We start from the raw sequence: 143,095 nt of genomic DNA on the forward strand, positions 1-143,095 counted from the left end.
GATGGTGTTTCCTGCTTGGCGGGGGGTTGGACTCGATGGCCCTTGTGGTCTCTTCCAACTCTATGATTCTATGATTCTATTCTATGATTCTAAGGGGTTGAATTGGACAATCCTCAGTGTCCCTTCCAACTCTATGATTACATTGGGGTGAAATACCACTATGTGCGTGAGGTGATAAAAGATGGACTCGTTGATTTTGCATACTGTCAAGCCAAAGAAAAGACAGCCAATATTCTGACCAAGCCACTACCAAGAGACAGTTTTGAGAATCTTTGAGTCAAGATGGCACTCTGGGTGGTTCATTACTTGTGCATGCAATTGTTATATTTTCCAGAGAAGGGTTTTCTTCAATAACCAGCTTCATACAACCAACATGCTTAAGTCTATTAATGCATGAAGGGGTTAATAACATAAGGTAAGCTGCCCTGCCAGGCTTAGTGAGGTCACTTTCCCTTAACTTAGGAGGAAATGGGTAATCAAGCCTGTTGTTCTACCCTCAGTCTACCAGGGAAGCTCAATGCCATTTAGTTCCTATACTGTACCAATAATTTAATAAATTTCCCCAGTGCAACTAAGTCAAGTTTTACTGCCTGTGCAACTTTTCCTGAATGATGTATGCAAAGCACATGAATCTGACCTTTAGAGAGCTTGAAAGTAAACTATTTTTAACTTACCAAACGTGTGGTCTTTTTCTACCCTTTTTATATCTCTGTTTTTTACTTGAACCAGCATGAGTCACATCCACCCACTATTGTATGTAGTCCCACCCACCACTTGTAAGTGGACCCTGGAAGGCTATGTAAGAGGGGAGCGGGGGCCTCTGAGTTAAACAAGTTTTCCTGCCTCAAGCTTACAGGGTAATTGATCCAGGGACCCCATTTAAATTGTTCCAACAAGATTCCCCTGTTCCACTTCTTGTATATAAATATCATTTTATTCACACAAATGAATTTTATTAACTATTTTGATTGTGGGTTGGGTTGGGGATATAACAGTTTGGCAAAGGCCAGCCTTCTTCAATGGTTTGGATTTCCAGCTTCCACCAGCCCCAGCCAATTGTGTCCAGCACTGCAATCCAGCAGCCTCTGGATGGCACCAGGTTCAGAAAGGCTGGTGTACAGAGAGAGATTTGGTCACAGGTGATGGTTGTCCTCTAATCAGAAATGCTCAGCTGAGTCCAAATGTTCTCCACTGTCCAACTCAGGTCTGAAAGATGGAAGTATTTTAAATGGTCACAGTCTATGGGCAGAATTAAATACTGAAGTCTTGAGATTGGTTCCCCTCTGGATTCCATTAGGCTGTCTACAGTTACAATAAAAAGGAAATGATTGTTTTCCTATCAGGTATAGAGTAGACACTCAAGTCTTAGAGGAGCATCTGCTTGATGGCGCTCTCTGTATGGACCACTGGTCATCCTTTGGGATTATCCCTTTCATGGTTGCTCAGATTTTGCAGCCATTGCTTCCTTTTCCACCTGTCCTTCCGCTCTCCACTTAGCTTTCTTCTCTGCGTTTATCTTTAGCAGCGTGTCTTCTCTTTTGACAGCCTTCAAAAATAAGAAGATCTGGTTGGTAACATTCCCTACAGCAGAGATCCAGGGTAAAGATCACAAGGGCCCCACACAGCTGACTGTTTCTTGAGCAGCCCCCAAGTGCAGGCATCACTTGTCAGTGTTTGAAAAAGAAAATTTTCTTAAGGACTTTGGGAGAAATATAGAGAACTCAATTTCAAATTAGAAACATGAGAAACTTGGGCAGATCCACACCATATATTAAAAACATGTCCAATGCTTGTTGAAAGCCTATGACTTCTTTCCAACTGGAACTGTAGTTTAGCCTTTACAGAGCTACAATTCACAGGATCCTTAACAAACTGCTGTTCCCACAAATCTTTGTGGTAAGTCATGTGATGAGCTAGCTCTACTCCAAGTAGGTGTGGCTCTACTCCAAGAGAAATCAAAATGGACAGATCTGTCCATCTCTGGCGGTAGCCCTATACAGGTGTGATCCCTCGCAGGGAAGCCGCTCTCAAGTAGACACAAACAGCAAGGCATGTAGAAGCACTGGTGGAGGAAGAGGGGGCGGCGGGTGGAGCGCACCACCCCCAGCAGTATGATCCCGGTGGGGTTCCATTGTGGTTGCCCCCCCATGCTGGGTGCCACAACCCCAGGCCGTGCACCACACCCCTGTGGGCGGTGCACCATGCCCCTGGACAGAGCACCAGCCATGCCACGCCTGCTCTTCGCCCCCCCCCAGTGCCAGAGCATGAAGCTCCACCACTGTGTAGAAGCGAGAATCTTCACAAATGTATGTGAACCCCTCTCTCTGTGTATGTGTTTAAAGCATGTTGGGTTGTATTTCTTGGTCTGAGAAACAAATGAAGTCAATTCCTTTACCATTTTACCAGAGATGATCATGGCCACGCATCCTAGCAGAGTCAATGCAATCATGATGTAGCAGATTCGGATCCTCAGCTGGCTCTGAGCAGCCTTGAGGACTTCAACTCTGGAAAACCAGAAAACAATGGCATTGTAGTGTCATTGACTACTCTAGGCTCCAGGTGGAACCTCCTGGTTGTTTAGGGACTCCATCAGCTCCAACCAACATGGCCAACGGTCAGGGATGGTAGGACCTGGAGCTCATCATGTCTGGTGAAGGGTGAGAGCCACCCGTGATCTAAAGTATATCCTCTCTTCAATTAGCACAACACAACACAACACCCTAGATACTATGCCACCAAGTACAAAGTACCACATGTTGTCACGTATCAATTTTCGGGCAACAAGTTTTGAAATCAGGCCCCCAAAACTGCATTCCCCTCCCCCTCCCCTCTTCTGGCACAGCTGCAGGTATATATGATTCTAGGATATTGGAGCTACCACAATAGTTAATTGATCTCTGGTTTTATTTTTTTTCTGTGCTTTTTGCAATATGATCTCATGTTTTCTTGGTGTAAAGCACTGTTTTTTATGAATAGCAATATACATTTTTATTACTATAAATAAATATATGAATAATCTTTTGGAAGGAGGCAACAGCAAATTTATTTTGGCTTTCCCCCACTCTCCAACATTTGTGTGTGACTATCAAGTACCATACAGATGAACCATGATAAAAATGCTGCAGAGATCCTCTGTGTACCTTGTCATGGAAGCAGCTGAGTGCTACAGTAATTTGCTTTGCAAAATTTCTCTCAAAAGCAAGTGGAAGCGGTTATGGATAAACGAATCTTCCAACTTGGTTTGGTTTATTTTTGGACGGAGACAATGATCGACGCCCACACACTGAACTTCCTGTATAACACACAGCCCCGGTGAAGCTCTTCCAGAGAAAGTACACACTTGCCATTAAATGTATTTTGGGTGACAAGGGAATTAATGGCTGCGCAGGCGTTATTATGAAGAGCAAGCAAGTGAGAGAGAGAGGAGTCGGGATTTAGTTCTCTCTGCTTGGAGACAGGAAGTTGCTTCTGAGACAGCAGATGGGTGGAATGATGCAACAAAATGTGACAGGGTCTTAACTCTCATTTCGCTGGTCTTGCTGCCACCCCTTGTTTCACAAATCTGGCAGGATGCCTCTGAATCCGAGGAGCTGGGGATCCCAAGTGGGGAGGATGCTGCAGGTGCCCTCAGGAGTTGCTTGCAGGCTTCTCAGTGGGGCACCTGAGAAAACTGTGTGCAGTGTCCTTTTACTGTTGAATGAGCACTTTTAGTTAACGATGTTTCTTTTTTTAAAAAAATTCTGATGTATTCTAAATTTGGCATGGTATGGTTATTTTTTTTGGGGGGGGGGGGAGTTAGCAGCTTAATAATCATGCTAGGGTCATATAAAGAAGCCATGAAGGCTGCACTTGACCCCTGGGCCCTTTCCTTTTAAGGATATTGTAATAAATAACTAGCGAACCCCTGTGGCTACTTACGACAAGAGGTGTGGGACGTCTTCTTCTTTTTTAAACCGTCCCAACCACAGCAGTACCTTTTTGTCAAGCTTGGTTGGTCTTCTTTCATTTCTGAATGCTCTGTGACCTTAAAAATATAACCAAAGTTCAGCAGCTGTTGGTTCCAACTGCATCCAGAACAGGATCCTTGACCCCCCGCCCCCCACTACTGAATCAGTGGATAGGATTGACCACTCTAAATAATTGCCTTGTAGGATGGGATTTGTGGATCATCCCTTTCCAGCAGGCAAGTGATGGAAAAGCCACAAGTACTTTTCAAGGTGAGATGATGTTTTCTTCCCTTAAACTTTGGTTAAAGGGCAAAAGGGTGTGGGGAGGTTCCCCCCTCCTTTCCCTCCACCCATTTTTTTTTAAAACACACACAGCCCAGATGGAAATGGCAAATGTCTCGTCTCCCTTTAGTAATTCTCTTCACTGAAATCAATAAAGCACACAGCTCCCAGAACAAGCTATGCAATGAAAAGAGTCTTTAAATGATTTATAGTTTGTGGGAAGAAAGTACCCAGAATAAATTGCTAAGCCGGGAAGTTATAACAATGCTGCTGCAGCCCAACTGGGTACATACTTCAAGAAATAGATTATTTAAAAGAAGATTTTAAATTTCATTTAAAAACACCTTTCTTCATTTATACCCGTCTACCTTCTGCAAGGAAATAGAAAGACTTTTACAAGAGAAAGAGAAAAATCATATGCATGCCTCTCAAGTCTTCCATTATTCAGAAGTGAGCTGTTGTTTTTTTTGCTTTGATTTTCTAATAACTAAAACAGGGGGGACCAAGCTGGGTAACAGATCAGGAGTGGAATTACATGCAGTTCAAATTCCCTGCTTCAACTCTGAAGATTGTTTGGTGACCTTGGACCAACCACCATCTTATTTCTTTCTTTCATTTATTAGGCACCCAGTAACAGCAGATTTTGAAAAAAAGGTTGCACACGAGGGAATCTGGCCCTTAGGTGAAAAAACCTCCCTACCTCCGGCTTACTGTTTTCCTAATATTTTCATTTATTTGAACTATTTCGATATCACATAACTCCAATAGTCCAGACCCTCCAAGTGTCCCTATTTTCCAGGGACATCCATGATTTAGAGACGCCATCCCAGTTTCTGATTAGATCCCAGAATCTCCCACTTTTTCTTAGGATGTCCCTGTTTTCACTAGATAAATATTGGAGGGTACAGAGTTATCCAACCCCCAAGCCTTCTGAAGGCAATCTTGTATAGGGAATGTTTTTAAATGTTGTATTATGTTTTTATTTATGTTGAAAGCTGCCCAGAGTGGCTTGGGCAACCCAGTCATATGTGTGGGGTATAAACAGTAAAACTATCATTATGGAATGGGGAGTCCCTATTTTCTTCAGAGAAATATCAGAGGGTATGATAGTCTCCAAGCAGTTTGGAAAGGTACAATACCAAAAATAAATAAAAGCCGGTTAAAACTATAAAATCAAACCTCAGTTAAACAAATGCTAGCTGGAATGACAAAATAAAATAAAATAAAATAAAATAAAATCTTCAGTAGATGCTGGTTGTTCAACAGGTAGAGAGCCTGCCTGGACTTAACTGGGAGGGGCTTGTACTAATTTGGGCACGTAATACTGAACACAGGGCTTCTGATTGATAAAAGCTGTGCTCTAAACCATGGGGGACCATTCACAGTGACTCCCCCAAGGATCCCAGTGATTTGGCAGGGAATAGACAGGATTAGGTGGTCCCTTGGACCCAAGTTGCTATGGGCCTGATAAAGTAATGCAAGAACCCTGAACCTGGCCTGGAAGCATGGCATCAGCCAGCACAAGCTTTTGAGCACTGGAATTGTGTGATGTCGATTGTCTGTTCCCATCAATGGCCTCGCTGCAGCATATTGTAGCAGCTGGAGTTTCTGGACAAGGGAAGGATGGTTGGATGCGTGCACACACACACTGCAGTAATTGAGACTTGAGGTTAACATTGTATGGCTTATGGTGGGCAGACTATCCCTTTACAAGAACGGTTGCCTGCTGTGCCCTCCCCCGTGTATATTCCACTTGTTCCATTACTTTTCACACGCACACAAATTCTAAACAGCTTTAGAACTGCTCTTACCAACCTGAAAAAGTTCTAGGAGATGCCAGCCTACTCTTCACTGAGCCCTCCGTTTCGGGCAAAGGGGTTGTCCTCGCCAGTGTCATTCCGGTGCCATGGCTCCTACAGAAAGCACCTGTTTTCCACAGTGTGGCTAGAGGCCTGTGTCCAAACAACCTTGCAAACATGCTGGCAGCCTCAGTGCTCCCTTTGGAGTTCTGGCTAGGTAGGCAACACAGGAGCAATTGAGTCTGTTGACTGAAGCAAGGCAGTATGGAACAGGCCGCTCCCTCCTGAGGTGATTCAGAGGCAAGTTCAGCCTTGGAGGTTTTCTTTCTGGGTTAAAGCTGATGATCATTATATTATCATGAACCTTCTCCCAGTTAGATCTCCAGAGTAACAGTGACAACATCAATCAAATCTGCTTCCTTTGGCTGTGTACACACCATATATTTAAAGCAACCCCGACCTTCCAAAAAAGAAGCCAGGGAATTGTAATTAACCCCTCATAGCACTGGATTTAGGGTGGTGCAGGCAGCTCCGCCATACAGGACACTGAACCAAGAGGGTGCAAAATTGAGAAGATCCATTTGGGGGTGCTAAATTTTGATCTCACACAGTGCACCATACAGTACTACAAAAGATTACCAAAGACCACACCTGCCCTCACAGATATACAATTCCTAGCACCCTTAACAAATTACAGGATTCTTGGTGAGTGTGCTTTTAGAAGTACTGTAAATGTATGGTGTGCGTTCAACCTCTCCCTTTTGCCACAGGCCATGCATCCCGAAGGAGTCTGGCATGGGAAGAACAGCTTAGGAAGCAACCTTGCAACGTTCATATAAGTCACCTTCCTTCTCCAGGGCAGAACTCCCATAAACATCCAAATGTAATAGTGCCACAAAACTTAGTTGTGGGTGGTGATGGTTGGCCAGCACATGTGAAGCTATCAGGACACTTCTCCCCTCAATCTCTGGAGAAGTTCTGCAAATTTTTTTAGAAAGTGGTTTTGGTGTTGGGGAATAAAAGGAAGGATGAAATGTACATAGAATTGCAGAGTTGGAAGGGACCATGAGGGTCTTCTAGACCAGTCCTCTGTAGTGCAGGAATCTTTTTTGCCCAACATGGGGTTTGAACCCATGAGATTGAGAATCATATGTTCTGCCAACTGAGCTAGCTCATCAAAAATTCATTTCTAGAAGGCAGAGGGTTTGTATGAAGTAGGGTGGGTTCTCCCACACTGCAGGTCTCCAAGCAGACAGCCATCTCTTGAAGGTGCACTTGTTCAGGATTCCCTGCACCAAGGGTCCTTCAAGTCTGACTCTATAGTCCTGTGTTGGAGTGGGCTAACCCAGCGTTTGACTCCATGCAAGGATGGGAAAGTGGGAAGGAGCCTGGCACACTAGGAACAGAGGAACTTGGCTTCTACTGAGTCAGGCTAGCTCAGTATTGCAGTGTCCGGCAGTGGCTTTCAAGGGGTTGAGGAGGAGTCATTGCCAGCACTATGTGGAGATGCTAGGGCTTGACCCTGTGACTTTGTTCATGCATGTAGCATACCCTCCAACATATGGGTGATCCAAATGGGATTTTTGGTCTGGTGCTCTGGTCCAAGCCAGTTGACTCATGTCAGAGTGCCAGACCAAAGAATGGGATATTCTGGGATCCAAGCAGAAGCCAGGTATGGCTTCCATAATTCCAGGATGTCTTGCTTAAATCAGGATGGTACAGTGGTATCACATGGAGGGGACTACACCCTGTGACTTCTCTTTAAATATTGATGCCTGCTCTTCATGCCCCCAGTGACTCCCATTTCTCGTTGCTACACATCTTGCTAGAAAAGCCAACAGGTGGCATTCAGTGTTAGCCATACTCAGAGCAGACTCATTGAAAAGAACTGTGATGACTTATTTAGGTCTGCTCAGTTCAGTTGGTCCATTCTGAGTGTGCGTTAGTTGGCGCCTGACCTACAATCTTCCACTTACATATTTAATATGTCAGCCCTGGCAATGAAAAAGGATGGTACTGGTGAGGGATTTGTCACAGAAGGCTCCTAGCCCAGTGAACTTTGGTTGAATATGAGTGTGATTCACCTTTGTGGCTATAAAAAAGAAACAGCAATGTTTCTATTTTTTAGAGGGTGGAGGACATTTGCAGGAAGCCAGATGATCCCCAGGGAAGTTGCAGCAGGAACAAAGCCCCCCCCCCCGCCTTTAGTGAAGAGCCCCAGATCTGCTTACCCCACCCAAACCTTTTAAAACAGGCATGACCAAACTTGGCCCTCCAGCTGTTTGGGGACTACAATTCTCATCATCCCTGAACACTGGGACCGAGGTGTGCCACCCACTTGCCTGCCATTTTGTCACCCCCCTCAGTCATGACACCCGGGTGGACCGCACCCACCACATGCCTCTGCCCTTCCCAGGTTGGAGACCCCCATCCTCCCCTCACTTCCCTCTTCCGTATGCACAGAAACTGCCTTCTTGGCCTTTGGACCTATGACTGGTCTCATCTGCTCAATCTGCCAGAGTCTGTCTTCACACGCAGGGCACAGGCAAGTCCCTAACTCACCTGATTCACTGAGAATCTGTTGAAGATGTGGAGACTTTTGGAAAGATCCTGTGAAAATGTGGGAGACTTTGTGAAGGGCTTGTCTGAGGGATATTGGACTTTGTCTGTCCCAGCAAGAACCTTATAAGCTAGAGGCCAAGCTAGACTCAGAGAGTGAAGACTTCTTGCAGCTACTGTAAATAGTGTTTTTATATAGTGTGTGTGTTCGTGTTTGCTGTGTAAAAGCTGTATCTGCCATACTGTTGTTTCCTGTGGTGAGCCCAAATGCTTGACTGAACTTCTGTGGCACATACTCAACACAAAACACCCCACCCCCATGCAAGTTTTGTGCTGAATGCCCCCCTTTTGAACACCCTAAAAATCTCAGTGACTTTCCAGTTTAGCAGAAGCCAGCCTTCCTCGCTTAATTAATATGAACTGCTTGTTTGGAATCAAACTAATTGAGCATTTTGACGTGAAAGGTTAGTCTTGTAGATATCCTTTAGACTGCATTTAATCAAAGTCAAAGCAAACATGATTCAAAGGGGCTGAGGTACTTAGACAAATATGATCCACATGAGAAATTACAATAAAGTTGATGCAAAACTCCCAGCAAACTTGAGTAGGTAGAAAATAAGGCAGGCTATAAAAGACAAAAGGGCCCTCTTATGCCTATGGAGTGTAAAGGTTTGGGTAATGGCAAGAACACACCCTTTGCATGTAAAAGTCCCAGGACCAAGCCCTGAGATCTCCAGGTAAGGCTTGGAAATACTCCCATAGAAGAACCTGGAGGGTTGTTGCCAGTCAGTGTAGCAAATGCTGAATTAGATGGAATAATAGCCTTCTATAAATCTATTTCTTATTTTTTCTTGTTTTATCTCAAAATGCAATCTGTAGACTGGAAGGTAATTTCAGATCACAGCTTCCAATGTGATGAGGTGAAAAACCTGTGAAGTTTAGTAGGTAGTTTCTATAAGTAGCGGTCATGAGGCCCCCACTCTCCTCATGGATACAATACCCAGAGTTCCCTTGGAAGAGGGGTGGAATGTTAAACCAAGGGTGGATCTACACGCAGGAAAAAACCACAGTATAAATAATACAGAAATTAAATCGTTATAACAAAAGAAAAAAAAATGCTATGGGAAATCTCAAGGAATTTTTTTTGCTCTCCATCGCCATCTGGTGTTGCATGTTTATAATGTATTCAAAGCACTGTTTTTTGACTGATGTAGGTGAGTTCCAGGTCCTTAGTATGTGGGCTGAGAATTGCAGCCTTCGGGGCACCAGTCTGAGCTCTGTCCTCTATGAACATCTCCATCTAAAGTCACTATGCTAGGTTCCCCTCTCCCTACAGTAGCCTTTCACATGACCTCATACCTTCTAACATCCCAGTGAGACAAATCAATGGAGGCCATGTCCCTTCTCAGGCCCCACCCCTTCTCTGTTCTCAACTCCCTCCCTCCCTTGGGGCTCACCAAATTCCCACTTGCACCATCCTGCTGGTGGGCCCATATGCACTTTTGCCCACCACCACTCCTTCAAGAGCCACTGCGACTTGGCTTTCCAGACAGCATACTTCTGGAAGCCGGTGCCACTTTTGGAGGGAGGAAGAGGAGTGTGTGACGCTTGGGCACAAGGTGAGAGAGCATCTTTTGGTCTCATCTTTTGGTCCCATGCTCTGGTGAGAGTCAACTGACTCGTACCAGAATGTGGAACCCAAGAGCACGCATCTTTTGGTCCTGTATTCTGGCACGGCCAGAGCACAGGAGCCACAACAGGACATCTGGGAATGTGATCAGAAGCCAGGGTGGCTTCTGTAAATCTGAGATGTCCTTTTAAAAATGGGACAGTTGCACAGTATGTGAGCTGCCAGGCCTGAGAGCTCTTAAGCCTTTCTGGGCAGTAGGCTAGATTAAATGTTCCATACCCAGGTTTCCTAAACAGGGGGTTGGACTCGATGGCCCTTGTGGTCTCTTCCAACTCTATGATTCTATGATTCTATGTGAGAAGAAATCATAGAATCATAGAATCATAGAGTTGGAAGAGACCACAAGGGCCATCGAGTCCAACCCCCTGCCAAGCAGGAAACGATCCCCTCACTTCAACGGGACCTGGTAACACCCACTTTAGCTAATATGTTAATTTCCCACCAGTGACATTTTTCCTCATTTGTTATACTTTGTGGTTTTTATTTGAATGCCTGAAACTGTGGTTAATGCTGATGTTTAATTACATCCCTAGGACCCGTCCCCATGACATCTGTGGGCCCCCACCCCTGCTTCTCAGGTTTTGGGAATCTCAAGGCATTTCGAAGTCTGGAATGTGCCTGACTGTGCTGCAGATGAAGCTCTGGAGAAAGTCTGCCTAGTTCCATTTTTGATGCTGTGCAGGAGGCAGTAAGACAGGCCTGGCCCAGTGCACTTTAGGGACTTGTGTTTGCCAAATTGATTTTTGTTCTTGTTTCTGAACAGTATTCAACGACATCTTTGATCTAAATGTATGATGTTTCTGCTGTCATTTGTATAATGTTTGATATGTGTTCGGAGGATTTTCTTTTCTTTCTGCCTGTGATTTTTTGTGTTCTTTTAGGGTGGTCTGGGAGCTTTCTGTTTTCCTGTGAACTGCCATGGGCAGCCTTTGCAATCATGTGCCCTCTATGTTTGGGGCTACAGCTAAATCACCTCCAGCCAGTTGTTGCCTCCAGCTTGTGGAGGGCACCAGGTTGGCCAAGGCTGGTTTCAAGTAAGCTCAGTTAGAATAGGAGGCTATATTAGTGGGATAGGCAACAAAATATTACACTGTAGTTTTAGGTTTTTTAATTTATTTTTCAAGCATCCATTCTAATGTGCTTGCATATTGGTTAGACTAAAGCTGTGCATGCACTGACTCATACTGCTGGCATGTTGACTCCTGATTATGTGAGGCTCTGGGATTCCCACTTATGTGGAAGCCTATAAGACACTGACTTGCACTGATTTAGGCCAACAGCATTGTAGATCAGTATTGTCTACACTGTCTGGCAGGTGCTGTCTCTGGTTTCAGTTAGGCATTTCTCCTAGCCCTACCCAGAGAAGCGAGATTGACCCTGGGACCTCCTTCTACATGCAAAGCAGATGCTCTACCTGCTTCCCCAATATACATGCAGGCTTCCATGCTTAGATTTCATCTGTATAGGTTTCTGTACAGCAGGGCCCCACTTCCTAGAATAAGTGGGCAAGCCTTTGCATGGCGAATGCATGAAGGGAGCTGCTGTTATGCCCCATTACACCTGGGGGCAGCAGGACAGGGGCAAGCACTCAGCCCTTTCCTCCAGCAGCTAGCTCTTGCTGATTGTGGGTGTGTGGAGGGGGGGGGGAGCACACTCTATCAAAGAGGAGAGCCAGCTCCGCTCTGCTGTTCTGTAGCTTTAAAGGCAGTTTTTGCCCTAGCCTCTGCCTGTGCTGGACCACAGCATTTGGTGATGTAAGCAGGATGCTGAAGGTCAAGGAAGAGATATAATAATAATAATAATAATAATAATAATAATAATAATAATAATAATAATGATGTTTTTATTAGTTTTCCACTATTTCCCCAATAATAGCCAAATTATAACAATATCAATTATTTTCCAATTTATACAATTATTCAAATGCCAGAGACAGTTTTAAAAAGAAGGAACTTGACAGAGATGGATGGTGGTCAGGTTGAATCCTGACAAGACTTAAGTACTGTCTCTTGGGGGCGGCGGTGGGGGACTCCCTTGTCCTGAATGGGGTAACTGTGCCCCTGAAGCACCAGGGGCATAGCTCGGGGGTCATTTTGGACTCACAACTGTCCATGGAGCCGCAGGTCTAGGACAGCTGTCTACCAGCTCCATCTGGTATGCAGGCTTAGACCCTACCTGCCTGCCGACTGGCTTGCCAGAGTGGTACATGCCCTGGTTATCTCCCACTTGGACTACTGCCATGCGCTTCACATGGGGCTACCTTTGAAGGTGATTTGAAAACTACCACTAATCCAGAATGCAACAGCTAGACTGGTGACTGGGAGTGGCTGCCGGGACCATATAACACCAGTCCTAAAGGATCTTCACTGGCTCCCAGTACATTTCTGAGCACAATTCAAAGTGTTGGTGCTGACCTTTAAAGCCCTAAATGGCCTTGACCCTGTATATCTGAAGGAGCATCTCCACTCCTGTTAAGTTGTGAGTGAACATATCAGTTGGTCAGTCACCGGCAAGGAGGCCCAGGAGCGGCTTGTGGTTGGTGATGAGGTCAAAAGTCCTGCCGTAGAGGTATTCATGGAACCTCTTCACTCCAGCCACAAGTGCCAGAGCCTCCTTGTCAAGCTAGCTGTGATTCCATTCAGTCGGAGATAGTGTCCTGGAGACGTAGGTGAGCGGTGCTTCTCTTCCGTCTGGAAAATGGTGACTGAGGGCAGCGCCGATTCCAAAAGGTGAGGCATCGAAGGCAAGGACCAGTGGCCTGGCTTCACTGTACGGTATCAGCACACTGTCCTATGAAAGGAGAGCCTTGACTACGTTGATGTGGCCCCTTCTGGAACACTTCCGACAGGCGGCATCTCTGAATCGACACTTGGCACAGGAATGGTTGCCTCTGCAGCCGGCACATTCCAATTGGCCCTTGGACTTCTTTTTGAACTTCCCGTGCTCTCCTTTGTCTGGTGCACGTCATCGTCTTCACTGGAGGATGCCTTGTCACTGCTGGCCTCTTCGTGATGCACTGGAACTGGCTTCCTAGCAAGACATGGGCTGCTGGCCTTGCGGATCTCCTGGGCAGCTTCCGAGGCCACAGCCTCCTCAATGGCTTTCTGCAGTGTGAGGGCTGGCTTGGCGAGGAGACACCATTGCAGACGGATGTCCCAGACCCCGCAGACGATTTGATCCATCAGGGCATTGTCTAAGTCTTGGAACTCACAGTGCATTGCGGCCTGTCAGAGGGTGGCAGTGTAGTTGTTAATTGACTACAAGAAAGAAGATTCCACCTAAACATTAGGAAGAACTTCCTGACAGTAAGAGCTGTTCGACAGTGGAATTTGCTGCCAAGGAGTGTGGTGGAGTCTCCTTTGGAGGTCTTTAAGCAGAGGCTTGACAACCATATGTCAGGAGTGCTCTGATGGTGTTTCCTGCTTGGCAGGGGGTTGGACTCGATGGCCCTTGTGGTCACTTCCAACTCTATGATTCTATGATTCTATGATTCTATGACTCCCCCTCTGCCTGGTTCCGGTGGTAGAACACATGGTGGGCAGCAATCTTGTTGTTTTTTTAAATAAATATTTATTAAAGTTTTCACAGTATTACATAATGAAAAAGAAAAAAGAAAAAATACAAAATAAAAAACAGTTAAAAATAATTCCATCTTTTCGTCACTTATCTTTCATTTACTTGTTTCCCGGACCTACTCATACCTCCCTTTTTTGTATTCCAGTTCAATTTATTAGTTCAGCAATTCCTTTCCCTCCTTATTATCCTGATCTTTAATCTTAATATATTGTAACATTAAATATTTACCTATTAAAAATCCAATTCTTCCATATTCTTTTATACCATTACAGCTAGAAACCACTTAACTTCAATCAAACATCATTCTAACATTCATTAATTTTGCAATATTTCTGTAAAAAGTCTTTAAATTTCTTCCAATCTTCTTCCACTGACTCTTCTCCCTGGTCTCGGATTCTGCCAGTCATTTCCGCCAATTCCATGTAGTCCATCATTTTCATCTGCCATTCTTCCAGAGTGGGTAAGTCTTGTGTGTTCCAATACTTTGCAATAAGTATTCTTGCTGCTGTTGTAGCATACATAAAGTTCTGTCCTTCTTTAACACCGATTGGCCGACTATGCCCAGGAGAAAGGCCTCTGGTTTCTTCAAGAAGGTATATTTAAATACCTTTTTCAATTCATTATATATCATCTATTTGGAGGTCTTTAAGCAGAGGCTTGACAACCATATGTCAGGAGTGCTCTGATGGTGTTTCCTGCTTGGCAGGGGGTTGGACTCGATGGCCCTTGTGGTCTCTTCCAACTCTATGATTCTATGATTCTATGATTCTACATTTCCAACATTTGTTATCGGGCAAATGGTAGATTTTTGCAAGCTTGACTGGGGTTATGTACCACCTGTATATTCTCTCTTAAGGCATTGCATGCCGTAATCTTCATACCTGTGGTCCACAACTGTTCCCAGTCAGCAAACATAATGTTATGTCCAACATCTTGTGCCCATTTAATCATAGCAGATTTCACCGTTTCATACTGAGTATTCCATTTCAACAGCAAGTTATTCATCTTTGACAAAGTCTTAGTTTGGGTTCTAACAATTCTGTTTCTAATTTTGATTTTTCCACCTGGAAGCCGATTTTCTTATCCAAATTATATGCCTCCATTATCTGATAATAATGAAGCCAATCACGCACTTTGTTTTTTAGTTTTTCAAAACTCTGCAATTTCAATCTATCTCCATCTTGTTCCAAAATTTCCCAATATTTCGGCCATTTGACCTCCATATTGAGCTTTTTCAGAGCTTTCACTTCGATCGGTGACAGCCACCTTGGGGTTTTATTTTCCGATAAATCCTTGTATCTTATCCAAACATCAAACAATGCTTTCCTGACAATATGGTGGGCAGCGATCTTGGACGGCTTTGGCGCGTAGTGGTTGCGGAGCTTCTCTTGAATCATGTCCCATGGTGCTGCCTGGACTGCTTGAGGCGCAACTAATGCTTGGGCCGTCTCAAACACCTCGGACCCACAGAGGCTGAGAAATAGGCCCCGCTTACACTCCTATGACACTTCCGTCAACTCGTTGGCTTGGAGGTAGCAGTCGAACCGAGCGAGGTAGGAGTCCCATGATTCAGAGGCTGGGGCAAACGGTGGTAGAGGCACGAGTGAAGCCATGGTTCCAATGCCAATGTGGAGGGAGATGGATGGAACACAGTGCTCTAGCCAGAACAGTCAGCTCTGAATTGTGATTTTGCTTGGTGTTTCAGCTCAGTGATTCAGCTCAGCTCAGAGGGTGGCCGCATCTGGCTGTGCTCTGACGTCCATCAATCCCATCCTCGTCGCCAGTGTTAAGTTATGGGTGAACATATCGGACGACACAGCGATTCTTCAAACAGCTCTTGTTTATTCACAGGCCAGAACAGAACTGAACTGAAGGGTTCAGCCAGCCTGCTTATATAGAGCTCCACTACAACGCAACTGTAACAATTTCTGTAACTATTCAATCATTGAATGTCACTTTCAATCCCTTATTTGCATATGTGGACCTGAGTGAAAACTATCTACAGTATCCCCCTGCTGGCCCAGGGTGAGAACATCAGTACATAACAGGTACCCTCCCTGTGGAACGCCCTCCCATCAGATGTCAATGAAATAAACAACTACCTGACTTTTAGAAGATATCTGAAAGCAGAGCAGAAGGTTTTTTATGTTTTATGTTTTATTGTGTTCTTATATCTTTTGGAAGCTGCCCAGAGCAGCTGGGGCAACCCAGTCTGATACACGGGGTCCACATTAAAAAGTTATTATCATTATTAGAGAGCAATGTAAACTGCTTAGAGTTGTTTTATGGTGGTGCAGTGTAGAAACTTAACTAAACAAACAAACAAACAAACAAACAAACAAACAAACAGAGAAATGTCGAGGAACAGGATTACAGCTGGGCAGCCCTATGCAAAGCTGGGGAGTACATAACTGATCTTGTTCCCAGTGCCACTTACTTTGTAAGAATTGGGCATGGTAACAGCTTGCCCTGCAATGAAATGCACCAGGCATGGCTGCAAATTTGCAAGAGCAATGACGCTCCATGGTATCCACTTTTGATAACACTTTTTTGTTCTCCCAAGTTGTTCTTTTTATTATTATGCATATGAGCCAATAAAATTGCACCACGTGCAAATTACGAGAAGGATGCATTTGCTGAGAACGGGGGCGACAAGGACAAGGAGGCAGCAGAACACCTTGAGCTTCCTCCCCCCCTCCGCTTCTCTTTCCCCTTGTCAAGGTTGCTGAACTAAGCAACAGGAAGGCATCACGTGGGCTTGGGGATTTGCCCAAGGCCAATTACTCTGGCAGGTGTTTGTGCGTGTTGAGTGGAAGCTGGGTGTTTCTTGAAAACCAGCCCATAGAGGGCAGCATAACCCAGCACTAAGCATCAAAAGCACTTTGTGCGCTGATGATGAAGATTCTCTAGCCCATATGGGGACTCCTGCACGACAAACTCCCAAAGAAGAAGGTGGATCCAAACAGCACAGTTGCCTCTTTTCCATTTCTTTATAAAAGGCTCACACTGTGCAATTTCGTTTTCATATTTGGCCCTTTAAGTTATATCTCAGGGCTACTACCGTGAGAAGCATTTTTAAGCCTGCCAGGCATTGCACAGAGTTATAAATGGGAGGCCTTGAGGGTACAGAAGCTGCGCAGGCAGCTTCTACGATGCAGAGGGGATTGGTGTATTAGTGAGCCTCTGTGGTGGTTCTTAAGAAGGAAGCCTCCACCTTCAGAGGCAGTTTACCTAGGACTGCTATGTGTTGAGGACAAACAGCAATGGCTGTCCCTGTCTGACCTGCTTAGAGACAGGGTACTGGGTCTATTTTGACCTAAGCTGGCAAGCCAAGCCCTCTGCTACTGGTTCTCTCCTCCCTATTTGATGTGGATAATCACCCCAGGGGATTGTGAGATTGTAAAAGATAAAGGTAGGTAAAGGACCCCTGGACGGTTAAGTCCAGTCAAAGGCGACTATGGGGTTGCAGCGCTCATCTTGTGTTCAGGCCGAGGGAGCTGGCATTTGTCCACAGACAGATTTCTGGGTCGTGCGGCCAAACCGCTTCTGGTGCAACAGAACACCATGACGGAAACCAGAGTGCATGGGAATGCTGTTTACCTTCCCGCCGGAGCGGTACCTATGTATCTACTTGCACTTTGACGTGTTTTCATACTGCTAGGTTGGCAGGAGCTGGGACAGAGCAGCAGGAGCTCACCCCGTCATGGGGATTCGAACCATCAACCTGATCGGCAAGCCCAAGAGGCTCCGTGGTTTAGACCACAGCACCACCTGCATCCCTTGTGAGGGTGTACATTGTTAGGGAGCCAAAGCCTCTAGTCTCAACCCCGATCTCCTCCTTTCCTGTTCCTTTAAAAAACACCATACAGTGGTACCTCGGGTTAAGAACTTAATTTTTTTCTGGAGCTCCGTTCTTAACCTGAAACTGTTCTTATCCTGAGGTACCACTTTAGCTAATGGGGCCTCCTGCTGCCGCCGCCATGCGATTTCTGTTCTCATCCTGAAGCAGAGTTCTTAACCCAGGTACTATTTCTGGGTTAGCAGAGTCTGTGACCTGAAGTGTCTATAACCTGAAACGTCTGTAACCCAAGGTACCACTGTAATTGTATTTGTTTCACTTTGGTTACAGGGTGTGTCCAGAGGCATGTATACATATAAATTAATGCATTCAAATTTCATGTCAGTTTGTGTTATGGGCCTTTTTAAAGTACCTCACGACACTTCTGAATCACCAAGCATTTGCAATTTGACCTTGTTGCTACCACATGCAAATCCAGCTGAGGTTTCAGTGAAATCTCATCTTGGGAGACCTTGGTGATATCTTGCTGGAAATCAGCACAGATGCTGGTGGCAGAAGGTCAGTGGGGGCTAGGTGAGGTGCATCACCTTGGGAGCTTCTGCCACCCAAGGTGGCTCCTTCACCCCACCTCGTGGTTGGGCTATGCCAGGCCTGCAGCTGAATCAGACAGACAGAAATCAGGCAGCAGGAAGTGGGTGAGTTCTTTTGAACTGCTTGTTAGGAATGCTGCAAAGTAAAAACCCAACAATGGCATAAGCTGAGGCTGCCCTCTAAGGGCGAAAAGTCTTGAATGCACAGCACAGCGATGTCTCTTGCAACTTGCTTGTCAAAACTTTCTGTGCCTGTGGACCTATTTCCAAACCGAGGTCTTATCCATAATGACTTAAAAGCTGCCTTGTTTTTCATATATTTTGTGTGTGGGTGAACCACATCACATTTCTATAAAATGGCTGATGTGCTGGTTTTGGGGAAGGCAAAGATCCAGCTTCCTACTAGCAGGCAATAGCACAGATCCGATTACATGGCAACTTGCCTGCCAGCCTGTATTTGCCAAACCTTGGTTTTGTGGTTAGCCCACTTTCCCCTCTCTCCCAAGCCACTAAACCTCAACCTTCCCTTGCTCCTTTCTTTTGTTGCCGTTGTCACTGCTGTTCATTTCCAGTTGCAACTTTCTCTCCTTTCTGGGCGGATTTACCAGGGAGGTAGTTTCTTTGCACTAAACAGTGCTTACTTTTGAGTAGTAGGGTTTACCAGAGGTACAATTCTGATTGTTAAACCACTCTGAGAATTGTAGCTCTGTGAAGGGAAAAGGGGTCAAGCAGGTCAAAAACAAACAAACAGAAATTTTATTGGTTTTGAGATGGCAACATGTTCATTTCCCAAAAGAGACAATATGTTTTTTTGCAGTACAAAAACACACCTGGGGGAAACCCAGAGCTTCCCACCTATCACCACAGGCTTGGTGTCCCTGGCAAAGAAAGTGCCCTGGCCCTATTTTATGTCATGGACTGTGAAGGCAGCTAAAGGACTCTTTTCAGTGAAAGTAGACTTCCAGGACATTGGCCTACAATTGACAGGAAACGTGGAAGGAAGGTGGGTCTAGTGGTCATGCAACTGCTTGGTACGGCAGCTGGAACATCCTGCCACATTGCAGTGGCATTTTTCTACCACCCACCCAGAATCAAACATCTGGGGACAAATGGTGGCCACATCCACACTATGAGTTGAAAGCACCATGACACCACTTCAAACGGTTATGGCTCCCACCCACCCACCCAAAAAAGAAAAAAGAATTCTGGGAGCTGTAGTTTTTTAACGGCACTGAGAGTTATTAGGAGACCCCTGTTCCTCTCACAGAGCTACACTCCCTATAGAGGCTTAACCATCCCTCTTCACAGGGAACTCTAGAAATTGTTGCTCTGTGAGTTGAATAGAGGTTTTCTAACAATTCTCAGCACCTGCTTTAAATTTATGAAGTGAATGTGACTTGTTTCTGGGATCCCTCCTTGTGGCTGCCATCAGAACTGGAGTAGCCAATGCTGCCTGACCTGACGTTGTTGAACTACAAGTTCCATCACCGGCTAAGCTGTTTGCGGCTGGTGAGAATTAAGAGTCTATCAACATCTGGAGTGCATTGTGTTGCCTACCTTTCCATTAGAACAGTGTTTCCCGAACTTGGGTCTCCAGCTGCTTTTGGACTACAATTCCCACCATCCCATGCTAGCTAAGGATGGTGGGAGTTGTAATGCAAAAACTGCTGGAGAGCCAAGTTTGGGAAACTCTGCATTAGAAGGATGAAACAACTCCACTTCCATTCTTCAACAGAGATGACTTAGGGCAAAGGAAGAGTGTTCTTGTTCCCCCACCCTGGGCCCAAAGAAGCTGTTATCTATCAGAGCATGGGCCAGGGCTCAAGAATTGGTGTCCTCTAGATATTATGGGGAACCTGTAGCTCTCTGGCATGGGCAGTGGCTGGGGATGATGGGAATTGCTGTCTAGCAACATCTGGAGAGCTGGACATTCCCCCACCCAGGTGTTCAGTGGGACAAGGCTATGGACATCTTGCTGTATCCCATTATAGAACCATAGAACTGTAGAGTTGGAAGGGACAACAAGGATCATCTAGTCCAACCCCCTGAGATGCAGGAATCTTTTGCCCAACCAAAGGTTTGGACCCATGAGATTAAGAGCCTCAGGCTCTACCAGTTGAGTTATCTTCTAACAACAACAACAACAACAACATTCTGAAATAATATATATATATTTAAAGTCACTTTTCTCTTTTGGAAGTAAACAAATTTGATGCCATAAAACTTATAGCAGGAGCTTCAGGGAAAGTTCCTTTGTAACTCAGGTTGCCTGAGGGTTTAAAGAATGGCATTTTTGAAGAAAACTAGAAAACAAGTGCTGACTCACTCGTGCAACATCCTTAAGAAAAATGACCCTCTCCAGAGACACTCACAAATTAGAGATTCAGGAGAGAATGGGGATGAAGATGGATGAAAGGAAGAGCCTCTTGAGAAGATCGCAGCCATTACCAGCTCAATACAAGATCAGGCAGAACAGAAGCATCGTGAAAGTCAGGTCTTTGGGCTGGCCAGCCAGCCACTCTGGGCTTTCTGAGACTAACTAAGGCCACAAAGCACAGAATATGGCACTAGGCACAGGACCCAGCTTCTGAAGTGTCGCATTTGAAAAACAAACTCCAAACACCAAGCTGCTAGCCTATATTGCTGGGACTGTAACAATATGCTTAAAGGTGTGGCAGAAACACCAGCTGAAATCCCCCCAAACCAAAGAGTTGGCTGGATCTTTAGCAACTGCATGAGGGGTGGAGAGCACGTGGCTTATCCATCCAGAAGAAAATCTGATCATCATCATCATTATTTTGCAAGAGGATAAAAACAATAAATTATGCAAAATAAAATAAAAAGTGCACATCACAGGTTTCTGTGGTGCCAAATTTGGAATGCCTGGATGCAGAAATACAGATATAGATCTGATGTATCATAGACATTGTTCCAGGAACAGGAATACAGAAACAATAGCTAATTGTCAAAAAACTAATCTATTTGGGATTACATCCCACTGACTTCAACAATGCTTTCTTGTAGGTAAGGCACTTGTGTGATACTGAATCACCTTCGAGCATTATGGAAGTGCATTCCTATCACAAAGCCTGTTAGGATGGGCAAGGCTGCTGCCCTTATTTTTTCAGTGGAGGATTAAGACTCTGGGGAGGATTTCTGCAGGGTCGTTACAGGAATGGATCATGATGGGTTAGGGAATGGAGCCCACTCCTAGCAAGATCTATGTCACAGCCTCCCCTGGGAACAGGGACTAAACTCTGGAACTTCTTCCAGCTCTCCCCATGCATAGCATGGACCAGTTTTAGCACCAGCTAAGGGGTCAGGAGACATGCTGTCTTCCTCACTATATCTAGCAACTGGGCAGGTCAATAGGGCAGTACATGTTAGCGACGAAGAACCTGCCTCCACGCTCCGTTGACTTGCTGTCCATTGATCTATCACAATATACAGTTCTCAGAATAAATAATATGGCTTCCATTATATAAAAAAAAACACCGTTCACACAAACCCAAAAAACCCACTCTCTCTGCTGCACATGAGTGCCAATTGCCTCCCAACGGGCCACTTCACTCTGGCTTGTGTACGTAGGCATCCACAGTCGGGATTTCGATGTCTTTCTCCTTCTCTGTGTCAACCATGTTGCGGTATCTTTCTCCACGATTGCGCTCTAGGGCGGGACCCCAGTTGGGCTGGGGCTTGCAGCAGAAAGTAATGCGCTAGAAGGGGGAGAACCAGAAAGGGGGAATGAAGGCTCAGTCTAGAGGTGTCGTCCTAGTAGCAGACACAAGAGGCCTGGCGCAATTCTCTGCTGCAAGGTGTGTAGGTGAAAGCTTCTGGTTTAGATAGCTCCTCCAAACAGATTAGGTCAGTAGTACGGAACCTCAGGTTTATGGGGGAATGAATGTGGCTCCTCTCCCCAGGCCTTTCTATCTAGCCCCTGGGATTCTCTCCAGACCATGCCCTTTCTTCTCAGACCACATCCCTCACCACTCCTGCTCCATGCCCTTATGAGAAGCGTCCACAAGTTTCTAGTCCTTAACGTTATGAAGAATGACTGGAAGGCCTGTGTCAGTTATGAAGAATGACTGGACATGGCCTGTGTCAGTATGTGACACGAAAACTCAGGACCCCAAGGGACAGGAATCTGAGCAGCCGCCATGCAAGGGTTCAGAGGCACCATATTCCCAAGAACATTGAGGAGCTGACACAAAATCTTATGTCGCTCCACGTCTGGCTTCATGTTAGGCTTCAGCAATTGGGGGAGGGGCCAGCTCCCTCAAAAAAGAAAAAGATTGGGGGGGGGCAAAGAGCCTTGGGCCCCCTGGAGCTGTTGCCTATGCAAGGTTTCTTGGCCAGCAAATCTTTGCGGAAAGTAGAAAGCTTATAAACCAATGCTTTAGATTGCTTAGCAAAATTGTCCTAGCATTCATGGGAATTTACATATGCATTATTATTTGCTATTGTTTCAGCTCTGGCTGAACTCAGTGCCTCTGGGTGCCTCCAGGCTGATGTTTTACTGTGGGTGTATTCTGCAACATTTTCTTAACATAACAAAAGTGCAGTAATAGCTGGTTTTATCTGCTTTAGTTTGGTCTGTGAAGTTTCTCCAATGCTACCACATTATTGATTTCTGGAGGGGCTACAGCAGAACAAAAGCAGGGCACCCGCCTGCCAGAACATTTGTGGTATGAAAAGTTAAGGAATTTCAACCGGAAGTTACAGGGTATGCACTGATGGGAAATGAAGCTGCCCCAAAATCTTTACAGGCACAAACAGTATCAGGATTGCGTCTAACCACTTCAATAGCATTGCGATCACAAATCATCACGAATGCACAATTAAAGGACATCTGAAGGGACCCAGAGAAAGGCGACTATCCCATCAGAGCAGAGTTCATGATACCTCAAAGCACTTACCTGCCACAAGCTCCCTTTTGCTTTTGATATCTTGTAAATGGCAATGATGGGAATCCAAATCAGGCAGAACATGATCATGCACCAACCAACAGCAGCTCCCCAAACTGGGTATTCCACAGAGCCAAATGTTGGGCGCTCAAATGTGACCAAAGACCAAATCAAAATTGCCTGTTTGAAAAAAAAGTTAGAGAAACAGGAGAGTCAAACTTAGCCAAGACTAAGCTGCATGTGCAGCATTGAACAAGACCTGATCAGACATGTTTTAGGCCCAGCTTTCAAGACTTGGTTTCCTAACCTCAAAATCTGGCCAAAAGGGAAAGCCAGGATCTGAGACTGAACCACAGCTGTAGAGCTGGTGGCCCCGGTAATGTCATGAGGTGGGCCTGGAGATGGACGCTAATTGGAAGAGGGGAGCAGAGGAGGGCAACCCCCCCCCAAGTGTTTGTGCTATCATTTGCAGCCAGCTCCTGCCAGACTGAAGCCTGCGCTGTCTTCTTACTATATATATATATATTTATTAAAGGGACTCTTGCTCACCTGGAGATCCAAGCTCCGCAACTGACACCTGAAGAGGCACCAGGCACACCTGGAGACTTCAGAGCCGACCTAGATGTCTGGCAACTGCACCAGGGAGAGAAGCTCACCTTGGCCTGTTTTCACACTGCATTTGAACATGGCTGAGCATGGCCCCATCCTTCACCTATTCATGCTTAATGTTTGCAGAGTGCCAAGGAGAGTCAATGTCATTGTCTTCAGTGGTGCAGCCAAGCCTAAAATCAATGTGGCTTCATTCCTTCTGTGCACCTAAGAACCATTCCAAGATAACGCATGCCCCCCCCCAAGAGAGGCATCTCATGGGAGTGCTGGGGTGAGGGAAATATTTTGCTCTCTCTAGCCCAGGAGCTTATCCAGTCAGCCAGGATATTTCTGGGCAGCCCACAAAAAGACTACAAAGACCTCCAATATTATACGTCATGGCATTACAAGGAGTGGGAGCAAGTAGTATTAAGCTCCTCCCTGTGCTTCGGCTGGTGAGCCGGATTCTGCAGGATTTGGGTGTGCAATGCAGTTTCCTGCAGGGGGCGGGGCGGACATCTCACACATCCAAAGCATTCCTAGATGTGCATGTGAGCTTAATCCTGCTTTCTGCAGGAATCAACCATGCGAGGTGCTGATCCAGCCATGTTGCCACCTGCCCAATACCTGACACCATATATGATGTCAGCTGTGGAGATTAGGGACTTGGATTTGGGAAAATATGGGGAAGCTTGGATGGGGAAAAAATGACCCACGGAGGTTTCCTGTAAGCCCAGCTCTACCTCCCCCCAGCCTCAGAGCTACTGAAATCTCTTGCTAAAAGTTGGCTACTTACGAGGAGGAGGAAAGGTGTGATGAAAAACCAGCAGACTCTCCACCACAGCCAGAACAGCCAGCTTTTCTTCCCAATCATCATCTCAGTGTCTTCGATAAATCGGTTTCCACCTGTGCAAAGGGGACACAAACCGCTGGCTTAGTTCTGTGTTTGTGAAGAGTCAGCTTTCTTTTACTCCCCTTGAGAGTGATGGGATGGCCTGCAGACTGTCCTCAATTGCAGGTGTGTGGCACTGAGGTTTCTGCCTTGGAGTGGCCGAAAAACTGCTGCTAAAGTGTTTTAAGATGGGGAGAGATGTTAACAGACAGAGAAGGCACAGGACTGGAGTGATTGAGTGGATTCCAGAATCTAATCCAAGATGTGACCGGCTTGGATCAGATCCTGTGACTCCATGCTAGAGTCCTGCGATTCCTCCCCACTCCTTCCCTGCCTACCCCACAGGGTCGTTGTGAGGATAAAATGGGGAAGGGAAGGAACATGTATGCACCTTCAGTTCTGTGGAGGGAAGATGGGACGCAAATGTAATGACGAGGATGATGATGATGCAAGAATTAAACCCGGGACCTTCTGCATGCAAAGCAAGTGCTCGGCCACAGAGCCCCTTCTCACAGGCATAGTGGTTAGAGTGCTGGACTTGCACCTGGGAGACCAGGGTCTCATGAAACCCACTGGGTGACCTTGGGGGCCAGTTGCTGCCTCTCAGCCTAGTCTACCGCACAGAGTTGTTGTAGGGATTAGATGACAAGGGGTTCTTTCTGTGTGAAATAAACAAGCTGAAGGTTCCTGATGTTTGGGTTATACCCTCAGAGCGCTGAGTACAGCTGGCTTAAACCGGTTCTCTTATCTCTTTCTGTCAAGGTTGTGCTGACTATGTTAATCGGCCAGAAGGAGCCTGGGTTTAACTGTCTCTTTTTATCTCTTTTCCTTCTGGTGTGGTGTTTTGTACATAGTGTGCTTAGTATTAAGGTTTAGTCTTATTATAAGTTATTGTAAATTTAAGTCTGCTGCAACTGGATTTCTTATGGACAGTGCCAATCCTGAATATATTGGATTTTTAACCGTTATGCTCATTTGCCTTCAGTAGCAGTAAAATTCTTCTGGATAAAATATAATTGCCTCTGGTCTATTTTGGGGGGAATCTTGCAATGTGTTGAAGTTTTTATTCTGCTAACTATACTCTGGAGTTCTGCTCTGGATCAATATTGAGTAGAATTTCATGACGGAACCATGTACACCACCTTGAGCTCCTTGGAGGGAAAAAACAGGATATAAAAGCAACAAACAAACAAACAAAGCTGCTAATTCAATCTTACAATTATGGGTGTCACTGGGTCTAGCCATTTGACCAGGGCGAAGTAGCATATAAAGCAATGCATTTGGGAGACTGAATTATCAAAATTTAAGTTAGATGTTAAATGTTGATCACTGGCAGAGGAAGAGGGGGGTGGGGGGAGCGCACTGCCCCCGGTACCACGATCCCGGGGGGGGGTGCCATGGCAGCTGCCCCCCTCCCGCGTTGGGTGCCACGCCCCCACAGGTGGTGCGCCATGCCCCCAGGATGCACACAACGCCCCTGCGGGCAGCGCACCACCCCCAGGACACACGCCAGTCTGCCCCCACCTGCTCTCTGCCCCCCGTGCCAGAGCATGAAGCTCCACCACTGAGGTTGATGAAGCCTTCCTAATCATCAAGTTGCTGTTGCTGCTTTGGAACTGGGGAGTGTTTGGTAAGGTTAGTGTTTTATTAGGGGCTGGGTGACATGGCATTCATCATTTACCATAAATCCAGCAGATTCCCACCAGCTCCAAGACAGCTGCAAAAAGGATCCCCCAGCCAGCACAGAAATGGTCCACCAGGTTGACCCAGTAGATCCCTGCCTGCAGAAACAGGATGAAAGGCAGCAGAAAAGTTAGTTCCATTTCACACAGATCTCTCTCAAGTGTCTCTAGATTAGGGATGGACAAGTCTGTCAATTTTTGTTTCCTCTGTTTCTTAAGTTCTTAAGTTCAGTTCACATTTTTGCAGCATTAACAAAATGCAGCAATTTCTTATTTAAATCTTCATGAAAATTTATCAGCATTTTAGTGTGATTTTTTCCTAATATACACGTTTATTGTATGCAGTTTTGCCTAATGTACACATTTTTGCAAAGCCATTTCCTCCACTGTAATGCATTTTCGTGTTATTTTCAACAGCATATGCATTTAAATTGGATGCAATTTTTGTACCCAGTACTTGGCTGGAGAACTGCATTGCAAATTTCGGAGGAAGATGAATTTGGGAGCATGGGTGTGTTTCAGTTTGTATACTGTTTTGGAAATCCAGTGGGTTTATCTTTAAACCCAAACTTTAAATTAATTTCTCCCCATTCCTTCTTCTGAGTGTCACTACTTCCAGGAGGGACTGAATCACATCTCAGAAATATAGCCTCACGTAGTTAAAAGGGCACTCTCTGGCCCTGCACAACAAATCCTCTTATCCTTATTCTCCCTTTAAAAAAGTCTTTTTGCAGCTAGGGAAGTGACAGGAAATGCACTGAGAAGTGCAGGATGCACAAATCTTTAGCAGGAACATGCACAGCCAACCAGGATGATCACTCAATAATGATGGGAATAGGGCATCAGCTGGGCCATGATTCAAAGCAGTATCACACCACTTCAATCATGACTTTCTCTAAAGAATCCTTAGAAGTGTAGTTTGCCATGGGTGCTGAGTGTTGTTAAGGAGATCCCTATTCTCCTCACAGAGCGACATCTCCCAAAGCTCCCTGGGTAGAGGGAACAAGTGTGCTAAACCACTCAGGGAGTTATAGTTTTGAAGAGGGTATAGGGGTTCTCTTAACAACTCTCAGCACCATCACCGTTTAAAGCACTACCACAGTTCTTTAAATGCATAGTGGAGATGGAGCCACAGTCTGACCAGTGTGTAAGCTTCATGCACATAAACCAGGGTGCATGCTCAATAGGACAGTCATCTGGAAAAGGCTATAGTGATTCCCACCCCCCTTTGTCCCTGAGATGAGAGATTCACAAATTCTATCCTCAAGGGAGAAGGTGGGCCCATGGAGGCTTTGCTCCTTCCTACCTGCGTAACACAGACAAGCCCAAGCAGGAATAGCACGGTGCACAGGCCCAAGGTCACTGGGATCCTCATTTTCTTCATAAGTTTGGGGTAAACATCTTGGATGGTGGTTGTAAGGGTCTCTGCAGGATAAGGTGGGCATGGTGAGCATTAGTATTACTGATTTATTTTATCATTTCATGCTGCACTATACACACTATACATTTAAAGTGTGCAACTTCCCCACCAAAGAATAATGGAAACTGTTGTTTCTCAAGGGTATGAGGAACTGAATCCCCAGAACTACAATTCCCAGGGTTCTTTGGGGGAGCTGTGTGCTTTAAATGTGCGGAAGTTCGCCCATCTAACATGCATTGCAAATAATTCATTTCTGCAGAAGGGTTTGCATAGTTTAAGGGACTGTAATCCTAGGAAGACATTCAGAGTGGCAGCCTGATGAAATAAAATTTAATACAATCTCTGCCGACTGATTAATCAAGGGTTCATTTGAGGAGGTTTGAAATGTTAATAAATTATTAACTAAAGAGTGCAATCCTAAGCATACAACTTTTCTGTTCAGGCCAGGCTACCCAGACATGGAATTTTGTTGTATATATTGCTTGCGAATCTTATCATGTCTATTTGTTTATAAAGTCTATTGATTTTATTGCTATTTCCCCATCATACTAGGTTTAAAAGCAATACATAAATGAACACCTATGAATAGGCTTGTGCAGAGTTTGTCTGAGGCCTGGGGCTGGAATCTTGCTAGAATAAAATTATAAACTTAAACAAAAAAGGAGCCAGTCCTTGGCGGAGGCGCCCCCCCCCCCAGCCAGCTTAGCTTTCATCTTTGCGTCAGGAAACCAGCTGCGTGAATCAAGGCTGGAGATTAGCATGAAGGTCACAGGGAAGAGTGGCTGAGATAGGAACAGCTTGTTTTGTAGCATGACTCACCTACAGTTGCAAACTGGGAATCGAGCCCCAGGAGCAGGAGCATGAAGAAGAACAAGAAAGACCAGAGGGGGGCGACGGGGAGCTTCGAAAGGGCCTCTGGATAGGCAACAAATGCCAGATCAAAGCCTGTAACAGAAGAGAAACAACTGTGGGATGAGAAGGCAACAGGAAGTGGTTTCTTGCAGTGTCTCAATGGAGGCCTCTGATGCTATGGATCAAGGAAGAGCAGGAGGCTGCAATCTCCAGCCTAGTTTCATCAAAATCAGCTCTCATTCCATTCATTCTGCTGCAATTCGGCATCTGCTAAAATCTACCTTGTTCATCTTGCTATTTGCCATGGCCAAAACTAATGCAATTAATTACATAATCATGCATTTGATTTCAATGGAGGAAAACAGCATATTTATTCAATGCTTGTGGACTAAAAACCCCTCACAATGACAGCGAATGCCGCTTATAGTTGCTTGTGGGATTTCTGTTTCTGGCCTTGGAATATATGAACTGATGGGATTTTTTCTGCTTCCAGTTTCAATGAAATGCTCCAACTTCCCCACCAACACATATCCCAAGAGCAGCACAACCCCCGGACACCCACAGCCTGTTATAGCAAAAGTAGGTGCCCCAGCAGGCTCTGGCTGCAGATGACCAAGTATCCTCCAGCTGTGCTGCCCAGTGGTCGGAGGGCACCAGTTTTGGCAAGGCTGCTGTAAGATCATCAGTAGAGCCTTGCTGCATCAGAGCAGCTGGGCTGGCACAGAAGTACATTTAGCCACCTAAGGTGAAGGAGAAGGTGGCGTCTCCCCACATGTCAGGGGGGAAGCATCCTCTGTAGCACCTGAGGTTTTCAACCTTTTTGGGTCCACTGCTCCCTTGACCAACTTCATTCTTTCTGTGGCTCCCCTGTGGGGCTCAGGAGATCAGTTATGTCCCCTCCTTTCCTTGCCTGCAGAGCTGGCAGCCCCTCACCCTTTTTCAAACACCCTCCCTGGTGGAGTGCTCCCTCAGGCTCCTCTCCCCTCCCCTTGGGAGTCCTCTGGGCAGCTGCCCCCACCCCCTGCAAAGAGAGGTGCCTCCTCACACCACCCCACAGGGGCCTGGGAAGAAGACATTCCTAGCCTTAGTGGCCCAATGGAGACTGACCAAAGGTGAACATGAGGCCAGCACTTCACCTTGGGAGGCAGCAGTGGCGGCATCAGGTGCTGCCAGGCCTGCATGGCAGAAGGGCTCCCCTTTAGCACAGGGCACTCAGCTCCCAGGTGGGCCTTGCACACAGTGAGCACAAGAAAGGCCAGTGTAATGGCTGCCTGCCTGCCCGGCCTCCCATTTGTCTGTCCATTTCCCAACAGCAAGGGCTGCTGGGCTGGCTGTCTGGGCTCCCTCACCCACTTGCTTGCTTACTCCAAGGCTGCCTGAGCTCCTGGCAACCGGCACCCCATGACCAGTCCCAGAGACACCATTTGCCTGTGAAGCTTATAGCCAGGGCTGCTGCAACAAACAGCTGGACAAGCCTTTGGCAGGCTTGAGAGAGAGCATCAGAGGAGGGAGGGAAAGAAAGAGGGACAGAAGCCAGGGTTGCCCGCGGCACCCCTGACTATCCTTCAAGGCGCCCCAGAGTGCCACGACACACAGGTTAAAAACCACTGGGCGACCATATAGGGTATGGGGCAGGGCACAGGGCACACAAACCTGTGCTCGCTCCCCATCTTTCTGTACCCTCAGCACTCTCTCTGCCTCATGGTAAGGCTAGGATCCAATCTGTCACAGTTCTAAGAAAGCTCAGGAGAATTAATGGAAGGATCTTTTTTATTTTGCTTCTCCCAGCTTGTTTGCTTTTTCGGTCTTAGATTCTCTACATTCTTGAAGCAATTGGTGTACTTTCTTGGTGTACAGAGGCATGAAAATGTGCCAGTGTTTCATCATTTTTTTGTGTGTGTGTTCGTAATCAACACATTTTTTGTATATTATTTTGACTGCAAACATTTCTGCAAGTCACTTCCCAGTTCTGGGGAGGGCAGGAAACAAATAAATAAATACCTAATGGAATGAATTTTTGTATGTCATTTCCACGAATGCTTTCATTTTTTAGGCATGCTTTTCTCTGAAATAAGCATTTTTGTAAACATTGGTTGGTAGGAGAGCTGCATTGCCAAATTTGGAGAAGTGCAAATTTTGATGGCTGGCTGGCTGTGCTCTGCTTCTCATATACTTCTTGAAAGTGCAAACTTGATAGATCCAACTTTAAATGCAAACTGCATAGAATTTCTCCCCCACCCCTACACACAAGTAGGGGATGCTTGCCACAGCCCACTGCTGCTCTATAACACCCAAGAGCGCCACATTTGAATGCCCGTTTTCTCTCCCCACATTCCAGGTCAGGACTGCAGGCAGATGCACACAGGGTCCATGGCTTCAACACCAGCCAGCCTTTCCTCCACCCAACCTTTACTGCTTAGTATCGAGCGTGATGAAAAGCCATGGAGAACCCCAATGTTGGCACACTATCATTGTGATATTTTATTTACCATTAAATCATTTGCTTCTTAAAATAAGGCCCGATTCATCCTTTCCCCAAATAACCGAGGGCAGCAAACCACTAACTTAATAATTCCAGTACAAACACAGACTGGGGAAAATCTCCGTTTAAAAGAGGAAGGTGTTCAGTTGGCACTGGAAAAAACATCAGAGGAAGTGTCTGTCTAATATTTAATGGGAGGGAGTTACATAGGATAGGTACCACAACACAAAAGACCTGATTTCTTTGTTGTGTGGAAGAAATCTCCTGATAAGGAGGCCTTCACATGCAGAGCATAGTAAGTAATTGATTGGGGTGAGATAATCTTTCAGGTTTCCTGGTCACAAGCCACACAGGGCTTTATACACTTAAGCCAGCACCTGTAACTTGGCTGTTAACTGCTAATTAATTGGCAGCCAGTAGCAATTAGGCTGGCACTTTGGTTGAGCAAATAAAAGTATTGCTGTAATTTGGATTAAAAAAGAAGATTCTGAGCTGCAGGAGAACAGCTGTCTTGAGCCTCCCACCCTCACGTCTACTTATTACTTATAGTCCTCCTTGTCAAGGAGCCACTGCAGGACAAATGCATTTGGTGCATCTTCACCCAGGCATGAACTATGAACACATCATACATTAAAGCACAGAGAATCTTGAGAACAGAGCTGCAATTCCCTGCACCCTTAACAAACTGCAGTTTCCAGGATTCGGGGGGCGGGCAGGGGGAAATGTCGCATGCTTTAAATGTCCCTTAAAAGTACTCAGCCATAGATGGATCTAAACAGTATTTCTCCAGTCTACCTGAATCGACGACTTCTGAGACTTTCTTGCCTGCCTCGTGTGCCATGTGTCCCAAGATGGAGAAAATCGCAAAACCAGCAAAGACGCTTGTGAGGCAGTTTATCACGCAGACAAAAATGGCATCTGAATAGCAGTTGTTGTTGAATTTGTTGTATGAGGAGAGGGCGACCAACCCTCCCCACGCAACAGACAGAGAGAAAAAAATCTGCGTGGCAGCATCTTTCCAGACCTTGAGAAAGACAGATGGAGGTGGGGGTGGACAATATAGATATTATTGCATCACAATCCCTGCAATGTAATAGGCATGTGTGTCGCAAAGGCTGTTGTACACAGGTATAGGCTGGGGTAGCCAACATAAGAACACAAGAGCTTGCTGGATCAGGCCAAAGGGGCCCATCTAGTCCAACATCCTCTTCTGACAGTGGAGGAAACATCTCTGAGGAACAAGGGGAAGTTTAGGTGTGTGGCCTGATTCTGCTCATATTTATTTTTTAAAATATAACGTCCCTGCTCTCTTCATCTAGCAATGTTAGACAACAGGAAGTTTTTGCAATGATGCCTGCCATGTTCAGACTGGGAAATGATGCACTGGAACTCATACTTTGGGGGGGGGGGCAGAGGGGAGGTATGTAGGAATCCCCACTTTGCCTGTTATCAGTAGTGTGGGAAGAGGATAACAGGGACTTGGTCCCTCTTAGGAACATCATAGGAAGCTCCTTTATATAATGTCAGACCATTGGTCCATCTAGCCCAGTTATGGAGATGTTAAGAGGTCATGACTCCCCAAGGTTTCAAGGAGAGGACACCCCAGCCCTGGAAAGTCTGTTGGGGATTGAACCTGGGGCCTTCTAAATGCAAAGCACTTGTTCTACCATGCACCAATGACCTTTCTCTTAAAAGGTAAGGCTTCTCTTGGTTGAAGATAAAGAGCTGATTTAATGGTACATAAGAAGCTGCCTTACCTAGGACTAATCTACACAGGTGAGTTATACTGTTAAAAATGTGTTATAAAAGTGTGAGGGCACTGTAGAGCAGCGATCTGTCACCAGTGGGAAATTGCCCAGAGCAATATTTTTATCGCATTTTTATAGCGTTCTCCTGATCAGTGTAGATCCAGCTCTAGAGTCAGACCCCTGGGCATATCTAGCTCAGTACTGTCACTCTACACTGACGGGCAGCAGCCTTCCAAGTTTTCAGGCAGGGGACATTCCCAGACAGTGCTCTAACACTGACCCTTCTGTGGCCCTTCTGTGCTGTTATCTGATATCTGGCAGAAGCCGTGCTCAGCCCAATTCCACCACCTGCCAGGACACACTCACCTCTGCCTCTGTGAGCTTGGTGAAATTAGACTGCTTTCCAATGTAGAACTCAATGCCCTCCAGAGCACCGTCTAGAGTGGCACCTCGGACCAACAATATCACAAGGACAACGTAGGGGAAGATTGCTGTGAAGTAAACAATCTGTGATGACGAGAAAAGAAATGAAAGAATGATCAAGATTTTGGATTTGGGAGGAGGATGTAGAATGCGGAGTCAGGGTGGGACCGAGTCTTAAATGGAGGATTTCAGTAGATCTGGAGCAGGGAGCCACTTGCAGCCAATGAGATGGATGCCTTGTGTCCCTCAGCACCCACAGGTCATTCTGACAGATGGGCAGAGATGCCCACCCATCAATCACCCAATGATATGATAATGATAATATCATTATGTTGGATATTATAATATGTTGGAAAAGAGGAGACTGAGAGGAGATATGATAGCCATCTTCAAATACCTTAAGGGCTGTCATATGGAGGAGGAAATATGCCTGTTTTCTCCTGCTGTGGAGGGTAGGACTCGAATCAATGGCTTCAAGTTACAAGAAAAGAGACTCTGACTAAACATATGGAAAACTTTCTGACAGTAAGAGCTGTTTGGCAGTGGAACACACTCCCCCGAGAGGTGGGGTACTCTCCTTCCTTGGAGGTTTTTAAGCAGAGGTTGGGTGGCTATCTGTCATGGATGCTTGAGCTGAGATGCATGCATTGCAGGGGGTTGGACTAGATGACCCTTGGGTCCCTTCCAACTCTACAATACTATGATTCTATTAAATAAGTAAGTAAGTAAGTAAGTAAGTAAATAAATAGTGTCTCAGAGCCTTTTAATATAAAACCAATGCTTTTTTAAAAAGATGGTATGCACCAGTAGGCTGTAATGCCACCTCTCCCCCCGCCCCCATGCTACAAATTCATGTGACCCTTTTATCAACGCCAAGTGCCTGATTATTGTAAAAAGATGGTGCCAGAGCAGAGGCGCTTTGGCACAATCCTTTTGTGATTGTCAGGCAAGTTCCTGGAAGGCACTTTGCTGATCATAAAAGGATTGTGCCAAAGCACTTCTAGGATGCAGCAGGCAAAGGTGCGAGGGGGGAGGGAGTGGGCGGGTGGGTGGGCAAGTGGGGGCCAGCATGGTGGCGGGGGGGGGGGCGAACAGGCAAAAAGCAGCAGGGTGGGAGAGATGGGGGGGCATGGTGCGTACTGGCACCATTTTCCCTAGAAATAAAGCACTGTGCATTACATACATACAGTTGTTAAATAATATGTGCAATGATTGCCTATAGAAAATATTTCTTGAAAATAATTATAATTGTAAAAGCTGCTCCTTCTATCTACATGCAAAGCAGCTGATCTGCATTTCATAGAATCATAGAATCATAGGGTTGGAAGAGACCACAAGGGCCATCGAGTCCAACCCCCTGCCAAGCAGGAAACACCATCAGAGCACTCCTGACATATGGTTGTCAAGCCTCTGCTTAACGACCTCCAAAAAAGGAGACTCCACCACACTCCTTGGCAGCAAATTCCACTGTCAAACAGCTCTTACTGTCAGGAAGTTCTTCCTAATGTTTAGGTGGAATCTTCTTTCTTGTAGTTTGGATCCATTGCTCCGTGTCCGCTTCTCTGGAGCAGCAGAAAACAACCTTTCTCCCTCCTCTATGTGACATCCTTTTATATATTTGAACATGGCTATCATATCACCCCTTAACCTCCTCTTCTCCAGGCTTAACATGCCCAGCTCCCTTAGCCGTTCCTCATAAGGCATCGTTTCCAGGCCTGTGACCATTTTGGTTGCCCTCCTCTGGACACGTTCCAGTTTGTCAGTGTCCTTCTTGAATTGTGGTGCCCAGAACTGGACACAGTACTCCAGGTGAGGTCTGACCAGAGCAGAATACAGTGGCACTATTACTTCCCTTGATCTAGATGCTATACTCCTATTGATGCAGCCCAGAATTGCATTGGCTTTTTTAGCTGCCGCGTCACACTGTTGGCTCATGTCAAGTTTGTGGTCAACCAAGACTCCTAGATCCTTTTCACATGTACTTCTCTCAAGCCAGGTGTCCCCCATCTTGTATTTGTGCCTCTCATTTTTTTTTGCCCAAGTGCAATACTTTACATTTCTCCCTGTTAAAGTTCATCTTGTTTGTTTTGGCCCAGTTCTCTAATCTGTCAAGGTCGTTTTGAAGTGTGATCCTGTCCTCTGGGGTGTTAGCCACCCCTCCCAGTTTGGTGTCATCTGCAAATTTGATCAGGATGCCCTTGAGTCCATCATCCAAGTCGTTGATAAAGATGTTGAATAAGACCGGGCCCAAGACAGAACCCTGTGGCACCCCACTAGTCACTCTTCTCCAGGATGAAGAGGAACCATTGATGAGCACCCATTGGGTTCGGTCAGTCAGCCAGTTACAAATCCACTGAGTGGTAGCATAGTGGTAGCATTTGTGGTAGCATAGTGGTAGCATTTGTGATGGCCCCTCCCTCAATTCTGCCGGTACTGCAAAACCTCCTTCTGGGGAACAACCTCCCTCTCCTCTGCTGCAATTGTGAGCAGGCGTGCAGGTTCTCTGGAATGCATGAGTGTGTGAGTGACTGTGTGCACGAGTGAGGACACTCCCATAGGTGATACCCCACAGGAGCCTCAGCTCTTGTCCTTGGGATCACCTCCAGATGAGCAACATAGATAAGAGCAACCCACAGGTTCCTGCCAAACTTGTCCTTCTATGCTGGCCCTGCAGAATTGCTTAGGAGAACCCAAATGCCGTGCCAAACTAGACTCCTCTGCCACGTTGTTAACTGCTAATTTTAGTGGAATCACCCTGCCGATGATTCTCAGTGACTGGAGAAGGAAAGGGAGTCGGCCCCAGAGCTTAGCAGTGCTTAGAATAATCATTGCACTCTCAGGATGTCATCACTGAGCCAGCCAGGCTGGTTCTGCTCTCACAAACAGAAGCCCTCTCATTGCTTCACCACCACCACTTGCCAGAAACCCTGTGCAGATGGATAACCCTCTAAATCTCTCTCTCTCTCCACCCTGAATTTAAAACACCATGATACTGCCTTAAACAGTCGTGGTTTCCCCTAAAGAATTCTGGGAGTTGTAGTCTGTTAAGGGTGCTGAGAACTGTTGGAAGACCCCCCTTATTGCCCCCACAGAGCTACAGCTCCCAGAGTTCCCTGTGAAGAGGGATTGACTGTTAAACCACTCTGAAAATTGCCACTGCACCCTTAAACTACAGCTCCCAGAATTCTTTGAGGGAAGAAGCCAGGGAGGTTTAAAGTGCTTTAAATGCATGGTGTGAAGGCGAACTCTCTTCCAACTCAAGGGAGTTCTGAGCTATGCTGCACAACCTCTTCTCAAGGGGGATTTTTTATTCTGTAGATAGGTATGAAACAAGCCTGAACATCCCACATTGGAACAAGGGGACAATTATGCCATTGCGGCTGACTGGAAAGAAATGCAGGCTCTCATAAGCTCATGTATCTGTGAGCACAAGTCTAGGCAGTGGCTGCTGGTACTCTTGCTTTGGTGCCCAAAGGTGCTTGAACTATCCAAAGTTATTCTGGATTTTCTAGAGTGGGCCTGACCACTGCTGCATAGGAAGCTGCTGTAAACCAAGTCAGACAACTCGTCTGCCTAACTCAGTAACGTCTACATCTAGATAGCTCAGATGGTTAGAGCATGATGCTGATGATGCCAAGATTGCAGGTCCGAACCCCGTATGGGACAGTTGCATATTCCTGCATTGCAGGGGTTTTGACTAGATGGCCCTTAGAGTTCCTTCCAACTCTACAATTCAACGATTCTATGGTTCTTTGATGGTCTCGAAGGTTTCAGGAAGGGTTCCCTCCCAGCCCTACCTGACATTGGGGATTGAACCTGGAACCTTCTGCATGCAAGGCAGACCCTCTACCATGGACCTATGTCCCTCCCCTTGAAAACAGTGCCTCACTCTAAATAAAGGGCTGGACTTAGGAAACTGCTTTGTCCCTCAACTTCAGTACAGTATGCACTTGACAAGCAGTTGCTCTCCAGGGTTTGAGATAGGGAATTCATCTGAGTGTTTTCCTTTCAATGTGTTTGCATCCCATTGGAGCACAGGCTTGATCAAAGAGAGGGAGAGCAGATCTGGTGGACTGATTGTATCCTTTCCTCATGCAAAGGAGGCTGGCACTGCAGCTGGTAGCCCAACGTGTCTGGGTTAAGCCTACCTTTCCTGAAGACTTGATTCCTTTAAACAAGGCCACTGCCACAATCAGCCAGGAAAGGAGAAGGCAGAGGGCAAGGTACCACACAACCTCCCCGGTCTCGTCTAAGCCACTTGAACGCTGAAGGACCTTGTTGCTGGGGGGAGACAAGGGAAGCATCAGCAAAGATATCACTTAGAAGGGAGTGCTGTAGCCAGCTGTGCAAAATGATGTGTTCTAAAGGAGGCATCTGTGTAACCTCCAAAAGGGGCTCCTACATCCTGCAGACCCCAGTTTGGCTTAGGAACTTTTATTTCACCCAGGAATGGGAGAATGGCCTAAGAATATGTTACAGGCCAGACAAAGGGGTTTAGAAGCTATTTGGTTTTGATTCACCAAGATTTCCACTGACAACAAATACTAGCTTAATCTTGACTTGGTCATACACCACGTCTGCATGTCTGAACCAGATCTAGCTTGCCAGGTTTTCATCCTGGCCCTGGGCACTGATTTTTTTGCCTCTGGGTTTTGAGCTTGGAGAACTGATCTTGTGAAGTCCCACCACCAGCTTACAAGGTTTCCCAAGCAATATTGGCAATGTCACATTTCTCAAAGCAAACCAGGATCCATTTCTCTCTTCTGGAGGTTGTACCATGTTGTTTCACTAACAACATAGCTTTTATTACTCATATTACTCATTGGGCAAATGTGCCGCAACCCATAATGATTAGTACACAAAAGAAGCAGGGCAGGTGACACACCTGCAAATTAGTTGTGTTCAGGTGTCATTACCACTCTCCAATGCCTGCCCCTTTCAGGTTGTATACACCTGAACAAAGGGGTCACCTAGGTAGATGCTTAATGATCAATGAGTTTTGGGTGGGAGACAAAACTGCCTAATATTTCAGGATCTGCCCTCCTGTGTTGTTAAACTGCTTCAGGATAGGTAGTGATGGGGGGGTTTGGGGGGGTTGCAAAAAGGTTGATGATAGAGGTGGGTGGACAAAGGTCAGCTTGGATATGGAAGAACCCTGTTGCTCATGTTTGTGACCTTGGGCAAGTTTCTCAGTTCCCCATCTGTAAAATGGGGGTCAGCAGAGTCTTACCTCACAATGCCATCGTTTTAAAGGTCATAGGTAGTTGCCTATGGCTGTATGCAAACCAGACCTTTAAAGCACATTCTTCCCCACAAAGAAACCTGGGAATGGTAGATTACCCCTCACCAAACTAAGGTTCTCAGCACCAATAACAAACTACAGAACCCAGGATTCTTTTTGGGGTGGTGTGCTCTGAATGTGCTTTAAAAATCTGATGTGTACTAGAGTTTGACTAAGTGAGACCACTGGCCTATTTAGCTCAATGTTGTCTGTACCTTCTTTCTCCACTTGCTGCCCATCATCCCTGGCCATCAACAAGAGTCGTGGTCTAAAACATCCAGATGGTACAAGGTTGGGCAAATGCTGGTCTACACTGACTAGGCATTTTTCCACCTGGGGATGCCAAGGATCAAACCTGAGTTCCTTCTGTGTGTAGCTGTTGAGCCACAGCCCCTCCACCCACTGAGGGCAACCCCAATGACACCTGCAGACCACATTTCAACTGGAAGAGCAACAGGCCCAGGACTCACTTCCAGTATTGTTCGCTGGGAGCCTGAGTGTTCGCAAACACCTTGGTGCCATTGATGCAGGTGTAGTTGTTTTTCTCAACCCAAGAGTAATTCGCGTTGATAGTCTCATCGTTTAATGTAATGTTGCAGTCTAACACTGAAAGACAAAAAAGTGTTGCTCAGCAGTTCTGCAGAAGGAAGGGGGTACAACAAGTATGTGAAGCAACAGCAGCAAAAACATTTTTAACCCCCAGTGTGATTTTGACCTCTGACCATTTCTTATGAGCAGAATGCCCATCGCAATGACACAAAGGGTGTGTGCCGGTACGGAACAAGCAAGGATGGGGACCTTGATGTTGATGGATGTTGTTGTGGTTGTTGGCATTGTCACATTTATTAATCACTTCCCAAACCACTGTCAGAGTGATTTATACATATGACAAAAACAGTTAGAAACAGAAAAACAGCAAATACCTTTAGAGCAAAACTAAAACCGTAACCAGTGAACACTTACGGTAAAGAGCCATTTTATCTAACTGGGAAAGCCTGTTGGAGCAAAACTGTCTCCAATGGTTTCTACAAGGTGCAGGTGATGGTCGTCTGTTGTATATCAACAAGAATGCTATTCCACAGACAGGGGCAACACACTAAAAGCCTTGCTCCAGGTTAGTGCAAAGCAGGCTTTCTGAGTTCTTTGGAACTTCCAGGAGAAACTCTTCTGCAGAGCACAGTGAATATATAAGAGATAAAGCAGGTCTTCCAGGTAATTTGGTGCTGAGCAGTGTAGGAACCTATACTCTCTGCTGTATTATGAATCCCCATCATCCCTGACCACTGGCCATGCTGGCTGCTAATACTGAGAGCTGGAGGCCAGGAACACCTGGAGGAACCAGGCCAGGGAAGATTGGCCTACAGAAAATGATGGGGGACCTGATAGCCACCAATTAACACCCCAATTGCATTGTTTCTTTTTATGTGGTGCTTTGTCAGTTTGCATCAGCACTTGCACACATAGGTTAAAACACTGTAGAAAACAGGCCATCTCAATGTGACTGCACATCCAGGTGTATTAAGAGTCTTGGTGTGGTGTTTTACCACTATGCATGGATGCCTATACCTATCAGTAGATCACCCTGAAAAATGAACTGAACATAAGAAGCCTCCTTAGACTGAGTCAGACCATAGGCCCATCTAACTCATATTGTCTACACTGACTATCCAGGGCTTTGTACAGGAAGTCTTTCCTGGCCCAGCCTGGAGATCCTGGGCTACTCTACCATTGCACTACAGAGCTTCCTTGCATTGCAATCATACATATGACCACATCAAGTTTGCTCTTTTGCAGTGTTTTATCAGTCCACATTCCATACTGGTAACATGGAGGTTCAAATGAACAGAAGTTGTTGAGCATGGAGGCAAACTCTGTACAGTGGTGCCTCACAAGACGAAATTAATCCGTTCCGCGAGTCTCTTCGTCTAGCGGTTTTTTCATCTTGTGAAGCAACTCTATTAGCGGATTAGCGGATTAGCGCTATTAGCGGTTTAGCGGCTATTAAAGGCTTAGCGGCTATTAAAGGATTAGCGGGATTAGCGGCTAAAAGGCTATTAGCGGCTTAGCGGCTTAGAAAAGGGGGGGGGGAGTGAAAAAAAATCGGAACACTTGCAAGACGTTTTCATCTTGCGAAGCAAGCCCATAGGGAAAATCGTCTTGCGAAGCAGCTCAAAAACGGAAAACCCTTTCGTCTAGCGGGTTTTCTGTCTTGCGAGGCATTCGTCTTGTGGGGCACCACTGTATTTCCCCAGAGAAGTAGATGCAGGCGGGGGGGGGGGAGGTAGAGTAGTAACTGTTGGGGGGGCACCGATGCTTAGCGGACCTCCCGTCTCCAGTTTTGCTGCAGCTTACCCAAAAGAAGGAGGAGTGGTGAGGTCAGCATAGTACAAATGCATTAGTAGGAGTGCCAGATTGGTTCTGCCAGTGTGTTTGCACTGTGCCAGCCTCATCCCAGGTAAGAGCCACTTGCCCCACCCTGCCAACCACTACAGACTTAGAGGACACCATTAGCAGTAGGGTCCCAGCTTGCTTTCTGCCCATGGTGACTTGGCCACAGATAACCAAACTCGCTTCTAACCGCATAGTGCCACCTATGCATGTCCACACGCTTCATTTGCAGAGTCCATCCCTGTTTCTTGGTCACACACTGATGTGTGATGGACTGTTGCAACGTTGCTCTTATATACTGAGGCACCATTTGGGAGGGGTAAAGAAAAATGATGCACTAATCCAGACTCCAAATAAGCCATCATTCAGCAACAGCAAGAGACCACGGCATCAGTTTACTGTAAATAAGTTGCAACACGATCAAGGATTATTGAATGAGCTTGAAAGAACAATCTTGCTGCTATGGAAGTCTTACCTAGCCTCGTCTTGCTGCAATTTGCATTGGCCCACTCAGGATTGCAATCTGCCCAAGGGAGGACGCTTTGGAAGGAGGCAAACAAGTAGTAGAGGCTGTAGCCAATGATGACATTGTAATAGATGGTCACAAACGTTGAAATGATCACCATTGTGACTCCGACTCCTAAAGGGATAGAGAGGAGACACCGTGATAAGAGCAGGAAGAGCATTTCTAATGGCCATGATGTTCGTTCCCTCAAAATTATTTAACAGACTCACTGGATTGGAGAATAAGGCTTGTGGGGAGCCGTCCCTATCTCATCCTTCCTGCCCAAACCATCCTCCAAACTTTCTAGTTGAAAACGGCATTCCACATGGGTCAAAGCACTTTCTAGAGCAGAGATGGGCAACACTGAGCCTAAGGGAAGCATCCCTTTCCAGGGGCCACATACTAGATGCAAAAGTGGACAGAGCAACAAATGTTAATTTTACCTCTGTACAGTACCCTGGCTTCTACACCTATGCAAGAGGCATGATAAGAGTTTAAGGGCACATTTCCAACCAGGCAAAAGCAGTCAAGGAGGATACAAATCAGATGTGTTGCTGAGTTTATGAATGGTCCCCAGGGATCACGCCTCCTACCTCTTAACATTTTTCATCCAAGGGGTGGTGAATATCCCGTATGCTATTATTGTAGCACAGTTTTGACCACCAAGCATGCAATTTTGCTTCCTCTGCTGCTTTCCCAATAAGCCACAAGCAAGGAAGATGCAAAAGACGGAGTGGATGGAAACTGATTGACTCAAGTTCTAGATCAAATTCTTTTGGGGGTAAATATTGTGGGATGTAATCCATGAGAGGCAGTCAAGTACAACATTCCTTGAAAAGCTAGAGAAGACGTGTGAGGGAGTGTTTGGTTCAGCCAGTCGAAACTTCCCGTTCCTCCTGGCTAGAGCATCCTTCCTTTTGCATGTGATAGAAGGTGGGCGTGATGTAACCTGTCCAGGTATCAAAAGGACGAGTCACGCAGCACACCTCTCTCTTTTTCACTTCTTTCTTCATTTGACCAGCTTCTAACTAGGACTGCTCTGTTAGCTCTCAGACAGACTGTGCATTTTTAACATACAATGTCTATGGGTCTCCCTCCACTGTTGGAGGCTGTGTGCCTCTGAATACCAGTTGCTGAGAATCACAATTGGGGAGAACGCTGTTGCACCCACATTGGGGCATCTGGCTGGCCACTGTGAGAACAGGGTGTTTGTTGGGTTAGATAGGCCTTTGGCCTGATCCAGCATGGCTCTTCCTATATTCATATGTTCAAGGCTGTTGTGCCCCTGAACAACTTGGGTCTAGGGCACCTTAAGGACTGCCTGTGGTCCAATCCCTGAGATCACCCGGAGGAGTGCTGTTTGTTGCCCCTAACGTTGCAATGGCCCAAATGGCTTCATCCGTAAGTCAGGCGTTTAGTGTCACCAGCCCCATTCTGTGGGGCACTCTTCCAGCAGGGATCCAGCAAGCACCCTCACTTCTCAGGCATCTCATAGAGGTGTTATCTTGATGGCAGGCCTATGCAGTTGCTTAAAACTCACACAAATTGTCTGTTCTGTGCTGCTTAAAAAAATGTTTGTATGTTGCTCTGCACCACCCTGATATATTATGAGAGGGTGGTAGATTAAAATACATTCCAAAATAAAATAATGAGCACAAACCACCCTCGATTTTGCATTAGAGAGCTACAAACAGAAACCTTCCCAGGAAGTGTTGTGTATGTGTGTGTGGATGTTTCATGGCAGCCCAGTGGAAACCAATGTGGAAAGGGTAACAATGCCTACCTTGTAAAAGGGGTAGAATCCTCCAAACAGAAATGGGTCCCAAGCTGGCAAACTGCCCAAGCGAGCATTCCAGGAAGAACAAAGGCAGCCCAGCCAGAGCCAGCATGATGGTATAAGGTATCAAGAAGGCCCCTGCCAAGAAGACAACAAAAGGAAAGAATGTGAGCATTGGATCAGCCAACCTTCCAAGACGTGTGCATATACAAAGGCAACAAAATGTTAGGCACCACAGACATACTGGGGAATAGGCAGATTAGCAGCCTGCTGATGGTGTGGGCACAGAGAATCATAATCGCTCCACCCCCACCCCGGAAAAAAGCACCCTTAAAGAGGCAATTGGCATTTGGATGAATTCTGTTGTTAAAGTATTACCCCCAACTTCTGCGTAAATCTAAACCGGGCTTCTAGAAATCTGGTGTTTGGGGCTCCCACTCCCAAAAGCCTTGCTGACTGGGACTGGTGGGCATTGCTCGAAGCACTGCACCTTTTATGCCAACCACACTTGGCACAATGTAAGTTATTTCTAGCCTGCAGCATTCATGCTGTTTGTGTCTCAAGGGCTGGATGAGGAGTGGGAAGAAATGCCTTTCATGGAAATTTACTTGGCTGGTCGCCTAAAAGCACTTTCAACACACTCTAGGTGAGTAGGTAAGCAGCTCTTTGCCAGCATGCATTATAAGACAGGCAACTTCAACAAACGCTCCACTAAGGTGCTTCTCCACTTTCTCCTTCTAGGATGGCCTTGCCACTGACACAGGAAGCACAAACAGAAAGCCTACCTCCTCCATCCTTATAGGTGAGGTATGGAAAGCGCCAGACATTTCCCAAGCCAACGGCATAGCCAACCATAGAGAGGAGGTAGTCTGATTTGCGCGACCAGTTTCCTCGTTCACTCTCTTCATCTTTTTCGGTAATTTTCTCAGTAGACAAAGTGAAATCCTTTAAGAAGGAAGAGAGAAAGTCATTCATGCATTTATATCAAAACCTTTGCATCCCACCATTCTGTCCATGAATGAACATTGGCGAGAGAGGGAGAGAGAGAGATGATACAAAAGAATGCATGCCAATTATTATATTAGTTTATTATATTATTATATACTCAGAGTAGACCCACTGAAATTAATGAATATGCCCATCTTAGGTCCATCCATTTCAATAAGTCTACTCTGAGTAAAACTTAGTTGGATGCAGCCCAATACTTAATATTTATTAATTTATATTAATTAGTTTACATTAATTTACATACACGACAAGGCCCAAGTAGACCCATTTTGTTATATAACAACAGTTATAATGCTCACCAGTCATGGCGACTATGTTCTGCCTCCATTACAAGAGGCATAATGCTTCTGAACACCAGTTTCTAGGAATCTCAGGGGAGAAAGTGCTCTTGCAGACCCTCCAAGTGCCCCTATTTTCCAGGGATGGTCCCAGATTGACAGAAGCCATCCCAATTTCTTATTTGATCCCAGAATGTCTTAAGATGTCCCTGTTTTCGCCAGAGAAATGCTGGAAAGTATGGAGTTATGTGACCCCCTGAGCCAAGGAGATAAGTATATAGTGGTACCTCGGGTTACATATGCTTCAAGTTACATACGCTTCAGGTTACAGACTCTTCTAACCCAGAAATACTACCTTGGGTTAAGAAGTTTGCGTCAGGATGAGAACAGAAATCGTGCAGCGGCAGCAGGAGACCCCCATTAGCTAAAGTGGTGCTTCAGGTTAAGAACAGTTTCAGGTTAAGAACTGGCCTCCGGAACGAATTAAGTACTTAACCCGAGGTACCATTGTACAACCTTTAGAAGACCTCTAAAGGCAGCCCTATATAGGAAAGTTTTTTTTAATGTTTAATGTTTGGTTATCTTTTAAATCTGTTGGAAGCTGCCCAGAGTGGGCAGCAAATAGCAAAATTATTATTATTATTATGAGATAGGACACCCCTGTTTTCACTGGAGGGTTTGTTGTTGTGCTCATGTCCTTCTTGGGGCCCAGGGGGCGTCTGGCCGGCCCCTGTGAGGACAGGGTGCTGGGCCAGAAGGGCCGTGGGCCTGATCCCGCAGGCTCTTCTGATGCGCCTATGTTCTTGGCAGTTTACAAAATAAAAAAGCCAAGTTACACCAACATTAAACTATAAACACCCATGACTGAAATGCACAATAAAAGAAAGCCACTTATAACAATGCAGCAATTAAAGGCAGGAGACTCAGGAAAGGCACCTGAGCCAAGGACAAGGTTAATAACGCCCCCCCCCCATGGTTCACCAATCAAAGGCCAGAGATGGAAGAGATGAGCCTGAATGCCAGGGGGCTGCTGGCGGGGGGGGGAGTTGCTCTTGCACTCATGTGCTGCTTTTGCTTCCCAGAGGCGGAAAGGGGAGCTGGCCCCGTGGGCCCTAGACCTGATCTAGCAGCCAGGTACTTCCTGCATTTCTCCACCACCAGGGCAGAATCAACAGCAGCATCAGTGAAGCAGAAAAGCATTTCACATAACTCAATTTTTCTGTGGATATCCAGGTCAGAGCATGTCCTGGGCTGCAACTGAAATGACTGCTGTTGCTTTAAAATCAGCTGAGAAAAAGGCAGAGAATCTTTAGTTCTACATGCAGAGCATGGATTCCTCCAAGGCCCTGCAACTGTGGGTGCCCGGGGCTGTGGTGGGTACCATGCAGCTTGCCTGGTCCTGGCGCTGAAATTTGTGGGTGCCCAGCCCATTCATGGGAATTTTGTAGGCGGTGCTCAGGCACCCAGGGCCCCAAGGCATCTTAGGAGCTGTAATTTGCCCGCAGCAGAGCAGCAATCCCCACCACCCTTAACTACACTTCCCAGAATCCCTTTTTTTTTTGGAGGGGGGAGAGTTGTGTTTTTCAAGTATGCTTTAATTATATGGCAAAGTCAAAATAAATTTGTCAGCCACCTTTAGATCTCATGGCAGTTCGCGGCATAAAAATATCAATGCTTCCCTCACATGCACCTGCCACTTTAGTTCTGATACTTTTTTAAACACACACCCACACACCCAGTATCAATCCTCATGGGCATGGCGGGGGGGCAGGGGGTTAGTTGCCCCCCAGATCAAGTAAAACAGCAGAAATACTTAACTAACTGAGCAGTCACCGCCCATCAAAATCCCTCACTATGCTCACGTTAACCCTTTTACCTCTTGGCCATTTCTGCTCCATCAGAGGTTCCCAAGGGGGGAACAACAAAGGTGAGCTCTTCTGTTCAACCTTGTGGAAGCCTTTGGGCTGCCAGAACCCTGCTGTAATTGCTAGTCTTCAGTCATGCAAGCCTTTGCTCCCCCTTTCGCTTCTGACTCCGTTTCCCCTACCCCTGGTCTCACCCTGGGGTAGAATGCTATTCGTTCGTTCGTCTGTATCTATATCGATATACTTAGCGATAAGACTGTAATGAGAGCCTCGAACTACAGCAGTTCAGAGACTTGTTCCCTTGTTCTGGATCTTGATAAGACGTAGTTAATCACTAAAACCAGGGGCGAAACCAGGCTTTATTTCACCCGGGTCAAAGACCCAGTTTGGCACCCCAAGCCCACGTGCAACCCCCCCAAAAAAAAACCCCACATGGGCAGGGCGCCTCAATGGCGCCCCTCTGGAGGAGTCACAAGGCAAAAAACCTGGCTAGCCCCGCCCCCAGCTAAGGCACTGACTAAAACCATCTATTTATGCCAGTGACTTACCAAGCAGGACTTTTAAATTATTGTAGCAAAAAGCAGAGCAAGTGATGAAGGCACAAGGCCAAACCCTTTGCTGTAAGAATTGAGCATTTCTGATTTGCAAGCTATTGTTCGTCATATATCTGTGTCTATATATCCCAAAGTATCTATATATCCAAAAGCAAATCAGGAGCAGATAAAAAAAAACTACCATAGTTAAACTAACCAGGGGTGCCAACTTGAATAAAATATGGAGCGGGAGCCCCGCCCTGCATAATCGATCACATTACACGGGGCACACACACCATTTGAATGGCAATGCCCATCAATGGGGGAGGCAGTCCTCTCAAATATTTTATGGGGGGGGGACGGAATCAAAGGTACCTTGGCCCCTCGGAGTTGGCTCCAATGAAACTACCCATCACTAACTCGCTCTAAATGTAGAATCCTTCATACTACAGGAAGCGGCCCCCTCCTTGCAACTTGAATGAGCGACCCATTGAACTGAGGGGGCTTTGATGCACAGGGGGTGCAAAGATGCATGGGCAACCGGGCACACAAAACTTCCCTCTTGCGCTCTGAAAAAGGCTACAGGCAAAGAGGAGGAGGAGAATAGGCAGAAGTTACCTGCCGCAAGGAGCTTACAATCTAAACCTCTACCACATATGTTGGAGGAGCCCCTAGGAGCTTCCACCCACCCCGGCTTGCTGCCCCATGTAATTTAGTGGGGAGGCGGACTTTTCAGTCGAGGCACCATAGTTTGTTTGTGGGGCATCCTGGTTATTCCGAGCAGCCTCCTCCCGTCCCTCCTTGCGCGTCCGGCCTGTTCGGCTGCATCTTGCCCATCGCTGTGCGGACTCACCTCCTTGTTACCGCACCGCAGGAAAGACGGCAAGCTGAGCCACCCCATTGCTGTCTGTGTTCGAAGCCCGGAGTCTTTCGCAGACTGCTACCTCCTGCCCTCCCGTCCAGGTAGCTTTTATGGGGCGAGGCGGGCCGGGCCCGCCCTAGCTGCTCTCCTCCTCCACCTCTCCGGGAGGGACCTTACAGGTGGAACCGGGAGAAGGGCAGGCCCCTCCCCTCCCCCCCGGTCATGTCCCGTCCCGTTTGGGCACAGCACGTGGGGAGGAGGCCACGGAGCAGCGTAGCCATCACCCGCCTCCACTTCTCCATTCAGGCAATTTCTCCCCCCGCCCCAAATCGGAGCCTACCCCGGTCTCAGGAGGACAGGTAGCCGTTCAAACGTTCCTCTGTCGCTTCCCTTTTCTTCAATGGATTCACGTCTAGGTTCACTTCCCCTTGTCTCTGCCGCTCAGGCGTCCCATACTTCTTTCCTCCCCCCCTTTCCCCCCTTTGCTCATCTGCGGACCAGCCGCCCTTCCCGCTTGCCCCCTCTCTAGCAAGGCTTCCCTTACCCGCTTCAAAATTTTAAAATGAAATTTTCACAACGGCGGCGAGAGCTTCCTTACACTAGCCTGGTCCACACGTGACGTTGAACAGGAGTCCAAGCTGCCTCGGTTATTTATTTACTTCTTACATTTATATCCCACATATTGGTCCCCAAGGAGATCAAGGCGGCCTGCATGCTTCTCCCCTTTCTCATTTAAGCCCAGCAACAACCCAGTGAGAGAGGTTAGACTGAGAGGCAGGGACTGGCCCCCAGGTCACCCATCAGGAGCTTCACTGCTGAGCAGGCTTCAAACCTGGTCTTTCCCGTGTCCTAGTCCCAGAGACTCTAACCCAGAACAGCCCAACGTTTCAAACCAAGTGGGCCGAAAAAGTACTTTGACACAGAACCCGTAGGTTGGACACTGCCCTGTTGTGCGAGGGTGGGGGTGAAGGCTGCCAAAATTTGACACCCCCCCCCAGTGTGCTGCCTTGTAACACCATACAATCAACTAATAATCTACTCCTGTATAAGATAAGTGTGTGCACTAATGTACATAGATGGTACCCTTGCTGAATAGCGCACATTAAGAACCATAGGCGTGTGCAGCTCAGTCGGTTTGTGTACACAGATTGTGCACTCATCCGGATCTGATGGTTGGTCCATCGAGCCCAGTATCCTTACTGGCAGAGGCTTTCTCTCTCTCTCTCTGCCTGGAGATGCCTTTGGGGGTTGAGCCTGAGACCTTCTGCATTCAAGGCAGATGCTCTGCCACGGAGCTACAGCTCTTCTTCTAAGAACAAAACAAGGTACTAGTCCTCATAGTTTTGTATTAAGGGTGGATTTGATAAGAACATAGAAAACTGCCTGGTACAGAATGAGATCATTTTGGGTACAACCAGCTCAGTATTGCCTGCACTGACTGGCAGTGGCTCTCCATGGTTTCAGGCGGGCGACATTCTCATCCCAACCTGCAGAGGCCATCAGATGGAACCTGGGCTCCACCTGCAAAGTGGGTGCTCTGCCACTGAGTCAGAGCCCTGCCGAAGGCAAGAGCAGAGGGCATAGAGCTCCTCCATTTAGAAGGCCAGAAAGATAAAATCTGTGCCTGATTCCAGGAAGGAAAAGTAGGCAGCAAGATGCTAAAGATCCATCTGTCCACTGAGCCTTCTTTTCAATCCATCATCAACTGCCTCTTTAGGACTGTTTTGGCATCTATTCCTCCATCTATTCCTCCCTTTCAGTCCAATTATCCACCATTCCATTCATTTTTGCCTGGCTCTTTATCACGGACTGCTGTGTGTGTATGAGAATCAAGGGGGGGGAGAGGGGGAGGGAGAGAAATGTCTCTGCTAACTTTTCAGAATCACAGTCTCTCTCACTTTCTCCCCTCTCAGCCTCTATCCACACATTTCATTTTATTTGGAGCAATAACATTCATACATTTTGCAAAGTACGCTTTTCAGCTCCATCTTTTTTTAAAAAAGGAAACCATAGGAGCCAACTCCTAGGGGCCCCGGGGGCTTTGGCCCCCAAGATAAAATATTTGAGGGGGGCAGGCCCCTGCAAAGTTGATGGGCATTGCCATTCAAATGGTCTTGTGTGTGCTGTGTCATGTGATTGATTATGTGGGGCGGAGCCCACCTGCGCCCCCATAATATTTTATTCAAGTTGGCACTCCTAAAGGGAAGCACACAAGGTCTGTGTTTCCTTGCTTTTTGAGTCGACTCCCACAGTATAGCTTTGCACTCTTAAACAGTGCAAAGCAGGACAGCACTTGCGTCTGAGGGACAAGCAAAGCTAAGCTAGGAAAAAAATGAGATTGCATTGCTTGGATAAGATGTTTGCAGTCTAGGGAGCAAGTAGTGGACAGGAGGACAAAAGAGTTTTAGCTCCCCCACCCACAGCCAAATCCAGCTGAACAGAGCCTCTCCTACGGAAGGGCTTTAAGAAGACCAGAAACAGTTGGAAGGGGAGGAGTTTGGCGGCAGGGATTCTTTTAATTTTATTGCTTCTTTTTGCATGGCTTTTATGTATTTTGGTATTTTATGTATTGCAATTCTGCTGCTATTTTTATTGATTATAATTTAGGTAATGGTTTATTGTAATTGTTGAGAGCAAATTTCCGATCGTTATTTGTTGATACTTGAGTGTTGATTTTGTTGTGTACTATAATAATAATCATAATTATTTGTACCCCGCTTCTCTGACTGGGTTGTCCCAGCCACTACATTCTAATGGATTATTGAATACTACATTATTTGATATGTTGTTTATTTGAAGTCATATTTTTGGTATGACTTGTATTGGATTAGATGGTTGTAAGATGTGTGATATTTGTTGGTTATTTCCTTGTTTCTTCTGTCTGTAAACTGCCTTGTTGTGTAGCAATACAGAAAAGCGGTATGCAAATTATAAATGAAATGAAAATGAAATGAAGGTTGTTAGAGTAGGACCTGGGAGACCAGGGTTCAAAGGTGCCTCCCTCACAGGGTTGTCGTGAGGATAAAATGCGGAGAGGGAGAACCATGCATTCCACCTTGAGCTCCTTGGAGGAAAGGCAATATAGAAACGGGATAAATAAAATAAATATTGGGAATGTGAGAGGTTTTGCCATGGTTTGAAGAACACATAAATCCGGGGGGGGGGGAGTTTAAGTAGAAAGGGTAAGGCAAGTGAAGGATAGCTGCCAGTTCAACATTTCTTCACGCTTCTTCTTTCATTCTTTGTAGATCCAGAACTTTGCTTCACAGTCAGCTGAGAGAAAGGGTGACTTCAAAGAGGAAAATCCAGAATTGCCCCATCACTTTTCCTGCACCCACACAGTTGCTGTGCAATGCAGAATTTCATTCACTCTGAACTAACAACTCTCCAAGGTGTCTTGCAATGTATCTGGAAAAACCAAAGTCACCATCACAACAGCAGCTGGAGCAATATACCAAGGTAGGTAGGTTGACTCATAAGGAGGTAGCAGCCAAAAACCGAAGACCATTAGAGCAACCAGAATGGCACAAAAGAGTGTGCAAGCTTTTGAGTTACCAGGAAAAGTGGGTAAACAAAGCAACCGGGATCTTTTGTGGGCGGGAGTGAGGGGTGGAGATGAAGCTGTGAGTTTGCAACAGGGAAGAGACTTACGATGGAATGTGGGAGGAGATAGTAGACATTAGAATGAGGTGCACCTGTGTGTGGTGAGGTTTCAGGGTGCACAAAGGGCTGCTGAGAAATAAGAAGGAAAAGGGGAGGGGTCATAGGCCAGCAGCAGAGCACCTGCTGTGCATGCAGAAGAATATGCCAGGTTCAGTCTCCAATGGCATCTCCCCGTAGGGCTGGGAGAGATCCCTGCCTGAAACCCTGGAGAGCTGCTGCCAGTCAGTGTACGATACTACTGATGGACAGCTTCCTGTGTTCCTAACGTACAGTGACCGACTCCCCATCTGTGGGAATTCAAAAGAAGAAAATTACCTTGATCCATTGCCACCCTTAGGAACAACACAGGTGTCTTGGAACAGGTGGGAAACAGGAGTGAAGAGGAACAAGGCAGTAGTTATGTCAAGCAGGTACAGGCTAATTTTAGGTGCCTGAGATTGCTTTATTCCTCTTACCTCCTGCTCCACTTTCCCTTGTGTTGTGTTTGCTTAGATTATTGGCCTGTGGAGAAGGGACTGTCTTGTTTTGTATGTAACTTCGTTTGGGAACAACCCCCCGCCCAATGGTATAAAATCCTTTTTCCAGTTTAGAATTTTGCATCCGAATTGCTTAATTTAAAAATAAATAAATTCTAAAGTCGCATAAAAAGTTAGAATCTAGAATCCATTTTGGGGCACTATCTTTATTAGGCCACCAAAATGTCACAAAGGATAGGTCCGGATATTATTAGTATTGTTGAGATCTGGAAATGGCCTATGTCTCCAGATTTAAGGACTTAATAAGAGTATTGCTAGATCAGCAAACGTTAAGCACGTTGGTGTTCATCATCATCATCACAGTCATCTTTTTATTATTTATATCCCACTCATCTCACTTGGTTGCCCCAGCCACTCTGGGAGGCTTCTAACAGATATTAAAACATCATACATTAAGAGATTCCCTATACAGATCAGACCAAAATACTTCTTTCCTGCACTTACAGTATCCTTTTCAGAGTGTGGTGACCAGAAATATATACTCTATTCCAAATGTGGCAGCACCATAGATAGGCATTGCAGTACCGACAGTTTCAACACACAGTACACAAATGTCCCCATTTAGAAGTCAAGAAGGAATCTTTTGATTGCCTCAATAGCTATCAGGGACGCAAACTTGGGTCTCGGCTTATAGGTGCCCAGCATATGTGACATAACATCATGATGTGACATCGTGATATGATGTCATGATGTCACACACCCCGTGACCTCAGAACCTGACTTCCAGTGCCACCGGAAGCCAGGTTCCAAGGTCTCACAAGGCCTTTGATAGCATCTCCAAGGTCTTGCTAGATGCTTTGTGAGGCCCCCAGGGCTCCCTATAGTTGGTGCCCCTGATACCTATGTTCTTCCACTGTAGAAGGAAGCATGCCTCCAAATATCAGTAGCTGAGGTCAAAGATGTGAGGTGAGGATAAATTCAATCCAGTTCAGATTTTAAGACATCCTTCAGAATTTGGAGCTCTCCAAATTTTGCATCGTGGTTTTCCAACCTACCAAATGACTACAAGAATCCAAATATTTGGGGAAGGTGTGCATAAAAACAAATATATTAGTGAAAGCAGCATACAAAAAATGTAATATATTAAAGAGAAATTGCCTGCATGCATGTGTGAATGAGTCAAAACTGCATACAAAGATGTGTTTTTTAGGAGAAATTTGCACTAAAATGCTGAAGAATTTTCATGAGGGTTTTTTTGAAGGGAAAAAATGGAAAAATCACAGATTGCTGCAGCAACATGGAAAACTGAATTTAAGATTAGAAAAATGAGAAAACAGAGAGAACCAAAGCTGACAGAACTTTCTCCCACTAGCTGGGAACTGCAGGTGTTGCGGGTGCTGATGTGCTCATATCTTGCTTCCAGGCTTCCCATTCGAGTACCTGGTTGGCCACTATGAGAAGGGGATGCTAGACTTGATGGGTTACTGGTCAGATCCAACTGTCAGGCCCTTCTTGTGTTTTTATGCTTTCTGGTTCAGCTACATTTGTGCCTAACCGGCCAGTATACCTTGAAAAATGATAATGTGGGGCTGGGAGAGGGGGCAGAAAATAGCAAAAAACACCAGGGCCATTGAAAATGTTGTTTCCTTCTCCATGGCCTTTGGAATCTCTTCCATTTATGAATGCATTAACCAGGGTGAAGGGTTGCTTATTAGTCTTCTCTAGGGAATATCCCCAAACAGCCAAGCAGTTTCCCCCCTTCAAATGGCCAGTTTTGAATACATTGGCACAGTTTGGCATTCTGCGCCCATGTCCTACAAGGTTTCTATATGCCACAAAGCCAGATGGGCATGCCTGTTTCCAAAGGGGACGATGAGAGTGCCTGGGATAGGATGGCCTACTGCGCAGTGCACTGCAGAACATAGAATAAATGTCTGCAAAATCCTTGCTCTGCTGAGTGACCAGGAGAAAGGGTCCTTCCTTCAAAACAAACTCGGAGCAGGATGTTGAGTGTGGAACAGCATTCCTGTTGAGATTTAACAGGTACCTGCTACCTGCACTTCCCAGGTACAATTGGAATACTTTTTTTTTGTTTTGTCCCAATGGGCTTTCTCAGATGGATAAATGACTTTTAGTATTTTGTATGGTTTTAGTTCTGTTCTACATGTACAGTATTCGGTTGGGGATTTGCTGTGTTTTTAATAGTTTTTATTGTACATTGCCTTGAGACAATTGCATAGAAGATTAATGAATACATGCTAATGATATTAATTATCCCCACCATCTGTCCCCTGAATGGCTGCTAGAGGCCACTCAACACACCCTCATTCAATGCATTCCACTCACCATTCAGGAACATTTATCTATGTTCATCTGGCAATCCAGAATCTCAGCCCTTTCTAATGTATTTCCATAGCCATTTGGAAGGGCCATGGAAATACATTAGAAAGGGTTGAGATTCTTTTTGCTCTGGCCATTTGAAGACGGTCCCTAAGAATCACCAAGGACACTGGGCCAATCACCACCCTGATGGTGGGAAAGTTGGGGCCTGGCATTCCTTTGGTTATTCAGAAGGAACCAATGTATTCCATTTGCTACTCCCTGTTATTGGCTTGAATATCTCCCCAAGGGAAAAGCAAAGGCATTTGGAGCTTTGGAGAAGGGTGGGTGGGTTATAAAAACCATGCATGGTGCAGAGAAAGCAGGCAGGGATCATTTTTCACCACCTGCCTCTTATGCCACTAGAACTCAGGGGCCACCCAATGAAACCAGCCTGCAAGAGGCAGAGAGCAAAGTGAAAGGGGGCACAATTAGCTAGTGGAATTTGTAGGTGCACAAAAGTGGTTTAAAGAGGGCTTGAAGGAGGGGATCGTTATTCTGTTGTGGTTGTTACAACCTTAGGTCTGATCCAGCAGGACTCTCCAAATTTTCTTACTAAATCGCCTCTTTTCAAAAGCACAAGAAAAGGAAAACCTTCTGCAGAAAGCACCTTGATTCATGACAATTTTGGGCTTTGAATGCTTTGGAGGGAGCACTCAAGGCACCATGCCACACCTGGTTTGGGGCTAATCTAGACGCTGTATTAGCCATATATGTATATAACCCCCCCTTTTTTTTAGGTGATCTCCACCACATTTTTGGAATGATGCAGCCTTGGCTGGGGCTCATGGGAGCTGTAGTCTAAAACATACGAAGGGCACTAGGCTTGCAAGGGCTGCTATAATACAGTTTTCAAGTCCATTTATTGTAAAATGAGAAGTAATGGAAATTAAAGTTGCAAGCCTTGTGACCATCAAGGGCTAAAACTAATAACCTTTGCAGCATAAATCTGCCAGAATAAATTTTAAGAGACAGATTAAATTGGTATACAACTGTATAACAAAATATATTTACATTTACATAAGGGAACCCTGCTGGGCCAGACCAAAGCCCAAACTAGGTCAGAATCCAGTTTCTTGCAAGTTGATGCATCTGGAAGAGACCATAGATCAGTAGCAGAGCATCTGTCTTGCATGTTAAGGCCCCAGGTGTGACCCCTGGCATCTAGGTTGGGCTGGGAATGTCCCCTGCCTGAAACCCTGGAAAGCTGCTTCCAATCAATGTAGACAAGTACTGAGTGTGATGGATCATTGGTTGACTCAGCACATGCAATTTCCTTTGTTCCAATGGGATGCCCACAAGAGGGACTTAAGAGAGCAACGAGCCCTCACTGTCATATGTCCACACCATTTGGTAAGCAGATGTAGACTGCTTCTGAAAACAGAGGTTCCATCATAACTCCTAGCTGCTCATTCATCAATCCAAAATTAAACGTAGCAATGGTTTTTCACTGTCAAACAAACAACAACAACGACTTCATAAGCAGAACAGAAAGCAGCAAATGTCCGGGGGGAGGATGCAATTAAGGCTGGTTTTTAACTAGGCACCAAAAGCTACACAGCAAAGTAGCCAAGGCAGGCATGACTTGGGAGATAGGGTTGTAATCACAATAAAAGACCTGCTTCTTGAGTCACCCACTCAGTTTCCCACAGGGGTTTAAGATTCATGCCCTGCTGGCCAGAAGCGCACAAGGCTATCATTTGCCAATAATAACAAAAGTGTTTTCTGAAGACTGGCCCTAAAAAGAAACCAATTTGCTCCAAGCTATCATTATTACAATGGTACCTTGGGTTACATACGCTTCAGGTTACAGACTCCGCTAACCCAGAAATAGTACCTCGGGTTAAGAACTTTGCTTCAGGATGAGAACAGAAATCGTGCTCCGGCGGTGCAGCAGCAGCAAGAAGCCCCATTAGCTAAAGTGGTGCTTCTGGTTAAGAACAGACCTCCAGAATGAATTAAGTTCTTAACCTGAGGTACCACTGTATTTCAATTTATTATTGGCCCCTCAATGTAGGGTCTCAGGATGAACCAGTTAAAACTATTTTCAAACAAGATAATAGGGCTGGCCCTTCTATGAAGAAGAAGAGGAGGAGGAGGAGTTTGGACTTGATATCTCGCCTTTCACTCCCCTTCAGGAGTCTCAAAGCGGCTAACATTCTCTTTTCCCTTCCTCCCCACAACAAACACTCTGTGAGGTGAGTGGGGCTGAGAGACGTCAAAGAAGTGTGACTGGCCCAAGGTCACCCAGCAGCTGCGTGTGGAGGAGCGGGGAAGCGAACCCAGTTCACCAGATTACGAGTCCACTGCTCCTTACAACTACACCACACTGGCAAGATGAGGCAATTGTCTTGGGTGGCAGGATCCACAGGGGCAGCAAATCTGGCTTCCAAGAAATGCATCACCCAGTGATGCTGCCACTTCCATAATGACAGTAATGGCTGTGGTGACTCAACATCCTGTTTGGAAGTCCCCCCACCCCCACTTTCTCTACAGTGGCCTCTTGACAAATAGGAGACACTACTGGTTTCCTCCCACCCCTAGGGAGGAAATGGTGGGAGCTTCCCTCTGGGGTTTCCTGGGGTCTGCACCTACAAGGTGTGATTTAAAGCAGGCTACCACTCCACAAAGGCCTTTGATTCTCACTTCAACTGTCAGGTAAGCCTGATTTTATTCCACTGCCCTTATTCCCAATGTAGACCTTCACTCACCCCCTTCTTCCCTGGAGGGGGCCCACCATTTTGTACTTTGCCTCAGGTCCCAGATGTCTTGGTTCGCCACCCCCCTCCCACACACAGCAGATGGTGCTCATCCACCTGGGAAGTATCCCATCTAGGAGAAGGAAAACTCTGATCCTAAACCTCTATTGCCCTGCAGGATATCCTGCAGGAACCCTACACAAACCCAGAGTGGAGTCCCTAAGAGGGTTGGATGGCGCCTTGCACACCTCCTTCCGGCAACTCCTGCAGCCAAGCTGGTGCCAAACTTCTTGCTCTGCTTTCCTTTGGACCACATCAGTGAGGCCGAGAGGGAGGGGTCTTGCCGTCTGGGCAGCCCAGGACCTCCAGACACACTGCCCAAGCTTGTGCCCCTGAGGGGTCACTTCAGTGCTGCTAACACAGCAGTTTGACTTCCTCCACAGAGGCATGGGGAGGAATTTCTACTGCTAAGGAGCTGCCACAGAACAATGATATTGAAACCCTACTCCTCAGGTGGATAACAAACAGCCCTTAGGCTTATACAACCCCAGGCTTGGTGGAAGGTTTTTGTTATGATTATTTTTTTAAAAACAAACAAACACTCTATTGGCATCTTGCCTTAATGATTATGGAAGGCTCCTCTGAGATAATCTGTATTTACTTGGCAACACACCCTGATGCCAACCACACTGTGCAGTCACGTTCATCCCTGCTTAGCAGGATGAAAGTATATTTTGCAATGTTAATGATGTCATGCTACTGTGGTGTTTTGTTCCTTTCTTTTTAAAGGTGCAAGCACAAGGTGCCCAGAAAGCAAAGTGTCAACACTGCAAAATAAACAGAATTTAATCCTCATAGGGGGTGGGGGAAACCTGGGTGTCTGGGGGATATTTACATTATTTCCTTCTTAAAAAAAATATAACCAGTGTGTGTAACTAGGCTGGCAACTGCAAGGCTATGGTGACTGCTGTGAGAGGGGTGGGCTTGGCCTTACAAGAAGGAGTCTGAAAGCCAGTTCAAGCAGGATTTGGAGTTATGGGGGTGAGGAGGAATCAAGCTGCTATTATTATTCACTTTCTACACAGTTGTCTCAGGCAATGTACACTAGAACCTGCCAAAAAAACCTAGTTAGAAATATAAAAAACAGCAGATTTAAAACAAAAACAAAACCATACAAAGTATACAACTCACAGTGAAGACCCATTTATCCAGCTGGGAAAGACTGTTAGAACAACAGCAGCAACTGTCCTCAGTTGTTTTTGGAAACTCTGGCGGTTAGAGTACTGGGTTGAGACCTGGGAGACCAGGATTCAAATCCCCACTCACTGGGTGTGACCTTGGGCCAGCTGCTTTAGCTCTTTGGAGAAAAAGGTGGGATATAAATGTAAGCAAAGAGATAACAAATAAATACGTGTTTATTCAGAAGCAAGCCCCAAGGTGCTCAGCGGATGTTATCCCCAGAAATGGTTGTGTTGGGATTACAGCCTTAAATCCATGTGATTGGCAGATTAACCAGCCAATTAAGTAACAAAACGTTTAGTCGATTAACTGGGGGAGGCCACTTCCAAGCTGCAAGTGATGCTGAAAGCAAAGGGGAAAGCTTGTTGTTTCTGTGCCATGCAGTTGTGACATTTAGGAGGGGGGAGTCCCCACCCTTCTAATAACCAAACATGAATGAGAAAAGGAAAATTCATAATTGATTCTTCTAAGAATAAGTGGCAGCTGCTGTTTATAGATCTGTAAGTTATCTTTCCTCACTTTGTAACACTTTCCCCAATATATTAGTTAAACTGTGGAACTCACACCCACAGGAAGAGTTAGTTATGGTCACCAACTTGGATGGTTTTAAAAGGGGGCTGGACAAATTCATGGAGGAGAAGGCTATTGGGGACTGCCAGTAGCCTCTAGCAGTGATTGCTGTGCTGCACTTCCACAGTCAGCCTCTGGCTACCAGTTTCTGGAAACCACAAGTGGGGAGAGTGGTCTGGTTCTCTGTTCCTGTTTCCAGGCTTCCCACGGACCCCTGGTTGGCCACTGTGAGAACTGAAAGGTGGACTAGATTGGCGCCCGTTGGCCTAATCCAGCAAGCCACCTTTGTGTTCTTACGCTTAGGAGACCTTTGTATCAGGGCTTTCAAAATAGCACTTTATTTTCTTCACTGCACTGGAACCTTCTGCCCTCTTGCCTAGGACAAGAGACAGGTATGCCAGCCAACTTGTTTCTGTTTTCACCCAAACACTTTCAGACAGGTTCTCATCCCTCAAGTTGCAAGTGGAAAATGCAAGATCCACAGAGTAAATCAACTTGTAGGGCAAGTCTGCCCACATGCCACTCATGGAAGCGAGGTGTCCCTTAACAGGAAGTCTTCCCTGAAAAGTGCTGGCAGGAGCAATGAGTGCATGCCAGGGACTTAGATGCCATTGTGGTGGAGATGAGTGACTGTCTTACAAGACCAGGCTGGGCACCCCGTCTGACATATGCGAGAGGCAGCCCTTACACAAGCAGGTTGGCCGAAGGAGAACACCCAGGTCAAACAGTATGTGTCAAGAGGTGCTGCCCAGGTGATGGAATTGCAGAGCTGAGTGACTGTCAAAGCAAGGTTTGTTCAACACAGAGAGCTCCAAGTTGCTTCCAGGCCAAATGGGTGTGCCTGGCATTCCAGTTCTCGTCCAGACATAGTTTCAGGAGTTACCTTAAGCAGAACAAAGGTACATGTGTATCCGGACTCTGACCAAAGATAACCCCAGTTCTGTATCACCATCAATTTTGTCAACCTGGGATTTTTTTTATTACAGTGGTACCTCGGGTTACAGACGCTTCAGGTTACAGACTCCACTAACCCAGAAATAGTACCTCGGGTTAAGAACTCTGCTTCAGGATGAGAACAGAAATCGTGTGGCGGCGACAACAGGAGGTCCCATTAACTAAAGTGGTACCTCAGGTTAAGAACAGTTTCAGGTTAAGAACGGACCTCCAGAACGAATTAAGTTCTTAACCCGAGGTACCACTGTACTCATATTGCATATTTCTGTGTAATTTACCGTATTTTTCACTCTATAACACGCACCCGACCATAACACGCACATAGTTTTTAGAGGAGGAAAATCCGTAGGCATGCCACCTGTAGGCATTCCCTCCATAACACACACAGACATTTCCCCTTACTTTCTAGGAGGAAAAAAGTGAGTGTTATGGTGCAAAAAATACGGTATTTGGCTTCTCAGATTTAATGAAATCTATGAATATGTGTGGGTGGGAAAGACTTGGTGGTTGAGCAACTACCAGGACCATGATGCAGCACAGCAAGATCAAGCAGGGTTTTGTTGTTGTTGTTGTTGTTGTTGTTGTTGTTGTTGTTGTTTAAACCCTTCAGGAATGGGGAATTTGTAGCTCTCCAAATGTTGCTGGGCTACAGCTCCCAGCCTCCCTGGACATTGGTCCTGCTGGTGGGGGCTGATGGGAGTTGTGGTCCAACAACACAGAGAGAGCTAACCATCCCTGTTCTAACTCTAACTCTAATGGTGCAATGTGCACCATTGGGTTGGCAAAAATGCTAAAATTGTGCTATATCAGTTACAGGCACACACCCCCATTCACACGCATTCAGTATGTGTGCAACTGCCACACGTGCATAGTGCGGAACCTGGAAGTGACCTGCTGTAAACTTCACGGAAAGGGGCAGAGTGAGGGTGGACTTTTCCAGTGGTATTTCAAATATATGTGATTTCGCTTAAATGCACGGTACCTTGGAACGTAACCCCTGTGAAAATTGGAAGCTGTCTGTACTCATTTTTCCAAACTTAAATTTAGTTTGTGGATTTTTTGAAGTCCTCATGGAAATTCATCTGATTTTAGTGTGAATTTCTCCCAATATACGAATATTTGCAAACACTCTTGCCTAATATGGACATCTTTGCAGAGCAGTGCTTATTATTATTATTAGCCCTCCCTTTACCACAAGGTATCAGGGGCAGTTCTCTGACTGGAAGAAGTAGAAAGTGGAGTCCTATAAGGATTGGTATGGGAGCCTGTGCTTTTTAACTTGTTCATAAATGATCTAGAGTTAGGAACAAACAGTGTGGTGGCCAAATTTGCCGATGACACTAAATTGTTCAGGGTTGTTAAAACAAAAAGACATTGCAAAGAGCTCCAAAACGACTTCTCCAAACGGGTGGAATGGGCAGTAAAATAGCAAATGCAATTCAGTGGAAACAAGTGTGACGCGATACACCTATGTGCTAATGGGATCTGAACTGGAAATGACAGACCTTCATATGAGATAGCTTGATGAAGATGTTGAGCCAGTATGCAGTGGCTGTAGAGAAGACAAATTCCATGCTAGGGATCATTAGGAAAAGAATTGAAAATAAAATGGCAGATATCATGAATGCCATTATAGAAATCTATGGTGCAACCACATTTGGAGTCATATGGACAGTTCTGGCCGACTCACCTCAAAAAGGCTATTGTGGAGTTGGAAAAGGTTCAGATAAGGGCAACTGAAAAATAATCAAGGGGGTGGGGGTGACTCCCCTCTGAAGAAATGTTGTAGCATTTGAGACTTCTTAGTTTAAAGAAAAGGTGAGTAAGGAGCAGCATGACTGAAGTTTGTGAAATTATGCTTGTCATGCAGTCAAATGCAGGGAGAAAATGGGTAGAGAAAAGTTTTTCTCCCTCTCTCATAACACTGGAACTCATGGACATCGAATGAAGCTGAATCCTGGAAGATTTAGGAAAGATAAAAGACAGTATTTTTTCCAAGCAGCACATAGTCTAAATGTGGAACTTGCTCTACCAGAAGGCAATCAACTAGGGTGGCTTTAAAGGAGGATTGGGCAAACTCAAGGAGAAGAAGGCTACCCATGGCTACTCGCCAGGAGGGCTATGCTCTACCGCCACAGTCAGAGGCAAAAGTGCTTCTGGTTGCCCTCCTAGGGGGGGGGGGGAAAGTGCTCTTGTACTCGAATCCTGTCTCTGGGTTTTCCACTGGGGCATCTGGTTGGCCACTGTGAGAACAGCAGACTCTCCAAGTGTCCCTGTTTTCCAGGGATGTCCCTGATTTAGAGAAGCCGTCCCAGTTTCTGATTTGATTGTGGAATGGGACATCCCTGTTTTCATTGGAGAAGTGTTGGAGGGTATGGAACAGGATATTGGGCCACTTGCGTGATCCAGCAGACTATTCTTATGTTCTTGTGGCAGTTACAACCATTACAACACAATGGCTAAGGACAGTTTAAAACAACTTACAGCCACAGAAATAAGGCGAGTCCTGAAATAGACATCGAAGGGGCCTACAGATGTGTCTTTAGCATCTTTCCACGTTATTTTAACCAATAGTACATTTTAGGCACACTTTACCCAAGTGAATGTGTTTTTGTACACATTACTTGGCTAGAGAAGTGCACTGCAGAATTTGGAGAATCTGGAAGGAAAGCTGTGTTTTGGATCATGTGCAAATCAGGCAGATTCGCCTTGGAATGCAAGTGAGACTGATTTCTCCCCATCCTTATCATCCTTGACATCAGCCGAGTTGAGCATCATTGGACTTAGCAATGATACAGAGGAACAGGCTGCCCCTGTCTTGGGTTTCTGACGCTGTGATAGAAACCCACAATGGAGATGGCGCAGCAGAGGAGGATGCACAGACCGCTTTGCATTACAGTGCAGAACATGTCTGGGTTCACTGGGATTAGAGATGGCAGCAGTGACCAACCCTTTTTCCCGCAGCCAAAGGGCCCCCCTGCCTCCCATCTGGGGCTAGTGTGTCAGTGATGGCTGTGGCCACTGCCAACTCCCACCTCACATGCACCCATCAGAGCACCACAGTGACCAGCTGGCAACCCCTCTCCTGTAAAATCCTCAGCAAAGGACAAGGGCCTGGGGGGGGGCAATTTCCTCCCCATCACAGCATTGGGATGGGCAGAGTGCTTGAAATCTCTGCCCAGTGCCAAGATGCGGAGGAAAACTGCAACCGCTCTGCTCTTCAGATGAGAGGCAACAGGACTTGGTGTTACCTATGAGATACTCAAGGCCACTGTCGTCCACCTCCTTCTTCCAAAATTCCTGGATCTGGGCAGTGCAAGGATTCTTCCATGAATCATTCTTTTAATTTCCCCAGGCAGTTTCAGTTTTTGATTGACTCACATTCCTGGGAATGTTGAACCTTCCTCTTGTTCCTGTGCTGTTACATAAACAGCTGTTCAGTAGTTGATGGGGGAAGTTTCTCTAGGGTGTCTCAGTCCAACCATCTAGTTTCCAACACATTCCCATCTAATTGGGGGGTTGGGGTTGGGAATGTGCCAAAAAAATACTTCCAAAGCCTTTGGCAGCAGAATGGGGCTTCCTAAACATTTCTTGAGCTTTATACATGCTGCTGAGGTCTTCCAGGTTTCACTGAAGGTGAGGAGCCAGCCTATCTTCTCCTGGCAAGTGGCTCCAAATCTTTGCTTTCAAAGAAACAATAAATGTCATAATTCACGAGGAAATACTCAAAATGTAAGTCATTTTCAAAGGAGGTTGAATCGGTGCACATACGCTCTCTTTGACTTGCTCATAAATTCTGGTAAAATGTTGCGGTGGCACATCAGTACAATCTGTTTCTTTTTTGAAACCTTTGTTTCCTGCTCTTCTGGTGCAAAAAACCAGCACACCGGGCGGCTTATGGCCTTTAACATTGCAATGACATTTGAAGCAATATAAAATAATTGTGCAAGGTGACAAGGTTGGTGTTTGAAAAAAGGCTAAAACGTAAAAAGTCTGCCAGAATCCAACGCTCTTTGGGTATCGATGCAGGAGCAAGGTATATTTCATGAGGCAAGATGTTCCATAAAGTAGCTTGGCCTTGGCTAACCTGAGTTGTAGTCCAAAACATCTGGGGGGGCACCAGGCTGGGAAAGGTGCTGAGATATGAATTTTATTGTGGGAAAACAGAAGCTAGTGGCTCACCAGGTATGGGGCTGCCACTGAGAAGGCTTTTCTATAGAACATAAAAGACTTCCATATCCAGCTGGAATTTGCTCCATTTACCTGTGTGGGTGGATGTGTGAAATCTCAAGGCGTTCAACATGAGCAAATGAAGTCATCTTACCCTTTTGAGTTAGATCCTTGGCACATCCAGGCCAGTATCACCAACATTGAATGGCAGCAGCTCTCCAGCATCACAGGCAGCCATCCTTAGATGGTGGCTTAACTGGAGAAGTGCACTTTTTCATGAAATGCTTCCAATTTCCTTCTTATGGTCCTCAGTGCATCCTCTGACTTGTGTGGTTAACAGAGTTGTTCTTCTGGTGATGCAACCATTTTTATTTTTATTTTTTAAAAAGTATCAATCTAAACTTGCCTAACTAGAATTGCAATGCACAGCACGCAAACCTGTTCAGCAACAGCAACCTGCATGTGGTAGAAACTGAGGCTATAAGTCAATAGATGCTTTATCCTGCCAGATTATTTGCCAATGTGACTGCTTCCTTTTGTGCTCCTTTGGCCACATTCCTTATTTGTTTTTATGCAATACATGTTGAAGAAGAGTTCCCCCATCTAAGAAAATTATGGACTCCTTTGCAATAGTCATCAAGTGTTTGCGAGAACATGCTGGTTTCTCGCTCCCCACCCTCCCCCTTCCAAACCCAGTGAACGCAGATATGCAAAGAAGATATAGAAATATCTCAGCTTGCCAATACAACATTTGCATTCAAAATTAATAGGGAGCAAGCTTTGGAGTTCACCAGCACTCTTCATCAGACTGTATGGGTAGCCAACATGGTGTGTTCCAAATGTTGTTGGACTACAAACTCCATCAGCTTCAGCCAGCATGAGCAGCCATCAAGGAAGATGGGAGTTGTAGTCCAACATCAACGTCAAGGCATTTTCACTTGACAGAGTTCCAGAGCAGGGGAATGAAGTCCTCACCCCCACATCTTGTGGAAGGGTACCACATCAGCTCTATGGGGTTCAGGTTTCAATTTGCTCTGCCTTTCAGGAGTGCCAACTTGAATAAAATATTGGGGGGGGGGGAGGGAGGTAAGCCCCACCCTGCACAATCAGTCACATGACACAGTGCATGCACACCATTTGAATGGCAATGCCCATCAACCTGGGGGCCTCCTCAAATATTTTAGGGGGGGGGCAAAGATCCCTCAGCACCTAGGAGTTGGCTCCTATGCTACCCTTAACATAAAAAGGGATGGCATGCAGAAAGAGGAGTCAGGAACTAAAATGCTGAAAAGTCTTCAGCTGGGCACTGGCTGGTCTCCCAAGCAGGTATCACATTAGTATGGAGAATTTGGCACTGGGTTTCAACAGTCAAGGGAGCATGGAAGTAGACCAAGCAGACACGGGGAGATCGGAAGACCTATGGATTATAAATTTGATTAAGACGAAAGTTGGAGCTTTTGGGACATTTGGGACATTTGGACTTAAAAGGAATAAGAAACACAATTTGGGCTCCACTTTTGAATCTGGAGGTCTGGTTGGAAGAAACATAGACCCTACTGGGACAGAGCTTCTCCGAGATTCGATGTCCAACATAAAGGACTATCAACAAAACCGGCAGAGAGGGACTGAGAGAGATTTGAGGGCCTCAGATGTGAAGGACCCAGGCTGAGAAATGATAGATTGATGGATATTTCTTGGGGATCGAAACCGGGAAAGGGGGGGGGGTGAGAGTTTTGGAATCCAAAGGGTGTATAATTGTATGTTGTTTTTGGTTATTATATTTGGTAATTAATATATAAAACTGGGAAATTTGTGGAAGGGAACTTGGGTCGACCTTAGAAAAGGAGGTAAAAGTTGGGTATTGTTGTTTATTTGAGGTTTATAAGTTAAATTTGGTTAACCAAGAAGATTAAGTAAAATATTAATAAGGTAAGAGTAGGAGATAAGAACTTGCTGAGTTAACTATGAAATTGGAATGCAAGAAGGGGAGGTGTGGGGAAGTCAGGGGAAGTGGTTAAGAAATTAAGGATTTCAAATTATATGTGTTTGTTTTTGTGTTTGTATGTCTGTATCGTGTCTTGTGTGTGTTTGTATAAATTGTGAAAACCCAATAAAAATTTTATATATATATAAAAAAAGAAGTAGACCAAGCAGACAGATCAGTGTTGCTTCAGGGGAAAAATAAAAATAAATGAATGGTGCATTTCCAAAATAGACCAACCTAGAAGATGAATGGTGCCTGCCATGGCCAATGAAACCTGTCAGATCAGTTGTCAATGAGTGCAAGCCGGTTGCACAAGAGCATAGTGGATCTTCATACACAAGAGGAGGCATCTATTTCATCACTGTTGCACAGATTTCATCAAATTTTGCATGGAATTTTCAGTTTGGAGTCAGCTCATAGATTTACTTCTTCAGAAGGGGACAAACTCTCAGGCCTTGTCTTCTGAGCCCAGGAAGGGGATATGATTCATTTTGGAAGCTGTCTGGTTTTTTGTGTTGTTGTTTGTTTGTTTTTGAGTCAGGAATGATGTCACAAGGTTACATGTACATTTCTTTTGAAGTGTGAAATGCATACATTGTGTTTCCTCCAGAATGAGCTCCAAATGATTCAGACAGGGTTCCTAGGTGGGCTGTCCTTCCTTCATGACTTTTATCAAGGATGGGCTAACTCAGGTTTCAAACCTGAAATCTCCTTGGAAGGAGGAACAGGGGAAGCAGATTTCATCAGCGGCAGCCTTAAGAAGCAATGTTGCCTAGGCTTCCGGGTGCGTTTCAGGCTGCCCCCACCCATCACTCCCAGGGTTACAGGAGCAGAGCTGAAAACAAGCTAAACAACAGTTTCAAGGCTGTTTACCGACAGATTGGTTAGATCAAGATTGTGTTCATTATTTGCTGCTTTAATAATATCTGACATTTAGTGAGATAGCATATCAAATTTCTGCTCAAGCAGAGCTGGGGCTGCTCTCCCGCTCAAGGCCAGTGCCTGCCTTTTTTATTATTGCACACATCTGAGTCTCTGTCCTCCTCCATTGTAGCAGAACTTCCCTGCCTTCTTGGCCCTGCATATTGCCTTTGGCCATGTCAGCATCAGAGGCCTCCTCTGAAGACTCAGGCAGAGCTCCCTCTACTTCTTCCTGAAGATCTAACCTTGCTGAGGTTCAACTGCAAACTACACGCGGCTTTTGTGGACCTGACCTCCGCTTTTGACTCCATCTCCAGAGATAGGCTATGGCAGAAGCTTAGTTACACTAACATAGATAAGAGACTCCTCCACCTTCTTATGGAAATTCATAATGACATATCAGCCAGAGTAAAATTCAGCCCTCTGGGAGCTCTATCTGATCCTTTCCCTCTGAATAAAGGGGTCAAACAGGGCTGCCTCTTGGCCCCTTTCCTATTCAATTTCTACATCAATGACATCGTTACAACCACGAAGGCCCGAAATCATTCTGCCCCCTCTTTACAACAGCTCAAGATCCCCATATTACTCTATGCGGACGACATGGTGATACTGTCTTTAACCAAGCAGGGCCTAAACAACATGCTCAGAGGGCTCATGACATATTGTGATACCAACTCCCTCAAAATCAATTTCGCCAAAACCAAAATTCTTACCTTTGGCACGAAAACTCGGAAGCCTTTCTGGAATTTTGAGGGCCACTCTATTGAATATTGTTCAGCATTCAAGTATTTGGGCATCACTTTTCAGCATGGGCTTAGCTGGTCAGCTCACCTAAATATGACCATCCTGGCTGCCCGTAGAACCATCAAAGCCTTGGAGAAATTCTTCTATGCAAAAGGCAGCCAGTTGGTTCCACCAATCAGAAAAGCATTTATCAGCAAAGTCCTCCCGATGTTACTGTATGGGGTTGAAATCTGGGGGTGGAATTTAAAAACACTACAACGGCTCGAGATTCTACAAAACACTTTTGCACGAAAGTTACTGGGTCTCCCCAAGGGCTCAGTTGCTGCACAGTTAAGAACAGAACTGGGCCTCCCCTCCATTGTTGCGAGAGCCCACATTAGAATCATTAGTTTTTACTGTAAATTAATCAATGCCCCGGGACGCGGGTGGCGCTGTGGGTAAAAGCCTCAGCGCCTAGGGCTTGCCGATTGAAAGGTCGGCGGTTCGAATCCCCGCGGCGGGGTGCGCTCCCGCTGCTCGGTCCCAGCGCCTGCCAACCTAGCAGTTCGAAAGCACCCCCGGGTGCAAGTAGATAAATAGGGACCGCTTACCAGCGGGAAGGTAAACGGCGTTCCGTGTGCTGCGCTGGCTCGCCAGATGCAGCTTTGTCACGCTGGCCACGTGACCAGGAAGTGTCTCCGGACAGCGCTGGCCCCCGGCCTATAGAGTGAGATGGGCGCACAAACCCCAGAGTCTGTCAAGACTGGCCCGTTCGGGCAGGGGTACCTTTACCTTTACCTTAATCAATGCCCCAGGTTCCCTACTAGCTAGGCAAGCCTTTTTAACTTGTTCTCATACCAACAAATGGTCCAAGGCCATGGAGACTATTACTGCACGCTACTCCCTCCCAGATCTCGACACGCTGTCATCTTGGGACCAATATAAAATCCGGGCCTGGATTCTTACAAGAGACGAGGCCATGGACCGGGCACAGTCCACCACAGCCCGCCTCTCCATGTGGCTCCCTAAAGTGAAAGTGGTAAGATCACTTGCTAACTACTTGATAGAACTGACGGAGCCCAATTTGAGAAGAGCATTCACTATGGCCCGTTTCCATTCTATACCCACGGCCTTCCTGCAGGGGATTTACTCTAAGACCCCTATTACTCAGCGTTTATGTCCATGCACAATGAATGAAGTAGAGGACTTCATAAATTTCTTTTTCTACTGCCCTATCTATGAGCCAATAAGACCTAAGCTCCTCCTCTTGATCCCGTCCACCATTACATCTAAGGAAGACTGTTTGAAATCGCTTCTTGTGGACGCAAATCCCCAAATCTCACGTGGGGTGGCAATCTTTATAGTGCAGGCTCTGAAACTCAGGGCTACTCTGACTGGGTAGTGTGTCCTAGACCTGGACCTGTTTTAATTCTTTTCATTACTTTTTAACCCAATGTGCCGAGCCTATTTTGGGGCCATTTTATGCTTTATATACATCCGCATTTTAGATTCTTGGCGCTGGCAACTAAATCTTTACATTATTGTCTTAGGGTAATTTAAATGTCATTACGCCAGTAATATCACTTTGAATTTTGTTTGGTAGCTTGTCTCTAGTATTTATGTCTTATTTTGCTATGTCTGTATGCTAATGCAATAAAGGTTTGATTGAACCTTGCTGAGGCCGTGTAAAACTTTTTGATTAGATGTTAATAAGATCCATCACAGGTGTAGAATGGGGGTGTGAGCCAGGCGCCCCTGCACAGAGTGTCCCATCCCATCCCACCCTGCCTGCTGCTGCATCCCCAGTCCCCTCACTGAATGGCTGCCTGGCCAGCCTCAGGGGGGATTTGCCCGCCAAGAGCTGCATTGGTCTACCGGGCTCCACATGTGTGGGCAGGGGCACAGCCCTGCTTGGCTCAGGTGGCCAGGGCTGAGCTGGTGCACGGGCTCCATGAACCCTCTGCACCTGGTGGACATATGCTCAGCAGTGTTGGTGGTGATGGCTGGCCTGGCGCAGTGGCTTCTGTGGCCCTGCCCTGCCCAGCACACATGCGCACACATGCATGTGTCCCAGTTGTCAAAAAGGACACAATACTGCTGGGATCCAGTCTGCTTAGATTGGAGACAAAGAGCTATGCTGCCATTTCGCTTTCCAGCTAGCCACAGTCCCACCCTAGGATTCTGTATGGCACTGCAGACACTCCATTGTGTCAGGAGCAAGGAGCCATCCCTGGAGGACACTGTACCCATCCACCAATGACACCAACAGCTGTCCAGAGTTCTGGGTGGGGCAGGGGATTAAAGGGGAACAAATGCTGGTGTGATGTGAATGATTTTTGGACTAGGGAGAGGTTGAGGTTTTGTTTATTAAGTAGAGAGCCTGAGTGTTGCTTTTATTATTATTAGGGTATGTTTTATATGGACATTATGGTCTCAACTTGCTGGTAGTTAGAAAGACAAAGACCAGAGCTGGGGGTTGTGTGTGGAAGCTAGAAGCTGGAAGCAAGCAGGCTGCAGCCTGGGCAGCTGGGAGGCAGAGCCATGCCTGATTTCTACTGGAATCCAAGACTGTGGCTATGGGAGAAACAAGTCTTTCTGGGGTGTTAATGTTGTGAGCCCCTCCATAATAGGCTCCAGGTGTACATATGTTCAAATAACCCATATATCATGAAGACACCCAGTGCCAAATTCACGTATAAGCTAAGCAAACTATAGGTTAGGGCCCCACTCTCTCCCCCCAAAATAAAGGAAAAAAACCTGGATGTACATTTCCAAAATATAAGAAAAAAATAAATAAAACCTACATATTTTGTTATGTGCAAATGGCTTGAGATACCTATTAGGTCCATCAATTACCATATAGCATATATTCAACACAAAAACCAGGAACGAGTTGTTGTTGACAAAGGACAGCTGGACATATAAAGGGCCCCATTACCTCCAGTAACTTTGGGCCTCATCAAACCTAAATCCAGCCCTGAAGACACCACAGTTGCCACTGAGCCTCATTCTCGAAAGAAATATGAACCCTGGGTAAGCACCTGGAACCCCTGGAATCTTGCACCACTCAAAAGATTATGGTGGCCTGCAGCTATACTATTCAAGGGATTATGAATACTATAAAAGCCAGAGTAAATAGGATGGCCTTTCCCTAAAAAAAAGATGAGGATGGGCAGATCTGCATAGCTTTCAACAACCTGGCATGGCACCAGTGGCGTAGCGTGGGGGGTGCAGGGGGGCCGGCCGCACCGGGCGCAACATCGGGGGGGGGGGGTGGGCGCTCGTACTCGCAGCTCTCTGCCCCTACCTGGCTCACTCACTCTCTCTCACTGCAGTGCTGGCTGTGTGAATCCGATCCGAGCCGCTGGGTTGCTGTCCACTGTGGAGGGGGTGGGTGCCAGGCGTGTGGTGCGGAGAGAGAGCGAGGGACTATCTGGGGGAGGGACAGTGCAGCGGCCGCCCAGCGCAGCGCTGAGCGTGGGAGAGAACCACACCAGACCAGACCAGGCAGCAGCAAGAAGAAGCTGGCAGCGGCGGCAGGTTAGGGGTTAGGGGGCGCAAATTACTTGCCTTGCCCCGGGTTAGGGGGCGCAGATTACTTGCCTTGCCCCGGGTGCTGACAACCCACGCTACGCCGCTGCATGGCACCTCCAGATATTTTGCTAGGGGCTGATGTGAGTTGTCAAAAACATCTGGTTGGTGGAGCCTGGACTAGGGAAAAAGTGTGCCATGTATGGCAGCCTCCAGCAACTTGGTGCCCTCCAGAGGTTATGGACCACCATGCACATCAACCCCTGGAGGGCGCTAGGTTGGCAAAGTGTGGTTTGCAACTCTGTGTCCTGCAGACTCCATAGATATGTCGATAGATGCTATTAAACTACAGAATCTGATCTTTGAATCATTGATAAGGGAAAGGAACAACGAGGAAATGGAGATTAGTTTAGGGTAGGTGTGCAAGAGAATGTACAGACTTGCTGCCCCAGATGATAAGGAAATGGTGAATAAGGGTAAGGGCGTACAAAAAGATGCATTATCTAATGACAAAGATAATGAGACATTAACAGACCCCTCTCCACCAAGAGTGAATTTGGGATGTTGTTGGAAAAAATAATATTTTCATAAAACTGTATTTTGGTTATTATGTTTTCTTTTGAGTCTATGGCCTAGCTAAACTGAAAGAGCCTGTACCTGCCTCTTACAGTACAGAACTAGCTGCTTTTAGGTACTGTAAGTAGCTAATGTCCGTTACAGAACATTGAAAAGAATAAGCTGTTAGAATCTAAGGTGCACAAAAAAAGAATCAGCTGGACACAGTAATTGTGATTAATCTTGAATTGTTTTGCAGACGGATGAAAGGCGATATTGGAAGACTTTTAACCAACAGGAAAATTAACTCTTAACAGAGAAAGACGCTGAAGAATGGTTAGATGTAATCACATGATATTATGGTGAGGGCTGATCTGAAGAGTCAAATGACTTTGACTCATCCAGGATGGTGACACTGTGTTGCAACAGCTAAGATTGCTGTGATCCTTTGAGTATTGAATAGAAATGATGTGTGCAATCTGGAAGTGTAAAAACAAGAAAAACCCATGGCTTTGGATGTGGTTCTTTGCAGCCTCCTCCTTGCTTTTGGGGCTGGCCCTGTTTGCATTTGTACAGTCATACCTCAGGATAAATGTGCTTCAAGTTAAGTATTTTCGGGTTGCGCTCCGCAGCGACCTGGAAGTAATGTAGCACGTTACTTCCAGGTTTCGCCGTGCGCGCATGTGCAGATGGTCAAAATGACACCATGCACAGAAGCAGCAAAACGCAACCTGTGCACGCACAGACGCACGGATGCGGATTGCTTTCGCTTCAGGATGCGAACGGGGCTCCGGAACGGATCCTGTTCGCATCTCGAGGTACCACTGTATTTTAATAAAGGCCTATCTTCTCACTTGGAGCTTGCATCCTTTTCTTTTAGGTTTCTAGGAGGGATACCTCCAGTCTAGGAACCACTTTTTAAATTTATCCAACAATGTCTCTGTGGAAATGCCCCAATACGAGACCAGGCCTCTTGAGGCGTGGCCCCCTACCTGTGGAGTGCTCTTCCCAGGGAGAATTGCCGGGTGCCATCTTTGTACAGCTTTTACATGTTTCTGCTGGCCAAGGCTTTCAGTTAAGTAAGGGTTACCTCCTGTGGCGTTGCTTGTGTTTCAGTAGGTGGGCAGGACGTGGTCTGTATTAGTAGGTTGCTAGATGAACATTTTACCTACCATCAATGTTTTAAACTTAGCATGGCTTTAAACTGTTTTCAGCTGTGCTGTGTTTGATTTCTGTCAAGTTATTTTGAGACATTTGATCACAAAAAAGCAACTGATAAAAGTAATAAATAATAATATAATAATAAATAAAATCACTATAAAAATTATATACAGTCTGAAGATCGCAGGGGAATCTTATATAAAACACTTAAATAAACTTATATAAAATATAAAGCTCTGTCTACTCCTCCTCCCCAAGAAACAAATATATACATTACATGTGCGCCAGACCAGGACAAATCTACAATGTCCAAAATTTATAAATAAATTTATAAATATAGATACATTATTTCTTGCCCACCCTTCATCATAGAACATAGAATAGAACATAGAATCATAGAGTTGGAAGAGACCACAAGGGCCATCGAGTCCAACCCCCTGCCAAGCAGGAAACACCTGTCCCAATGTTGATTATACCAACATATTGCACAGTTAGGAAAACAGGTAGAACTATTATAATGATACAACAAGTAAAGATCATTCCAAGTGGAACAGAACAGTTATAGATGAAAGAGGGTCTCACAAAACAAGACACCTTTTCTGTCAAAGGCAAGGGTAGAGAGGGGCATCTCTTATACTGAAATCAGGCTCCATATACCTGCTGTGTATCTTGCCTAGAGAGAAGGATTCAAGTCTAGCTCTCTCTCTGATAATATAATTTTTAGGTACCCAAGTGCCTAAAGGAGTGCCTCTCCTAATACCTCCCATCTTGGGTCCTAGGATCAGAAGGGGAGACCCCAGTGGTGGTGGGTTCAGTGCTGCCTGCTGCCTGTTGACCACAGCAGGTCCTTCTCAGTGGTGGCCCCCCATTGGTGAAATGCCCACCCTGGTAAGGGATGTTTATCTTCTTTTCCTCCCTTCTTTTAACATTCAGAAGGAATTTAAGAACATTTCTCTCCACCCAATCATTTGATGGCTCGAAGAAACTTGAAATTATTAAGTGTGAGGGTGTGCAACTGTTTGTCATTCTTCATAGATACTGTAATTTTTAAAATGTCCTGTGGTGCATTTGATTTTTTTTTATTTGTTTTGTTTTGTTTTTAATTCCCTTGTTTTCTTACTTTGTACTTTGCTGTCCCCAGCTCCTTGGGGAGGAAGGATGGGACAGAAATATAGTAAAGAAAGAAAGAAGTCAAATTTTGTCTTCCAGAAAAGGAGCCTGCCCCAAAGATCCTTATCACTCTTGGGAGCTGTGCTGTTCCAAGTGGAAGTCTAGGAACTGATGTGGGACAAACCACACAGCAGTACTCACCAAATTCTAAAGGTGCTAGCCAGAAAAAGAAATTCTCTGTGTTGACTTTGATGCTCTGCAGGAAAAAGGCAGAGGAGAGTCGTTCAAGAACATGATGACGGCTCTTCATTTTGTGGTTTAGTATCTGGGCATGAACATCTAAGGTCCCTGCTCACTTGAGCATGAAGCAGACAGTGGTGCCAGGTGGAACATCATGTGGGCCCCAGGTGAAAAAACTTTCCTCTCACCTCAGCCCTACCCTCTGAATTACGCACCAGTTTTTTGCTCCTGTCTGAAGCATGCCAACCCAGTAACCCTATATAGGGATGTAAATCAAGCACCTACTTTGTTCCAGGCCTGAGCCTCTGGACCTGGCTCGCCAGTCCCGGTTCCTGAAGCATTATTCTGTCCTTTCTGGCTGAGGGTCCACAACCACAGCAAGCCCTGGTCCCACATTTTGGGGGGCAGAGCCTTCATGTTGCCAAGTTCTGGACTGCTGGAGGCTAAGAGGGAGAGAGGGAGGCCCACCATGCACTGGGTGACCCCTGGGGGCTGAGAGTTGAGAGCAATGCCTGCCTAAGCACCCAGCTGATGCACAGCGGGTGCCGTTCAACATTCTAAATCCCCACCCAGTAAGTGGCTTGACTAAAGGATTGCTGGCCAGTTCTAAGCATGGGCTTCTATGACCTTGGATCATGTTCGAGGGTTGTCTTTGGCAGGCAGGGCTTCATGTGGAAAACCCGCAGAAGATGTCCCATCTCCCAAGGAAATGGAACAGGAAATGCCCACACCACTAGGATCCTCTCCCTGCCACCCGACTCAGGTTCTGGCTAAATGGCCCTCATGGCTCCCACTGGCTGGCTTCTTTGAAAAGCTTCAGCTGCATCTACCTTTGTGACACCAGGTTTACCTCATTAGCTACTTCAAAATGAGCAAACAATGAAATTAGTCAGAGGGATGCCTCTGAGTGATGATTGGGTGTCCCTTCCTAACCTGTTGTCCTTATGCTCCTTTCATGAGGAAGTAAGATTGTTATTTAATGACACTGAGGGAATTGCTGTTCCTTCTTCCTCTAGTGCTTGACTTGCTAAGATCAACATTATTCTCAGTACAGACTTTCCACAGCAAACTTATTTTGGTTGCTGGGTTTCTGAGCTTTCCATATTTCCTCCAAACTTTCCATTTTATTCAGCAACATAACAGCATTTTGAAATTTTGTGGTCAGATGCATGGCTTTCCAAAGGTTCTGAGTGTGCTTGGGGAAAACGTGTTTCCCTATAGAAAGTTATAGTGCTTGTCATAATCACCAGTCCAACACAAGTCCACTTCACTCTCTTTCAAGGTATGCTATTCCTACTCTCTATTGCACAAGCCCCACTCAAAATGGGGATGCCCCAAATTCTTCATGTCCTGCATTGCACAAAGAGCACTTAGTTCAGGAATGCATCAAATGAAGCCATTCAGAACTCACTCCACCCTTTCATATCTGCCACCAGCTGTAGAGGCAAAATATACAGGACTAACATTCTTTGGCACTTGTTTGAGTGACAAAGTGAATTTACCTTCTGCAGTGTAACGTGGACTTAGTCATGAAGACAAATTAGACTTCTTAATTCCTCTGCACAAACACACACATACACCAACTCCATGTAATCTTATCTGCAGGAAATGTACAGCACAGCAGTGCCAAGTTCTAAGATTACCACACCTGACTTCCTTGTTTCCCTTGATGGGCACAAGCAGTCCAAACACAGCTGAACCAGAACAAACATTTTCAGGCCTCACAAGTCAAAACTTTGAGGCAGCAAAAAGAATACCATAGAATTCAGACTGTGATACAGCAAAATACAATATTAGAAATAAAAACTCAGTTAACAAAAATACAGTGCCTAACACAGCACATTCCAAATGATAAAACAGGCAGAAAAATTACTAGGTGGTCTGCTAAGACCAGCAGCAATTTTCAAGTGGTTCGTGGGGGGAGGGGGGTTTGGAGCCACATTAAAAAAGAGAAAGTGTAGTGGTTAGAGTGTTGGACTGGGACCTGGAAAACCAGGGGTGAAATCTCCACTCAGACATGAAGCTTATGAGCCTAACCTACCACACAGGGATGTTGTGGGGATTAAAGGAGGAGCAGTAGAACCACCTTGAGTTCCTTGGAGAGAAAACCAGGATATAAATACAGTAGATAAAAAAAGGATCCCCGGTTTATCCTGGACTCCTCTAGATGATGTTTAACTGAGCATTTGCTGGTGGGGTGTTTCATTGGTCAAACATTTGCCCATTCAATTCTCTGTTACTTGCCTAAATGCAGCAGCCGGCTTCTTTTTGAAAGTGCATTGTTGCACCAGGGTAACAGCACTTTAACCCACCTAAAGAAGGCAAACCTAAATCCTACCACAGAATTAAGCCACATTGGATCAATGGTCTTGAGCCCAGTGATTGTACCTTAAGAGTGGATAGTGGAGCTATCCACTGGGAACTAGAAAATCTTACAAACACAGGATTGCTGAAAGTGTCCTTGAGGACTCTCCATAATTTAGGTCCCAGGTGGGTAACATGCCTCCTGAGGCCCCCAGCCAAAGGGGGCCCATCTAGTCCAGCATCTTGTTCTTCCAGTGGCCAACCAGATGCCCTAATGGGAAGGGCACCCACAGGACTTGAGGGCAACAGCAAGTCTCCCCACTTGGGAGTCCCAGCAACTGATATTCAAAGGCAGATGGCCTCTGACCTTGGAGGGAGAACATGGCCATACTGGCTAGCAGCTGTTGAGATAGCCTGGTCCTCTGTGAAAGCCATTGAAGCTGGTGGCCATCACTGTCCCTTGGGGCAGCCAATTCCATGTTGTTCTTCAATTCCATGAAGAAGTACAATCCTTAGCATCTCCAGGCAAGGCTGGGAATGTCCCTTGTCTGGAACTGTGGAGAGCCTCTGCTAGATAGAAACCCTGAGCCAACTGCACCCAGAAACACAGGAAGCTGCCCTATACCAAGTCAGATGATTGGTGAATCTAGATCCATATTGTCTACACTGACCAGCAGCAGTGGCTCTCCAGGATTCCAGGCAGGGGTCTCTCTCAGCCCTACCTGGAGATACTGGGGATTGAACCTCAGATCATTTGCCAGGTCTTCTACCAGGAAACTACTGTTGCTCCATTATGGACCAATGGTCTGACACAGCTGAAGATGGATCCATATGTTCTTCAAAACCTTTAAGAGTAGATCAGTATGCTTCCTAAAATGATTTGTGCTTCCCAGAGAAGCCTAATCTAATGAAACTGTTCCATCTCACAAATGGAGCTAGATCACCTCCAGAATTCTCAAAGCTCTTATTATTGTTTTCCTTTCAGAAACTGTATTTTGTGTACTTCAAGTGACAGCTTGAAAACAAATGAATCACCGAGGCCTGGACCAAACCACTGATGCTTATCCTCTGTGCCCTATGGAGGCTTACTTTGGGCAAACATGTAAATGAGAAACCCCAAATTAGTGTAAATGTGATGTCATTCTTTCTGTTGGTAGCCACCGACTATGAATCAACCTTAATCGTGTTTAGAGTAAGGGATTCTTTGGGCTCAAGCACAGCCTCAAGAAACCAGCATTTCCCTAGGTACTGCCACTAGGATTCTGACTCTGGCAACAGCCCCCTGGACTTGTTGCAGAGAGGAGGGGGCTCAGTCAGAGAGAGGATGTCTTGTCCAAGGGCTTTCTATAACCTGGCACTGACTGTGCAGAACACCTTTGTTTAAAGCTTATTTAGCCCATTATTTTCTCCCAAAGAATCCTGGGAGCTGTAGTTTGTAAAGGATCCTGGGAATTGTAGCTCTGTGGAGGTAAACTATGCTTCCCAAGCTTCTTGGCAGGGAAACCATGTGATTTAAATCATATGGTCATTAAAAAAAGAAACTGTATAGATTTGTATAGAGTATAAGATGTAAACCATAAGCATCACAACTTGGAAGGATAAAAGTACAGAGATACAGCGCAGCTCCAAAGGGATAATAAAGTGTTAACTCATACAAAGGTTCCCTTTACAAATAATAAAGATGCATAAAAATAAAAGTATTCTCCACCTTGAATTCCATCATTATTGAGAATTAAGGTTCTATGTGGTCTTAAGGAACAAGACCTTTGCATATCATGGTGCCTATGAGAGCTCATCCGCAGGAGGAGTATTTCTGAATGTGCCAAAGCTGAGCATTCAGGACCATGGAAAACACAAGGTGCTTCAGTGCATGTTACATACAAGGGAACTTCAAGGAAGGCACAAGTGAAGTCACTCCAGGAGGAGACAGTGGAGCCCTCCACATCCTTTGCCCTTGTACTCATGTGCCCAGGAAATGGTTGTTGCTGAAAGGCAACACAGGGAGAGCTGCACTGATGGTTGCGATGCATCCATAGTTATAATTATGCTATAGCCATGAGATTAGTTTAGAATCTTAGCAGGTTTGTAATCTTAGAAATTGCCTTGGCTGTGACTATTATGAAATGACTCTGCACGTCTGAATTTGCCACTACGCTACTGCTTCTGAGTTAACATGAGACCAGGCTGCTAATCACTTTCAAAATACGTAAGGCAGATGTGTTTTTAGGGTCTTGCTGCTTTGAGTTGGCTTACCTTAGCCAGATGGCATTAGGTGCACTGAAGCGCCACAAAACAGTGGGTAGGAATTTTGAATCAAAGACCTCTGGGTTATTTTTATTTTGAAAAAAGAAAGTTAATAGGAAAGGGACCAGAGTACTAAAACATGCATTGGGACTCGGGTGGCGCTGTGGGTAAAACCTCAGCGCCTAGGACTTGCCGATCGCATGGTTGGCGGTTCAAATCCCCGTGGTGGGGTGTGCTCCCGTCGTTCGGTCCCAGTGCCTGCCAACCTAGCAGTTCGAAAGCACCTTCGGGTGCAAGTAGATAAATAGGGACCGCTTACCAGCGGGAAGGTAAACGGCGTTCCGTGTGCTGCGCTGGCTCACCAGATGCAGCTTGTCACGCTGGCCACGTGACGTGGAAGTGTCTCCGGACAGCGCTGGCCCCGGCCTCTTGAGTGAGATGGGTGCACAACCCTAGAGTCTGTCAAGACTGGCCTGTACGGGCAGGGGTACCTTTACCTTTACTAAAACATGCACGAAAACTTTCAAGCACTCCTGTGATGCCATGTTTCCAAATCAATGGATTCTATGATCCTCTTAGCAGTCATCTGCAGGCTGAGAAGAATTCAGGCCTCCAGCAAAGCATCACTGTTTGCCTGGCACATGGAAGACTTTTTGTTCCACAATGGATACTAAGCAGATGAACAGTGAGAGGTAGATGGGCTGTTCATCTTTCAGGCCAAAAGCTCTGAACCATGGGCATACACCTCTCAGTGTTAAAACACTGGAACCCATAAATGGCCAGAATTAAAACAGAGAGAGAATTACCGATGAAAGAAGAATGGAGGATGAAATTGATGGACTATGCAGAGTTAGATAAAATAACAGGTAGGATTCGAAACCTGCAGGACCAGAGATTCTCAGAAGACTGGAATAAATTTACGAAGTATCTGAAAAGCAATTGTGATGAACAGATTATGCTAGTAGGATTGCAAGAAGTTTTGTTAGGTGAACTATTTGAAATATTACAAGAAAGACTATGAGGAGAATTATTAGTTAAAGATAATTAAATGTAATATAGAAATTAAGAAATGCAGAATAAGTGATAGAGAATGGGAAATCATCAGAGGTATTGATGGAAGTCTAAAACATTTTATAAGATGAGAAGTTATGTTGTATGAATGTTGGAATTGATATATTAAAAAATTAATAAAAATGTATATATGTGTGTATATAGATATAGATGATTGATAGATAGATAGATAGATAGATAGATGATAGATAGATAGATATAGAATTAAAACAGAGAGAGTAGTTAGTTTAGCTGTGAAGTGTCATGTCCTGATGGAAGTTCATTTGAAAAAAATAATCAAGAGAGAAACCAGATTAAGAGATTAAAAGAAGGAGCTTTTCATATTCACAATGTCATATAACTGGTTGGTTGATGAATGCTGGTATTTTTAGCAGTTGCCTGTGTTTTCTGTGACAGTTGTAAAACTTCTCCCTCTCTCATGGCAGTAGACTTCAAGGTCACACAATGAAACTGACTGAGAGTAGATTCAAGGCAGGCACAGTGAAGTACTTCTGCACATGACACATAATTAATGCTTGGAATTTGCTGCCCCAGGAGTCAGTGGTGGCCACTGGTTTAGATGTCTTTAGAAGGGGACTGGACACAATTGTGGAGGAAGATGGGTTATTAGCTATTAGCCAAGGTGGTTGCATAAAGCCTCTGTGTTCAGGGAGGTCTGCCTCTGAATGCCAGTTGCTAGGTACAGTACTAAAAACAGGGGAAGTCCTGCTTGTGGACTTCCCAGAGGCATCTGGTTGACTGCTGTGGGAACAGCTTGCTATAGAATTGTATGGTCTATTATTCATACAAAGATTTATTTCCCATGTTTCTTGAGTTTAGGTACCACCCAGTGTGGCTAAAAAGAGTTAAAAGGGGCACTATCATCCCACAGATGTTCTTCCCTTAGAAGAACAATACAGTGGTACCTTGGGTTAAGAACTTAATTCGTTCTGGAGGTCTGTTCTTAACCTGAAACTGTTCTTAACCTGAAGCACCACTTTAGCTAATGGGGCCTCCTGCTGCCTCCGTGCCACTGCTGTGCAATTTCTGTTTTCATCCTGAAGCAAAGTTCTTAACCCGAGGTACTATTTCTAGGTTAGCGAAGTCTGTAATCTGGAGTGTAACCTGAGATACCACTGTACGACACTGTCTGTAATCTGGAGTGTAACCTGAGATACCACTGTACGATAATTCTCAGGTCAGTCATAAAGTTAGAATCTATGCACAGAGGTGAGGACAATGTTGGAATAGGGAATAAGCCTCATGTTCCTATGAGGGCATTCTGGGAAGCAGGTAGAATTCTAGGCAGTGAAACTCCCATTCTCAAACAACTTGTGCAATATGCACAAAGATTTGCATTATTGGAAAGTTTTTGTGAACCATGTTGTAAGCCCAGAAACCCTAAAGAATGTGGATTGGATTAAAGGTTAGGGCACTGCCAGGGCTGGTGATGAATAAGCTGCACCTTGGGTGATCAAAGGATACCACATAGAGGAAGCTCAATATTCATAGACAGATTTATCTAGCATAGCTTCCTCCTTGCCTGAGATGCTATTTATATTTTTTGCACACAGGAGATTTTGACACAAGGAAGCCTTCAAACGTGAAGTTCCCCATCAGTGTGCTCTTAAGTGACAGAACCCCAGGAGATTTCTGCACTCGGTATGTATGTGTGTGAGCGAGCAGTGGCAGACCATGGGGTCTCAAATTTCAGTGACACCCTGTGCAGTGCCAAACTTCGCATCCCGATTCCTGCGCTCAATTCCAAATAATAGTTGTGGAGACCCTGCAGCTCTGTGCACAGTGCAACCAAACTGATTGGCTCCCCAAAATCCACCTCTGGAGATATTTCTCCAAGTCCACTCACCTTCATAGGTGGGGGCTGTTGCGGGCTGTCATGATTCTGGCAGCAGAGGCCCCGCTTCCTGGGACACTTTCCAGGCAGGAAAGGACGTCCCTGGACTGAGCTTGCTACCTGGGAACTGGATTCATCCTGCTCACACAATCGGCCAATCGAGATCAGGCTTGGGGTGGTCCACTCCTGGGGGGTGGACCCAACCAGGCCTGTTGGCTTTTCTCAAGTCCCCTCCTATGGGGCCTTTGGCTGGCCTTGGCAGCCACTCCTTTGCCGGATCATCCTCCCTCCCTATTTTTCTGTTGTGTGTTGCATTGAATGGCCTTGCCAGGGATATTGGCCATCACCATATTTGGCAGCAGGTTGGAATTTTCCCATTTGGCTAATTGGCTGCTGCCATCTGGTTTTCTCCATCCTTGTAGGCAGTTTAGGCATTGGGTAGGCGTAGTCTTGGACCAAGCGGAAGTTGTAGCCTCTGCTTGCCCCTCCAGAAAATGAGGTATCCCATTAAAAGGATCCAGCAGTGATGCTTCTGTCTGGATGCCCAGTCATGGGCTAGGTCCACAGCATTTCCTAAGTGCAATCCAGAGGGGCAGCTACTTCCTGATGTAGGTCAAGAACTCCCTCCTGGTGACCCCATATTAAGTACTTGCAGCAGGTGGGCTGGAAGAAGTGTGGTCTACCCAATGCCTATGCCAAACCTCTTACAGCTGTAGTTGATAAAGTTGTAGCCTGATTTGACCCAGACGCGCTGATTTAGGCCTCAGATGATGCTTCCAGGGTTATGGCAGGGGTGGGGCGGTGAAGTTGGGGTGCACATCTGCAGCTGCAGCAGGCCCCAACAAAGGCCCCGTGGTGAAGACAGAGGCCCAATCCAGTTGCCACTGCAGGGCTGGAGAGCTGGAGGTAAGGCAGCAGGTGGCAGCAGGAGGAGGCTGGGCACCCACAGTGAAAATTTTGTGGGTGCCCAGGCCCCCCTGCAGATGGCACCAGTGATTTGATGAAAAATGGAACTTGTCGGTTCTTATTATTTACAGTTTAAGATGTTCCATCAGATAGGGGTGCCTGGGAACGCAAGGGACATTCAGGGGTGCAACGCTCACATGACATAATTTAAGAGGTTCCTCCTTTACCTGCCATAGGCCAACAAAAATGGCACAAAATAGGGTGAAAGCTTTCAAGTTCACCCAAATAATTTTATTATTTGTACCCAACCCAGCTGACTGGGTTGCCCCAGCCACTCTGGGCACCTTCCAAAAAATTATAAAAGCACAGCGAGACATCAAACATTACAAACTTCCCTATACAGTTATACCTTGGGTTGAAAGTGCTTCGGGTTGAGCGCATTCAAGTTGTGCTCCGCGGCAACCCAGAAGTAACGGAGCGTGTAACTTCCAGGTTTTGCCACTCACACATGTGCAAACGCTCAAAATGATGTCATGTGCATGCGCGAAAGAGCCAAAACACGACACACGCATGCGCAGACGCACCGTTGCATCTTACGTTGTGTTCAGGATGTGAACGGGGCTCCAGAGTGGATCCCGTTCGCATCCCAAGGTACCACTTACTAACAATGCAGTTCTTCTGGTACCAATGTTATATGGTCCTGGTGGTTGCTCCTTGTCACCAGTCTAGCTGACGCATTCTGGACCAGTGATAGTTTGTGAGTCACCTTCAAAGGTAGCCCCACATAAAGCACATGGCAGTAGTCCAAGTGGGAGATAACCAGAGCATGCACCACTCTGGCGAGACAGTCTGCGGGCAGGTAGGGTCTCATTCTGCGTACCAGATGAAGCTGGTAAACAGCTGCCCTGGACACAGAATTGACCTACGCCTCCATGGGCAGCTGTGAGTCCAAAATGACTCCCAGGATGTGCACCTGGTCCTTCAGGAGCACAGTTACCCCATTCAGAACCAGGGAGTCCTCCACACCCACCCGCCTCCTGTCCCCCAAAAACAGTATTTCTGTCTTGTCAGGATTCAACCTCAATCTGTTAGCTGCCATCTATCCTCTAATTGTCATTAGAAGTAAAATACAAGCTATAACAATATAATAAAATAGGTGGACGTTATAAGCATATTGTACAGCCCTTGTGTTTGTCAAGAGTGGCAGCAAATACCCAATAAATAAAAGTGTCTCCAAATGGTTTTTTTTTGGGGGGGGCAGGGAGAAGCAGTACCAGTTTGGGGGTGAACTGAACAGGTTTTTTTTTTTTGAGAGACACAGGTGGCGCTGTGGGTTAAACCACAGAGCCTAGGACTTGCCGATCAGAAGGTTGGCGGTTCGAATCCCCACAACGGGGTGAGCTCCTGTTGCTTGGTTCCTGCTCCTGCCAACCTAGCAGTTTGAAAGCACGTCAAAGTGCAAGTAGATAAATAGGTACTGCTCCGGCGGGAAAGTAAACGGCGTTTCCGTGCGCTGCTCCGGTTCGCCAGAAGCGGCTTAGTCCTACTGGCCAGATAACCTGGAAGCTGTACACCGGCTCCCTCAAGAGAGATGAGCGCCGCAACCCCAGAGTCGGTCACGACTGGACCTAAAGGTCAGGGGTCCCTTTACCTTTATTTAGAACAGGTTCTTTAATAATTTTATAGAGTTATTCAAAAGCTCTAGACCAGGAACTTTTACTAGTGGACGTTCCCACCATAAGTGGAAGTATGTATCACAGGACCCACATCCCCCAACTCTTCTCAAGATAATACATGAAAGGTGTACTGGGGTACAGTACCACTTGCCCACCCTACTGCTGCCCCCGTCAGCTCACCAACTGAGTGAGACTCCCTGCCACTCTCTCCTCCCTGAGGAAGGACCAAGGGCAGTGGAAGTGCAGCCATTTGGGTGTATGAAGCCCTGCCCTGCATACTCTCTCTGCCCAGTGCCAGCCCCTGCCTGCTTGCTTTCCTGCCTGAAGCTGGGACAAGCAACAACTCTGGAAGTCAGCTGCCTTCTCCTACTTAGTCCCAATTCTGCCCTTGTAGAACTGAGCAGGGAGAATGATGGGGACAAAACTAGAATGAGACACTCTGTCTGTCCATGGCTCTGGCACCACCTGCTGTTGGTCTTCCAGCCTTGCCAGGCACCAGGGGCCAAGGGATCCTTCTTCAGAGTGAGGCATCGGGTGAGGTGGCTGAGGGAGCGCCTACACTGCTGCAGTTTGCCATGGTGGTGTTAGCGAGACAATTTTCCTGTTGCATACACTGGTGAAAGGTGATATTGCGGACCTGAACTCTGCTGATCAAATAACTGATAGTGCAGGTAGTAGTCCAGCAAACTTAGCACATCTTCTCCAATGGATGCTGTTGCTCATGCCCCTTTCATCGCTGCCTTGTTAGAAATTATCCTCTGGTCCCCCATATGTCTGTCATTCATTAAAATGCCTGCGCTTCCCATGAGAAGGCGCTAGCCCATCCTGGGCATTCCTGGGTGGAGAGCTGCTGTACCCCAGACCCCAAAAGAAAACCCATCAGGCAATGCTAAAAATGAATTCTGTTTTAAATGCAGTTTTTAGATATATTTGCACAGAAGAGCAGCCAGAAATGTTAAAAGTGCCTGTGTTAGGAATACAATTGGGTTTCTAGCTGTTTTTGGACTACAATTCCCATCATCCCTTACTGCTGCTAGCTGGGGGTGATGAAAGTTGTAGTTCAGAAAGAGCTGGAGACCCAAGTGTGGGAAGACCTGCTCTAGTGAAAGGCAATGATATGGACATGAACTGTTCTGATTAAATTGTAGATTGGATCTTTCATAGCTCCGATAAGAGTGAAGTTCAGGGAGCAAACAGCCCTCCTACTCCCATGACATCGCTCCCCCTGCCTTGCTGAACTTGTGTGTGTTTACTCCCTTGTAGCCAAGGGATCTGCTGTTGTTCATGCTCATGCTGCTATCTTTGCTGCCTTGTCAGAAGCTGCCCACTGGTGTCCCCCAACCCCAGCCACCCCCGTAGATGCATCAATCACTATAAGGCTTGGACTTTCCATGGCGATGCACAAGCCATTCCTTGCCACTGGCGGAGAGCCTGCCCAGACCCCAATATGTCTCTTTGGTGCTCTGCCACTTCTTGTGCCAAAGATTCCCCATTTTTCCACTGGGCACATGGGCAAGAGGGGAAGTAGGCATACAAATCCTTAAGACTGGGTTTGCTGTGAAGTCCACAGGATCTAAGCCAGGAAACCTTGGTTCATTGTGGGGATTTGTTTCTCTGCGCACATGTAACTCGTTAGGAAATTAATTTTGGAAATGTATGGTTTGCAATGTACTGGATTTTCCCAAAAGGGCAGTCAAAAAAGTGAAAAATATTATGATGCTTTAAGCCAGCCAGCTAAAATGTGAATTTGAAAAGGAGAAAGGGCTGTTGTGGTCATCCCTCTGTCTCAAGAGACCATGGCGTGTGCCTTGGGGGCTGAAGCCAAACCACTGGGCTAGCAGCAGCGAAGTGACCTCCCCAGGGCATAAGCCTGGGCAGTGTGTCTGTTGGTCTTGGGCTGTCCAGACGACAGGACCCCCCTCTCGGCCTCGCTGATGGGGTCCAGAGGAAAGCAGAGCAATGCATTAGGCACGTGTGGCTGTAGGAGTTGCAGGAAGGAGGCACACAAGGTGACAGCCAACTGCCTTATGGACTCCACTCCGCATTGTGTAGGGTTTACTCCTTGGCCTTTCCTTCTTCTGAAGATATCCCACAAGACAGAGGAGGTTTAGGATCAGAGTTTTCCTTTTCCCAGATGGGCTCCCTTCCCAGGTGGACAAATCTCACCTGCCCCTCAATTCCCACTCCAGCACATGCAGGAACCGCCTCCTTAACCGCTGGACCCATTATTGGTCCCGTCTGCTCCATCCTCCGGAGCCTGTCTTTGCATGCAGGTGAAGTCCCTAACTCACCGAGGGTTTGAGACCCATTGGCTACCTTCCCCTGGTTTAGCCAGCCAGTCGAAGCTGTTCCTGGCGTGTGGCCTCTGTCACGTGCTGACAGCTTCTAGGACCAATTTACATTGAAATGGATGAAAGTAGACACAGAAGCATTTGGAACACACCCACAACCAGATTGCTTTTCTATATTTGCTGTAAGTCACGTGCAGAGCTTCGGGTGACAGGCAACTAATAAATGAAATGATTATACTTCCTTCTACCATGATACCTGTCACTTCTATGCTGTCCAGCACTCTGTGTCACAAAAGCCGCTGTTGGAATCTGCAATAGGAATACACTGGCATATAAACCAAGAATGGCTGTTAACTGTGGTGAGTGAGAACATTTATTTGACATTTAAATGAGAAACTGTACTTTGTTAAAATTGTTCCATGAAGCTTTGTTCACACTATAACTGCAAAGCACATTCAAAGTACATTCCTTGCCCCCGAGAATTCTGGGAATTGTAGTTCACTAGGATTCCCAGCAGCCCTTAACAAACTACAGTGCCCAGAACTTGAGGAGGGGGGGAATGTACTTTGAAAGTACTGTACTCAGGCAGCAAGAATACTCATTGCAAAGCACTGGAAGATACAAGATTTGCCCACGCTGGAAGAATGGCAGACGCAACTGTTAGACTACATGGAACTGGCAGAAATGACTGGCAGAATCCGGGATCTGGGAGAAGAGACGGTGGAAGAGGACTGGAAAAAGTTTTAGGACTATTTACAAAAACATTATAAGCTATATGAATGCTAAGAGAATGCATGATAGAAAACAACATGGCATCAGACATTTAGTTATATGATGTATGAATAAGTGATGATTAAGATAAGGATGAAATCTGAAGTAATATTATGTTTAAGTTAAGCAGTTCAATACATGATAAAATATTGAAAATTTGGGACATAATATCTGAGAATGATAAAATAAGAATTGAAATAAGGCAATAATTTGCTGCTTATAACTATATGGCTGAGAACGCAGGAAAGGGTGATGTGAGGAAGTCCAAAGATTATGAAAATAAGATTTGAGGAGATATTGATTTTGTTGTATTTTTTCTTCTTATTTTATGTTCATTTCTTAAACTCTCTCTTTTTTTGTTGTCTTTGTTCGGTGTATGGTGATGGTACTTTGTATGTTTATTGGTTTGTTTTTCCTTTGTTTAAAATTTGCAATAAATATCATTATATAAAAAAAATGAAAGTACTGTACTCAGAAGCATAAGGCAGAACCCCAACTCACGAACTACAGGTATTGGGATATTCTCTGATGAGAATTTCTCTCTTCTGTGGGTTCTTTGATGTGAAAAAAGGAGTACACTTCCTTCCACGTTCCAAGCATCTGCTTGGAAATTCTCTTATTTCCTTTGATTTAGCAAACAAGGTCTGGAAATTTCTACGGTACCTCCTCTTTGTGACCCAGCTGATGTATTCCAAGACTTAAGGGAGACACAAAAGACTTTTGACTTTTGGAGCATATAAGCTGTGAAGGTGAAGGAGAGGCAGCACCATCTTCCGTCTGCGCTCTCTCCTCTCCCAGGCTCTGCCTCCTTGGGGATAACTTGGAACCTTAAAGAGCTAGCAGCCCTGTAGCCTGATGTAGGCACTCCTTCTCCTGCCTGGACTGGTGGTTCCACAGGCTCAGGGGAAGCTACTTGCCAGGGTCCTGCCTCTGACCTACGGGATCAGGTGATACAGGAGCTTCTTCTGAGGGCTCCGAACCTGATCTGGATCCTTGGCTGGAGAGTGCAGCCCCTGAGTCCAGATTGTCACTGGGCTTTAAGATCAGGACAGTGCAGGTGACAAAGATAGGGATGGTGTATCTTGGCAAAAATGGTAGGGGGTGGGTGAAAATTGAGGGTGGTGCCAAGAGGTAATTACCCAGAGTCCTGAGGCCTTTCTTTTAGGGATAATAAGGTCCCCCAAAAATGATTAACTTACCTTTGCAACAACAGCAGCTAGAATTTTGTATGCTCAGAACTGGAAAGAAGAGAAAACGCAGACGAAAGAAGAATGGATTTTGAAGCTAATGGACTATGTGGAACTGGTGAAACCTAACCGCAAAAATAAGAAATTAACATGGCAGACTATTTGTGGAAGAATGCAAGCCCTTTCTGGAATACATTAATAATAATAATAATAATAATAATAATAATAATAATAATAATAATAATAATATTTATACATCGCCCACTCTAGGTGGCTTCCAACTGAATATTAAAAACAATACAGTGTCAGACACTAAAAACTTCCCTAAACAGTTGTCTTTTAAAAGTAAAATAGTTGTTTACTGCCTTGACATCTGCTGGGAGGGCATTCCACAGGGGAGGCGCCTCTACTGAGAAGGCCTTCTGCCTGATTCCCTGTAACCTCACTTCTCACAGCGAGGGAACCGCCAGAAGGCCCTCAGCGCTGGACCTCAGTGTCCGGGCTGGGTGATGGGGGTGGAGACGCTCCTTCAGGTATACAGGACATAGCTGTCAACGTTTCTCTTTTTTTAAGGGAAATTCCCTTATCCCAAATAGCATTCCGCACAAGAAAGTGGAAAAGTTGACAGCGATGATACAGGACTCAAGCCGTTTAGGGCTTTAAAGGTCAGCAACAACACTTTGAATTGTGCTCGGAAACGTACTGGGAGCCAATGAAGAGCTTTCAGGACCGGTGTTATATAGTCTCGGCGGCCACTCCCAGTCACCAGTCTAGCTGCTGCATTCTGGATTAATTGCAGTTTCTGAGTCACCTTCAAAGGTAGCCCTATGTAGAGCACATTGCAGTAGTCCAAGCGGGAGATAACTAGAGCATGCATCACTCTGGCAAGGCAGTCTGCGGGGCAGGTAGGGTCTCAGCCTGCGTAGCAGATGGAGCTGATAAACAGCTGCCCTGGACACAGCTTTGACCTGCGCCTCCATGGACAGCTGTGAGTCCAAAATGACTCCCAGGCTGCGCACCTGGTCCTTCAGGGGAACAGTTACCCCCTTCATGACCAGGGAGTCCTCCACACCAGCCTGCCCCCTGTCCCCCAACAGTACTTCTGTCTTATCAGGATTCAACCTCAATCCGTTAGCTGCCATCCATCCTCCAACCGCCTTCAGACACTCACACAACACCTTCACCGCCTTCACTGGTTCTGATCTGAAAGAGAGGTAGAGCTAGGTATCATCCGCATACTGATGAACACCCAGCCCAAACCCCATGATGATCTCTCCCGGTGGCTGCAAGTAGATGTTAAAAGCATGGGGAGAGGACAGAACCCTGAGGCATCCCACAAGTGAGGGCCCAGGGGTCTGAACACTCATCCCCTACTACCACTTTCTGAACATGGCCCAGGAGGAAGGAGCAGAATCACTGAATAACAGTGCCCCCAGCTCCCAGCCCCTCTAGACGGTCCACAAGGATGTTATGGTTGATGGTATCAAAAGTGGTTGAGAGATCCAGAAGAACTAGGAAAAAGCTCTCACCTTTGTTCCTAGCCCACTGGAGATCATCGACCAGTGAGACCAAGGCAGTTTCGGTCCAATGATGAGGCCTGAATCCTGACTGGAAGGGATCCAAATGGTCTGCTTCTTCCAGGCGTGCCTGGAGTTCTTCAGCAACCACTCGCTCTATCACCTTGTTCAAGAATGGAAGATTTGAGACTGGGTGATAGTTGGCCATATTGGCCAGGTCTAAAGATGTTTTTTAAAGAAGCGGTTTAATGACCGCCTCTTTCGGTGGGCGTGGGAAGCATTCACCACCCCGCAGAACCCATCACTCAGCCCTTCCCGTCTTGCTTTTATCAGCCAGGATGGACAAGGATAAAGAAGACAGGTGGTTTCACTCGTCCAAGCAGCCTGTCCATTTATCATTATTATCATTATCATCATCATCCCACTTTTCCCCCTAACAGAAACTGAAGGTGGTTTTCAAAGTAAATCTGGATTGTTTTGAAAGTTGCAGCTAGTTTTGCATTAAATGTTGAGTGCTTGACAGAACTGGCCACATTATTTCGCCACTTTCTGCTGTGTGCTCTTCATATTTTTAGAACAAAAATGCAACCAATGATCGTGTGAGAAAGTCGCTTTAAATCCACCAAGGTCAGAGTAGTTATGCTCAAGACATTCACTGATGATTTACTAGTAACTGCTTTTCTACATAAAAATGCAACCATAATTTTAAGTGATAGACATTAGGCCAGTAGAAAAAGATTAAAATAAACTACATCTCCGTTAAAAGAACATGCAGAGAATATAGCTCACATTTGCTCCAAGCAAGCTGCTTGAAATTATCAAAGGTTTTTGTTTCTGGCAATGATCTATTTGGCAATGATATCATAATCAGTTGAAACTGTGTGCAGGATTTAAAATGATAATATTTGAAATAGAATAATATGTCTTAGCTGAAACGTTTATCAGAATGCAGTATGTAAAAGGGACGGGATTAAGAGCAGCAGGGAGGGAAAGGCGCGAAGCCAAAGTTTAAAGAGAAATGTACGTATAGCAAATTTGAAAGCTGGAATTTATATGTAAAGAAAAGAAGAAATGGAGGTTGGTTGCCCATTGAGTCCAGCATCCTGTTCTCACTGTGGCCAACTAAGTGCCTGTGAGAAACCAGGGCTAGGGTTGGAACCTGCATTGGGAGAAGGTTTGGAGATGCTCAGTTGAGACTCAGGTGGCTCAGAGTCCTGTTGTGGGGCAGATGGTGGCTGCACCTACCATGCCCACAGAAGGAAGCCTCGGTCTTACTCAGCTTGATTTGCCAGCAAGACAAGCAAAGGGTTGCAGGCGACAGTGGCATCAACTTCCTGCTGTGGCAGGGCAGCCCTGTGCCTCAGAACATGGGAAGAGCCTTTAAGGAAGATTGGAAAACATTTGTAGAATCATTGGAAACTGATGAAAATGTTAGCAGGATTAGAATAAATCCAGCAGTTTAAATTAAGTGAAGATATAATGGGGGAAATTATTATTATTTAATTAGCATATGCAGTCGTAACGGAAAACTAAAATGAACCATGGAATGGGGGGGGGGAGGGAAGTTGATGACTATTGTATGGTAATATTAATTTGAATGTGAACTTATGTAATGTAAAATTACAAATACGTTTGTTTTTTTAAAGAACACAGGAAGAGCCATGCAGCTTGGTCATGCCAATGGCCCATGCAGTTCAGCCTCTTGTCCTCTCAGTGGCTGATCAGGCACCCAGAGGGCGGAAGCCCCCAGACAGTATTCCAGCACAAGAGACCCCTCCTCCCCTGTGGTTTCCAGCAACTAGTATTCAGAAGACCTCCAACTGGGGAGGCAGAGCATAGCCATTGTGGCCAGGAGCCATTGAAAGCCCTCTCTGCAATGGCTATCTACTGAATCCTCTTTGGAAGCCATCCAAGTTGGTGGCCGTCACTGTTTCCTGGGGGAGGGAGTCCCAGAGCTGAACTCTGTGCTGTGTGAGGAAGGGCTGGATCTTCCCACATTTAGCTTCCCAGCTCTAGTGTTGGGAGAGAGGGACCAAAACCTTCCTCTGAGGGCCAGCACAGTATGCTGATGCAATAAATACTCAGAAAGATAGGGAGAAAAAGTTCAAAATGCACTTCAAAGAGTGGTTGCTTCAACTCTTTTGCAGGAGAAGTGACCTGTTCCAGGTGTGGGGGGGGAGATGGCTAAGTGGAGTCCTTCATATGGTGAGGTTAGCTGAAAACTTGCCTTGTTTACTAAACTTAGCTTTCCAAATCATGCAACTTAAAAGCAATACAAAAAGACCTTTTGACTTGTTCAGGTCTTGATCAGTTTGCTATCAGGAGTTTGAGGGAGGCATGACAGCTGGGAGTCTGGGAAATTATTCAGTGCCAGTGTTTTGCTGTTTCCTGTGTAAAAGAAAAAGAAGACGAAGAAGATAAGAAGTGGTTTTATACATTCCTAGTATCTTTGAAAACCCAAAACAATGCAATGCCTGGGACAAAGGGAATGTAAACTATTTCTGCACAGTGTGGGAACTCTCAGAATCAGAACAGTAGAGTTGGAAGGGACTCTGAGGCTCATCAAGTCCAACCCCCTGCAGTGCAGGAAGAAATGGGGCCCTGTTAATACTGGAATCCTTGCCACCTTCCAGTCAATTATTGGAGATTCCATAGCTCTTGATTCCCTGCATTAAACAGGGTCATTTATTTATTGCTTGTCTGATTTATATGCCACATTTTGGGCTGCAATTGGCCCAAAAGAGCATGAGAAGAACCTGTCAGTAGCCCATCCAGTCCAGCTTCCTGCTCTCATGGTGGTCCCCCAGATGCCTGTGGGAAGCCAGCAAGCAGCGCCCATGTGCAAGAGCTCTCTCCTTTCCTCTGGTTTCCATCATCTGCTGTTTGGGAGCACTGCTGCTTCTGGTCATGGAAGCAGAGCATAACCACCCTGGCTAATAGCCATTGGTAGTCTTAGCCTCCATGAGTTTATGCAGTCCTTTTTTAAAGCCATATTCACATAATGCAATAGTGATGCTGTTAATAATGATTCAATTAAAACCATCTGATCACAGGCTCCCTTCCACACAATATAGGAGCTTAGTCTTTAGTGGGGGGTCCCTGCCTTTTGGAATTCCCTCTCCTTAAAATAATAGACAGGCACTGTGTCTGTTGTCTTTTCAACACCTGCCGAAGACCCCTTTCTTCCAGTAAGCCCTTGAAGTAGATATCTATCTAGCCTGCATATGTTGGAACTGATTATAAGTATTTAAATCCAGGTGGGGAAAACCTGTACCTCCTCCGGATGTTGCTGAACTACAACTCCCATTATCTCTGACCATTGGGCTTTGCTGGCAGGGGCTGATGGGAGTTGGAGTCCAGTAACATCTGGAGGTCCACAAGTTTTTTCTTCTGTGTTTTTATTCTTTTATTGCCTGTGTGATTGCTGCCCCTGGCTCCTTTGGAAGGAATGGCAGGTATGAAATTAGTACTGGTATTACTATTTCTGCAGAACCTTCTTCGGCTTGCCTTCTTCATCTTAGAGATGAAGCAATCTTGGTAATATTGCCACAACCCACCAATCAGGGACTTGTTCAGGCAACAATGGCCATGCACAACTGTAGACAAACACATTATGACAATGACCAGAGCAGTCCCCTACAATACCCTCTGCTTCTCCGCATGCCCAAGTGTGGAGAAACCCCAATGCAGCCCCCCCCAACCTCTCTCAGCCCCTCCTTACTTTCTGGAGACTACACAACTTTCTTGCGTGTTTTTCCCTAGATGGAATGTGTCCTTGAAGTGTGCCTGGATGAAAAATAGTGATGCAGACTCCTCTGACTCTTGAAAGGCTGGAAGGCAAGGACCACACACCTTCCTCTGAATGCTTTCACAATAAATAAAATACTTTTAGTTCTGCCTGCTCAGTTCCTGCATGCACTTCCTAAGCCTAGCCTAAAGAAGCTCACAACCAAGTCTGGGGCAAAAGAGCACCTCCACTCCTGTGGCTTCCAGCAACAGGTCCTTGGACTTCTTCCTGGGCCACGCTCTGGTCATTTTTGAGCTGCAGCTTGTAGCTCTTGGGTGCTCAACATAAACACAAGTGGTGCCAGAAGTGGGGAATCCATAGGTGGCAACCATCTCTTGACCATCTCCACCCAGAGGAACATCAGAAGATCCTTTATTACCAGGTCAAATGAGGTGCCCATCCAGGCCAGCACTGTCTACACCAGTCTATGTCTAAACATTTGCCCTGGCCAATGTCTTTCCGCCTAAACATGAGGAAGAACTTCCTGACAGTAAGAGCTGTTTGACAGTGGAATTTGCTGCCAAGGAGTGTGGTGGAGTCTCCTTCTTTGGAGGTCTTTAAGCAGAGGCTTGACAACCATATGTCAGGAGTGCTCTGATGGTGTTTCCTGCTTGGCAGGGGGTTGGACTCGATGGCCCTTGTGGTCTCTTCCAACTCTATGATTCTATGATTCTATGAACCTCCTTCATCCCAGTTCCTGTGGTAGATCTCTCATGAGATCCTCAGCAGTGAACATCCAAAGAGTCTTCTGGATCAGGCCAGTAGCCCATTCAGTCAGCATTCAGTCCAGCATCCTGTTCTCACAGTGGCCAACCCACAAGCAGGATTCACACACAAGACCACTCTCTCCTCCTGTAGTTTCCAACAACTGGGATGCTGAGGCACCACTGCCTCCAACAATGGAGGCAGAGCCTAGTCATAATATCTAGAGCAGGCATGCCCAACAGGCAGATTGTGATCTACTGGTAGATCATTGGACGTCTGTGGTAGATCACTGGCTCCCCCCAAAGAAGCTCAACAACTTTGGCTCCCCTAAAAATGGGGCTTTCCTCCTTCCTAAAAAAACTGCCAGTTTTTAACTCTGTGATTAGATCGCAGTCTCTTGGGAGTTGGCCACCCCTTCTCTAGAGCCTCAGCAATCCTCTCCTCCAGGACTCAGGTTAATATTGAGGCCCAAGAAGACCCCTAGATTTTTTTCCCACATGTGCTGCTGTCAAACCAGGTGTCCCTATCCTATATTTGTGCATTATTATTCCTGGCTAAGTGTAGAAGCTTTGTAAATTCATTTTGTTAATTCTCCAATCTGTTAAGGCCACGTGGAATGCTTTCTTCTGCAGCATTAGCCGCAGGTTGGTGTCACTGCAAATTTGTTGAGCACCCACATCCATTCCTTCACCCAAGTCATTGTAAAGACGTGGTCCAAAATGTTCAGACCCTTGACCAGAGTAGAGGAAGACTGAGATTTAGACCCATTTTTTTTAGAAAAGAGATGGTGAGATATGACTTCTAGGGATGGAGAGAGTGTGCAGGCTTTGTTGATGCTTAGTCATTTGTGATATATAGATAGCACAGGTGAGGGGCCTTTAGAGTAAGGTTACCAGAGTCCCCATTTCCCGGGGACAGTTCCCGGATTTACAAATCAGTCCCCTGACAAAATCCATCTATTTAGTAGGAAGTTGAAAAGTGTCCCCGGATTCATTGAAAAAATCTGGTAACCTTACTTTAGAGACATCTGTGGAGCAGATGCAACTGTGGCGCTGCAGGTATTTCAAGCCCCTTGTGTAGTGGCTTGGCATCTTCTACACTTGAGGGATTGCCTTACGCCCTGTGTGCCTACGCAACCTGCACAGCTGGGACTGTTACGGCTGCCACGTCAGACTCATTCCACACTTGCAAGAAATCTCTATTTTAGGGCAAGAGCACTAACACTTTGGAACTCCCTGCCTTCACTGTACTCTCCCCCGTAAAGCCTCCGTAAAGCCTTCAGGTTCAGGGGCCTTTGGAAGACATGTGGAAGGCTGTAGGGTGTGGAAAGCCTTTTGCTTACTGCTGAGTTTAATGGTCATGGCAATATTTTGAAATGTGTGCCTGTATTTCACTGCTTCATTAAGCATGAAGTGACATTACATGACATGAGGTGTTTTTGTAAACTTGCTTTAATTTTTTTGATAATCAAGTGGGGTATAAATGATATAGGATGAATTAAGTGATATTAAATTAAAATGAACTCAACTGAAGTTGAATCAGAAGCGGTGATGGTCTATCTATCTGCTTGTGACTTATGTTATTCCTGTGTTGGATTATTTTTGTGCTTCTTCCTGATTTTGTTGTGTCTTGAGACTGAGATAAATGCCTCTCGACCTACAGCAGCCATTCTCCTAAAAATATTCAGGACTGACTTCAAGGGCTGCAACTCTTTCCTATCTAACCTTTCCTCTGTTTTTTTACCATGTAGAGGTTACATGCCCCATATGTTTTAGAAAGCTCTCCTCCTTTTATGGAAACTTTCCCTCAAAAGGCCCGCACTTGTGTTCTATGACAAAAGCTTCTGAAGAATGTTTAAAGCATTCAGTGGAATTCATCTTATTGTGAGGCTACTTATGTACCTTGCGAGTAGAATAGGGCATATAACATATTTCAGATCAATTTTACAACAGCCTGCAGTTTGATTCCACTCTTTGGCTGACAGAGGTCATGAACTGGACAAGCCTAAGTTATGGGGATAGTGTTTATCCCCACTGACACAGGGTTATGCTGCTATGCTGTGTGGGTATATCAGAGCCAGGTTGGGGCTCCTAGATAGTCTTCTCGCAGCCTGAGGTCAATCCTTGTTGGGGGCTGGCAATGTAGCTATCATACCTGAGTTCCCGGGGTTGTGTTTTCATTGTGGCAGCATGGCCTATAAGAGGCTGCCAGTGGGGGGGGGTGGCTCAAAGGGGATCATTTTTCCAACGTCACCATCACCCACAACATCACAGGTGAGGAACCTTTGAACTAAGGCAGCTTTGCACATAGAAGAGAATCGGGAGAAGCAACTGCAAGCCCCTTAAGAGACAGAAATCTGTCCTGGTTGTGGTTTGGGGGAAATACAGTGGCGTTGTGTGGGTAGGGTCACAGGGCAATTTTCCTGGGCACAAAATTCTTAGGTGCTTAAAATTTCGAAAAAAGAAAGTAGTAATAATAAATATAACACACCCCCCCAAATCTCCCAACATTCATGTGAGGTGCAGATTTGGGCTATGGTTGGTTGCAAGGGCACCCTCCACACAGTCTTTAGTAAGATGCCCACTTCCTACCAATCCTCTGTGCTCAGTGCTCAAGGGAGCTGTGGCTGGCACTCAGGTGGTTTGCCGAGCTATTGCCCCTTTGTTGCAGCCTGTTAGGAGTTCTGCCCTGCCCCACGACCCCTTGTTCGCTGGTGCCAAGAGAGGTCCCCCCCACCCATCTCTGCAAAGGGAAGCTGGTGCTACCTCTGTGGAGGAAGCTGCTGGTCTCTGGGTGCTGCAGGGCTGAGTGAGCTGGTGCGGGGCTGGTGGGGCTAGATTGAACTACAACTCCCTTCATCCCTGGCCATTGGCCATGCTTTCTGGGGTTGATAAGAGTTGTAGTTCAGCAGCATCTGGAGTTTTCCACTCCTGGTATATATGAATGCATGGGTGGTAAAGTGTGTGACCCTTATTGTTGCTCTAACAATGGAGGGGGGAGTTTAGTGCTGGGGGGGGTGTCAGTTTATGCTTCAGGAAGCAGAATGTCCAGTGCCAAGATTGCAAATGCTGGCTATATTGGCCAAAACAAAATGCCTAGATCTTTGTTTTGCTAAATTATAAGGAACACTGTTAGAATATCACAGACAAAATATGCCTGCACAAGAAAAGTAACCAGGTGTTTCCAAAAAAAAAAAAAAAAGGATGGGGAAGTTGGGGCTTTGGAAAGGGCCTTTACTGTGACCCCCTCCAGATGTAGATGTACCAACCGTCTGAGGAGTCATGACTTCCCCTTCCTGCTGTAGCAGCTTAGAATAATAGATTCAGAGAATTGTAGAGTTGGAAGGGACCCCGAGGGTCATCTACTCCAAGACATGGGAGGTTCTGATGATTCCCCTGTTAAGAAGGGGTAGAACATATGAGGCTTTGGGGCTATGGGAGAGGGGGGAAAGTGGGGACATAATAGAAATATGCATGATGTGGGAAAGGTGCAGAGCAATGCTTTCTCCCTCGTAATATCAGAACCTGGATCTCTTTAAGAAAGCGGAATGTTGGAAGATTCAGGCCAGACACAGAGTGCCTAGTGACACTGAAATTTCCTCCTTCCAGAGGCACTGACGGGGATGGCTTTAAGAGAGGATTAGTCAAATTCATGGAGGGTTAGACCATGTTGCACCTCCAGCCGCAGAGGCAGTCTACCTCTGCCTACCCGTTGCAGGCGTCCCCAGTGGGGAGAGTGGGGCTGCATTTGGAGTCTGCTTGGGGCTTCCCTTGGACATCTGCTGGGCTGCTGAGAGCTGGACTAGATGGGCCTTGGTCTGATCCTGCAGGGCTGTGACAATAAGAGCCTGGAGTATGGCTGCTTCGCGAGCAATTCAGGGAACAGTAGTGCAGAGTTTCATCTCCCTGGGAAGGAGCACATGCTCAGTAAAGCTGCCTCTTGCTTCTGGTCCTAAGAGTTGGGGTGGGGACAGGGAGGTAAGGGCTTCTGTATGTGGGAATGTTCAGGGAGGCAGGAGAGGATATATTGTTTAATTATATCCTTCCCGACTTGTGTTAACAAATTCTACAATTTAGCAGAGTAACAGTCCCCTTTTTAAACTTACACAGCGGATAACACTTTTGCCAGGATTGTTTAAGCCTCTAAAATAAGTTTCCTGGTAATTCCCTTTTTATTCCCTCCTAAAAAGATAGACACAATACAGTCTTGTATAAAAGTATAAAATAGCTCATAGTTTCATTCAGTTCACAAAAGGATCCCTGAAGGCAGACTTGTTACAAAACATATACACCTGGAATCTATCCCATAAGGAGATAGTTCCTTTGATGCTTTGATGAAAGCAAAATGGAGAAGAGAGAGATGTGGTGGCCACTCCTGTGCTTTTGTTACCTGCACAGGTAAAGTCATGCCCACCTCTGGTCACATGTAGAGGAAGTTTGTTCCAGCCTAGGAGAAAACAGGAAGTTCATCTACTGGCTGGATAAACATCCCTCTTCATGTCTAAACATGTCCACTCTAAGAATGTTGTATTTGACTGCTTTATGTTTCACAGCCCATACTGCAGAGGCCAGTCTCTCTCCTACCTCTCTCTGCCACCTCTGATGTGCCCTAAAAGGCAGTTGGCATAGGAAGCGAACCAATAGTCACGTTCATCTGTACTGGCTCAGTATGCCCTATTCTGACAGATGCTGCCTTTCATATTCACGCCCAAGAGCCTTTCCGCTCCAGAGATCTGGGCCTGAACCCGGGATCTGCACGCCAAGGCTGGAGTAAGAAAGAGCCCTTGCCAGCTGGCCACGCTGGGCGCCTGCCTGGAGAATGGAAGCCGGGGGTTGGAGGGGCATCGTGCTGCTCCTGGCAACCCCCACCCAACCCGCTTCCCCTGGGACGCACTTCCCATCCTGGAGCGGCGGGAGGGGGATCGCTCCCCACCTCCTTTTCCAGACCCCGTACTTCATGCCCCCTCTTCGCTCCTTCCAGCCTGGTCTCCCTCCCCGTGTCAGTGGGCATCCCACTGCCTGCAGCATGCCAGGATTCTCCAAATCGCGAAACAAACGCTCGGGTGTTTTCCTGAGTGCATCTTCACAACCACCCTCTGTGAAGGAGGCCCATCTTGATAAAGGTCTGGCCCAAGGTAGCCCTGTGAAGCTGAGAATGCGAGCGGGACAGCATTAAAGAAGTGTCGAACACAGCGGAGCTGCAGGACTCTGGCTCTTTACCTTTGCCAACCATTTCAGAGCTGACAATGAAGAAAGCAGTTTTATTGCCTGAAATAATAAGACTGAACGAGTGAAGTTTGGAAATACTGGTGTATCATAAACCATACATTAAGTCTTGTCACTGGGTCTTAGGAGCTTGTAGTCAAAAGGTAACTTTAGAGGAATTCTGACAAGGCCGCTGGATGTCGCTGGATGCCATCACCCAACACAACACACAGAGAGTGTGTGTGCGGGGAGAGAAACTTCTGTTTTGGATGAGAAAGGGCATTGAGTCATGCTAGTGGCCTTGACTTGCTCTCAGGCATCCCATCGCACTTTGTTTTCATACTTGGCATTGGAGGAGGGCAACTGACCCAAGCACATTCAACGCCTTGAGGGGAGGGGGGCAGAACTGCCCACTTCCTTCTTTTATTGGCCGACTGCAGCACGCGAGTTCCAGCCTTTCCCCGACAATTCAGTTAATTGGGGAGAGCAACACATCCCAGGTTGGAATCTCTGCTGGCGGCTGCTGTGTCCGGAGCTCGGACTCATCCAGGAGAGCGCGCGTGTCCCGAAGCGGAGGCTGCTACAGAGAGGACTTGCCGGAGCATCCTCGGAATGGAAAAGAAAAATCCGCCCGAGAAGCCCGAAGAACCTTCTCCTGCCCAGGTTGCTTGGGAGAACTGCAGGATCCGATCTCCTATTCTCACCTCTTTTCTCTTGCGCCAGGAAAGCTTGGTGCCCTGCCGCCGTCCAGAGCCTGTGTTTGAATCGCGCGGGCCCCACGACCCGTCGACCAGGGCTCCAGCGCAGCCTCCAAGCCAGGCTCCAGCGCAGGCTCCAAGGCAGCCTCCATGGCAGGCTCCAGCGCAGCCTCCAAGGCAGGCTCCAGCGCAGGCTACAAGCCAGGCTCCAGCGCAGCCTCCAAGCCAGGCTCCAGCGCAGCCTCCAAGCCAGGCTCCAGCGCAGCCTCCAAGCCAGGCTCCAGCGCAGGCTCCAAGGCAGGCTCCAGCCCAGCGACGTCCGGATGAAAAGGTAGGGAAAAGTTGGCAGAACCCACAAGCTATTGTGCTATTGCTATGTTCGGTTTGTGGGGAGAATAGTGCCTTTTTCCTGTGGGTGGGCAGCCAGCAGCAGGGTGGCATGTGGGCCTAGGGAAATGACTTTGTTGGGGACCCTCAGAACTCATCCTCTGCATGTTTGTTCCCCATTGTACCAAAGTGGGAACTGTCTTGCAATTCAGGCTTGTGGCACACAGGTAGAGAAGGGGAGCTGTTCATGTCTTCAGATGCCTGGGAGAAGAAAGTAGTGGGTGGGGGCAGCCTCTGCTACTCCTTCTAGAAACATGAGTGCAATTCTGGGTGGGAAACATGTTTTCCCATCATGGATTTGGGGGGATGCTGCTGCCAGCCAGTGTGGGCTATTATATAATATTATATAAGATATTAAGCATCTTTTTCCTGTAGGCCTGTTTATTTTGCTGTATTTCAATGATTGCATATTTTCTGACATGGTTTTAAAGTGTCTTGAGATTTCCACATAATTGGTGGCAGGTAAATACTCTAAAAAAATTAAATTACTTCCCCCCTATCATGTCACAAAGTCAATTGCCATAGAGCCTAAAATAATGCCAATGAGCTCTTCTACCTGGACGTGCAACATTAGCCCTTAGCACAACAGCCCATCCCCCCCTTACTTGAAGGAGTCATTGGATAACTCAGTCAGTAGAGCATGAGACCCTCAGAGTTGTGGGTTTGATGCCCACGTTGGGCAAAAGGATTCCTGCACTGTTGGGGGTTCAACTACATGACCCTGGTGTTCCCTTCCAACTCTACAATTCTGTGCTTCTATGAATAATGCAGGTCTGAATAGTGATCCTTTGGTCTTCAAGCCACAAGGAACCCCCACCCCACATGCAGAAAAAGAGCATCTCCCCCTGAAATCCTTCCACTTTAAAGTGTGTGAATAAAATACTTTGGGTCATGTGTCTCATAGAAAGTGCCTCCTGGCCGACAACAGGCTCCTCAGGGAAACAGGCAGAATATTTTCCAACGTGTAATGAGATTTGCCGAAAGAGCTACAGGAACATGGACTCCAGATTTTGGCGGTGAGCTGACTTGGTTTGGGGTGGGAGAATGTGCACTGTGTGTGACTGGTCTGCTTATGCTCATTTCTAATTGGTGTTTATGCTGTTTAGGTGTGCATCCTCTGAACTACAAATATTTGACTAGCATTGTATTCTTCTCCTGCAAGGCTGCAGTTAGGTTGGCCAGATGGTAAATCCTGATAGTTGGGTCAGGATGCATATGGAATGGGTTGGGGAAAGAGGGAACTCATTTATAAACCCAAGAGCTGGTTGTATGTTGGGATAGGGGAGGAAGAGGGCTGGGTAGACTCTTATGGTTTGTGTAGCAGGCTGTGAGAGCTTTTGGCATTTTCCTCAACAGCTGTTACACTGCATGCTAGTATGAAGGTGGAAACCAGCAACTTTCCATTGTGTGTGGGGTATTGACCACGACACTTTCATCAGGCTGTGGTCCGAATGGAGATACATCGCAGCCTTAGGACTCAACTTGATGCCTTTCCTAAATTGGTGTTTGTGGTTTTTGCAGCTGGGAATAAGAAGAAAGCATCTGGTTTTGTATTCAACTCAGACCAAGAGATCCATAGTTGGGCGTTTGGTGGTGGCTTGGATTGTCACCTTTGGTTGGGTAAAATGCAAGACAGGTGGGGCAGGGAGGGGGGCAGAGAAGATGGGGGGTATTTTTTTACCTGGTGCTGAAATAACTTCAGAGCAATCCATTACAAAGACACACGTGGTACGCGGTGCTTTATTCAATGAAAATACATCAAGAAAAGCATTATGGTTTAGAAGTGTAAGAAAAATATTACATATTACGTGCTTTGCTGGGCTTTGTACTGCTAATTGTTTTGACACAAATCTGCATGAAATATCTGCTGCATGGTTTTCACCCCCATCAATTGGAAATTCTCTGTAACTTCAAACAAGAATTAAGCAAATTAACATCTTTGTTTCTGTGGAAAGGGCCCATCAGTAAGTCCCTCTGTATTGAGCCAATAGTCACTCCACCCCCCTCCTTCACCTTCCACGACTACATTCTGTCACTCCTTGCTGCATTCAGCAGTGGTCTGCCTTCAAATATAGCAGGGAATGGGCTTGGGATTTTGCCACAAGTCAGGGGAGGCATAAAGGGGTTAGGATTTGGCACAGCAGGGCAAGTTAAACACATTGCATACAACATGCATAGCTGAGCTGGCTCTTGTAATACTATTTGCTTAGAGGCAACCTGCATAGGATTTCATAGCAATAACTACAAGCATTCCCAAAACAACTCCAGGCATGCCTGGAGGACCATTTGGATCCCTTCCAATCAGGATTCAGGTCCCATCATGGGACAGAAATTGCCTTGGTTGTGGTGGTCTCTGGTGCGCTAGGGTCACAAGTGAAAGCTGTTTCCTAGATCTGCTGGATCTTTCAGTGGCTTTTGATATCATTGACCATGGTACCTTCTGGACTGCTTAGGGGGATTGTGAGCTGGGGGCACCATTATGCAGTAGGTCTTCTCCTTCCTTCTGCTGTGATCAGAAAGTGGTGGGGGGGATGAGTGTTCAGACCCCTGGGTTCTCACTTGTGGGGTGCCTCAGGGTTCCCTCTCCTCCATGCTTTTTAACCTCTATATAAAGCCACTGGAAGGGATCATCAGGGGGTTTGGGCTGGGTGTTCATCAGTATGCGGATGATACCCAGCTCTACCTCTCTTTCAAATCGGAACCAGTGAAGGCGGTGAAGGTCCTGTGTGAGTGCCTGGAGGTGGTTGGAGGATGGATGGCGGCTAACAGATTGAAGTTAAATCCTGACAAAACAGAAGTACTGATTTTGGAGGATGGGGCGGGCTGCTGTGGAGGATTCCCTGGTCCTGAATGGGGTAACTGTGCCCCTGAAAGACCAGGTGCGCAGCCTGGGAGTCATTTTAGACTCACAGCTGTCCATAGAGGTGCAAGTTATTTCTGTGTCCAGGGTGCTTGTTTACCATGCCTGCCTGGTACACAGGCTGAGACAAAGAAGAAGAAGAAGAAGAAGAAGAAGAAGAAGAAGAAGAAGAAGAAGAAGAAGAAGAAGAAGCAGCAGCAGCAGCAGCAGCAGCAGCAGCTTGATGTCAAATGTGCAGTTGGGTTTGTGTTTGTCACCCATGGATATTCTGCCACCCACTCTGAGCTATATACTGATTTCCTCTTCTGCTTCTGGGATGCGTGTTGTAGACATCCTGAATAGATTATAAACTGCAAAAGGTTCCTATACTGAGAAAGCAATGGGAATATTTGTTCTGTTTCTCCTTTTCTTCAGAAAATCACAACCCTGATACAATGTCGCCTCCTCTCCCACCCCAGGTACTCCTGTGCAGCCTGTCGCCTTTCGTCCAGCTGTGCTACGTCCTGCACCATATCCAGCCAGGACTTGGATCCCTGGCTGCTGCTGCTGCTGCTGCACCTATGCGGCTGCCATCGCTGCCACCTTACCTGCCACTCTCCACTACCAGGCCAGTCACTCTATTCCTCCTTTAAATTCATTGTGTTTTCGAGCAAATTAATTATCAAACTTAACCAAAGGTCCAAGTGCCAGTCAACATCATCAGTGTATTTTAAAACTTTTCCACGTAAGAAAACAAACTATTACACCCTGCATAAATCTCATTTTCAGAGTTCATAAATACAAACACAGATCCGAGTTATGAGAACCGCACCACAGAATGTCGCCACCCTGGACTATTTAGTTTGCTGCAATCACCTTCCCCATGCAGCCTCACAGAACCACGTTCAGTGCAAGAAAGAAAAGGGAAAGAGGCATACTCCAAGAGCGTATTTTAAAACTTTGCCACATAAGAAACAAAACTACTACATCCCACATAAATCTCAATTTCATTAGTAGATTTCATAAATACAAAACCCCACCTGCTTAGTTTGTTTCTGTCACTCACAAATTCTTTAACCAGTGTCTCTGAGTCTTCTGTAAACACCTGGAGTAAATGTCTACCCATCTCTGTCCTCTCCAGGAAAATCTGGCTCAGAAGATGGGGGTCGAGATACTTAGGAGGGATGTGCAAAATACATATAGCGATAATCCGGCACTTAACAGAGCCATTCAGGTGTTTGAAGCAGACTTCTTGGAGCGTGACGCAAGATTCCAGGAGCCGCAAGCAGGAGGTATTTTTGAGAATCCTGTCTTCACAAATTCCAGGGACATGGCCCTCCCAATGATGTTGGGTCTCAAGTCCCATCATCCATGATGAGCGCTGGCCATGTTGGCTGGGGCTTAGGGGAGTCCCACCACAGTCTGGAGCACATTCCAGTGCGCATTTGTGGGCAGCTGGTAGCCATGCCAGGGTCGCCTTCACTGCGTGGAAGGGGTGGCATCCCTCCCCCCAGGAGTCCAGAGGCCAGTAGCAGACTGCGCATGTGCCTCTGAAGGGCACAAAGGTTTGCTGTCTTCCTTGTGTGCCCATTTTCTTGCCAGAAAGAATAAAAAACAGCTTAATGAAAATACAGCATATGGTTGCACATACCAGGCACCAATTTTAACCCGTGGTTCTTTGGCTTTTCCCTCAGGTGAGGAACAGGAGGAGGAGCAGGAGGAGGAGCAGGAGGAGGAGAAGGAAAAATAAAGAAAACTGGAGGATAAATTTTTTCATATCTATTTCTATTATCAGTTATATTCCTATAATCATTTTTAAAAATACATGGTGTGTATTTGTAATAGAGATTGGTCTTCTGAGCACAGTCTTTGAAAAGGTTTTCTGAAGATCAGCAGCACTTGGCTTTAGCTTGCTGCTAAGAAATCACTCGTTGCTCTTGCCTTTCATATCCAGGGCCGGATTTAGCTTTGATGAGACCCTAAGCTACTGGAGGTAATGGGGCTCTTTATATGTCCAGCTGTCCTTTGTCAACAACAAATTATCACTTTTTTGTGTTGAAGAGATGCTAATAGATCCATACACAACACAAAACACTGTTGCAGTATGTTGGTTTTATTTTATTTGTTTTTTATCTTATATTTTGGAAATGTACATCCAGTTCTTTTTTCCTTTACATTTTTTTGAGGCCCCCAAGATATTGGGGCCCTAAGCTATAGCTTGTTTAGTTTATATGTAAATTATCGTTGTTTTTTCTGTTGAATATATGCAAATAGGTCCATACACAACACAAAACACTGTTGCTGTATGTAGGTTTTATTTTACTTGTTTTTTATCTTATCTTTTGGAAATGCACATCCAGTTCTTTTTTCCTTTTTTTGGGGGGGCCCCCCCGCAAGAGAGTGGGGCCCTAAGCTATAGCTTGCTTAGCCTTATATGTAAATCCAACACTGTTCATATATCACTGTTTTATTGCAGTCCTTGCCATAGCTGTCCAGAGAAGTATTCTCAGGATCCTGTTGAGGTTTCTGCCTTCCCTCCTCCCCCCCGGACAGAACTGGTTCTTTGGAATCTGGTAGCCACTGTCCCTTAAAGTTTAGCCTTTTGAGACGCAGGACCCATTTTTCACCCAAGCATGCACCTGAGAGCTCCTTTCTTAAATTTCTGGGGCACGCATTTATATTCCCTGAATTGTGGAGGCTCCATTGACAGCAACGAGAAACCAAGCCTTTAGAGTCATCAGCCCAGACCTGTGGAACTCCTTGCCAATAGAGATTAAGAGGGCGCTTTCTGTGCCAACTTTTAAACGCCTGCTGTTTCATTCCACCAGGCCTATGCGGGCACACCTCCCACAATGGTATATGGGTGCGCCTTTAACGTTTTTACTTTTGGATTGTTTTTAGTGTTTATGGTTATATCCTATGACTTTTATCTTTCTGATTTTGTAACCTGCTTTGATATATTTAATGGTATATATTCCTTTATTAATAAATAAAATTGTTAATTAAATATGTTGAGAGTACTTCTGTTTTGAAGCTGAAAGCAACACCTTAAAGCAGGTGTGGGGAACCTCTGGCCCTCCAGATATTGTGGATCTGTAGCACCCCCCACCTCTGGTCGCCGGCTGTGTTCCTGGGGCTGTTGGGAGTTGCAGTTCAGCACCAGGCTCCCCAAACCTTCTTTAAGGTATCGCCCTCTGGGACGAAGGGTGCCTGGGACCCTGATCTGACAGCTCCAGGTTATTAGATGACAACATTTATTTTCCACAGCAATCACCCCCAGTTTGGTTTGCAGAAGGGCCATAATGTAGTGTGGGAGCAGCTTCCTGCTCCCATGAGAAGGTCCCCGTTTCAGACCATGATGTCTCCAGTCAGAGCTGGGAAAATCCCACAGAACGGCTGCCAGTCAATGCAGAAATATGCCCCCCGTCTTTTGATTTGGGAGAGCTGAACTCAAAGAAAGGAGCAAGGGGCACAAGCAGCAGAGCATGGCCAAGAGAGACTAAAATAAAACAGGAGTTTACAGCACCTTGTTTACAGCACCTGGGGCTCGGGGAAGAGGGTGAGCATGTTCAGCTCCAGATTTAGAGTGGTGTGGGGCGTTCCACTGCACAGGGTGCCCAGCAGAGTTGCGCACAGCAGCAGCAGCAGCAACATTTATTATGGAGAAGATCCATTAAAAAGCAACTGCATCAAAAGGAATTATTGTGAAAATAAGACCTGGGTGTGGCACCAAATTTTGTCCTCGCTTAGAGAGCCATATTCCCAAAATGTGCCTTTCACAAAAAATGCACCCCCAGCTTGGAGCCAGAGGCTCTTGATTAGCTTATTTTGCAGAGTGGGTTGACAACAGATAAAGATCTGGCATCCATCTCACCAATGGCCTGGACTTTTGCCAGCTGCTGGCATGAGCCTCTTGGCAGAAGCCAACTTCTAAGAGCCGTGGGGGCTTCAGACCCCACAATAAAACATTTGAAGGAGCCAGGTCCCCCTAAAGTTGATGGGCATTCCCATTCAAATGGTGTGTGTGCACTGTGTCATGTGGGATGGGGCTTATGTATATCCCCCGCAATATTTTATTCAAGGTGGCACCCCTGGGCTCCGGGCAACCACATCATATATGCTCAAGGGACCCTCTAAGCTGGGAGCTCTCTCTGGAGTTCGCCTCTTGCTTTCTTCCGAGCAGGATAAGGCTCCCTACTCTGGAAAGCAATACAGTGAAAGCTGAAGTTCACCAGGCGTCCTGAGTAGGGACCCCCTGTTGACAAGCCTCCTCCTCCTCCTCCTCCTCCTCCTCCTCCTTCCTATGCCTTCCCTCTCCATCCTAATATCAGTCAAGAGCATGGTTGTGAGCTCCCAATTTATTTCTGGGGTAGTTCGCTAGCCAAACCCAGGTCCCGTCTTAATATCTGCCTTTGCTGCATTTGGGGATATGAGAGAACCTTCTGCATCCCCAAACAACCAGAGAGCTCCAGCAAGTGATGGCACACACTCTCAAGGCTTCTTAGGTTCTCGGTAGGGAACTGGGTGCTCCTTTGCAGGGAAGAGGAGTGGAGAAAGAAAGCAGCAGCAGATTTGCTGAAGATCTTCCTCCTCCCCAAAGGCATCAGCAAATAAGGAAGGGAAGGGAAACTGCATCACTTTGCAAGTCTGTGTCACATTATGCTCCTTTTCCCTGTCAAGGATTGGTTTGATGGAGACATGCAGGCTGCATACGTGGACTTGAGGGCAAAAATATTTCCCATCCTTATGACAAGTAGAATTATGCTGCTCTCCCCCACCTCACAATGCAAATTAAACAGTACATTCCTTCTTTGGAGGTCTTTAAGCAGAGGCTTGACAACCATATGTCAGGAGTGCTCTGATGGTGTTTCCTGCTTGGCAGGGGGTTGGACTCGATGGCCCTTGTGGTCTCTTCCAACTCTGTGATTCTAGGTTGCAAAAATGTGAAAGTGCTAAGTAGAGTGAAGAACAGCAGGACCATTGTAGAAATGGTTACTTGTAATGCCATGCAATGAACAATCCATGCCCTCCAACATTTCTCCAGTAAATATAGGGACGTCCTAGTCCATAAAAATAATACTAATCATTTTATTATTTATACTCCACACATCTTACTGGGTTGTCCCAGCTACTCTGGGTGGCTTCCAACACATAAAAACATAATCAAACATTAAACATTAAAAAACTTCCCTATACAAGGCTGCCTTCAGATGACTTCTGATTGTATAGATACTTATCTCCTTGGCTCAAAAGTCATAACAAGACACTGACACTAGCTGAGCTAGTGTGATCAATGTATAAAGTGCAATTCCCAAGGTCTCCTGGGAACTGAAAAGACAATTGGTAACTCTGTGAGGCATAAATTACACTTCTGCTGCAGGGTTCTGTCCTGGGTCTGTTATTGTTCAACATCTTTATAAATGACTTGGATGAAGGAATTGAGGGGGTGCTCATCAAATTTGCAGATGACACCAAACTGGGAGGGGTAGCTAATGCCTCAGAAGACAGAATCAGAATTCAATATAACCTTAACACACTTGAGAACTGAGCCCATACTAACAAAATCAATTTCAATAGGGACAAATGTCAGATTCTGCACTTAGACAAGCAGAACCAGATGCACAAATACAAGATGGTGAACACTTGGCTTACCATTACAGTGATACCTTAGGTTACAGACGCTTCGGGTTACAGACGTTTCAGGTTACAAACTCCGCTAACTAGGAAGTGGTTGCTCCAGGTTAAGACTTTGCCCCAGGATAAGAACGGAAATTGCGTGCCAGCGGTGCAGCGGCAGCAGGAGGCCCCATTAGCAAAAGCATGCCTCAGGTTAAGAACTGTTTCAGGTTAAGAACGGACCTCTGGAACAAATTAGGTTCTTAACCTGAGGTACCACTGTAGTACATATGAAAAGGATCTAGGGGTCTTGGGGGACCACAAGCTTAACATAAGTCAACAGTGTGATGCAGCAGCAAAAAAGCTAATGCTATTCTAGGCTGCATCAACATAATCAAGGGAAGTAATAGTACCACTCTTTTCTGCCTTGGTCAGAACACAATTTAAGAAGGATATTGACAAGCCAGAATGTGTGCAGAGGAGGGGTCTGGAAACTAAGCCTTTTGAGGAACACTTGAAGGAGCTGGGTATGTTTAGCCCGGAAAAGAGGGGACTGAAAGGAGATACGATAGCCATCTTCAAATACCTTAAGGGCTGTTATATGGAGGAGGAAACATGCTTGTTTTCTCCTGCTCTGGAGGGTAGGACTCTAACCAGTGGCTTCAAGTTACAAGAAAGGAGATTCCGACTAAACATATGAAAAAACTTTCTGACAATAAGAGCTGTTTGGCAGTGGAACATATTCCCATGAGAGGTAGTGGACTCTCCTTCGTTGGAGGTTTTTAAGCAGAGGTTGGATGGCCACCTGTCATGGATGCTTTAGCTGAGATTCCTCCACTGCAGGGGGTTGGACTAGATGACCCTTGGGTCCTTTCCAACATTATAGATCTATGATTCTTTGCAGGGAAGCCTTGTGATCTAAATGTGCTAACTAGCTAGCTATTTAGTGATCTAAATGTGCTAACTAGCTAGATATTTAGTTATTTAGTTGTTATTTAGTTATATTTTAAAACTGCATTGATTTAATCAAAGGCAAACATGAAAAACAAAACTTGCAAGCATTAACCAAAAGGAGGAAAACAAATAATAAAAATATAAACCATAAGCATCACAACCAGGAAGGATAAAAATACAGAGATGCAGCGCAGCTCCAAAGGGATAATAAAGTGTTAACTCATACAAAGGTTCCCTTTACAAATAATAAAGATGCATAAAAATATAAGTATTCTCCACCTTGAATTCCATCATTATTGAGAATTAAGGTTCTATGTGGTCTTAAAGGAATAAGACCTTTGCATATCATGGTGCCTATGAGAGCTCATCCTCAGGAGGGGTATTTCTGAATGTGCCAAAGCTGAGCATTCAGGACCATGGAAAACACAAGGTGCTTCAGTGCATGTTACATACAAGGGAACTTCAAGGAAGGCACAAGTGAAGTCACTCCAGGAGGAGACAGTGGAGCCCTCCACATCCTTTGCCCTTGTACTCATGTGCCCAGGAAATGGTTGTTGCTGAAAGGCAACACAGGGAGAGCTGCACTGATGGTTGCGATGCATCCATAGTTATAATTATGCTATAGCCATGAGATTAGTTTAGAATCTTAGCAGGTTTGTAATCTTAGAAATTACCTTGGCTGGAAGAAGCGGACCATTTGGATCCCTTCCAATCATGATTCAGGCCTCATCATAGGATTGAAACTGCCTTGGTCATGCTGGTCGATGATTTCTGGTGGGCTGGAGACAAAGGTGAAAGCTGTTTCCTGGATCTGCTGGATCTCTCGGCAGCATTTGAGACCATTGACCATGACGTCCTTCTGGACTGGCTAGCGGGGTTGGGAACTGGGGCACTGTTATATAATGGTTCTGCTCCTTTCTCCTGGGCCATGTCCAGAAAGTGGTGTTGGGGGATGAGTGTTCAGCCCCTGGGCTATCACTTGTGGGGTGCCTCAGGGTTCTGTCCTCTCCCCCATGCTTTTTAACATCTACATGCAGCTGCTGGAAGAGATCATCAGGGGGTTTGGGCTGGGTGTTCATTAATATGCGGATGATACCCAGCTCTACCTCTCTTTTAAATCAGAACCAGTGAAGGCAGTGAAGGTCCTGTGTGAGTGTCTGGAGGTGGTTGGAGGATGGATGGCTGCTAACAGATTGAGGTTGAATCCTGACAAGACAGAAGTGCTGTTTTGGGGGGACAGGAGACGGGCAGGTGTAGAGGCCTCCCTGGTCCTGAATGGGCTAACTGTCCCTGAAGGACCAGGTGTGCAGCCTGGGAGTCATTTTGGACTCACAGCTGTCCATGGAGGCACAGGTTAATTCTGTGCCCAGGGCAGCTGTTTATCAGCTCCATCTGCTACGCAGGGTGAGACCCTACCTGCTCGCAGATTGTCTTGTCAAAGTGATGCATGCTCTAGTTATGTCCCACCTGGACTACTACAGTGTGCTCTACGTGGGGCTACCAGTCCTAGAGGATCTTCACTGGCTTCCAGTGCATTTCTGAGTACAATACAAAGTGTTGGTGCTCACATTTAAAGCCCTAAACAGCCTCAGCCCTGTATACCTGAAGAAGCATCTCCACCCCCCATCTCTCAGCCCGAACAAGGAGGTCCTCCTCCGAGGGTCTTCTGCTGTTTCCCTCATTGCAAGAAGTGAAGTTAAGGTAACTAGGCAGAAGGCCTTCTTGGTAGTGGCACCCTCCCTATTTAATGTCCTCCCTTCAGATGTCAAGGACATAAAAACTTCATAACTTTTAGAAGACATCTGAAGGCAACCCTGTATTGGGATGTTTTTAATGTTTGATATTTTACTATGTTTTATAAATACTGTATGCCCCACCCCCCTGAAACTCAGCCAGATGTGCGGTATATAAATAATAAAAATATTATTATTATTATTATTATTATTATTATTATTATTATTAGCCAACCAGGGGATTTGGGATCCTGGACATTCTGGAATATCATCTTCTTCTTCTTCTTCTTCTTCTTCTTCTTCTTCTTCTTCTTCTTCTTCTTCTTCTTCTTCATCTTTGGCGATCTCTGGTAGACAAGTAAAATTGTCTTCCATAAACACGGTTTTAACAGTGAGTCCGTAAGTGACTGTGGAGGCCAATTCTGGATCCACATTCCACAGTGGGGACATAGATTTCTGGGTAGGAGTTGATCATGTTGAGGGTTTGCCAAGCGTGCCTTCCTCTTACCATGTTTCTCCCTTTCATCCTGAGTTTGAGCATCTTCAAAGCCCATGACACCTTTGGTAAAGGCTGTTCTCCAATTGGAGCACTAACAGGCCAGTGTTTCCCAGTTGTCGGTGTTTATACTACTTGGGGGGGGGTGAGCCTTGAGAGAGTATTTAAACCTCTTTTGTTGACCACCAGCATTATACTTTCCATTGTTAAGTTTGGAATAGAGTAGTTGCTTTGGAAGACAATAATCAGGCATCCACACAACATGAGCAGTCCAACAAAGTTGATGTTGAAGAATCATTGCTTTGACACTGGTGATCTTTGCTTTTTCCAGTACACTGGCATTAGTTCACCTGTCTTCCCAAGTGATGTGTAATTTTTTTCAGAGACACCGTTGATGAATCTTTCAAGGAGTTGGAGATGGCATTTATAAATGGTCCATGTTTCACAAGCATACAGTAAGGTTGGTAGTACAATAACATTGTAAACAAACATTTTTGTTTCCATGCAAATGTCCTGGTCCTCAAACACTCTGCACTTCAATTGGGAGAAAGCTGCTCTCAGAGCTCCGGCAATTCTGGATTTCAGCATCAATGTTGGCCCTTCTGGAAAGATGTAACTGCCCAGGTAGGAAAAGTGATTGACATTTTTCAACATTACACGACTGAGTTGGATTTGAGGCACGGCACAGGGGTTGTTTTGTGTTTGTTGGTGCAGCACTTTGTTTTTTTGTATGTTGAATGATAGTCCAAGCTTTTCGTAAGCTTCTGCAGAGATATTGAGGATGGTTTGGATGTTATCCTCTGAGTGTGCACACATTACATTTTCATCAGCATATTGAAGCTTTATGACATAAGTTGCAGTTACCTTCCTCTTTGCTTTCAGCCTACTCAGATTAAAGAGATTTCCATCTGTTGGATATATGATTTCTACTTCGGTAGGGAATTTCCCTTTGACAAAGTGTAGGATCATGGCAATGAAAATAATGAATAGAGTTGGGGCAATAACACAACCCTGTTCGACACATAGAATAGAATAGAATAGAATAGAATAGAATAGAATAGAATAGAATAGAATAGAATCATAGAGTTGGAATACACAAGGGCCATCGAGTCCAACCCCCTGCCAAGCAGGAAACACCATCAGAGCACTCCTGACATATGGTTGTCAAGCCTCTGCTTAAAGACCTCCAAAGTAGGAGACTCCACCACACTCCTTGGCAGCAAATTCCACTGTCGAACAGCTCTTACTGTCAGGAAGTTCTTCCTAATGTTTAGGTGGAATCTTCTTTCTTGTAGTTTGGATCCATTGCTCCGTGTCCGCTTCTCTGGAGCAGCAGAAAACAACCTTTCTCCCTCCTCTATATGACATCCTTTTATATATTTGAACATGGCTATCATATCACCCCTTAACCTCCTCTTCTCCAGGCTAAACATGCCCAGCTCCCTTAGCCGTTCCTCATAAGGCATTGTTTCCAGGCCTTTGACCATTTTGGTTGCCCTCCTCTGGACACGTTCCAGTTTGTCAGTTTCCTTCTTGAACTGTGGTGCCCAGAACTGGACACAGTACTCCAGGTGAGGTCTGACCAGAGCAGAATACAGTGGCACTATTACTTCCCTTGATCTAGATGCTATACTCCTATTGATGCAGCCCAGAATTGCATTGGCTTTTTTAGCTGCCGCGTCACACTGTTGGCTCATGTCAAATTTGTGGTCAACCAAGACTCCTAGATCCTTTTCACATGTACTGCTCTCAAGCCAGGTGTCACTCATCTTGTATTTGTGCCTCTCATTTATTTTTTTTGCCCAAGTGTAATACTTTACATTTCTCCCTGTTAAAGTTCATCTTGTTTGTTTTGGCCCAGTTCTCTAATCTGTCAAGGTCGTTTTGAAGTGTGATCCTGTCCTCTGGGGTGTTAGCCACCCCTCCCAGTTTGGTGTCATCTGCAAATTTGATCAGGATGTCCTTGAGTCCATCATCCAAGTCGTTGATAAAGATGTTGAATAAGACCGGGCCCAAGACAGAACCCTGTGGCACCCCACTAGTCACTCTTCTCCAGGATGAAGAGGAACCATTGATGAGCACCCTTTGGTTTCGGTCAGTCAGCCAGTTACAAATCCACTGAGTGGTAGCATAGTCAAGACCGCATTTTACCAGCTTCTTTACAAGAATATCATGGGGCACCTTGTCAAATGCCTTGCTGAAATCAAGGTAGGCTACATCCCTTCATCTACCAGGCTTGTAATTCTGTCAAAAAACGAGATCAGGTTAGTCTGACATGACTTATTTTTCAGAAATCCATGCTGACTATTGGTGATCACAGCATTCCTTTCTAGGTGCTCACAGACTGTTTGCTTAATGATCTGCTCCAGAATCTTCCCTGCTATTGATGTCAGACTGACTGGGCGGTAATTATTTGGGTCCTCTCTTTTGCCCTTTTTGAAAATAGGGACAACATTTGCCCTCCTCCAGTCTGCCGGGACTTCGCCTGTTCTCCAGGAATTCTCAAAGATGACTGCCAGTGGTTCTGAGATCACATCTGCCAGTTATTTAATACTCTTGGATGCAGTTCATCTGGCCCTGGAGACTTGAATACATCTAAACTAGCCAAATATTCTTGTACTATCTCCTTAGTTATTCTGGGCTGTGTTTCCTCTGCTGAATCATTTGCTCCAAATTCTTGAGGTCAGGCATTGTTTTCTTTATTGGAGAAGACTGAGGCAAAGAAGGCATTGAGGAGTTCAGCCCTTTCTGTGTCCCCTGTTTGCATTTCACCATCTTCTCCTCTGAGAAGATGTGAATGTGAATGTTTCACTTTGAGAGCCATTGTTATCTGCAATAGTTGCTGTCTTATTATCATGGAGGAGCTGAATAATATTCACAAATTTATCTGGGCAGCCAATTTTCAGAAGGACGGTCCACAGGGCATTACGATTTACAGTGTTAAAGGCCTGTCAGGTCAATAAACGCCATATACAGGGGTTGGTTTTTCCTGTCTACATTTTTCTTGAAGCTATCAAGTGGTGAAAATCATGTCCACTGTCCCCTTAGAAGGTCTAAAAACATTTTGGGATGCACGAAAGGTCACCTTGGATATTGTTAAGAGATGGTTTGCTAAGATCCTTACAATAATTTTGCTGTCCACAGCTAATAGAGATGCCTCAATAGTTTCCACAATCCGTTCTGTCACCCTTTTTAAAAAAAGAAATTGATAATTTGGCATCCCTAAAGTCTGTTGGGATCTTCTCCCTTTCCCATATTTCTTCAGTTAGCTTGTGAAGTTGTTGTGTAAGTTCAATTCCTCCCAGTTTGAAGACTTTGGCAGGTATCCCATCAGGTCTGCTGTCTTTGTTGTTTTTCATTTGGTTAATAGCTGTACACAGCTCTCCCAGATTTGGAGATACCCCAAGCTCATCTCTAATTTGTTTTTGCAGAATTTGTGAGAGGACCTCAGCAGGTACAGGGGAGATGTGGTTAAGAAGATGCTGGTAATGTTCTTTCCAGTGCAGTGCAATAGTTTATTTATCTTTTAGAAGTGTGGTAGTCTGTTGAATGTAGGGGACATATGCCATGATTTATTGGCCCATAGATGGTCGTTGTGGTTTTAAAGAAACTCTGTGCATCATGAATGTTGGCTACGTTCTGGATTTCTTGAGCATTTTTATCCACCAAGTGTTCTTTATTTTTCTGGTTCTTCTTTCAACCTCAGCCTTAGCATAGGTTTTTTTCTTAGTGGCAGAGTTTCTATCTCTTTGCCAGATCTGAAAGACCTTCCTTTTCTTGTCAATAACGTGTTCAATCTCACTGTCATTCTCATCAAACCAGTTCTGGTGTTTCTTGGTTTGGTATCCAATAATTTGTTCACAGGCTGCAATAATGGATGTTTTCCCCTTGGTCCAGTGTTCCCCGATGTTATCGGGGAATTCCAAAAGCAGATGGTCCTTAAGAGTCGTTTGGAAGCAATCCTGCTTAATAGGAACTTGAAGTGCTTGAGTGTTCATTTTGCGCCTTGGTTTCCTTCTTTGAAGCCTGCATTGAAGTATACAGTCAGAACCGCGGGATGAATACCCTTCGGGTTAGGCAAATTCGGGTTGCACTCCGCGGTGACCTGGAAGTAACGGAGTGCGTTACTTCCGGGGTTTGTCACGCGCGCATGCGCAGACCGTCAAAATGACGTCACGCGCACACACAGAAGTGCCGAAACGTGACCCGCGCACACACAGATGCGCTATCATGCCTTGCATTCCATTCGGGATGCGAACAGGGCTCCAGAATGGATCCCGTTTGCATCTGGAGGTACCATTGTAATCTTGATAGCCGTCATGGAGCATATTAATCGGTGATCTGTCCAACAGTCATTGGCACTCTTCATAGCTCTGAGCACATCATGGCTATCTTCAGCTCGGACAATTACATAGTCTAAGAGGTGCCAGCGGTTTGACTGAGGGTGCCTCCAAGATGTTTTTAATTTATTTTTTTGTCAAAAGAGTGTGTTGGTAATAACAAGGTTGTGTGCTGCACATATTGTCAAAAGTAAGATTCCGTTCTGGTTGCTGTTGCCAATTCCTTCTTTCCCAGTAGTCCCAGGCCACAGAAATCTCACCCAAGTCTTGCATTAAAATCACCCAGGAGGAAATTTTTACCCTCCTTAGGCATCTCTGATAGGATGGTAGCCAGCTAAGAGTAATTTTTCTCTTTAATGTCTTCATCGGCATCCAGTGCTGATACATAAGCACGGAGAACAGTAGCCTGTTGGTTTTTGGCACGTCTTATTCAAAGGGTTGAAAGTTGCTCATTAATGCTGGGAGGGACTTCTGACAAGATTTACTTGGAATTATAATCATTTAGTGCAGGCTGCTCAGAGAACATTAATATGGGGCAGTATGCTGATACAATAAATACGAAGGAAGAGAAGGAGAAGAAGTTTAAAACACACTTCAAAGAGTGGTTGCTTCAACTCTTTTGCAGGACTTGTTCCAGGTGGGAGAGAGAGAGAGAGAGAGAGAGAGAGAGAGATTGAGAGAGAGAGAGAGAGTTGGCTAAGTGAAGCACTTCAAATGGTGAAGCAGTGGCGTAGCGTGGGGGGTGCAGGGGGGGCCGGCCGCACCGGGCGCAACATCTGGGGGTTAGGGTTAGGGGGCGCAAATCCACGGGTTAGGGGGCGCAAATCCACGGGTTAGGGGGTGCAAATTACTTGCCTTGCCCCGGGTGCTGACAACCCACGCTACGCCACTGTGGTGAAGTAAGCTGCAAACTTGCTTTGTTTACTAAACTTAGCTTTACATATCATGCAACTTAAAAGCAATCCAAATCCACCTTTTGACTTGTCCAGGTCTTGATCAGTTTGCTAGGAATAAATTTGCCGAGAAGTTTGAAGGAGTCATAAAAGGTGGGAGTCTGGGAAATTATCTAGTCCAGCTTCTTGTTTTCATAGTGGCCACCCAGGTCTCTCCTCCTGCAGTTTCCAGCAACAGTTTCCTCCTGCAATCTCTCCTCCTGCAGTTTCCAGCAACAGGTGTTCAGAAGCATTGGTGCCACCATGACTAGTAGCCATTGATAGTCTTCCCTCCATGAGCTTGCACAGTCCTTTTTAAAAGCCATATTCAAAAAATGCAAGAATGATGCTGTTGATAATGATTCCACTAAAACCATCTGATCAGGGCTCCCTTCTGCACAATATAGGAACTTAGTCTTTGGTGGGGAGGTCCATGTCCTTTGGAATTCCCTCTCCTTAAAATAATAGCCAGGCACTTTGTATGTTGTCTTTTCAACACCTGCTAAAGACTTTCTTCTTCCAGTAAGCCCTTGAAGTAGATATATTTTCTAGTCTGCATATGTTGGAACTCATTATAAGTATTTAAATCCAGGTGGGGAAAACCTGTACCTGTGACAATGCCTGCTGCTTGCCTGGATGAAAAATAGTACTAGTCCTGAGCCCTCCACGGGCATAGCCAGGATATATGGGGGGGGGGGCAGAACACCCACCTGTCATCATCCTCTGGCTCTGTCTAGCAGATTCAGAATGAAATGTCTCAACAACAGTTGTTTTAATTTACTTTCTTTTGACTTCTAGTGCTCAGAAAAATCTGTCAAAATCTTCAGTCATCTGAAAACTAGGAAGTTGACATCATGTGGTTAATGAGTATATTTTGCAAAAATTTCAAAGAACATGCATTTTTCATATTTTTTTTAATCTAAGCTCAAACAAGTTTTCTTGGATTTGCTGAAAAGCTTTTTGGTGCTTCCTTATCAAATTCCTCCTATTTTCTATTGCAGCTGTGTAAGCATAGCCCATTGAGATGTTCCCTTGTCATCCTCGACCTTAGCCAGGTCTTTGCTCTCTGCAAGGGACTGAATGGCTGCTCCAGGGTACAAGTGGTGCCTGGCTGAGCAAGAGAGATGGTCAGTTAGACCCACTGTTGTAGGATCCTAAATTTGGATGTTCTGCAGAGAGTGGCTCACACATTTCAACAAAGTAGTAAATTATATGCTACATGCATAAGTGTAGCAAAAGCAGGCACCGACTTTTTCTAGAGAAATGCTCGTTAGGGAGGGAGATTGCAGTATCTTGGTGAGCATTTCAATTTCAAATATTCTAATTATTTCTGCTTTTAGCTAGGTATTGCTGTTTATTTACTTGATGGGGGGAGCTGCCCAGCTGCCCCCCCACACACTATGCCCATGGAATCATCTGACTCTTGAAAGGCTGGAAGGCAAGGACCACATGCCTATTTCTCATCTACACTCTGGTCATTCTTGAGTTGCAGCTTGTAGCTCTTGGGTGCTCAACATAAACACAAGTGGTGCTGTTATTTGTCCATTTGACTTTCATTTATTCAAGATGTGCATTCTCTGGCCTTAAAAGCCCTCAAGGAGAACCTAGGAGACTGTCTTGCTGAAGCAGAAAGAGAGCCCAAATGGGTGGCCGTGCATTTCCACAGCTCCAGCATCACAGGGCAGCTCTGGCTAAAGTTTCTGGGAATTGGACTCCAGACTGGGGGGAGGGGGAGGTCTGGCTGTGTGGTGTAGTGGGTAGAGTGTTGGGCTGGGACCTAGAAGGCCAGAGTTCAAATCCCCACACAACCATGAAGCTCCCTGGGTGACCTGGGGGCCAGTTCCTGCCTCTCACTGGAGTATTCCTCTACCAAATGGCCATCCGTTTAAATCTGGTCCCCCTAAATGGCACATGCCTCCCTGATATTCCAGGGGATTTCACTCATCTGAGTGTTAAATCAAACAGCGTCCTCGATTACCTGCTGGTCTCCAGTGATCTACTTAAGTGTATTTCCTCCTTTAAGATCGAGAATGTACAATCTAGTGATCATCTTCCCCTAGTAGCCAAGCTTTCCCTGAATTGGCAGTCGGAGGCCTATAGACATGCGACCCAGATGGTAACCAACGTATCTCTCCAAGTAAGAGGAATCAAATGGTCGGAGACCCAGGCTCAAAGGTATCAGAAATTCTTTCAAAAAGAAATCCTTGGGCCCCATCCCTACATAGGCTCTGCCTCAGACGAGCATAGCATAGTGTTGAAACGCTTTCACCATCATACGACTGATCTTACGTCCTTCTTCAGGTTACTACCCAAAATATTAAATCGAAACGAGTATACTCACGGTGCCCCCTGGTATAACTCTCAGTGCAAACAAGCAAGACAGCGCCTTCGGGCTATATATAATGTATATAAGACCTCCGATGCACAAGCCAAGCAAGTTTACAAACGCACGCAGAAAATTGCCAAACGTGAGTGGCAACATAATCGCTGGCAGGCCTTGATTATTGCTTCAAAATCACATAGATCCAGGGAATTCTGGTCTCTGATTAACAGAAGGGTGAGGAAATACCCAAGGGCAGTCATCCCTGCACCGACATGGGAATTGTTCCTGAAGAAATGTTTCTCACAGGCAGATGCTCCCTCCGACCATCTGATGCATCTGTTTTCCCACCTACCTATTTGGCCTCCCACCGATCCTGACGAAATAGCCAAGCTAATAGCCCAGCTGAAATCGGGCAAAGCCCCAGGGCCCGACCTGATCCCTGCTGAAGCCATCAAACTACACCCAAAATGGTGGGCTGGCATCTTGGCCAAAACCTTCGACGCAATCAACGCTTCTGGTCTCATCCCCAAAATATGGAAGGAGGCCATTATAGTACCAATTCATAAAAAAGGTTCTCCAATGGAGCCGGAAAATTACCGTAACATCAGCCTCCTTTCGATCATAGGGAAAATTTATGCCAGCTTTTTGTTGACGAAACTATTGCGATGGGTAGATGAGACTAACCAGATTGGCCACGAACAAGCAGGGTTCAGAATTAAACGCTCTACAACTGATCATGCAATAGTTCTTTACCATCTGGCACGGAAGTACTACTCCCCTCCCCGGGGCTACCTGTGTGCTGCCTTCTTAGATCTTAAGGCAGCCTTTGACAGCGTTCCTAGAAATATTCTTTGGGAGAAACTTGCGAAACAGGGCATTGATAGAAGACTCTTATGGCTTATAAGTCAGCTCCATGAAGGTACCCTTGCCAGAGTGAGACTTACTCCTGCGGGCGACCTCACAAATTCGATACCAATAAACAAGGGAGTGCGCCAAGGATGTATATTGGCTCCCTGCCTATTCAATCTATTCATCAGCGACATGCGAGCACCCCTAGTCAACGCATCACCAAGTACACATGCGCCTAGACTAGCGGATTACCGCTGTCCACTCCTTTTATATGCGGACGACGCGGTAATTCTATCTTATACACGTGTTGGACTAACCAGAGCTCTGAAGATCTTTGCCACGTATTGTCAACTCAACCAATTAACCATCAACCATGCTAAATCTAAGATTCTGATTTTCGCCAGAAGTCGGAGATTATACGAATGGAAGCTTGGTGGAGCAAAAATAGAGCAAGTCCTAAAATTTCAATACCTAGGAGTTATTTTTCAGTACAATTTGGGGTGGAAAGCACAAATTCAACACCTCCTTAACAAGGCCAAAACTCTGTCATATGCGCTCCTCCGATTTTTCTTTTCGGATGGAGCTTTGCATGTTCCCTCGGCCCTAAAGGTGTTCAAGGCAAAAGTGGTTGCAGTGCTTGCTTATGCTGCCCCGCTCTGGGCCGTGATGACAGACCTTGCTCCTCTTGAGACTCTGCAAAACCAATTCCTACGTCGGCTCCTAATGCTCCCCCCGTGCGTAAGCAACGCAGCCATGCAATTAGAATTGAAGATCGCATCCTTAGAAACTTGCCTGTGGAAGCAAGTCTTCAATTATTGGTTATCATTGTGGCATAGATTACCAGACCATTACCTTGTCCAATGCCTATGGCGAGATGAATTCTCCAGCCTTTGGACTAGTAGAATTCATGCCAAACTCCTGAGCTATGGAATCTCTCACTTAGATTCCCTAAAACTAGATCAAATCACTGCTCAAAGACTGATCCGCCAAAGACTGGATGACATCGATTTACAGCGAAATTATATGCTGGGGGGAGGTGTTTGTTCGCCCCAGAACATTGGTATCACTTTAACTTACCGCGTTCCATCATACCTCTCCTCCCTTTCGACTGTTGCCCATAGGCTGGCCTTCACCAAAGCGAGGTTTAACGTTTTTCCCTCCAATGTCTTGAGACATAGATTCTCAAAGGGCCAAGCCTCCGCCATGTGCGAATGTGATAAGGAGACGCCGGAGTCGCTTCAGCACATTATGTTCACTTGCCCCTTATTCAAGGTGCCACGGGCAAATTTGTTGGGATCAATCATACAGAAACTAGAGGGTACCCCACCAAAATTCCACCTTGCCCAAATCTTGCAGGATAAGGATACCCATACGACCCTGAAAGTGGCTAGGTTCCTGGTCGCTGTCCTTACCCAAAAGCGTTGCCAAGGAGCACCACAAGCTAATTAAGGCTTAGTATGCCATTCCATCTTATAGTATTTTATTGTTATAGTAGTGTTTTAGCGGCTGTTTTTCCCCACGTGCACAAGCTGTTATTTATGTCTTGTTTTTATCTGTATGGGCCTATGGCCGTAATAAATTATTATTATTATTATTATTATTATTATTATTATTATTATTATTATTCCTGCCTCTCAGCCTAACCTGCCTCACTGGGCTCTTGTGAGCATAAAATGAGGAGGGGGGAGACCCTTGAGCTGCATGGAGGAATGGGGGGAGAATAAGGCTTGGCTTCCGCAAGGGTTGCTAACATGAATAAAAATGAGGGGGTAAGCCCCTCCCTGCATAATCAATCATGCACACCAATTGAAGGGCAATGCCCATCCACTTTGGGCTGAGAGCCACCTTTGGAGTGAAGTCTAGCCATTGGAGATAATGCAATAAACACATCAATCTCCTGTTCCACACACTGGCTGACTAGATGCCTCTGGGAGGCCCACAAGCCAGGCAGGAAAGCAACCTCCCCACATGCTGCTTCTCCCCAACAGCTTGTCTCCAGTGGCATTCTGTATCTTGGAGCAACAATTTATACATGAAGGTCCTAACAGCATGGAACTGGGCCAGGCCCACAGGAGGTCGGAGGGGAGATGGGGGCAATTCCAGGGCTGATGGCTGGCATCTGCTTCCTGGGTCAGGAAGGAGTTGCACTGGAGCTCAGTGCTATAAAGTTTCAAACTATGTACCTGGTGTTTACTGCTTCCTCGAACATTTTTGTGAGGCTTTTTTTGGGGGGTGCAAACTGCATAATGGGGTTTCTTTTGACAATCCAATGGTATATAAATGCTATTGGATAAACTAAATTAGAATGAACTCAACGGAAATTAATTGTGAAGTGGTGAAGGTCTAACTATCTGCTTGTGACGTCTGTTATTCCTGTACTGCATCATTCCTGTTCTTGTGCATGATTTTGTTGTGCCTTGAGAGTGAGATAAAAGCTCTAGACCTACAGCAGCTATCCTTCTGCAAACAACCAGGACCTCAAGAGCTGCAATGCTTTCCTATCTAACCTTTCCTCTATTTTTTGACCATGTAGAAGTTACATGTTCCAAATGTTTTGGAAAACTCCCGGATAATCATCCTCCTTCTATGGGAACTTTGCCTCAAAAAGCCTGCACTTATGTTCTATGGCTAGGCACAGCCTTCTGAAGATTGTTTAATAGCATTCATCTTATTGTGAGGCTACTTATGTACCCTGGGAGTAGAATAGAGCATATAACATATTTCAGATCAATTTTACAACAGCCCGCAGTTTGATTCCACTCTTTGGCTGACAGAACATGGGAGGTCATGAACTGGACAAGCCTAAGTTATGGGGATAGTGTTTATCCCCACTGACACAGGGTTATGCTGTTATGCTGTGTGGGTATATCAGAGCCAGGTTGGGGGCTCCTAGATAGTCTTCTCGCAGCCTGAGGTCAATCCTTGTTGGGGGCTGGCAATGTAGCTATCATACCTGAGTTCCCGGGGTTGTGTTTTCATTGTGGCAGCATGGCCAGTGGGGGGGGGGGCTCAAAGGGGATCATTTTTCCAACGTCACCATCACCCACAACATCACAGGTGAGGAACCTTTGAACTAAGGCAGCTTTGCACATAGAAGAGAATCGGGAGAAGCAACCGCAAGCCCCTTAACAGACAGACACACTGTGTTTCAAAAAGTCATGTCCAAACTGTTTCCAAATTTAGGGCTTGTAGAACTGGAATGTGTCATATCTAATATATCTGCGAAGCTTGCTATTGCTTTTAGCAGTACTATGAGAACTAATGGTGATTTGCAGGAGGAAATAGATTCTCTTGTTCAAATAGTCATTCAAAATAATATGGCACTAGGGGCTCATCCACACTTCCAGAAAGCTGCTCTTTAGCATTCAATCAGAGCAAACAGTCAACTGGGGATTTCCCCACCATCATTTGTCCTTATCCATCACTACAGAGCAGGTTTTCCCTTGGAAAGGAAAAACTGCTCAGATGGTGCTTTCTAGCCATATCACAAGCAGAAGTATGGATGAGCCCTTAGTCTCACCCAGAAGCAAAGAGGGGAAGAGTGTATTATTATTTATTTGAGTTGTTGTCATTATGTAACTTCTTTGGGGCAGGCAGAGGCTGAAGTGCAGAGAATTAAGGAAGCAATCCATGTGTTTAATGAGGGGCTGACATTTCTCATTAACAAGCTGGTTGCCTAGCAGCACCCTCTGATTAAAAAAGCTGATAGTGGGATTTACTTCTGTAGTAAGCATCCTGTTTTCAGGCTAATGTCTGGTTCAATGGCTTCGTAGGCTTACCCAGCTTGAGATACAGGATACTCAGTGTGCCATCTTGAAAAGGGCACACAAAATTGAAATGTTAATTAAGGTTGTTGCAAGAGTTAAAGTCTGAACAGGAAGAGGGACAAAGGTTCATGAAAACAGAGGTGCTCCAAAGGTTCTGACTATGCAAGAAATTATTAAAGGCATAAATGCATTTTAAGGCTAAGGGGGAGGCTGTTGTGGAAAACAAGGTTTGAAGAACATAGAGAAAGGCAGAGTACATGTATGTTGAAAAGGGTAATGCAGTTAAATGCTTGAGGGTGGACAAAATTATGTTTCTGGGCAGGCTTTTGTTGGCATCCATCTGACTTGAGAGACAATGGAGTATGACTACAGGGGTGAAGTTAAACTGTTGAATTAGCAGGGAAATGACCACCCCATTGCACAAGCTGGCACTGGGTGTATAGAGGTCCTAGGCTGCCCAGATGATAAGACCCCCCCCCCTTGAGCTCACTGATCTGGTCCAAATGGAAAGAGCAATAATGCATTTGGCATCAGCTTGGCTGCAGGAGTTGCTGGAAGGAGGTGTACAAGGTGCCATCCAACCACTCTTGGAGATTCCATTCTGGATTTGTGTAGGGTTCATTCTTTAGTCTTCTCCTCTCTTGAATATACAGTGGTATCTCGGGTTACAGACACTTCAGGTTACAGACTCCGCTAACCCAGAAATAGTACCTTGGGTTAAGAGCTTTGCTTCAGGATGAGAACAGAAATCGCGCAGCAGTGGCAGTGGGAGGCCCCATTAGCTAAAGTGGTGCTTCAGGTTAAGAACAGTTTCAGGTTAAGAACGGACCTCCAGAACGAATTAAGTTCTTAACCTGAGGTACCACTGTATCATGCAAGGCAGCAGAGGTTTAGGGTCAGAATTTTCCTTTTCCCAGATGGGCTCCCTTCCCAGGTGGACCAGGCCCATCGGCCCCTCACTTTCCTTTACAGCATGTGCAGAAATCATCTTCTTGGCTGTTGGACCCACTATTGGTCTCATCCACTCAATCCACAGGAGCCTATCTTTGCATACAGCCAAAGTCCCCAACTCACTGGGGTTTTGAGATCCATTGGCTACTCTCGCCTGGTTTAGCCAGCCAGTTGAAGCCATTTTTGGGGGTGTGGCCACTGCTACATGCTGTAGCAGGTTAGAATCAGAGAATCACAGAATTGTAGCACTGGAGTCCAGCTAGTCCAGCCCCATGCAATGCATGAATCTCAACTCAAGCATCCCTAACAGGTGGCCATACCACCTCTGTTTTAAAAACTCAAAGGAAGGAGAATCCACAACCTCCCAAAGGAATCCATTCCTCTATGGCTTGCCCTGTGACTGACAACAATAAGAGCATATTCTAGTATGGCTGCTTTGCAAGCCATTTAGTGAACAGCCCTGCAGAGTTTCATTTCCCTCAGCAAAGCTCCTGTATATACTCTGCTTGTGAGCCTATGTTGCACAGCAGAACTTTTGCTTCTGGCCCTAGGGACTGAGGTGGGGACATGGAGATAAGAGGTGCAGACTTCTGTAGAAACCTCTCTCTCTCTCTCTCTCTCTCTCTCTCTCTCTCTCTCTCGTCTGATGTGACCTAAAAAGTTCACAGGAAGTGAACCAATAGTTAGGTCCATCTGTACTGGCTCAGTATGACCTATTCAGACAGGTGCTGTCTTTGCAGTTTGTGCTTAAGAGCTTTTCAGCTCGAGAGATCTGGATCTGAACCTGGGACCTGCACGCCAAGGCTGTGGTAAGAAATAGCCTTTAGCAGGTGGTCATGTTTGGGCCCTGTTTGTGTGGGAATGTTCAGGGAGGCAGGAGAGGATATATTGTTTAATTATATCCTTTCCAACATGTGTTAACAAGTTCTATAATTTAGCAGAGTAACATCTCGCTTTTAAACTTACACAGTGGATAGGTTTGCCAGGCTTGCTTAAGCCTCTAAAATAAGTTTCCTGTTAATTCCCCTTTAAAGGTAAAGGTAAAGGTAAAGGTACTCCTGCCCATACGGGCCAGTCGTGTCCGACTCTGGGGTTGCGCGCCCATCTCGCTTAAGAGGCCGGGGGCCAGCACTGTCCAAAGGCACTTCCGGGTCATGTGGCCAGCGTGACAAGCTGCATCTGGCAAGCCAGCGCAGCACACGGAAACGCCGTTTACCTTCCCGCTGGTAAGCGGTCCCTATTTATCTACTTGCACCCAGGGGTGCTTTTGAACTGCTAGGTTGGCAGGCGCTGGGACCGAGCAGCGGGAGCGCACCCCGCCGCGGGGATTTGAACCTCGGCAAGTCCTAGACGCTGAGGTTTTACCCACAGCACCACCTGCGTCCCTCTTTATTTCCCTTTCTTCCCTCCTAAAAGGAATAGACATGACACAGTCTTGTATAAAAGGTATAAAATAGTTTAGTCACACCCATCTCTGGTCAGAAGGAAATAGGAAGTTTATCTACTGGCTGGACAAACATCCCTCTCTAGGAATGTAGTATTTGACTGCTCTGTATTTGACATCCCACAATCTGGATTAGGATCACCAGAGCCAGCACAGGACATTATGCTGCTACTAGCAATCCCTACCCTACCCCAACTCCCACCTCTCACAAGCTCCTCCTCTGCCGTAACCCCTCTTCCCGTTGGATGCAATTCCCACCCTGGAACAGGTTGCAGGTGTCACTTCCACCGCGCCCCCCCTTTCCAAATGCGGTTTGGTTCTCCTCATTCTTTTTGTGCCCTCCAGGGTGCCAACTTGAATAAAATATCCCCACCCGACATAATCAATCACATGACATGGTGCATGCACACCATTTGAATGGCAGTACACATCAACTTGGGGGGGGGCGTCCCCCTCAAATATTTTATTGTGGAAGGGGTCCAAGGGGACCTGGGCCTGTGAGAGCTGGCTCCTGTGATGCTCTCTCGCTCCTTCCTTGCCTGGTCTCTCCTCCTCTCTCTGCCATCCTAAAACTCTCTCTGGGTTTTGCTCCACTCTCTCTCCCTCCCTCTCTCTTTCTGTGTCCATGTTGCTTCACTTTCATTGTCCTCCTCCCTTCAGTCTCCACTATGGCATTATGCCCCCTCTCCTGGCCCACCCATGGGCATTCCACTGCCTGCAGCATGCCAGGGTTCTACACATCCAGAAGCAAAGCCTCAGGTGTTTCCCCTGATTGCATCTTCACCACAACCCTGAGAGGAAGGCTAAGTGGTTGGTAAGGGACTGGCCCAGTATAGCCCAGTGAAGCTGCCAACGCCAGCAGGATGGCGGTTAAGATTAAACACACACACACACACACACTTTCCCCTCAGATGAGGAAGCCGGGATGAGTTATGCCAGCAGCCTGTGGCCTTGATGGGCTTAGAGGCAGCCCAGCACACCTGGTATTCCACCTCTCCACCAAGGAAGAGAGAAAGAGCCAAGCGCCACCAGCGCAATTAGCAGCCACCTTGATGAGGAGCATCCAGGACCCTTTCACACAAAAAGCAGCCCGTTAGCAAGAGCCACGCGGCAAAGGGCACGGGCAGAGGCGGGCACCCCAAGGCCAGGCGGTATCTCTGCCCGCCCCCGTCTCTGCCCCCTTGTCTGCAAGCAGGCTGCCTCCTGGGAGGATCAGCGCTTTTCTCACGGGACACCAGCGCACGACTTCCCCCTCCCACTTGCCGCCCGCCCCAGTCTTTCTCCGACGCCTCAGATCGGTGCGCGCAGAGACTCGTCCCAGGTGGGAATTCGGGTGGCGTTGCTTGCAGAAAGCGACAGAAACTCCAATTCTTCTTATTCGGTAGGTTTTCTGTGATCCAGACAACTTTTTACCAAAAAGTAGGGGTTGGTTACTGATTTACCATTTAAACGGCAAAAAGACCTAGGTTTGTAGGGCAGGTGAAAAAAAACCCATGAATTACATTTAAAGTTCTGCGAGATGCGAAGGAAAGCTTGCGTTTTAGACTTCTGTTTTACAGCTTGTTGCTTGGTGCGGTTAACGGAATGGGGGATATTGAGAAATAAGAGACTTTGGGAATTAGAAGGTTGGGATTTAAGGGTTAGATGGCTTGGATATTTGTGGTAGATAAAATTAAAGTAATTGCGCACTTTAAGAACCACTCTGTTAGACGTGCGTGGCGTGTTAAGAATCTGGAAATAAAGTTCGTTTATGCGCAAAGGCTCCATTTTGGGTTTCACCAGAAGCCGCTTTTTACAGAAAAGGGGTGACGGATAAAGAGAAATGGTTAACCTGTCGAGAGTTCTTAAAGTCGAAACGAGGAGATTGTAAAATTAAAACAAGGGAACAATTAATACGGGAAGGTTACAATTTCCAGTGGTTTTCTCTTTTACAATTTATAAAAGAGGGCTCGGTTCTTTTTCGGGGGAGGGGGTGGCGGGGATGTTTGCTGTTGCTGATGTTAATTTTTTACCTCTTTATTTTGGATCATGTGATTTATGTGGAATATTATGATTTACGTGGATTTTTTCCAGTTTGGTTGTGTACCTTTTGACATTTTGTTCATTGTTTATGACTAGTTTTGCTGTGTTTGCAGTTATGTAATATTTTATTTTTTGTAAGCTGCCTTGCACATGGTTTGAACTTTGGAAAGGCAACATACACCACTGGGTTTTTCAGGTATCCAGAGAAATTGTGGATTTTAGGACTTAGAAATGGGCAGTAGCTTTATTTGGCACTGCCAGAAAAGACTGTCCCTTAAAATTCTGTTTCTAACGCGTAGTATTTAAACTATATAAAGGCAAATTTTATCCTGTTTTATGTCAGGAGTTGGGAATTCTAGAAGTAGAATTCCTTTTTACACGTTCTTACTTCCTGTACTGCTTGAATGGAAGAGTAAAAACTTCACTTACTAATTAATTATGTTAAGCGAGGCAAACGTTAGGTCAGGAAGCGAAAGAGAGACTATGGAAAGAGAGACTAGAAAGCCGAGTAAATGGGACTGTATTGCCTTCGCTGCCCATTTCTGCCTTCAGGCACAGAGCACAATAATATTTCAGGTGTTCTAGTGTATAATTCGGAGACAGGAGTTGATTTTACTTATTGTAACATCCTGGTGAGCACAGAGAGAAGTGCGGCTATGATAAATGGAGAAAGGGAAGGCTGATGAGTCTGTATGCATTTTGAGCAGAGGAGGAGGGTCTGTGGAACTGCCCACCACTGCCGTGTACTGTTCCCAGGATAGGTAAAGATCATTAAACAGTTTTCAAATTGAAAAAGGTGTTTCATTTTTAATAACAGACATACTAAAGCTGTAGTCACACTTGAAGGACTTATTGGAACTAGCAAGCCACCTGACAAAAAAGAAAGGTTGAGTAGATTCTTCATTACTTGCTCCAAATGGTCTTAGGGAAATCTTCTGCCACCCACCACAAAATTGGAGCTCTTTCTCGCATTGGGCCTGACTTGCCCTCTAAACACAGTTTGACAAAGTTCTGTAAGCCCTCCAAGTGCTGCAGGCACTGAGCAGGGTCTGGTGTGGTTTCATATTGGATAGGAGACCATGTGTTGGGATTCCTGCATTGCAGAGGGTTGGTCTTGATGACCCTCAGGGTCCCTTCCAATTCTACAATTCTATTATTCTAACTAGAAAAAGAATAAGGAAGGCACCAGCAGTATATGACTACAGTGGCCAGATTATTCCATGTACAAAGATGGAAGGACTTCTTACTACCTACAATGGAAGAATGGTTATTGAAATCAATGGATTTGGCTGAGATAGCAAAGTTGATGTGCTTAATTAGAGAAAAATCACTGTTGACATTTATTAATGAATTAAAAGGGAAACCCTTTTTTGCATTGAAAGGAACATGAACTTGTGATAATCTGGGTTCAAAGACTGGGGGGGGGGAGGTTGGTTTATGGAAAGAAGAAGAATTGGATTTTAATATGAAGAAAGAGTTTTGCATAAGTTTTTAAAGTTGATAGATGAAGAATCAGAAGTCTTCTTCTTTTCTTTCTTATAGATTTTATGTTTAAAAAATGCTTGATATCTGACATTGATTTCTGCATACTGTTTTTTCCTTGTCTTTCAAGCTTTAATAAAAAATACCCTTTGAAATCAGCCGGTGCTTTGGTCAGAAGACCACAGAAGACGTCGACAGAATGGAGAAGAAAAGTTCACCCAAGTCCCCTCCCAAGTCCCCTGCTGAGACCCCGGCTGAATCGCTGGATGAGCCTTCTCTTCCCCAGCCTGATCCAGAGTCCAATGAGCGCCCAGCTTCAGTTCCCAGCACCGCTGTTGAAAGCAGTGCTGTCTTGGGCCAGGAAGAGCCGAGGTCCCAGCACCCTTATCCACAACTGTTTGGATGGGGTGCCTCCTCCTCCTCCTCCTCCTCCTCTGGCAGAGCTCCCTTCCCGGCCCCTGAGCTGAGCACTGCAGATGTGATCAAGCCCTTACTTTTCTGCCAGCCTATGGCCCATGTATACCCACGGGTCCGAGGGCATGCCATACGACCTTCCAGGTGCTTCACTGGAAGTGTTTCCCTCCCGGGCCAAGAAAAGCCGGCTCTTAGGCTGGGCTCATCACGCCGCCGTGGCATCAGCCGAAGTGTTTCCTTTATGATTGATGAAAGTCCAGCTCCCAGGGAGAGCTCCACATGCCGTGGCAATGGCCAAAGTGCTTCCTCCCCAGGGCGAGAAAATCCATCTCTGGATGAGGTTTCTTCTACCCAGGGAATGGGTCGCAAGCGTGCAGCGACATTCTCTAGCCTGAAGTCTGGGAGTAAGAAAAGTGTGTCCAGCTTTGAGGGCATCTCCTTTGAGAGTGCTCTCCAGGGGACCCAGGCTGTTTCCTCTACCTTTAAGTCTCCAGAGGGGTCTGTCCCAGCTCCAAGCACAGCTGATGTGGCTAAAGGCGGCCAGGGGCAAGGCCAGGTAAGTCCAGATTGAGAGGTAGGGAAAGAGCTTTAAGGCAGTAATGCCCACCTTGAGCCTCTCCAGCTGGTTTGGACAACTGCCCCCACCCCTGACCCCTGACTGTGCGGTCATGGTCTGATGAGAGATGGAGCCCTGGAACACCTGGAGGGCACCAGGCTGGGGAAGGATGTCGTGAGGTGGAAGGCAAAAGGAAGGCAGACAGCGAATCCCGAGGTCCGTCCTTCTTCTCCTGCATGCCACATTTCCAGAAGGCAGCTTCTAGCTTAAGGCTCACCTGAGCCTCCATGCTTTAAACTGAGGAAGCCGCAGTGGCTCAACAGAACTCACAAGTTAAGAAGTTATAGTTATAGTCCCCATCCTATTCGGTTTGTGGGGAGAATAGTGCAGTTTCCCTGTGGGTTGGCAGCCTGCAGAGGGTGACATGTGGGCCCAGGAAAATGGCTTTGTTGGGGGAGCATCAGAACTCATCATATGCATGTTTGTTCCCTGTTACACCAAAGTGGGAACTGTCTTGCAATTCAGGCTTGTGGCACACAGGTAGAGAAGGGGAGCTGTTCATGTCTTCAGATGCCTGGGAGAAGAGAGCAGTGGGTGGGGGCAGCCTCTGCTACTCCTTCTAGAAAGGAGGCCTTCGCCAACATGGGTGCAATTCTGGTCCAGGTGGGAAGCGTGTTTATCCAACAGCCAGCACAGGCTGTTAAGGATATTTTTACTTTGGCCTGTTTATTTTGCTGTATTTCAATGTTTGCATATTTTCTGACATTGTTGTAAAGTGCCTTGAGATTCCCACACAATAGGTCGCAGGTAAATACGTACTCTAAAAACAATAACTCCCCCCCCCATCATGTCACAAAGTCAATTGACACAGAGCCTAAATAATGCCAAAGAGCTCTTCTACCTGGAAGTGCAACATCAGCCCTTAAACACAACAGCATGATGTGCAGTTGTCACACAGCTGTGAGCCCATTTCTCATAGGCCATTAATGCAGGTCTGAATAGTGCTTCTTTGGGAATCCCCACCCCCCTGCAGAAAAAGAGCATCTGCCCCTGAAATCCTTCCACTTTAAAGTATATGAATGACAGATACCTAAAAAATGTCTCCTCTGATATTTGGGTCATGTGTCTCATAGAAAAAACATGCCATGGTTTCTCGTGGACGAAAACCTGCCATGAAATTTGGCAAAGGAGCTACAGGAACAAGGATCCCAGTTTCTGGCGGTGAGCTGAATTGGTTTTGGTTGGGGAGGGTGTACACTGTAGGGGATTGGTCTGCTAATTTCTAATGGGTGCTTGTGCTAATTAGGTTGGGGTGTGCATCCTCTGGACCGCAAAATATCTGACTGGTCTTATATTCTTTTCCTGCAAGGCTGCAGTTAGGTTAGTGAGTGGCAGGCTATTGCCTCTCTGGTGTATCAGCAGTACTGTAGAGTTAGGCGCCTAAACTTGGTCAGATCGCAAATCCTGATAGTTGGGTCAGGATGCATATGGAATGGGTTGGGGAAAGAGGGAACTCATTTATAAACCCAAGAGCTGGTTGTATGTTGGGATAGGGGAGGAAGAGGGCTGGGTAGACTCTTACGGTTTGTGTAGCAGGCTGTGAGAGCTTTTGGCATTTTCCTCAACAGCTGTTACACTGCATGCTAGTATGAAGGTGGAAACCAGCAACTTTCCATTATGTGTGGGGTGTTGACCACGACACTTTCATCAGGCTGTGGTCTGAATGGAGATACATTGCAGCCTTAGGACTCAACTTGATGCCTTTCCTAAATTGGTATTTGTGGTTTTTGCAGCTGGGAATAAGAAGAAAGCATTAGGTGAAGGATCCCACCAGAGGTCATCTCGGTCAGACAAAAGTAAGTGTGCAAGGAAAGCAGTCTCAGCAGTGGTAGTGGATCTTAACACTTCTCCTAGAAAGATAGGAAATAGGTGCTAGACTGAAGCTGTGTGCGTTTGGAAGAGGAACTATGTTGACCAGCCAGGGGGAACTGTAACTGCCTGGTGAGGCAGCTCTTTGGCTGCATGGCTTTGTGTGGGATAGTTGAATTCGAGAGACAGGGCTTCCCCAAGCAGCATGCTGGCCATCCAGAGCCACAGCACAGATGCTCTTTACCTGAGTTATAGCAGCTCTTTTGGCTGAGGTGTGGCATGCATGCTTGCCTAGAGAATTCGGGGATGGCCACTTCCAATCTACCATTTTTCTGCTGGAGAGGTGGCTTGCTCCAGCAGAGGGAGGGGCCACTCCACAGAAACACTCTCTGTCATACAAGCAGTCCTCTACAAGGAGATCCTTGGCCTGGGAGGGTGCTGGAAGTGACCATATTCCAGATGAGGGGGAGCATGAAGCCAGGCTCTGGGCTTTTGTTTCATGTTGGAATGGAGATGTAAAATCACTTCTTTTGTACTCAGGTCAGGACAACAGATCCACATCTGGGAGCATGATGGAGGGTGAAGGGATCCGCTGTGGTTCAGGACAAGCTGCACTTGCTGCTCAGGTAAGGCCAGAAGGGTAGTTGGCGGATGAAGTTAATCAAGTCAACTTTAATCATTTAAACTGCCAGGAAAAGGGCCAGTTTAAAATAGTGGCTGTCTAGTTCACCTAGTTCATGAAAAGCACACATGAAAAACTGGTTCTATAATAATGGAAATTGCCTGCTTTGCACCTAAGGAGAGCTTGATAAGGATTGAAGAAATGCAGTGTGATACAGAATCTGTTGTAACTTCTCTCAGGTAAGGTCAGAAGGGTGGGTGGAGGGTGGAGTTGATTGAACTTTAATTATTTAAATCACTCAAAAAAGGGCCAGTTTAAAACTGCAGTTGTCTAGTTCACAAACATCCTGAGCAAGCATGAAATACAATCGTGCATACTCATTCTTCTTATTGTGTGCCTGGTTTCAGCCAGAAATGTGGGATTTTCATCATTAAATGTTAACTGGTTTCTATAATAATTGAAATGTGCCTCATTTGTAACTAAGGAGAACTTGATGGCAGCTGAAGAGAACCCAGTTGATCAAAGACGTGCTGGAACTTCTGTTCAGGTAAAGCCATAAGGGCAGGTGGAGGATGGAGTAAATCAAGTCAACTTTAATCATTTAAATTGCCAGAAAAAGGGCCTGCTTAAAACATCAGGCAATGCCATTTATATACTCATAATCCAGAGCAGCCTTTTCCCATACTCCTCTGAAGTACCACCGCTGTAACACCAGCGCTTGGCCTTCTGGCTAGGGAAAGAGCTCTCTGGGCTCTGCCTGCAATGCCTTTAGCATCCTGGGGTGGAATTCCTTCTCAGCAATAGCACTGTTGGCTTAGGTTTGTTGTTGTTATTCCTGAATTCTTTAACCAGGGCTTCTGCATCTTCTGTAAATGTCTGAAGTAAATATCTACCAATCTCTGTCCTCTCCAGGAAATTGAAGCACTGAGGATGGAAGTCAGAAGACTTAAGAGGGAGGTGAAGTCAATGTATAGAGAAGTTGCAATGATACGCAGAAAAAGCCAGCAAATGCAAGGAAGAGGTATTTTTGAGAATCCTGCACTTGCTAATTCAGGGGCTGCTGCCTTTTCTGAGGGCAGTGATATGGCCCTCTAAATGATGTTGAACTACGTCCCATCATCCGTAATGACCACTGGCCATGTTGGCTGGGGCTTATGGGAGCTGGAGTCCAATGCACCTGGAGGGCCACAGGTCTCCCACTCTTGGTCTGGAGCAGAGCTCAGGGTGCCTTTTTGGGAGATGCTAACCTTGCCGGATCGCCTTCACTGGGCAGAAGTCTTGGCAGGAGTGGTGTTTACCCTGCACAGGAGGTCAGAGGCCAGTAGCAGACTGTGCATGTGCCTCTGAAGGACACCAAGGTTTGCTGTCTTCCTTGTGGCCAGGATTTCCTGTCTTCCTTGGTTGTCCATTTTTGCCATAAAAAATGAAAGTACAGCATAATGGAAACAAACCCTCCAACATTTCTCTGATGAAAATAGGGTGATCCTAAGGAAAAGTGGGACATTCTGGAATCTAACTGGAAACTGGGATGGCTTCTCTAAATCAGGGACACCCCTGGGAAATAGGACACTTGGAGGGTCTGTGAAAATACAGTTTATGGTTGTACATGCCATATACCAATTTTAACTGGTGGTTCTTTGGCTTTTCCCTCAGGTATTCTTTCACTCGAGGAAGAAGAGGAGGAGGAGGAGGAAGAAGAGGAGGAGGAGGAGGAAGAGAAGGAAGAGGAGGAAGAAGAGGAGGAGGAGCAGGAGGAGGCAGAGGAGGAGGAAGAAGAGAAGGACGAGGAGGAAGAGAAGGAGGAGGAGGAAGAAGAGAAGGAAGAGGAGGAAGAAGAGGAGGAGGAGCAGGAGGAGGCAGAGGAGGAGGAAGAAGAGAAGGAAGAGGAGGAAGAGAAGGAGGAAGAAGAGGAGCAGGAAGAGGAAGAGGAGGAGGAAGAAGAGGAGCAGGAAGAGGAAGAGGAGGAGGAAGAAGAGGAGGAGGAAGAAGAGGAGCAGGAAGAGGAAGAGAAGGAGGAAGAGGAGGAAGAGGAGCCACCGAAGAAAAATAAAGAAAACTGAGGGATATATATTTTCATATATATTTCTCTTATCAGTTATATTCCTTTAATTATTTTAAAAGTACAGTGGTACCTCTGGTTACGTACTTAATTCATTCTGGAGGTCCGTTCTTAACATGAGACTGTTCTTAACCTGAAGCACCACTTTAGCTAATGGGGCTTCCCGCCACTGCTGCACAATTTCTGTTCTCATCCTGAAGCAAAGTTCTTAACCCGAGGTACTATTTCTGGGTTAGCAGAGTCTGTAACCTGAAACGTCTGTAACCTGAGGTACCACTCTATTGAATAGAGATTACCGGTAGTCTTCTGAGCACAGTCTGTGAAAAGGTTTTCTGAAGATCAGCAGCACTTGGCTTTAGCTTGCTGCTAAGAAATCACTCGTTGCTCTTGCCTTTCATATCCAGGGCCGGATTTAGGTTTGATGACACCCTAAGCTACTGGAGGTAATGGGGCTCTTTATATGTCCAGCTTTCATTTTTCAACAACAAATTATCACTGTTTTTTGTGTTGAATAGATACAAATAGGCATAATCCCTGGCTGCTGGACAGAGGCAGTAATCATTCCAATCTATAAAAAGGGTCCTATGGCAGATCCAGTGAGCTATAGACCCATTAGCCTCCTTACTATCCCCAGCAAATTGTATGCCAAACACCTCCACATCAAACTAATTGACTGGATTGAAACTGAGGCAGTTCTGGCAGAGGAGCAAGCCGGCTTCAGACAGGGCAGAACAACAATAGACCATTGTTTCGTATTAGCACACCTCATTGACAAATACGCCAATAAAACACGTGGGATTCTATACGCAGCATTTATTGACGGCGGCCTTTGACTCGATGCTAATAATAATACACAACACAAAACACTGTTGCTGTATGTAGGTTTTATTTTACTTGTTTTTTATCTTATCTTTTGGAAATGCACATCCAGTTCTTTTTTCCTTTATTTTTTTTGGGGGGCCCCCCGCAAGAGAGTGGGGCCCTAAGCTATAGCTTGCTTAGCCTTATATGTAAATCCAACACTGTTCATATATCACTGTTTTATTGCAGTCCTTGCCATAGCTGTCCAGAGAAGTATTCTCAGGATCCTGTTGAGGTTTCTGCCTTCCCTCCTCCCCCCCGGACAGAACTGGTTCTTTGGAATCTGGTAGCCACTGTCCCTTAAAGTTTAGCCTTTTGAGACGCAGGACCCATTTTTCACCCAAGCATGCACCTGAGAGCTCCTTTCTTAAATTTCTGGGGCACGCATTTATATTCCCTGAATTGTGGAGGCTCCATTGACAGCAACGAGAAACCAAGCCTTTAGAGTCATCAGCCCAGACCTGTGGAACTCCTTGCCAATAGAGATTAAGAGGGCGCTTTCTGTGCCAACTTTTAAACGCCTGCTGTTTCATTCCACCAGGCCTATGCGGGCACACCTCCCACAATGGTATATGGGTGCGCCTTTAACGTTTTTACTTTTGGATTGTTTTTAGTGTTTATGGTTATATCCTATGACTTTTATCTTTCTGATTTTGTAACCTGCTTTGATATATTTAATGGTATATATTCCTTTATTAATAAATAAAATTGTTAATTAAATATGTTGAGAGTACTTCTGTTTTGAAGCTGAAAGCAACACCTTAAAGCAGGTGTGGGGAACCTCTGGCCCTCCAGATATTGTGGATCTGTAGCACCCCCCACCTCTGGTCGCCGGCTGTGTTCCTGGGGCTGTTGGGAGTTGCAGTTCAGCACCAGGCTCCCCAAACCTTCTTTAAGGTATCGCCCTCTGGGACGAAGGGTGCCTGGGACCCTGATCTGACAGCTCCAGGTTATTAGATGACAACATTTATTTTCCACAGCAATCACCCCCAGTTTGGTTTGCAGAAGGGCCATAATGTAGTGTGGGAGCAGCTTCCTGCTCCCATGAGAAGGTCCCCGTTTCAGACCATGATGTCTCCAGTCAGAGCTGGGAAAATCCCACAGAACGGCTGCCAGTCAATGCAGAAATATGCCCCCCGTCTTTTGATTTGGGAGAGCTGAACTCAAAGAAAGGAGCAAGGGGCACAAGCAGCAGAGCATGGCCAAGAGAGACTAAAATAAAACAGGAGTTTACAGCACCTTGTTTACAGCACCTGGGGCTCGGGGAAGAGGGTGAGCATGTTCAGCTCCAGATTTAGAGTGGTGTGGGGCGTTCCACTGCACAGGGTGCCCAGCAGAGTTGCGCACAGCAGCAGCAGCAGCAACATTTATTATGGAGAAGATCCATTAAAAAGCAACTGCATCAAAAGGAATTATTGTGAAAATAAGACCTGGGTGTGGCACCAAATTTTGTCCTCGCTTAGAGAGCCATATTCCCAAAATGTGCCTTTCACAAAAAATGCACCCCCAGCTTGGAGCCAGAGGCTCTTGATTAGCTTATTTTGCAGAGTGGGTTGACGACAGATAAAGATCTGGCATCCATCTCACCAATGGCCTGGACTTTTGCCAGCTGCTGGCATGAGCCTCTTGGCAGAAGCCAACTTCTAAGAGCCGTGGGGGCTTCAGACCCCACAATAAAACATTTGAAGGAGCCAGGTCCCCCTAAAGTTGATGGGCATTCCCATTCAAATGGTGTGTGTGCACTGTGTCATGTGGGATGGGGCTTATGTATATCCCCCGCAATATTTTATTCAAGGTGGCACCCCTGGGCTCCGGGCAACCACATCATATATGCTCAAGGGACCCTCTAAGCTGGGAGCTCTCTCTGGAGTTCGCCTCTTGCTTTCTTCCCAGCAGGATAAGGCTCCCTACTCTGGAAAGCAATACAGTGAAAGCTGAAGTTCACCAGGCGTCCTGAGTAGGGACCCCCTGTTGACAAGCCTTCTTCTTCTTCATCTGCCTGAGCCTTCCCTCTCCATCCTAATATCAGTCAAGAGCATGGTTGTGAGCTCCCAATTTATTTCTGGGGTAGTTCGCTAGCCAAACCCAGGTCCCGTCTTAATATCTGCCTTTGCTGCATTTGGGGATATGAGAGAACCTTCTGCATCCCCAAACAACCAGAGAGCTCCAGCAAGTGATGGCACACACTCTCAAGGCTTCTTAGGTTCTCGGTAGGGAACTGGGTGCTCCTTTGCAGGGAAGAGGAGTGGAGAAAGAAAGCAGCAGCAGATTTGCTGAAGATCTTCCTCCTCCCCAAAGGCATCAGCAAATAAGGAAGGGAAGGGAAACTGCATCACTTTGCAAGTCTGAGTTTATAGCACCTTGTTTATAACCTAAAATAATTATACTAAAAGCAGGGGCTGGTTAAGCACAATATTAGCCCAAGCTCTGTACTGTGGCTCCGGTACAAATTTCCAATATCCAAGTACAGTGGTACCTTGGTTTAAGAACTTAATTCATTCTGGAGGTCTATTCTTAACCTGAATCTGTTCTTAACCTGAAGCACCACTTTAGCTAATGGGGCCTCCTGCTGCCGCCGCATCACCAGAGCACGATTTCTGTTCTCATCCTGAAGCAAAGTTCTTAACCCAAGGTAATATTTCTGGGTTAGCATAGTCTGTAACCTGAAGCATATGTAACCTGAAGCGTATGTAACCCAATGTACCACTGTACTGAAATTTAAAGGGAGGGGAGAAGCAGAATGAGGAAAGATTGTCGTTCTCAATATTTTAATGTTTTGCAAAGATTCTCTTCTGAAAATCATTTCCTCCCATCAGTTCAATCATGCTTCTGAAATAATGAGGCCAGTGTCAGAGGCATTGAGCTGTTTAAGGCTTTACAGGTCAAAAGTACAACTTTGAATGGGGTTCAGAAAGTAATTGGCAGGTAGTACAGTCAAGCCAGGATCGATGTTGTGTGCCCACATCTTGTTGCACTGGTGAGCAACCTGGCTGCTGAATGCTGTGCCAGCTGAAGTTTCCAAACCATCTTCAGAGACAGCCCCACATATGATGCATTGCAGTAATCTAACAGAGCATAAGCAACAGAAGCTAGGCTGTCCCTGTCCAGATAGAGGCACAGCTGGGAAACCAGCTGAAGCTGATGGAAGGCATTCTGCACCACCAAGGTTTCCTGAGCCTCAAGACAGCAAAGCATCCAGAAGTAGCCCCAAACTACATACCCACTCTTTCAGAGGGAGTGTACCCCCATCAAAAGCAGGCCATCTCCCAACCATCCTCTCTAGGGAACTGCCCACTGGCAATGGATTGAGCTTCAGTGAGTTGGCTCTCATCTACTTGACTAACGAGGCAAGGTCCAGTACATCCACTGCTACTCCTGCAGGTGTGAAGAAGTAATTGCTGCTGTTGTTTAGTCATTTAGTCGTGTCCAACTCTTCATGACCCCATGGACCAGAGCACGCCAGGCACTCCTGTCTTCCATTGCCTCCCGCAGTTTGGTCAAAGTCATGCTGGTAGCTTCGAGAACACTGTCCAACCATCTCATCCTCCATAATCCCCTTCTCCTTGTGCCCTCCATCCTTCCCAACATCAGGGTCTTTTCCAGGGAGTCTTCTCTTCTCATGAGGTGGTCAAAGTCTTGGAGCCTCAGCTTCAGGATCTGTCCTTCCAGTGAGCACTCAGGGCTGATTTCCTCCAGAATGGAGAGGTTTGATCTTCTTGCAGTCCATGGGACTCTCAAGAGTCTCCTCCAGCACCATAATTCAAAAGCATTAATTCTTCGGTGATCTGCCTTCTTTATGGTCCAGCTCTCACTTCCATGCATCACTACTGGACAAACCATAGCTTTAACTATACGGTGGCAAGGTGATGTCTCTGCTTTTTAAGATGCTGTCTAGGGTTTGTCACTGTTTTCCTCCCAAGAAGCAGGGGTCTTTTAATTTCGTGACTGCTGTCACCATCTGCAGTGACAGTGAAGAAGTAATACTGTGTGCCATTGCTGGCAACATGCTCCAAAATTTCAGATTTATTTATTTATTTATTTATTTATTGAATTTATATACTGCTCTATACCCGGAGGTCTCAGGGTGGTTCACAGAACAAAATCAAAATATAAATACATAATCACAATAAAAGCAACAACAACCCAATTACCCCTCCCCCATAAAAACGCCATATTTTAAAAGGGCCCAGGATGTCAATAAAATCAACCAAAGGCCTGGTTAAAAAGGAACAGTTTTGCCTGGTGCCTAACTTCCCTGGGGAGAGCATTCCACAGATGGGGAGCCACTGCAGAGAAGGCCCCTTCTCATGTTGCCACCCTCCGGACCTAGAATCATAGAATCATAGTGTTGGAAGAGACCACAAGGGCCATCGAGTCCAACCCCCTGCCAAGCAGGAAACACCATCAGAGCACTCCTGACATATGGTTGTCAAGCCTCTGCTTAAAGACCTCCAAAGTAGGAGACTCCACCACACTCCTTGGCAGCAAATTCCACTGTCAAACAGCTCTTACTGTCAGGAAGTTCTTCCTAATGTTTAGGTGGAATCTTCTTTCTTGTAGTTTGGATCCATTGCTCCGTGTCCGCTTCTCTGGAGCAGCAGAAAACAACCTTTCTCCCTCCTCTATGTGACATCCTTTTATATATTTGAACATGGCTATCATATCACCCCTTAACCTCCTCTTCTCCAAGCTAAACATGCCCAGCTCCCTTAGCCGTTCCTCATAAGGCATCGTTTCCAGGCCTTTGACCATTTTGGTTGCCCTCCTCTGGACACGTTCCAGTTTGTCAGTGTCCTTCTTGAATTGTGGTGCCCAGAACTGGACACAGTACTCCAGGTGTGGTCTGACCAGAGCAGAATACAGTGGCACTATTACTTCCCTTGATCTAGATGCTATACTCCTATTGATGCAGCCCAGAATTGCATTGGCTTTTTTGGCTGCCACGTCACACTGTTGGCTCATGTCAAGTTTGTGGTCAACCAAGACTCCTAGATCCTTTACACATGTACTGCTCTCAAGCCAGGTGTCACCCATCTTGTATTTGTGCCTCTCATTTTTTTTGCCCAAGTGCAATACTTTACATTTCTCCCTGTTAAAATTCATCTTGTTTGTTTTGGCCCAGTTCTCTAATCTGTCAAGGTCGTTTTGAAGTGTGATCCTGTCCTCTGGGGTGTTAGCCACCCCTCCCAGTTTGGTGTCATCTGCAAATTTGATCAGGATGCCCTTGAGTCCATCATCCAAGGCAGAACCCTGTGACACGCCACTAGTCACTCTTCTCCAGGATGAAGAGGAACCATTGATGAGCACCCTTTGGGTTCGGTCAGTCAGCCAGTTACAAATCCACTGAGTGGTAGCATAGTCAAGACCGCATTTTACCAGCTTCTTTACAAGAATATCATGGGGCACCTTGTCAAATGCCTTGCTGAAATCAAGGTAGGCTACATCCACTGCGTTCCCTTCATCTACCAGGCTTGTAATTCTGTCAAAAAACGAGATCAGGTTAGTCTGACATGACTTATTTTTCAGAAATCCATGCTGACTATTGGTGATCACAGCATTCCTTTCTAGGTGCTCACAAACTGTTTGCTTAATGATCTGCTCCAGAATCTTCCCTGCTATTGATGTCAGACTGACTGGGCGGTAATTATTTGGGTCCTCTCTTTTCCCCTTTTTGAAAATAGGGACAACATTTGCCCTCCTCCAGTCTGCCGGGACTTCGCCTGTTCTCCAGGAATTCTCAAAGATGACTGCCAGTGGTTCTGAGATCACATCTGCCAGTTCTTTTAATACTCTTGGGTGCAGTTCATCTGGCCCTGGAGACTTGAATACATCTAAACTAGCCAAATATTCTTGTACTATCTCCTTAGTTATTCTGGGCTGTGTTTCCTTTGCTGAATCATTTGCTCCAAATTCTTCAGGTCGGGCATTGTTTTCTTTATCGGAGAAGACTGAGGCAAAGAAGGCATTGAGGAGTTCAGCCCTTTCTGTGTCCCCTGTTTACATTTCACCATCTTCTCCTCTGAGTGACCCCACTGTTTCTTTGTTCTTCCTTTTGCTACGAACATACCCATAAAAGCCTTTTTTGTTGCTTTTAACCTCTCTAGCAAGCCTGAGTTCATTCTGTGCTTTAGCTTTTCTGACTTTGTGTCTACACGTGCTGGCTATTTGTTTGAATTCCTCTTTGGTGGTTTCCCCCCTTTTCCATTTTTTGTACACATCCTTTTTTAATCTTAATTCAGTTAAAAGTTCTTTAGATAGCCACCCTGGCTTCTTTAGGCA

General features: G+C 46.0%; 4 protein-coding genes across 10 annotated transcripts; 2 read left to right on the plus strand and 2 right to left on the minus strand.

Moving 5' to 3' along the window:
• Window positions 1–976: 976 nt before the first annotated feature.
• LOC309523524 (protein FAM162A-like) lies at window positions 977–6,432 on the minus strand. Its single transcript, XM_082207369.1, has 4 exons — window positions 6,045–6,432; window positions 3,919–4,024; window positions 2,396–2,504; window positions 977–1,546 (listed from the first exon to the last, which is right to left on the minus strand). Exons 1-4 carry the CDS (start codon window positions 6,205–6,207, stop codon window positions 1,433–1,435), a joined length of 492 nt encoding a protein of 163 aa, XP_082063495.1. The 5' UTR covers window positions 6,208–6,432; the 3' UTR covers window positions 977–1,432.
• A 12,543-nt stretch (window positions 6,433–18,975) lies between these two features.
• On the minus strand, window positions 18,976–74,956 carry SLC6A14 (solute carrier family 6 member 14). Of its 2 annotated transcripts, none has more exons than XM_082207429.1 (14): window positions 74,391–74,956; window positions 43,970–44,129; window positions 43,191–43,322; window positions 41,378–41,542; window positions 38,985–39,120; window positions 37,382–37,514; window positions 33,177–33,317; window positions 31,858–32,086; window positions 28,548–28,673; window positions 27,615–27,733; window positions 26,308–26,407; window positions 24,531–24,640; window positions 23,159–23,326; window positions 18,976–21,958 (listed from the first exon to the last, which is right to left on the minus strand). In XM_082207429.1, exons 1-14 carry the CDS (start codon window positions 74,574–74,576, stop codon window positions 21,809–21,811), a joined length of 2,055 nt encoding a protein of 684 aa, XP_082063555.1. In that variant the 5' UTR covers window positions 74,577–74,956; the 3' UTR covers window positions 18,976–21,808. The 2 variants fall into 2 exon arrangements, with proteins under 2 accessions (XP_082063555.1, XP_082063556.1); XM_082207430.1 differs by lacking the exon at window positions 74,391–74,956 and adding an exon at window positions 47,722–47,825.
• LOC309523575 (uncharacterized protein) lies at window positions 47,952–106,533 on the plus strand. 6 transcript variants are annotated; one of them, XR_014215448.1, is made up of 6 exons: window positions 47,952–48,089; window positions 50,979–51,193; window positions 81,281–81,365; window positions 104,006–104,154; window positions 104,668–104,818; window positions 105,221–106,533. XR_014215448.1 is itself a non-coding variant. In XM_082207508.1 (5 exons), exons 1-5 carry the CDS (start codon window positions 100,215–100,217, stop codon window positions 105,274–105,276), a joined length of 885 nt encoding a protein of 294 aa, XP_082063634.1. In that variant the 5' UTR covers window positions 99,302–100,214; the 3' UTR covers window positions 105,277–106,533. The 6 variants fall into 6 exon arrangements, 1 of the variants encoding a protein (XP_082063634.1); XR_014215451.1 differs by lacking the exon at window positions 47,952–48,089 and adding an exon at window positions 48,099–49,055; XR_014215452.1 differs by lacking the exons at window positions 47,952–48,089; window positions 50,979–51,193 and adding exons at window positions 73,231–74,078; window positions 86,710–86,790 and having other exon boundaries at window positions 81,278–81,365.
• Window positions 106,534–130,634: 24,101 nt separating this feature from the next.
• On the plus strand, window positions 130,635–134,991 carry LOC309524257 (uncharacterized protein; the record flags this gene model as incomplete). Its single annotated transcript, XM_082208715.1, has 6 exons — window positions 130,635–131,405; window positions 132,539–132,626; window positions 133,199–133,261; window positions 133,815–133,900; window positions 134,381–134,443; window positions 134,809–134,991. The coding sequence occupies 6 exons, from the start codon at window positions 130,635–130,637 to the stop codon at window positions 134,989–134,991; spliced, it is 1,254 nt and encodes a 417-aa protein (XP_082064841.1).
• Window positions 134,992–143,095: the final 8,104 nt, after the last annotated feature.

This window comes from Podarcis vaucheri, assembly GCF_965113315.1.
Source record: "Podarcis vaucheri genome assembly, chromosome: Z".
Lineage (NCBI taxonomy): Eukaryota > Metazoa > Chordata > Lepidosauria > Squamata > Lacertidae > Podarcis > Podarcis vaucheri.

Coding starts and splice junctions, on each gene's coding strand:
- LOC309523524 (XM_082207369.1), bottom strand. CDS start 6,207: ATGTTTGCAAGGTTGTTTGGACACAGGCCTCTAGCCACACTGTGGAAA. Junction 4,025..6,044: donor ATCTCCTAGAACTTTTTCAG/GTTGGTAAGAGC, acceptor TATATTTTTAAG/GTCACAGAGCATTCAGAAAT. Junction 2,505..3,918: donor GACGTCCCACACCTCTTGTC/GTAAGTAGCCAC, acceptor CTGGTTTTCCAG/AGTTGAAGTCCTCAAGGCTG.
- SLC6A14 (XM_082207429.1), bottom strand. CDS start 74,576: ATGGTGGGCCTCCCTCTCTCCCTCTTAGCCTCCAGCAGTCCAGAACTT. Junction 41,543..43,190: donor GATTCTACCCCTTTTACAAG/GTAGGCATTGTT, acceptor CTATCCCTTTAG/GAGTCGGAGTCACAATGGTG. Junction 21,959..23,158: donor CAAAAGGGAGCTTGTGGCAG/GTAAGTGCTTTG, acceptor TCCCCCTTCTAG/CGCATTACTTTCTGCTGCAA.
- LOC309523575 (XM_082207508.1), top strand. CDS start 100,215: ATGGAAAAGAAAAATCCGCCCGAGAAGCCCGAAGAACCTTCTCCTGCC. Junction 104,155..104,667: donor CTGCCACTCTCCACTACCAG/GCCAGTCACTCT, acceptor TGTCCTCTCCAG/GAAAATCTGGCTCAGAAGAT. Junction 104,819..105,220: donor CCAGGAGCCGCAAGCAGGAG/GTATTTTTGAGA, acceptor CTTTTCCCTCAG/GTGAGGAACAGGAGGAGGAG.